Consider the following 118,167-nt stretch of genomic DNA (forward strand, 5'->3'; position numbering starts at 1 on the left):
TCTAAAATACTAAAATATAAAAGCCTCCTAACAGATGTAGAAGAATTAAAAATAATCAGTGTTCTTTTTTCAAAGATCTTAATTTGCTCTTTAGCCTTTTATTGATCTATTTCATACTTATGGAGCTAAAATAAAAGAGATTATTATCTAGTAAAAAGGGCATTTAAAGATGCAGGATTCTATAGTTTTCTCTTTTTTACTTCTACTAATTCTATTTGTTCTTCCTATTAGTTCTCCCCTCCATCCATAGAAGGACTGAACTTACTGATTTTTTTTTTTTAACTTTCTTTATTGAAAGGACTGGATGGTGCAGGCAGATTTTTAGATAAATACTCCAAATTTTGCTGTGCAATTGGGGAAAAGTTACTTGAGGCTAAAACACCAAAGTAACCAGCAGTGCAATGACCTGCTGGACCGTGATATCCTGAACTTTCACACATCTCCCCTTCTACCAGCAGATGTGGAATTGCCAAAGATTGAAAAGGGAAGAGGCCTTGGGCTGTATTTTCACAGAGTGCTGACAGTGCAGATGAGCTGAGGAAACGCTGCCACTGCTGGCAAACACACATTTGGGTAAAATGGCAGCAACTTGCCAAGGGCTGCAAACTTCAGGTTTAGGGGCTTTTGAGGGTTTGGGGATTTTTGGGGTTTTTTTAGTTATTTGGTGGGAAGAAGTTGGGGTTTTTTATTTTTCTTTTTTTTTGTTTTTTTGTGGTTTTGTTTGGTTGGTTGTTTTTAACAGGACAGTACAGCAAAAACCAAGCAAGTTGGACAACACAGAAAAAAACAAGTACTGCAATGTTGGTTCTACCTCTGAAACTGGACCTGGATCTCCCACTGACAGCCTATTTGAAAAATCAAAACCAGGTGTTTTCAGAGAAGACATCCCAACTCCTTGGCATTAATCTACACAATCCTCTTTCCACAGGCTTTCCATTTCAAAGAGGTAGGCTAACATTACTTTGGGAAAGACATCAGTTTAGAGCACGTAACTGCACATATGGAAGAGCTAGATGGCAGCACTCCATTTTGTTCTTAGAACTTTCTTCAAAACTTTGTTAATTATTAGTCAAATCGTGGGACAAGATTCAGTGACTCCTTACACAGAAGGACGAATGATAAGAGCACAATCTTTAAAGAGATATTCCATTCCTACAGACCAATTTACAAGTTCAGCATCCTTTAAAACAGAGGTTTGCTATTTACTTTAGCACACTGACAGTGCATAACCGTACTTCCATTAATCCAGTGCATACATTAGTGTGACAAGCATTGTACTGACTGAAAACTTGACACAATGCAGCACTTGTGACTCTCATTAATGTGCCTCTGAGCAAGTTTGACAAGCAACAGCCCAACAAATTTACCTGTACCTCCAAATCCAGCATCAGCTGCAGTCTGAGACATCAGTTTTTCTCCTTTACACTAATAACAAGTTAAACCTGTGCTGTATTAAATCAGCATTTATGTAAGGCCAGGATTCCCTTCATGAAACTCAAATACTGAATATTCCTCTTTAAGAAGTCTCACATAAAGAGATTAAATGTTGTAGCATCCACAAATTACAAAAGCTCCTGGAAATTTAATTATTAACTAGAGATTATTACTCCATTAAAGATGTTTTATGCACACATGCTACACTGGATGTTTGCACAGTTTAAAAGGTTGACAGGAGGATCTAACAAAGTATTTCTTAAAAAAACAACTCCTGATTCTTATCTGGCAGGCACGTATTTGTGGTTGCTACCTCTTTATTCTAATAGAACAGTGTATTTCAAATAAAGTCATTCGGTTCTGTAGCTTTTTACCTTGTTATGCACAAATGGCAGCAAAAAATAACCTGTAAGAACATCATGTTTTAGAGAGTCAAAAGAACTTTCCAAAGTAACATCTCTGAAAGCTTCTTGTCCCTGAATTCTGGATTCCTTATAACCCAGAGGAAGAATCCTCCAAGTCTGAGAAGTTTTGTGTGGTGTGTCCCCAGAGTGGGGGGAGAGGGGAAATTACAGCAGACCAGTCAGTCACACACAGTTTTGCTTCAGTGCTTGGATCCCTTGTACTGGAAGCTTGGCTCTGCTCTGGCTCTTCAACTCAAGGACCTCTTGGCTGATCTCCTGGATCTCTGGACACCTCTGGGCAACTGGAGATCACCAGGCAGCTGTGCTCCTTCAAGCAGCTACAGATCTTGACATCATTTCTCGCTTCTTCTGCTTCTTTTCTCATACCTAGATGCTTACAAAAGTCGCCCTCAAATAAAACCCAACTAAATACCAAACCTTTTAATGCACAGCACAGCTGATAAGCATGAGTAAAACATCTCTTTTCAGAATGACACATGGTCATTAACTTCATACTGCCTTTCCTATTAAAGCCCCCACTATTTTAGATAGTTTTCTTCCTCTTGTAGAGGGGTAGCTCTACAAAACCCCGTGCTAACATGAAGTAACATTAACAGCAAGGGACTCTCAGGTTCCTGTCTCAGTACTTAATTTTATGATAATAGAGCTCAAAGGTCTAAGATGAGGGGCTTTCAGGTCCAACATATTTCAAACCCACAGGGCAAGAGCTTCTGTGCCAAAGAACCCTCTGACCTTTACAAGATAAACAACTTGAACCCATTAAGTTATATAATGCAAAACAAGTTAGAAATATACTTAAAAACTGCTTTAAGTTTTTCAATGAGAGGATTTCTGTGCTTAATTCAAGGAGGAAATTTTAAGAAAAAACAAAAACAAACCACAACAAAGCCAGAATCAGCATTTCCACAGCATACTTGAAAGATGAAAATAAAACCACTGATATTATTTAGAGAAATTACTGTTCTGAAACTTTTTTTTAAAGCATTAATATACTATACAAATAGAAACACTAGTAACATATCCTGATTGTAAAAGCTGCCACTTATCTCTGAGAAAGCAGAGAGGAACCTAAGTTACATACTTGGAACATGAAAAGGGAGATGAGATCATTCAACTTCATCAAATCTTCAGCAGCCTCCCGGACAATGGGTTTCAAAAATTATCCCAAACCTTCATGGACACAAACCCAAAAACTATCCTCAGTACTGCATTTTTCCACAAGAGGACACTAAAATAATAAGAAAAAGAGTTGTGCAGAAATGTACAACTACCATATAGCATTGTTCATTAGCCAAGCAGAATGCTTTTCACTTACAAACTATTTTGCAGTGAAGTAGTCATCAACTACCTTCCTTCTAAGCGTGTGTTTTAGTCATTCTAGTGGTTTGGCTTTTAGTGTGTTTCAGGTGGCACAAAAAGCAGATATAGTTCAGCTTGTTGTGGACAAAAACCAACAGTAAAGCAACGCCACAGAAACAGCCTTGCACTGCGTTTGAAAACGAGCTATTAACCCTGGATTTACAGCGAGCGCACGCTGAACTGCATCGCATGACTTCAAGGAACAACTTCTGGGCACCAGTAAGGGCCCACATGCCAGAGGGACCAGGCTGTGCTTACGCGTCCACTCCAGCCTGGCACCAGCACTGTGAAGGAGCGAGGGAATCTCGCTGAAATAGCGTCCCGTGTCCCCGCAGCGCGGGGATCGGAAGGGCCGCGGGGGGAGCGCTGCGAGGGGACGGAGCTCGTGTGGCGGGGCCTGGCGCTCCGAGCGCACCCATGGCCGGCTGCTGACGAGCTCCGAGACCGGCTCTGAGTGCACCCACAGCCGGCCCGGCTCCGAGCCCCGCTCCCTGAACGCCCCGGCCGGCCCGGCTCCGAGCCCCGCTCCCTGAACGCCCCGGCCGGCCCGGCTCCGAGCCCCGCTCCCTGAACGCCCCGGCCGGCCCGGCTCCGAGCGCGCCCTCGGCCGTGTGCCAACGAGCCCCGAGCCGCACCCGGGGCAGTGGCCCCGGCGCGCTGCGTCCCCGCTCTCCTCCTACAGCTCCATTTGCGCGGACTCGACTAGCTTAGAAAACAGCTCTGTGTCACGCAGCCCGCCCCATGAGCGAACACCACCGCGGCACGTGCTGTCTCTCCGCAGACGGCGCCCATTCCATTTATTGACTCCCTGCTCCCCCGCAGGCCCGGGCGCCCCATGCCGCTCGCCAGGGCAGGATAACGCAACGGGGCAGCCGCGGCGGCCCAGCGCCATTGATAACCCGTCGCGGGGCAGCTCTGGCCCGGCCGCCCACGGAGGTTCCGCGCTGCGGCTCCGACACCGCCCCTCGCGCTCAGTGAGCACCACAGGGCTCGGCCGGGCCAGCGCGAGCCGCGGCCGCGCCGAGGGCGATGAGCGCGGCGGAACGCAGCGAGCCCGGGGTGGGGTGGCTCTCGCGAGAACCGCGCCGGCGGCCATTTTGCCATGGATTGGCGGCGGGGCGGGGCCGCGGCGCTGCCCGCGGGAGCGGAGGAGCTGGAAGCGGAGGAAGAGGAGGAGGAGGTGGAGGAAGAAGAAGAAGAAGAAGAGGAGGAGGAGGAGGGGGAAGAAGAGGAGGAAGAAGAAGAGGAGCAGGAGGAGGAGAAGAAGAAGGGGGAGGATGAGCCGCGGGCGTCCCCCCGCCTCCCGCTGCTGCTGACGACGGCGCTCGGTTCAGCCTGCTGCGGGCTCCGCGCCGCGCCACCGGCCATGGTGCCCAGCGAGGAGAACCAGCTCGTCCCCAAAGAGGTGAGGCGGGACATGGAGGCGGCGGGCAGTCGGCCCGGGGCACCGGCGCCGCCCGAGGAGGGAGTAGAGGAGGCCCGGCCCGACCCGGCCCGGCCTGGCTCCGCTCCCTCCCTGCACGGCCCGGCGGGCGCGGGCCTGTCTTTGTGCGGGGCCGGAGGGTGATGATGGTGCGCGGGTAAAGGGGCTGGCCGGGGGACGGGGAGGAGGCTGCGGCTGAGCCCGGGCTGCGCAGGGTCCCGGGCGGCCCGGGGGCTGCACCTGTCCGTCCGTGCCGCGGCGTGCAGGAGCCCGGCCTGCGCGGCGGGGCCGGGCCGCTCCGGTGTCACGGGGCTGCGGCTGAGGGCCCCGCGCCGAGGGGCAGAGCACGGAGCCGGCCCCGGCAACCAGGCGGGTCTCGGCCGAGGGGCGGCTCCGCGCTCCTGGAGCGGGGCAGAGCGGGCGGCGGTGGCCGCGGTGTCTGCCGGAGGGAACGGGTTGAGCAGCGGCTTGTTTCCTCTGTTCTGGGCCCCTCATCTCTCCTCTGCGCTAGGGAGAAGGGGAAAGGCTTGCTTTTGGCCATAGGCTAGAGATAAGAGCCCGAGTGAAAGAGGAAGGCGAAGCCTCTGTCCTGCAGCGATAGGCGAATGACACGTGTCAAGTTGGAGCGATACTGTGCAGAGGAAGGAGTTCGAGTGACGGCGTGAAATGTTTGGAAACAGCTACTGGTAGAGTAGTATCAGCAAAAACTTTGTTTCGTGAGCAGGTATATATTTTGCCAACTTTTCTGACAGTTTTGCAGTTCTGATAAATTACTCAAACCCTTCCCTAAGTTTTCGTCCGACGTCAGTGTTGGTTACGTTTACCTGTTCTGTCGTGTGTTCTTACGGGAAGCTTTGTCGGGCAAGGGCTTCGTTTTTGTGGAGCTTTGCAAAATGAGGTGCTGATCCTTACATGGTATTCTTGAGTAGATCTGGGAAGCAAATAACAGCACTGAATATTAGAAACAATTTTTTGTGCAAGCAGCTGTGCATGTAAACACAGGATATATGTAGGAAAAGGGTAACTTTACCTTGTTTACTTTCATAAAATACTAAGGTTTAAAGGACTACATTTTGTCTTTTTGCAGGAAAGTGAAATCTCCAAAAACTTTAAAAAAGAGATGGAGTGTAGTAGCTAATATACTTAAATATTAGCTTTTAACAAAAATCTTCAAAAATATAAAACCAGCATCAGAAGACAGAGTAGCTGATATACTTAAAAGTTTCGTTTTAGATCCAAAGAAACAGATAATGAATAGTGGCAAGAGAAACATTGTGGCAGTAGCTGTAGTTAAGTGGAATAGACAAGGTATTAATAAAAGCAGCTAGCCAAGGCTGTGTCTTTAGTTATATGTATTAATAGTATCCCCCTTGGCTTTAGAGTTGTATTCAGAATATACTTATGATTCAGATGTGTATTTTTAACTGACTCATTGGAGGAGGCTTTTGAATGCACTTTTATCTGTAGGGGGGGAAGTATGGGGAAAGAAAGATGAATATATGTGATTATGGATCTGGGTATCTTAAACAAACAGTGTGAAATCTATAAACTTTGTACACTGATAGTGCTAGCAGGAGGAGTTGTTTTTTCTCAGCAAGTATTGTCAAGTTCTTTGTTGTGTCTCTTTGTATTTTTAAGGTAAATGAAACTGAACAGAATATTAATGAAATCAAATTGAGAAAGAAAACAGATGAACTATTTGTGTTAACTCCATCTGGTTATATCTATATATATATGTTGTAACAAAGGTTTGTCTTCAACTTTTCCAGTGTTTTTCAGTATATCCTCATTTTTTTTAGTGACAGGGAGTTTTAACAAATGTTACACTGCAGCATTCCCATTGAGTCCTTCTGAGATTCATTAATAGTCCCATTGCAGAGAACTCTGAGTTATGGGTAAACAGAATTCTCCAGGTCTCCGAGTTCTCAACAGCCTGCTCCTGAATATTCATATTATGCCCCTAGGAGCAGTTGGAGGCAAAGCAGATCATTTGGAGTTTCAGCTGTGCCCTCCAGGGATGGATAAAGGATCACAGTTCGTGGTTTTGTCCCTTCCTGGTGGGCTGGGTGGTATCACTTGTGCAGCTCACTGTCTGTGCTGCTTCAGAGATTTCAGCTGAGCTCTGAACCAGCATCTGCTAAAGATGAGCATGCAACCAGATTTGTCTTGGCATTCCAGTGTGAAAGAACGAGAAGAAATGTAATGATGTTTGCTTTAGGCTGGTTTAGGGAATGACTAATCATCCAAAGCAGTGGATGGGAAAAGGATTTTGGTTCTTGCCTACAAGTTAGTGATGCCTTGGTAGATAAGTGGTAGGAGGTGTCTCTGACACTACCAGTCTGTGTGGTGAAGTGGAAGGATGGGTATTAAGTTGATTATGAGTCTTCAATTTGTGTTTTTATCCATATTTTGTGTACTAACAGGAGTTCACATTACTCTTTGCAGAGAAGAATTGCTAGGATTTTTTCATTAGGTTTTGTAAGTACTACTATGTTTTCATGGATACAAAGTGGATACAAAGGTTCATCTTTATTAGTCTCTTATGGAAGGTTTTATTTTGGGCATTGCATAGCTTCAGCTGCATCTCTGAAGTCCAAGTAATCAGGGCCTTGTTATTTTCTCTTGCTCATAACTTTGGGACAAAGTTCGTTTTCCTTTGGAAGAAATGTGTGAAAGCAGTTTCTAATAAACCAGTGTGGCATTTCTTTTTGCATAGAGATTTTGCCTGGGCTAGGCAGGTACTTGTAAGTTCATTCTTGCATCTCTACTGCTGCCTAATGCTTTCCCAGCTGTTCCTGTAGTAGTGTGACCAGTAATTCCTAATGGTGGGGGCAGTGAGAATCCCTGTTCTGCATCTGGGGTTCAGTGTAAACTGGTTCCTGTTCCTTTTCCTTCCTTCCTTTTGGTAATCCTCACTTACTTTGTTTTCTTCATTTAAAAGATGAAAAGATTCAATTCAGTGTTCTGTTGGATCCAATAAACAGAAGGCACTGAGTAAAACACTTCATTGCTGTACCCTGGTAGCAAAATTTGAGCATATTCTGTAAAAAATTGCTGTATTAATAGGTGTGTATTTTTACCCAGTAACCCTGGGAAGGGAGGGTGAATAGTATGAGTAAGATAAATATGGAAATAAGAAAATTATGCTATCAGAAGGGAAAACATTTCTGTGGCTCTCAGTGTTTCTTACAGGAAAAATTGACTTGAAACTTATTCTATGAAAATCTACCTCGAATAGAAAATAACAAACTATTCTTATCAACACAGTTGGTGAGAAAGATGCCTATGTGTGTTTGCTGGTGATACTTTACAAAGTAAAGTGCTAGTGAACTTTACAAAGATTTATCTTGAAAATCAAGATGTATGAGAACTTAGTGAGTATTGGTCAAAATATGAGAAGTGTGTTCTGCTGTGAGGTTTTTGAAGTGTTTGTGCTACTGATTAAATAAATGCTGTGCAGATGCTTTTTCAACATGTTCCAGCATGAACTACCTAAAGTACACCTGTCAGAATAAATAAATAAATAAATATATGTATATACTTGCTGCCATTAAATTGAGCAAGGTGGTGTGAGTTCTCTCTCAGCTCACTAATGTGAGTCTTTTCATCCCTACACTAATGAATCCTTTTTAATCTTCTGCACTGAACAAATCAAATGTGTCTCTTGATGGATATCATTCTGGCTTCCTCATTAGAAGAGTGGGAATCTGATTAAGATATTTTGCAATTCTCTTTAGTAAAGGGATGCTGTGCTTTTCAATGCTGATGACATCCTTGTTTTTTTCATTCCCATGTATCAAAAGAGTCTACAAGTGGTTACAGCTTGCATAATTTATCAGTTTTTCCTGCTTTCCTTCTCGTGTGCTCCATTAGAAAACATAAAGGAATGACTGTGACAACTAGAGAAACTGACTAATTCATTGACTGAGAAGGTATTTTGGAAATCAGATTTAGGAAACGAACAGAAAATCCACATGGAAGTCCACCAAATAATTTGTTCCTTGTGAACAGACACTTTCTGAATGATGTTCATGTAGTTATTGAGTTTGGTGAATAAAGCTTGGAGTAGAATTCAAGAGCTTTCCCTGCTTTTTACCAGCTATTGGGCTTCCCAGTTAGTGTTTAGTTTCCCTTGCTATCATCTGGGTATTTAATCTGCAGCATAGAAAGATGATCAGGATAATGAAGTATCAGCACCTCTAGATCATCTGATGAAATGTTTTTGCCTGAGAGGTACCAGCTGCCTGATGGGCACCACTTGGTGCTGGAGCCTCAGACTGTGAATGCTGCTGGTGGAAGTTACTACGCAGGAGAATAATCTGACAACTAAATAACTAAATGCTTCTTTGTTTTTCTTGCACTGATACATTTGGAACATCACCACAAACAATAAATGCCATTTTATGTCATTACTGTTTTGTGTGTCACTGGTGATTAAAATTTCAGAATCCAAAGCATCAGTAGTGAAAGTATAAACCATAATATTTTTTGGTGCCATTTTCTCTTCTTTTTAAAACCTGTGGATATAATCAAGGCAGCCTTGCATTATAGTTTTAAAATGTTGGTTGTCCAAACACACACATACTGATTAAAATTATTATTGTGCTGCCTCTTTTTCTGATAGAATGTAGTAATATCAATATAAGATTAAAACTTGTGGTGATTTACTGAAATAAACCATTACCTTGAATTTGTGCTACCTTTGCATTACATGTTTCAGTCTTGTCAGAGTTAAATGGGAGTGGGGGAAGGGTTTTGTTCTAAACCTTCCTCCCCCGGTACATTACAACTGGTACTGTAATGCACTATATTATGTGTAAATGTTCATATATATTCATAAATGTTCATCTGTTCATAAATGTTCACAGCTTCACTCTTTTTGTTGTGTTTGAAAATATGTTGGGTTTTATCTAAGAGAATAAAGGTGAAAGTTACGTCTGTAAAAAATGGAGTGATTGAGTTACATGTACATATTCGCCTTTTTATCAAGTTTGATAAAGTTTTTAATTTCTTTGTGAACATTTAAAGCTTCTATTTTATACTTTGCCCTTTAAGATTTAATGTGGTGTACCTTTGGGTGGGCTGCCATTTAGCATCTTGTTATTTTTCTTGTCTTGACTTAAATATTCGCAAAACAATGCCACAAGTTACTGAAGAACTGATAATTGTGAATTCTAGTAAGTCACAGAATTTTTTTGTCTGATAGAATAATGATGAACTTGACCACAGTTTTAGGCACTGTGAAATGCTGGGATTTTTATTTTCTTTGGTTTTTGCAATGCGTGGCATGTAGTCAGCTTGCACTGAGGAAATGCTCTTGCACAGCATTGGCAGATTAAATAATTTCTAAAAAGAATGTTGTGCATGTTCTAAAAATACTAAGGGGTGAAATTGGCACAGATCATTTGATTCAATATAATTGTTGAGATTGTGATCACAAGGATGCTTTAGGTGCTTCTAAAAAATGGCAACAGATTATTTTTAGATTGGCATTTCTGTGAATAGCTTAGAGCTGGGTATCGTGCTGCAGTTCAGGTGTAGCTTCTCAATAAGCACATGTGATGAAAGCTGCCTCAGTAACATGAGCAAGCGTGCCTGAATTCCTGAGGATTGGTGAATGCTCTGGTTTTGGAGCTTCAGGAGAAATATGTTTGGTATAGTGTGAAAGTTTTCACAATAAATAATGTCTGAACACGTAAATAGCATTTTCTGAAGTTTGGCAGCATACTACAGGAGCTAAAGGAATGGAAAGCAGCCATGCTCACTGATTTGTGTGGGTATTGGGTTGAGATCAGCAACAGTGAAGGAAAAGAAGAAATAGCAGATAAAGAAACTCATACGTAGTACCTTTTTTTTTTTTTTTGCTCATCAGTTTATGTATGGAAAAAATTGTCTAGGTTCTTTCTCACATACACGTTGTCATCCCTGTTCCTTCCGTGGGGACATTGCTCTGTAGTCCTGTGTTCTCCCTGGAGCCCTTGGTGGCTGTGGCAGCAGGCAGAGTTTATGTCCAAGTGCTTCCATTCCGAGCTGGACTCTTCATTCTGTGCCGAATTCCCAGAGAGCTGCACAAAGAATGCCTGCTAACGCACCTTGTTGTTCAGTGTCTACCTTTCCTTCCCCAACAGCATCTGGACAGCTTAAAATTAGAGAGCTCTTAAAGAATTAAAAACTATGCCTATAGTCCTGTTTTAATGTCTGAACTGTACAGGATTTAAATTTTTTAGCATACATGTCTGTTGGTGATTTTGTAGGGAAGTAAATCTTCATTTCAGAATTCTCCATGAAGAGAAAATTCTTCTGAGTACTGGTTTTGCTCAGACTCTTAATTTGTTTTTAAGCTAATGTTGCATTTGTAATTCAATCCAGCAGAAAGTTCTTCAGAATAGGAGCAGCAAAGGAAAATGTTTCCATAAAATTCATACTTGAAGAAATGAAGGGTGAATTCAGCCACTACTTCTGTGACTCTCAGTAGGAGACAAATGTTGCAAATACCGAATAATATATAAAAGTGTAGTAAGTGTCTTGTGGTGTTCTCATATCCCTGTTTTTAGCTTTTATGGGTTTTGTTTTTTAAGGAAGGCCAAGGAGCATGCTGATTAGGAGGGTGGAGGGAAGTTACAAGCAAAGGAAGCTGTATAAAAATGAGGCTGTTTCAGATCTGAGTGTAAAGGTTATACTGTAATAAATGTAGAGAGTCTGGCAGATAAATTGTGAATGTAGAGAACTTCATTGACATTTAATTCTCACAGTTGTTTTAGTGTGGTTACAAAACCCTTTGCAAGTTCAACAGTTTGGGCCAGAGGAAAGAAAATAGGATCAGCTGAAATTAAAACTCGTAAGAGTAAGAGAGTGAAATACAATGTCTAGTGAGATAGCTACGTATATTTAAACTGTTCTTTGTTACCCCTGAAGAAAACTTTATTTGTTCCTGTGTGATGTGCAGGTATGACCAGGAAATACTTGCACACTTTTGTTATTGACGGCTGCTTTGTTTGACTTTTTTAAGGGAAGTAATTAATCTTGAATCACCTTAATTTACCATATTTGAAAGACCATAAGGTGATAAGTGTAAGAAGACTGGTTCTTCAGGATGTCCTTAGTAAGACATATTAAAGTCTTGCTTTAAATATGAAAAATACCTTCTGTAAAACTGAAAAGTGGATCTTTTGGTCTCTAGTTCAGCTCTCCCCAGATGAGTGTCCCCTTACACTATATCTTTTTATATAGTCTTTGGAACAACCTCTAGGCTTGTATTTATTTCTGGCCCCATCCCAACGTTTTTTGTCATTCTATTCTTTTGTTAGTGTTTTTTACAAATGACCCGGTAATACACAGCAGTACAAACAAACTCTCTAAGGGAAACACTAGCCTCATAACACACTCTTTATTTCTGAAGCAGAGGGTTATTTTTGGACATGTTTGGAAAGTTGGAAATAGTAGACTTTGAAGTGTATATGTATTATAAAAATAATTTGTCCCTGTGCATTTTCCAGGAGTGACGGTTGACAGCTGGCATGCAGCTGATTCAGTGAGGTAGCACTTCAATTCTTTTTAACTAAAATTTTGTTACTAAGGAAGCATTTCTGAGAAGGTGCCTTTGAAAACAATGGTAATCTACACAAGACAGAGAAGAGAGTAAAACATGCACCCTGTTTCCCAAAGGGAACAAGATCACAGAGGCTCTGTTACAGAACTGATTTTGTACCTCCTCCCTGCGTCGGATCATCCCCCATAGGGAGAGCATTTGTAGGGTTCACTTAGCATGGGTGTCAGTGTGGCCCACCTGGGATCTGGCCAGGGCTGTGGGTGTCAGTGTGGCCCACCTGGGATCTGGCCAGGGCCATGGGTGTCAGTGTGGCCCACCTGGCATCTGGGATCTGCAGCAGTTACCACAGCTGTGCCCACAGCAGCTGGCAGACACAGCGAGCTGGCCATGCAGGCAGGAGCAATGGCATTGCCACAGCAGTGACACTTTTTGCTCTTCTAGGCCTTTCCAGAGAGAAGGGGGAGTTACTCCTCTTGTCCTGTGAGCAGCACTGCCATTTATAGACTCAGACCCTACCTAAGGATGGAGGCTCTCATTGCAGTCTCTTAGGATACCACAGAAAGTTGCAGTTATGTCCAGGTGGTGTTGGTATTTAGTGATGTAAGCACTACTGCATATAATATATGCATTTACTGCTACTACTCCTCTGCTGGTACTGTTAACTCCCCTGAAAACCCCCCATCAAACCAGGAAGGGGGTAAAGGTCCAATTATTAGGAAAATGGTCAGAGTCAGGATATATGTTCTTAAATTTTGATGTATTTTAGGCTGGTTGTGAAGCAATTTTTTTCCTTACTTGTAAAGAGACAGAAGATGACTGTTTAGTTTCACTAGCTTCAAAACATTGTTGTTGGGTTTTGCCTGAAATCCCCCCAGGTATAATGAAGAATTCAAAGGTGAGGATAAAGTATGTTGTTTAGGTACTCACAAACCTGATACTTTAAAATCAGTCAGATTCAAGATTAAATGATTGTGTCTAAAGTTTGTTCAGAAGTTTTTTTGCTTCAGGAAATGTTCCAACAAACAATATATCAAGCTAACAGCTCAAAATTACTCTGTTTAAGGCCTTCTGGGATCTGTGTTTTAAAAAGTGTATTCAGTTTGCCACAAGTGTGTTATAAAATACGTCTTTTTAATTGTTTTGGTTCAGGCATTTGTAACAGGATTCTAAGTGCACTGTTCTCTCATTAACTCAGACTGGGCTACAGCAAAGCACCTGTGTTGAGTAGCAAACACCTCAGTGCTCTGACAGGATTAGTTTAGTAACGTGTATTTCAAAAAGAAGGTGCTTATTTCCTCTCAAATAAAGCCTGATGTGAATCTAAGACCACCTGCTCAATGCTTCCTTCATTATGAGGACCTTTATCACCCTGTGTTCACCTGCCAGGGGAGAGACCCTTCTTACCTGGCTGTACCAGGGAAGTTGGCCTCTAAAAAGAGCTTCCTTGGGCTTGGAAAAAACCATGGAGCATGAGTAGCTCTGCTGGGGGTAAAAGGGGGTGGTGGGTTGTAAGGACTCTCTGGAGTCCGTGGTTCAAAAGCACAGGGTGCAAATACGAGAAATGGTGGGAATGGGTGGAAATGATACCCAGTGCTCACTGAGTGTTTCCCCCTTATTTGCTGTCTATTGGAAAGATCTTTGATCTTGCATTTTCAGCAGGAAGCAGTGCTGTCAACATGTATCCAGTGCAGCATTTAATGGACTGGACCTCTTGAAATAGGTTAGAAGAATGCCTAGATTATGGTTGTGGGTTCTCAAGGAGCTGATTTGATAGTCTTTGGTCATTGCTGAGAGAGAAAGAAACATTCAAACACTAACAGTGGTTCAGCTGAACAGAAGCTTCTTTCAACTATGTAATTATACTTCAGAAGTAAAAGGTACAGATGCAGACTGCTTGTGTGTCATTGAAGGTCCCAGATTTCACTTATCCTTGTAATTGCTAGAAGTGTGCATCCAGTCATTTACACAGACCAGGAATGTGCACCCCAGAGTTTGCCCAGCAGTGATGTGACTGGCAGTAGTCACTTAACGTGCACTTAATAGGGGAGTCTGAAGTTGCTGAAGCTACATTAGGTTTGAGAATTGCTGTCTTAGGCTTAATCAGCCAAATAATTCTGTGAACGTGAGCTTGATGTCTGCTGCTTGCTACTGATCTCTTTGTCTTTCCTTTGTACTGCAGTGATTTGTGAGAATTATTTACGGGGTGTGGACATGTAGAGTCTTCTCTAGTGGTGATCCTTTTAAGTCTCAATAGGCCATTAAATTTACTTGGCAGTAAAACTTCACACATCTATTGTGTGAACTCTTGACCTTGAATTTGGAAATTTTGGGTAGAATCTGTATGAAGTTTGACCTTATCTTTAGATTTCGCTTTCAATCTCTGGAAGTAATTTTATAAAAATGAAGCCGGAATAAAATAGTGAAATGCTGCTATAGAAGTTCAATTAGCTCAGTGATTCAAGGCTGAAAAATAGCAAGCCACATCTAAATGCAGTGTTAAAACCACTGCGGTTGTACATTTGAATATTGTTGTGACAGATCCAGTAACACTCTATTTTTATTGTTCCTTTATTTTCAACAAATACAGAACCTATATGGTCAAAGCAAATGTTTGTCTTGCAGATGGCACTAATAACAATGCTGCCTTTGTATATAGAGAAATACAGCTTGAATTGCTTCAGTGCAACAACAAACTTTATGCTCTGCATCTTACAGGTGCAGATCTTTCATGGAAGAAAGATGAAACATGTTTTAGAAAGGTACATGGGGCGTGAATTCTTGTGTAACACGGCCTCTAGAAAGTCCACCCAGGTCAGACCTGTGTGTTGATTGCATGCTCCTATTGTAAAGAGTCCTTTTTAAGTCTGGTCTAATAGTCAGAAATCTTCTACATGCAGGTTTATCATCATCACCTTTCTAGAAATGGAGCAGTGTAAAGGGCCATAGAATGGTGTGGGTTGGGAGGGACCTTTACTATCATCTAGTTCCACGCTCCTGCCATGAACAAGGACACCTTCCACTAGAGCTGGTCACTCAGGGCCCCATCCAGCCTGGCTGTGAACACTTCCAGGGATGGGGCATTCCACAGCTTCCCTGGGTGAACTATGCCAGTGCCTTGCCACCCTCATGTAAACAATTTCTTCCATATATCTAGTCTAAATGTGCCCTTTCAATGTGAGCCTATTACTCCTTGTCTTGCCACTACAGTTCCTGATGAACAGTTGCTCTCTGGCTTCCTTGTATGCCCTTCAGATACTGCTGCTATGAGGTCTTCGTGCAACTTGCTCTTCTCCAGGCTGAGCAACCCCAGCTCTGTCAGCCTGTCTTTGTAGAGGAGGTGCCCAGACTCCTTATCAACTTCATGTCCCTGCTCTGGACTTGCTCCAGCGGTTCCATGTCCTCCTTATGCTGTGGGCACCAGAAATGTCCCCAGCACTTAGGGTGGGGGCTCATGAGGGCAGAGTGGAGGAGGAGGAGGAGGATCCCCTTCCCTGACCTGCTGGTTACTCTCCATTTGATGCAGCCCAGGATACATTTGGCTTTTTGGGCTGCTAGCTCACACTGCTGCCTCATAGTAAGTTTTTCATCAGCCATCACCCCCAAGTCCTTCTCCTCAGGGCTGCTCTCAGTCACCTCTCTGCACAGCCTCTGGGTGTGTTTGGCATTGTCTCAGGTGTAGGACCTTGCACTTTGCTTTGTTGAACTTCATGAGGTCACACAGCCACACCTCTCCAGCTGTCAGTGTCCCTCAGGATGGCATCGTTTCCATCCAACATGTTGACAGCACCAACAGCTTATTGTCATCAGCAGACTTGCTGAGGATGCTCTCCATCCCACAGGATTCCCACCCTCAGCAAGGTGGAGTGACTTGGGATGAAACTGTCAGTGTTTCAATATTTTTTAAAAATTACAGTTAACAGTTGAAATGACAATTTCAAATATTTGTTGACCAAAATATTAGCCTGAAAAGACTTCTGTGCTAAAATTATTGTACGATGATTTTGTGAATTATAGCCTGAATTAACAGTCTGCATTTGCCTTTTAGGTACTTATGCAGTTGAGGGTCTGCAACTTGTTTTCTTAAGCCACTGGTGCACTGTGTCACACTTCGGCAAAGTAGCAGCATGGAACTTTGAGGACTTTGAGTAGTTGCTCTTACTTCTTACTAGGAAAAGGCAGTGAGGTGTTTCTGCATTTGCCTGTGAATAGTGTGTATGTTAATCTGAAAGCCTTGAACTGTGTAGTTAATTACCTATTGATTTTGTGAGGTGTAATAAGTAATTGGCTTGATGCATTCCAGAGTAACTTTTATCAGGGTAAAATTAAGCAACTCTATAGAAGACCTTTGGTCTCTTAATTGTACCTGAAATACGTTTCCATGCTGAGAGGAGCTTTTTTGTAAAATGTAAAATTGCCCTAGTGGTTATAATAAAGTTTATTCAGAGTGTTTGAGTGAACACTTTAATTGAAAAGTACAGAATGCTGCATTTGAGAGATGCACATCCGTGTGATTTGAACAAGGCAGGTGCTGTGTCCTGCACTTGGGTCTCAGCCCCATGCTTTGCTACTGGCTCTGGGGAGACTGGCTGGAATGGGGCCCAGGGGAAAAGGACCTGGGGGTGCTGACTGACAGCAGCTGAAAGTGGCCAAGGAGGCCCATGACACCCTGGCCTGTATCAGCAATAGCGTGGCCAGCAGGAGCAGGGCAGTGGCTGTCCCCTGCACTGGGCACTGGTGAGGCCACACCTCCAGTGCTGTGTCCAGTTCTGGGGTCCCTCAGTTCCAGAAGGACATTGAGGGGCTGGAGCGGATCCAGAGAAGGGCAGTGGAGCTGGGAGGGTCTGGAGGGTAAAAGCCCTGTGAGAAGCAGTTGAGGGAGCTGGGGGTGTTCAGCCTGGAGAAGAGGAGGCTCAGGGGAGACCTTACCACTCTAGAACTGCCTGACAGGGGGCTGGAGCCAGCTGGGGATCGGCCTCTCCTCCTGGGGAACCAGTGACAGGATGGGAGGACACGGCCTCAAGCTGCACCAGGGGAGGTTCAGGTTGGACATCAGCAGGAATTTCTTCACAGAAAGGGTTGTTAAGCATTGGAAAGGGCTGCCCAGGGCGGCGGTGGAGTCCCCATCTCTGGAGATGTTCATGAAGCAATTGGATGTGGTGCTTTGTGCCCTGGTCTAGTTGACATGGTCAGTTAAAGGCTAAACTCAGTGATCTTCGAAATCTTTTCCAACCTAAATGGTTTTGTGATTCTGTGACTTGTGATTTGTCTTTTCAGAGAAGCTCTCAGTTATTTCTAATATTTCTGAACGTCATATAAACAGTATAATTTGTTAATCTGATTTGTTTGATCTGTTACACAGAATTTGTTTAGTGAAGTAGCTCTTGAACATCTTACAGCAGACCTTAACTGAAAAAAAACAAGAGCTGAGAACCCAGCACAAGAATATTTTTATAAAATAAGCAACCTGTTGATAGTTTTGTGCAGGTGATACCTGGAGCCTGTGCTTCCCTTCCACCCTCCACTGTGTGCACCAAGTCAAATAGCACGCTACAAAATTACATGTGCCCCTGTGTGTACCAGACTTAGCTTGCCTGTCTCTGGAGAGAAGGAATTCAGGCTGAAGTCAGGGTTTTTTGGAGTCCCTGATTAGGAGGAAAATTGGAAGTCTTAATTAAGTCCTTGACACAGAGTAATGTATTTGATAACAGTGATAATATTACAAATCAGCAGTTTCAGATTTGTGGTTCTGGGACTCCATTAACCTTTGGGTCATTTTAACAAAATGTATATGTCTTTTGATTAAGAGCAGGTAAAACCAGAAGGCAGCAAAACATTTAAATTGTGTGATTTAAATCTGAAATCTCTCAAATCTGAAATTACAGACTGGTGTGTAAAGGAAACTGCTAGGCACAGTCTTGTCATATAAAAACTTCCAAACTGGATCTTCAGTTCAGTACACGAAGAAAAAAATCTTGCCTTATGTGTCATCCTGCTGGGAAATTAAATGCAGTAGTCTAATTTGGGCTCTTTTTGTAGGTCATTTGGTGGGGCAAATAGGGCACGTCAGCAAAGATCGTGTCAGTGCTTTTTGTTTTGATGATCTTTACTGAGGGCACAGTTGAAGGAATTTGGAGAAGATCAGTGATGTTATGAGCATCTTCATTCTCACTTCCTGTTTTTCCTTTCTGGAGAAATACAAAGCGCACCACTTGAGATTCAGAAACTGGTTAATTTGATGTTTAGTCAGAAGACAACTTTGTGCAGGTAATGTTTGTTGTTGAATTTTTGACAATACATCAGAGATACCAGGGCAGGCTTTCTTTAAGAGTGGTAGGAATAAAGTCAGTAACTTCATCTCTTTACTACCCTTCAGCTGCATACTTAAAAATGGGCTCATAATAATAAAACTTCCCTACAGGAAATAATTCAGGTAGGAAAAAACATTTTCATATGAAACTGGGCAGCTTTATAATGTATAAATACATTAATAAACTGAATTACAGTGTTACATGCTAATCCTACCCTTGAACCATCTGAGGTAAAATATTTTCCTATGCCTGTGGCATGTTTTAAAGATAATCAAGGAACATATTAATATGATTTTATATCTTGAATTGTTATTTACATTTTCATCTTTACATTCACTTCTTTCTTTATGGGATGTAGTCTGTGTATTACAACTTAACTGACATTGTCTGTAACACTGCTCCTGTGATAATTTAAATATTAAAATAGGCTATTCCTTCTTGAGTTATTCTGTGAATGGTGTTTCCAAACTCAGTAATGATATTTTTTATAGTATAAAATAAAAGTCAGTTTACAACTTTCAGTTATTATGACTTGTTAATTTTGTTTTTATATACTGTAGGATATGTTTTGGAGTTGCAGACAGAGTATCTTTGCTGAAATGAAGAAGAAGTTTTCACAGGTAGACAGATGAAATCAGCTTTATAAAATAATCACCAAGAAACATAGTAACAGCATGATGCTGTAGCTTCTGTTTATTTTAACATAAGCATGAGCTGTTGACACTGGACTCTGTGCATGTTCTTGAATACAAAAATGATGTACATATTAAATTCAGTCTTAATGGTAGCTTCAAGCTGAGTATGTGTTAATATGCTTTTACCCTGATGTGTGAGACTTTGGCTCTCTCTGTCTCTGCATTAAAAAAAGGATTTTTTTTTGCTCTCATATCAGATTGTATAATGGTTTAAATTAATTTCTGTGTTTCTGTTGTGGATTTGGTCTGATAACAGCCTGTCAGAATAGCTGAGGGATCTATCACTGGCCAGTCTTGCTTTTCACACTATTTCTGTAATAAAGTAGCCCCAGACAAGGTGTTGGATTGTTGTCTCCTAGTTCAGCTGGTGTGTGTGAATGCTCTTCGTGAGTAGAGTTGGGCTGAGGTTATTTTTGCTTTATCTATTTACTACTAACAACTTGAAGTGGTGACAGTGTGAATGAATGACAGCTTAATACCCTTTGCTATACTGACCCTGAGTTAAACCAGTTCAGTCTGTCGGAATTACATCTGTGAACAAGGAGAGGATTTGTGTGACGTGCAACATGCAGCAACCCAACCAGCAAATCTTCTGTAATCGTCTATAATTTCTTCCCTTAATGTTATTTCCATCCCTCAGATACTGTGTGCCTAATTATTTCCAGTAGCAACTTTAATGCAAGTCACAACTGATTCACCATCCAGGGTACCAGGGAAAGTGGGAGTGGGAGGAGTTCACTTCCCAGGGAACTCCTGCAGAAAGGAGGGGAGTCAATGTTGGTTATGTAAAGGCAGTAGCGCAAGGAATTGAGTCTCCAGTGGAGAACTGCTCGTGACATGATTATACACAGTAGCCATCAAGTTACAGCATCAGTATGAATAGTATATTTACTATGAATAGTAGTAAATGCCTCTTAACGCCCCTGCTGCAGTGTTCTGCAGAGGAGGATGGGCTCCCACCCAGAGCAAGCCTTACCATTGCTGAGGCGCCTGCATGTAGCTATGGGTTGATCTTACAAGTTTGTTGGGTCTTAGCTGCTGCTCACCTTCTCAAAAAAAAAATCAAAAAAGAAGACCACTGAACAAGCTTTACCTTCTCTTTCCTAACCACACAGTGAAAATGAGAACTTGCTTCTTCAGCAAAAAAGGAAAAAAAATCCAAACAACCCAACAAAAACAAAAGAAAGATGCCGTGCTGGAAATTTCAAGGGAAGAGCCCAAGAGAAGAAATCACTGGTGAAATTTAATTTTAGTCTACTTAAGTACAGCCCTGTATGTCTCTGTGGGTGCTGTAGATGAAAGTGAGGATATAATATGTCAAAATTACTTTCACTTCCAATCTCTATTTTCTTCTTAATGTGTGGTTAATGTTTCAGAAATAGTTTTGTGTGTCTTCTTGGAAAGTAATTCATGTAAAATCCTCCCATAAAGATGAAATTTATGAATTGTTACAGATTTGCTTCAATTAACACTTTGAATCTTTTTGAGCATGCAGTTAATGAAGGCTTCCACGCAGGATATTTCATTTGATAAGCCTAAAGAAATTGGACTCCAAAGTCTTTAAAAAATCCCAGTCAAAAGCAAACTAACATCATACAGATTGGGTCGAGGGTGGTTTTATTCGCCTTCCTCTAACAACTTTTTTGTGATGCTGATAGGAATAGATGCTGCAGTGAGCTCACATTTTATTCTATCCCTGTGTGAGTACTGCCAGCAGATCTTGCAATCCCCTGTAATGAAGGCATGCAGCATCAGCTGGAATGTCTGTGTTCCTTTTCCAAGGGTTTGGTGATGTAAGAGCTCTCAAAAGGGGCTGTACCACTTTGCTGGTGCTCATCTGTGTTGTGAGGCTGGTTGTGTAGAAATACAGGGGATTCTACACAGTCTGAACACGTTCAGATCTTATTTGTAGTTCTCTATTCTCTAGAAGCTGCTTGTGATGTGGCTGAGAGTTTGAGCATGAACGTAATTATTGCCATTTGTTGTTCTTATCCACTGAGAATTATGATAGCACCGCATGTGGTTTTCTGCCTTTTTGGATGCTGTGGCCTTTAGCCATAGACTGAGATTTGGGCACTCTGGCAATGCATTACTAATGCTTCCGTGTGTTACAGCTTGAAAAGGCTGAGTCCCTGAAGGACTAATTCCTTTTACTTACCTGATCCTTTCCTATGAGATGTGTATTTAAATATCAGTTATTCTTTTTCTGCAGTTTTGGATAATTAAGATAATTAATTGATTATGCTTAGATTTTTGACTTCCTCAGTTTTCAGTGTTGGAAAATGCTGGTTTTTTTGACTTACCTGGGTCCCGAAACTTTTACTATTACTCCATTATCACTTTCGTTCAAGATCATTATTGTTCTGATTTCAGATACATTGAAGTTTCCATATAAACTCTCTTTACTTTTTCTGGTAGCCATTTGTCAGTGCTACTTTTCTTACTTGAATCAGGTGGCTTGATTATGAAACTTTTTGTTTAGTGGTCAGCTTCCAAGGTTACTTGGAAGCTTGCGCATTTTCTGGGTTGCGTTCCTGAAAGTCACAAAAGGTATATTCTGCCTCAGCAAGACTTATGATTGTGTCAAAGCTGAAGTGATGATTTGGAAGTCTGTTCCTGATTTTGAAGGAGTCTCCTATGCGCTTGCTAGCTGAAATTCTGTGTGGAACCTGAGTGGTTTCTCTGTCCCCACACCAGAACAAATTCCTTCTTTTTCTATAGAAATTAAGCTTGTTTTTATAGATTTTTTCAAAACTGGAAAGTTCTTCATTTTCTCATGTTCACGTCAGAAAATAAAGCCCAACTTTAGGAACCTTAGTTTTTAAAAGTATACTACATTTTATTGGTGAAGTCTTGTTTTGATTTTTCAGTTAAACTCCTAAATGTTCTTACTTTTGCTCCTGAATTGTTGTGTGCTGTCATTGCAGGCAGAATGTGCTGCTGAGGAGCCCAGGGTGCTGTGCATAATACAGGACACCACGAATGCCAAGACGGTGAACGAGCGTGTTACCCTGAACCTGCCAGCCTCCACCCCGCTCAAGCGGCTCTTTGAAGACGTGGCTGCCAAAGTGGGCTACGTGAACGGCTCCTTTGATTTGATGTGGGGCAATGGAGACAGTGTCACTGACACGGTGGGGCAGCTGAGCTTTCTGCTTCCTCTGCCTAGCCAGCACTTCACAGTACAGAAATCCTCCTTCTGTCTTGCATGGTGCTATTTAATTCCTGTTACATTTTGTACTGGGTGCGCCGCAGCAGGCTGATGCCGCTCTGTTGATTTGGCTGGATTTTAGTCTCAAAGTGTGCTCTTTAATGATACATCTGTTTAATCATTAAACAAAAACTAATGTGGTCGTTCAGATGCAATATTAGTTTTTGTTATCACTATGTATTTTTAATAATAATACCCATGATAAATAGTCTCAATTTCCTGTAGTCTTGTTTGAGAAATGTTTTCTTCTCAGCAGCAGCATGTTGTTTAGTGAGTCCTGATGTTTCTTAGACCTATTTGAATATATTATATTTTAAAAAATTATTTATATCACTCCTATCCTTTATTGTAAATCAATGTTGATTTTAGTTAATATTATTTCTATAGATGCACCTAGAAAACTTTCTAAGATTTGTTAAGAAGTAGTCGTTAGTTTATTTCAGGTCATGTTTATGCCTGCTGAAAGTAATTTTTTTTCTTCTTTTAAAGAAGAAAAGTGTCTGCATGCTATAGATTGATTACACTGGATAATGTGATGTTCACAAGAAACTTATGGTCTTTGGCTCCTGACTAGATTAACCAAGTGTTAAGATTAACTAACTGCATTAGACTGTAGTGTTTCTTAAACTGTTTCCAAGTTATTTCAGTACTGATGATGTATGTTTTGTTTACTGGATAATTTTTTATTTTCATGTGGTCTTACTGTGTCAGAAACCACATCAAGCAATGTACTTGGATGGAATCTGTTAATTGCATATAGATCTGTTTCTAAAAAGTGTTGTTTCTGTTGTTTTACTCTTTTTTAGCAGACTCCAATAGATCAGAACAGTGACAAAACCATTGTGGATGCTGGTTTTGAGCCAGGGAAGAAGAACTTTCTGCATTTGACAGACAAGGATGGTGAGCAGCCTCACATAATGCAGGTAAAGTCTTCACTCAGCTACATAAGCCATTGTTGTGGGAGAGGTGTGTATTCTTTGTAGTGCTTGTGTAAGATCAGAACATGAAGTAAAACTGGGCTGAGTATTTCGTCCTAAGCTTCTTTGGGAATCTTCTCAACAGACTTTAACTGTATTTACATCTATGTTCACATTTCTCCTGAGTGGGACCAATTCCCTTAGTAATGATTTGCTGTCACTCTGTTCATGCTCATCGATATTTATGTGATGCTTGCTGCAAGCAATTTTCTAAGGTTATATAATTAATTAATCTTTGACACATTCAGAGATAAGTCTTAACGATACATATTTAATCATATATCCAATCCCTTTTCTCTGGGTGTTTGAAAGCAATGTTAGGCCTTTCTGGCAGAATTCTCAGAAATGGCAGCCTTGCACTGACAGCAGTGAGCTGCTTCTGCATTTATTTTTATGGAAAAATGAATAAATAAATAAATATAAAAGAAGAGTTGGCATTGTTGGTAGAAGCCACTGTTTGCCATAACAAATATTTGAAATTTTCTGTTTCTCAAATACATGATGCACACAGCTGCAATATACTCAAATCAAAGACTGGATAGACTAGTGATATATTAATATTTATTGCTTAGCTCTTGTATCAGCTTAATGCTGGCTTACTTAGCCTTTGTTGTGGAGTTTAATTACGTGAAAAAGGGAAAAAAAACCCCATGTATAAATAATTGCGCTCAAGATCAGAATTTAAGAATGGTTCTGATAGAGTAATGGAGTGAAATTTGTATGTCTGGAAAAAATCTTACTCTGTATTGCAGTGCAGAAAACTTGAGGCAAATGAGATGCTGAATTGCCAACTTGCTTGTTGTGTCCATTGTAATAGTATTTGGTTGTGCAGTGTTCCAAAGGACCTGTCTTTCTGCCAGTGCTAAAGAACAATGTGTCAAGGCTTGAGAACTTAGAAGCAGAACTAAAGTTGCACTGTGTATCTGCAATGTTGAAAATACTGTGTGATGTGTCTAGCAAAATCAGTTTCTTAGCCGTGAGAGAAAAGTAGATCTCATAGGTACTCAGTAAAAATGTGTTGTCTAACTTGTGCTTATGATGGGTGTGTTTGTGTTTCCAGGAGGAGTCAGGTACAGCAGAGGACGGTGCACAGGAGAGATTTATAGGCCCCCTTCCAAGAGAGGGCTCCATTGGATGTACCCATGACTATGTCAGTCAAAGCTATTCTTACTCTTCAGTCCTGAGCAAATCAGAGACAGGTATTTTGTTCTCTCTTGTAAAGGTAATGCTAGTTTGTAATGATTTTAGCACATTTTCAAATAGTAGCACCTCCGGATTTTTTTTTTAATAAATTGCAATTTATTTTACAAATACCCACATCACTGTTACATTTTTTTATTCATGTTTTTTATGATATTCTCTCATCACTTTAGAAATGTGTCCCATCCTTGCCTTACTTGGGACAGAGTAATTCAGACTCTGTCAGGGTCCTCCTTTGCAGTGTTGGTGTGCTGCGGGTCCCTAGTTCATCGTGGGGCTGGATCGGCAGCGTGCCCAGCTCCAGCTGTGTTCACTCCCAGCTGAACTGGATACTCTGTTACTGGAGGGGTTCCTGCCACATCTCTCTCTGCTTGGCCTGGGAATTCCTGCCGGGGGCTGCGGGTTTCTCTGCCTCCAGGAGGATTCCCCAAGAGGCTCCTCCTGCATCCCCCAGCCAGCAGACATCCTGGGAAGGGGAATGCCTGGGGTTCTGGGAGGCTGCCCAGCAGGGCAGGAGGAGACAGCAAATTACAGCGGTGAGAAGGGTACTGAGCAGCCACAAAGCTGACACTCATGTTGCACTGCTTCTCACCTGGTTAAGGCTTTTTGGCAAATAAGAAAGTTTATCTGCCTTTTTGTCATTAATAAAACTGAAAAGATGATTTATCTAGTGTAGAGTAATAAATAAAAGTACAAATGTTCTGATTCAGTCTCTTCACAGAAAATGCCTGTGTGTGAAGTAGCTACCTTTTCATTACTAGTGTGGTACTGGGATTATTTTTTTTTCAAGAATTTTCAGAGTATAAACAGGCATTTTTAATTCCTTTAATATACGATGCTTCAGTATATGCTCCTTGCTTATCAGTTGTTGCTAATATTGGATATTTTTGAGAAAATATTAAAATTACTGCTTAGATTAATATAAGTAAATAATTTCATTTTCAGCTGGTAAAAATGGCAGTGTTTTAGTAGTTCAATTAGTTTTTTTAATTAGTTCTTTAAGGAGGAAGGGTTTAGAATAGTAGTGTTGTGTGGGCACCTGGGATTTTTTTTTTATTTCTGATTGGAAAACAATAATAAAACCAGTGCAGATACAAATTATAATAACATTATTTATAGAATACTTTTAGCAGACATAAAGCAATCAGCAAGCTTCAAGATACACAGTTGTTTCTTAGAAAATTCTAGTTTATTCCGTAAAATATTTAAATCTGCTATTATTTATAGTTACCGACATCCCCATTAGTGTAGTATTCAGCCTTAAATATTGCTTTTTATTGTGATCAAAAAACTAGCTTCATGTCATTCAGGAGAATTATTTTTGTTATATAAACTATTATTCCCTGTTGTTCTCAGAAATTATAACATTCCCTTCATTTATAGCGTAAATAACAATAAATAACAACAGACAAATGCAGTTCTTAAACACTATCACAGAATTGTTTTCTTGTCAAGTGTTTTAACTCTTGAATTGATGTGCCATCTTTTTGCATTATTTCCATCTCATTATTCTCATATTTTTAGGTTATGTGGGGCTGGTAAATCAAGCAATGACTTGCTACTTGAACAGCCTTCTTCAAACACTTTTCATGACTCCTGAATTTAGAAATGCATTGTATAAGTGAGTATATAGAATCAAAAAACTTCTTAAATTTGTGCTGGTTCGTATTGGTAGGAGACCCTTTGGAATTTCACCTGTCAAAATTTCCTTGTTTGGATACTGGAAATCATGATGAAAGTCAAGCTGGATAGACTTAGAAATTATATCTGCTTAAAAGCTTCAGCTTTTCACTAAAATACAAGTTACTGGTTGTGGCATGGACACTTTTTAAAGAATCTTGAAAACATCAAACTGAAAGTTAAATTTGATGCTAAGTGCAGTTCATGTCTGTACGGTGAATGTCTTCAAAATTTTTGGTTTTATGTTTGTACATTTGAAGAGTATCATTGCAGAAGTGAAAAGCAACTGCATTTGACTTCTCCCAAGAAACAGAGCTGCAGTTAACCTGTGACATGGCAGACCTGAAATGTAGTAAATGTTGATTTAATGCCTTGTTGATTAATGTTTTCAAAGCAGTCTTATTTTTCAAATATCTTGTGTTCCAAATAGGTGGGAATTTGAGGAATCTGAAGAGGATCCTGAGAGGAGTATCCCCTACCAGCTTCAAAGACTGTTTGTTTTACTGCAGACCAGCAAAAAAAGGGCAATTGAAACAACTGACGTTACACGGAGTTTTGGATGGGACAGTAGTGAAGGTAATGTGCAGCTGTTAAACTGCTGTGATTTGCTTCAGCTGCCTGCTAGGGGCTAAACTGCTGTTCATGGGGGAAAATACCAGAATAATTAAGAGTAATTAATAGAATCCATTTTTTCGGTGGAAACAAAATAGCCTACATGGATACTTTGTTGTGCATTGTGTTTGATTGTTAAAGAAATGGCATTTGTGAGTTTTAGGCTGTTAAAGTAAAAAGCATAAATTTTTGTAATTAAACTGTCATTACACATGTTGCTTGTTTCTAAAAAGTAGTTCTTTATAGGAAACTTGCTTCTCTTTTGAATCACAAATGTCAAATGCCCATGTTGCATTTATGGAATTACCCATAATATTGTCTACTTCAAAGCACTATGTATGTCTTTTTTACACTTGTGTGGTATAATTTTGCCCCCAAAACTTGTTGATTTTTCCATTAGCACATGATGATGAGAAGTTAGAAGTTGGGTTTTGGAGAATCAGCACAAAGTAGGACAGAAATCAGAAGCAGTTTGTTTTATGTTTATAGAGTACATTAGCACTTCTGTATTTTCACATATTCTTGCTTGTGTACACAGTTCTTTTTTATGTATAAACAAAGTGAGCAAGCTGACTGCTTATTTTTCTTGCTTACATTGAGAGACAGCTGCTTGTGGAATTGAACAGTGGCCCAGCAGTGAACAGGTAGTAGTGTAGGTATGCACTTGAACCAATGAGTAGTTCTTTAGGAAGCATTCTCAGGCTACAGTCATTATTGGGGCTAACAACATCTCCTGTTTTAACTAATAGTAACTTCAATTTTTAACAGCATGGCAGCAGCATGATGTGCAGGAGCTTTGTAGAGTCATGTTTGATGCTTTGGAGCAGAAATGGAAGCAAACAGAGCAGGTAAGCTTGGAAAAACTCTCTTCATTCAGTGATGTAGTATTGTGGGTGTTTGGATTTTCTAATGATTGTAAAAATAATTTACTAAATTTTAAATACCAGCTTATTGAAAATCTGTGGTAGTTTCCAGTTTTCTGCTTTGATGCGATAGTTAAGCTACTGTGATGTATGACTTTCAAGAGTGTGTTGTATCTGCTGTTTCCCCCCCCCCCCCCCCCCAATTAAAAGTGGAATATTCTGCACTCTGGAATATTATACTCAGTCTTTATTTGAAGCTTTATTTGGAAAGTGGTTGTGTAACTCCCACAATAACTTCCTTGATGTCAGTATTTATTAGGCTGTGTTGTGGCCACTTGAAGCTCAAGCTCTCCCTTCTTAATGCAGGAGAAAGTTAGGAATATATTTCTGGCACAGGATACATTCTGATAAATGGCCACCTTCTTGCAGGCCAGTTTTGGCAAATAGCAGTAATTGGTAAATTGTCTCTGGAAACACAGGAAAGGACTGCAGGGTCAGTCTGTTAAAAATGTGTGTAAGATCAGGCTCGTTTTAAAATTTAGTTTGGTGCTTTTGTAATCACTTAAGACGTGACTGTAAAGGAGACTGAAACTTACGTAGCATGATTTGAGAAGCTTGATATGTGTTTTGGGCAGAGGAAAGTAAGAAATCAGGAGATGGATGTCCTACTGGGAAACGGTATTTTAAATGTGTAGCCATGCAGTTAAGACTTAATTGACAAAAAGGTATTTTCTTATAAAACCAAAGAAATACAATATTGGTCATCTTTAAAAAATCCCTGTTGCTGCATCTGTTTGTTTCAGGCTGATCTTATAAATCAACTGTACCAAGGCAAACTGAAGGACTATGTGAGGTGCCTAGAGTGTGGCTATGAAGGCTGGAGAATCGACACGTACCTGGATATCCCTCTGGTCATCCGGCCCTATGGCTCCAGCCAGGCGTTTGCTAGCGTGGTGTGTACTATTATGGTCCTAATAGTGCATCCATACACACATAGAATACATAATGCCCCAGTGGTAGAATTGGTTCCCTGGTAAGTATCATCCTAGATACTCCATCTTGGGGTGTTCGTCTTTGTGCAGTGAACCAGCTAGCAAGTTCTAGAAGATTTTTCTTTTTTTTGGCTTTTTGGTTTATTTTTTGTTTTGGTTTTTTTTTCTTTTGCCCTTCAATGAGTCCTACTGGTGCATGTACACGGGGAGGGGAAATGCAACTTTATTGCCTTAGGGCTTCAGTAATCAGTTATTTTCTTCCTGATAAAATCTTCAGCATTTACTTGAGAGATTTTTATGAGATTACAAAGTTTTTTTTGGGTTGGTTTTTTTACTGGCACATCTGCTAAATTTTCATAGCTTTATTGGAAGTGTTAGTGAAAGAACAGAACATTGACATAAAATTTTTACTTTAATTGCCATGTTGTTGCTGTGCTTTTTGAAGGTCACTTAGATACCATATCCTTTTAATTAATTTGATGATGATTCAAAAATCTTTTTCTACATTAATGTTTATAGTCTCTTTTGCTCCAGCTTTACTGATGCTGGCAAGCATAACTGTTGCTTAGTAAATCTGTGGAAGTTCTTTTGTTTGAGTTTTTCCACTGTGAAAAAAAAAATACTACAGACTGTGAAATTCCACAGTGTACTATGGATGGAGCTGTGAGAAAGAATAAGAATAAATCAAACAAGTCTTTGAGTAAAGGTTGTTTTAAACAAGCACTTGTGTAATTGGCTTGTTTGTTAAACATAAAGTATTTTTTCTTCTGTATTTAGTGTGCTGGCAATTTTTAAAGCTCTAATAGTGCATACTTCTTAACAGTAATTCTGTTAAGAATTGTTAGAATTAATTTAAACTGCAGTATAGCTTCAAAGTACTCCATACTTTGAAACTTTAAATACCAATCTTGAGAAGTAGTAAAGGTGAGGGACATTGATCTTGGAAAAAGAATTCAAGTTAGTAACATCCTTTGAATTCTTTTTAAGATTGCATTTAAATTTTCTGGAACTGTCCAGCTAATTGAAGCTGTCTTAATACAGATTGATATTTTATACAGATGGCTTCCCTTTTCACCTTTTACCCCTGATTTCTAGCATTATTCCCTGAACTAAATTTTATTTGTTGTAATTTTTATTCAATAATTAGATTTTTATGATGTGTTAAAAATAATGAAAACTATTCAGTTCATGTAGTTTAATTCTGCATTTAACAATGCATTGTTCGTCCGTCTCAAATGGAAAGGTTTTTTCTGTAGTGGACAAGTCTGTAGTGTAATGCTAAAAACAGACTGTCTACTTGTAAAAACAAAACTTGAATGAATAAGGACTGAAAGCTCAGATTACTTCTAATAATATATGATATTTTTCCTTTCAGTCAGCATTTACTGGGTTTACTACACTGAGGAAAGTAGTTTTAAGATTTTTGTTACACAAACGTACATGGTTGCAACTTGTATTGATGCTTCAATTTTTGAGCTTTTTCAATTCCTATTCTGATTACATTCAGTTGATTCTCCTCCCTGCATATGTATGATCAATAGCAGATGTAATTTTTAGTTCTGTAGTCTTCAGCAGTGGGGAGATATGGAGGATACTTGCTTTTGGAGAAGGGAAAAATCGCCTGTTTCTAAATGGAATTCTCTGAAGGTAGTATCCTCCATTGATCCATAGATGATGTGATTTAGTAGGTGTAGGTAAAAGGGTCTGAGAGATCAAAAACTTCACACATGCGCTAATAGGGCTTATGGAAGGGAATGTAAAACTTTTTAGACCTTGCTAGTCAGCTCCTGAGGGAACTTGCAGCAGGCGACACAACCCAAGATAGGGGATCTAAGGAGGATACTACCTTCAAAGAACTCTAGTTAGAGGTAAGTGATTTTCCATTACTTTCAAACAAGAGAGAATGGATGGATGAGCCTTGAATATGGTTAGTCTGTAGAATGCCATTTAACGAGCATTATCCCACTGTTTGACATTGTGTATTACCAAAGAAATGCAGATACTAGAAATGTTGCATTAATTTATATGTGTATTACTTCTCAGTGTATGGGGACATTGAAGAACTGGGAAGGATAATGTCATGCTTTCTTTATTTCCTACTATGAACTAATTCTGAAATTCTTCAGTGTGGTCTTAAGTTTGCATTTGGAATTTTTCTGATTCCCCACTCTATCCCCCAACTCCATGTGGCATAGCTGCAAACTCACTAGGGCAGCTCTGGGGCATTGAGATGTTGTCAGTGTGTGGCTCAAGATGGTTTCTGGAAAAGCACTTATGTAATCTGCATTGTTCAAGGGTATGGTGTCAAAAAAACCCTGAATCAGTCTTTTCTTGAGGTCAGTAGAAATCCATAAAAATATTTGGCTTATTTCAGGGAGGTAAACAGGAGCAACAATTCACATTCTGATTTTTGTAGGTACTAGTGTCTTTTTTAATTTAACAGCACTAGACATAAGCTGAAATGTTCTGCAGTTAAAAAAAAATATTTTGCAAGATGAACAGTGGAGAGAAAGACGCAACTGTGAGAGTTGATTTGTAGTACCAGGAAACTAGTAATGATCCAGGTATTCTGGAGGTGTAGCAAATGCAGTTGTGTTTTGTTAAGTATTGTTAGTTTTTTAAATCTTTTGTACCATAGCTTTTCTTTTGAGAGTGTAAGTATGTGTACAAGTAGTCCTTCTTAGGGCAGAAGTTACTTTGAACTTTGTGTGAACTTTGTGGTGTCCTTGCCAAACTGGTGAAGGCAGAATATGGATGATGTGATAATTCCTTTTTGTTTTTAAGGCTAGATCAGTAACAACAAGGTCTTGTATTTTTCATTGAATGTACTCTTTGAGCACAGGAAAACTGATGAGCTCTGAAAACTCAGATTCTCAGATGACACTTAGTTTCTAGCATTTTCCAACAGCATTTTTGCCTAAATACCATTTGTTGTGTAAGGCTTCATAAAGGTCCTATTACTCCTATTCACAGGTTTTACAAATTTACACATTTAGGAATGCTTGCAGTATGGCACTTGTCAAACCACTGACTCGATCATAATGCGTTTTTATGGAGGGGAAAGTTCTCTGCAGTGCCTCTGTTGAGCCAGACAATAATTAGGTTGAATTGTTACAGCATTTTAGTGTGCTAAGTGATAGAAATGGCAGAATATTAAAAACTGGATACACTCAGAACTTGGCTGGACAAGGCTCTGAGCAATGTGCTTAAAGTTTGACTTGATTCAAGCAAGAGATTAGGATCAGATGATCTCCAGAAATTTCTTTCAGCCTGTATTGTTCTTTTGATTCTTTGAACTAGAAAGAAGTTTAAATAGCTTTTGTCATCCTAATCTGTAGCTTGATCACTTAGGCTTTATTTTGAAGTGTGTGTGTAGGGGGTTTTGGAAATGCTCAGTAACTCCAGGGGTAGAGAACAGCTGCCACTTTGAAGGTAACTCCTAAGGTAACACTGGCTTCTGGTGGTGCTGCAGGGCAGGGGATGTGTGCTGTCTTAGACTTGGCAGCTTGGCAGTTCTGTCCCAGTTTTCCTGAGTAAACTGTCAGAGCAGAGAGCAGTGAACTACACTAGAGTAGGAATTCTATTAAGAAACCTCCTAATCAGCAGAACTACCTTGGTGTAAAGATTATGTAAGAGGCAAGAGAGTCAGCCCGGGGAGCAGCAATGATCATTATCCAAGGAGTGAAAAATACATGGCTATATATATATGTATAGCTCAAAAGTAATGGAGGTCCCAGGAGCTTCAATCAGGCTTTTCAAAGCACAGCTCACTATGAGTGCTAAGCAGTGAAACCTCAAGAGTGATGTAATAATAATTCATTGCCTTCTCAGGGGTCTAAAGCATCATCACTTCTTACCTAATGTACAAATTTGTAGGGTGTTTCCTTGTTAAATTGCACATCACATGAGTCTACATAAGCATTACACAATAATTTATGTCCCAACCTCCATATATTCCCATTTATTTTCATGTTGATGCACGAGCTGCAACTTTTTTTCTTACACTTGAAATACATTTTTCTTGCCTTAACTGGCATTTGGCTCACAGGAGAGTTCTGTCACTGATTATGATGTCATTATGTCATGTTTTCTGATTCATGTTTTCTGTATTGGCCATTAACTTTTTTGCTTTCACTGAAATAGTTGTGAATAATAGTCAAAATACAGCAATGCATTTCTTCTGCTTTCTTTTTAAGCAGGTTCTAATTTGTTTAGTCTCTTTTCTTACATTTCAGAATGAGATTCCTCACATTTCAGGACATAATCTTACTAAACACTAGCTGTCTGTGGCCCTGGAGTAAAAAGCAACTCAGCCTCTGCAGCATTTAGGAAATAAAGACATAGACAGCAGTTCAGTTCAGACTCTAAAAGGTTTTCACATGTCTGGAGAGTCTCTGCCCAAGAGCTGTGATTTCAGGGCTGTTCAAAGGCCCTTCTGGCTGGCTCAAAAAATGTGAAATTGAGATGACTGCCTTCTCTCTAGAGTTGTTTTGTGGAGTTTGGCAGGTCTTTCATTTGTTAATAGTTGTCACCTCAAATAGGACTTTTAAAAAATGGACTCTTTCTCCTAGAATAACAACAGAGCTTTTGGAAAATACTTGCTTTGTTGTTCTTGCTGATTACCTCCATTCTTGGAAAGAAAGAAGGGAGGAGGGAAGAACTGGGGTCTTTTGTGAAGAACTTGGCATATCCTTGATTTGTTCCCAAAGTGGGATTTGCCGAACAACACGATCTAGATACCAGTCCTAGGTTCTTTGCCAGCCATGTTATGACTGCTGAGTTTACTCTGCCCAGTTTAGCCCCTTCTTATTTATTCAGACTTCAGGGGAACAGCCACAGACCTTCATTAACAGATGATGATTTTTAAAATGTTTTGCAAGTTGTATTTGTTTTCACCTTCATGGGTGAGCAGAGAACTTCTGGCTTCTGCTTGGAGTTCAGAAACCCGGAGCCTGTTGGCTTGCAAGCTGAGTGGGTTATGGGTTTTAACATTGAAAATCTCTGAGTAAAATTCTTCAGTGAACCCATCTCAATACTCACAGTGAATTCTGTTTGAACAAGTTTATTCTCAAGTATGTACACCTTAATGTGCAGTGTCATTGCTGCAAATTGTGTTAGGGAGAGGAATAATGATCAATTTGGTTGTATTTTGAATATTAATTGCTGTAGTGAGGAGCAAAATAGAAATCATTGAAGTCCTGGGTGTAAGCATTACTTACAGAACTTTGGGGTTTTTTGAGCTACCCCAAACTAGGTAGCTGTCAGAAGACAAAATTCCAGTTACTGCTTAGTTGCCTCATAAGGTTTAGCTAGGCAACTACTTCAATTCTTTGTAGGAGATGGCTATATCTGATTCTCCCCTTAGGGAGCAAAACTCAAATACTCTTCCCTCTGTCCTTTCCCCAGCTTTCACTTAAAAATAGGGTCTTCAAATGTAGTTTCCTAAGACCCTTGGTAGAACAGGACTAAGGCAAGGCACTGACAAACTGAGTAACTTTTTTTTTCTGCTGCTTCTTCTTTCCCCCTCTAAATATCAGATTGGATCTTTTGAGAAAAACTCCTTTAGAAATGCAGAGAACCATCTCAAAATTCTGGGAGAGCAAGGACAAGGCAGGGTTTAAAAAGCTGATATTCACAGCAGATGACTTTACAGACATGACTAAATGTGGTGTGCAAGGTAACAGGGGTAAATGTAACTATTGAACCAAAGACAGTTGGGATTCATCAAATACTGAACAAGATACAAGTTAACGATAATTGTGGTTTTGCTGGGTAGAAAGGTTGATTTCTGGTCATGTTCACATGAATATTATGTCTATACCAAAGTCTGTCAATCAAATTTTGGTGGTAGATTTAAATTAATTATTTGTATGTGTTTGCAATCTCATAGTAAATTTATACCTGGATGGTAAACACTCTTTAAAAATGGGGTAACATGTTTTTGTTCTTAGGAAGAAGCACTGCATGCTTTCATTCAGCCTGAGATCCTTGATGGCCCAAATCAGTACTTCTGTGAGCGATGTAAGAAGAAGTGTGATGCAAGAAAGGTAAAGACTGGTCAAATGATTTGCAAAAATTACTTTTAATAAATACCAATGCTGACAACAGGGGCATAATCTTGTCCTTGTTTCATTTAGGGTCTGCGGTTCTTGCACTTTCCGTACCTGCTGACATTACAGCTGAAGAGATTTGACTTTGATTATACCACGATGCACAGAATTAAACTCAACGATCGCATGACTTTTCCAGAGGAGCTGGACATGAGTGTCTTTATTGATGTTGAAGATGAGGTAAAGTATTTGGTTTCAGAGAAAAGCATTTAACTTCCTTCAAATTTCTCATTCTGAAAATCAAAATTCCAGTCTGATAAGCCTATTTTAATAGCATTATTCATCTACATAAAATGTTCTTTAGCCATGCTAGTGCTGTAATTAGAAGGTTTTAAATCTTTTAAATTTTAGTATTGCAAACAAACATGTTCTCTGTAGTTGGTGTTCCAGCTTCCATAAAGAAGCTGTTTCAGATTTCTTACATCTTCAGTCGACGGATTTAAAGACATGAGTCTCAGGGCTTCTACATATGTACTGCAATTCCAGAAGGGAAGATTTATCTGAAACTTGTGTCTGAATCGTGTTGGTCATAAGAAATGATGTAAATTTTCAAAACTCTGAATACTTTAGTTAGTCCAGAAATAATTTGTAATGAATTTCTTCCCTCTGAATCACCATGTAGTGTATACTGTTGAAATAAGATTTTTAATTTTTTTTTTCCATCAGTCTTCTGGCTTTTTGCTTTTTGGGTTTTAACCAAAATTCATGTTGTGCAGTTACATTCACCAAGAAGTATTTACTGTGCATTTTGCATTGAAGACCAAAGTAGTTCCTCTAATTTCATTCCTGAAAACCTTGTTTGGCTTGCACTGGTATAAGATAAATACTGCCTAGATGTGCATATGGGGAGGCTTTTCTGGCTTTCTGCAAACCCTTATCTTAGGAAGGATGCCATGTATAGAATTTGATACCTCTCAGAGTGGGATAAATAACAATGAAGATTGATCTGGGACAATAGAACTCAGATAAAATTAAGGACTGTCAGAAAATAAAAACAATTATCCAGAGGCAAGGTGATCAGGTAAGAGATGAGTATCCTGAGTGAGCTGCATTCACAGTGTTGGTGACACCATGCTGTTAAGCTAGCAGAACACTAGTCTGTCTTACTGTAATACCTTGGCTTGGTCCAGTGAGTTGAAATGGAAAAAAAAAAGTCTTTGATTGTGATTGAAAATATTTTCAGTCAGTTCTGATTAACAGGGCCACATTACAACAGGTTTGTTGTTTGGTATCAGACTTCCAGGTTCTGAATTGGGATAGCTAGTGCATGGAATAGGCTAGTAACCAATATAACCTTGCCAAGTCTGAAAGCTCCTAATTACTGTTCAGTTGCACACAAAGCCCAGGAATACTGAAGAGGTGGACTGAAGAGACCAACAGAAACAAGTCTGTTCTCGGTGTTCAATTGCAGACGTCTCTAGTTTTTTGAGGAATTTAATTGCTTCACAGAGTGGATTTTTTCATTTCACAAACACTCTTATTTCCTGTTCCATGTAGCTTTTAATGTTGTGTAATGTTAGTGTGTATGTCTTATTTTTAAGAAGTCTCCTCAGACTGAGAGTTGCACTGATAGTGGAGCTGAAAATGAAGGCAGCTGTCACAGTGATCAGATGAGCAATGATTTTTCTAACGATGATGGAGTTGATGAAGGAATCTGCCTTGAAAGCAATAGTGCAGCAGAGAGGATCTCTAAAGCTGGCAGTGAAAAGGTATGATAATACTGGGGTGTTAGAGGGGTGGGCAGGAGGCTGGAAGGGGGCACACAGCTGGAAGTGCTGACCTGGATTCACCACCAGGATATTCCATGCCAGATTCCCTGCTGTGCACCATCATGCTCAGCAGGAAAAAACTGGGGGCTTTCCAAGGTTGCTGTTGTTCAGAGACTGGCTGGGCATTGCTTTGCTGGGGGAAAGGGGGGATGTGCTGAGTAATGCCTTTGCATCACTGCATTATTAATTTTTTTTTGTTTCCTTTATCTATTAACCTATTATTGTCTCCAACCACAAGTTCCCACTTTTGATTTTCTGATTTTCTCCATCATCCCACTTGAGGGGAGTAGTGACTGACTGGCTGGAGGGATACTTTGTTCTTGGCTAGGGTCTACCCACCACAGATGTAAATGATAAAAATATAATTAATTATGACATTGAAGGTGAGGTGAGAGGTTGGGAGTGTGTGAGTTTATTTGAATTTTCAAAAATTGACATTACAACAAAGGAAAGAATTCCGCTGATTTGGAGGTCACCTGAGATACGTAAAGGTCTTCCCAGCTTGTCAGACTGAGAATTTCTTCTGAGAGTAACTTGTTTTGGCAGCAGACCCTTAAACTGGAGACCTGTTTTGCCTTGTGAGCAGTGGTTTTACTTGTGGCCAGCTGTCTAAGGTCTACTAGATTTAGCTGCACAAGAGCATCTTGCAGAGTAGTAGGAGAAGACTGGCAAGTTTTGATCAGAGTTACAGATGAAGCCGAGGGTCTAAATGTTAAATATTCCCTCAGTCATGTTAATATAAAGGAATTAAATAGCAAGTCAGTCCAGCATAGCAGCCATCCTACTGTGGGACATCAAGGGTGGTAGAGTTCACTGGTAAACTTGGTTTTCATTGAAAATTTTGAACTTTATGGTGATGTCTACAATATGTGCTTCATGTATTGTTGTTCAGTGAACTCATCTGAAACCAGGCCAGTAGCTTTCATTCAGCCTTGGTAGAAAGCTGTTTGGCTTCAGCTGGTACTTTTATAAATTAACAGTTTTAAAGGGTGACTTGCATGTTAATCTGCACATCTGGCCCCGTTTGTATTTACCTTGAACCATTCGAGAGGGTTTTTTTGGTTTATGTTCTGAATACTGTCAGTCTTAGTTGGAAATTATGAAAAAATTAATTCTAGTCCCTTGACTGGAACAAGACCAGAATATTTGAATGTGTCTGTAATGCAAGTGGGACGTCCAAGTATTGACAGTAGCTTTGGCCACTTATTTCATACTACTTGTTCTCAAGGCAGACAAGCTGTCAAGCCAGGCTTTTTGGTTTGGCTGTCTTAATAATGGATGTGGGATATGCTGAGAACATACAGTGTTTCTTCTGCATAGTCTAAAAATATCCTTGTAACACTTGTGAATCAGTATGGTTCAGTTTTATTTTTTAATTTATGTACAGCACTGAAGGCATGTGCTTAGTGCCCTGTGTTTCCATCCATTTATCTATGAAAAAAAAAGTGTATAGCATCATGTGTGGAGAGGGGTGATAAGCAAATAGACCTAAGCTTTGTAGCTACAAACTGCTGAGTAAAGTTTAGCATAGTAGAGTTCTGGTTTTGTTCAGTGCCTTTGCATTAATTAATTGCTACTACACAAATCCACTCTTTGCCTCCTACTATTTACATACCTGGGTTTGTGTCCTTATTTTAAAGCTTTTTAAAATTACCATTTGCCTAGGTTTTCTTCACTGGATACATTTCACACCTTTTTCTTCTCTCCACAGAGTTCCTTGTTGTATGAGCTCTTTTCTGTCATGGTTCATTCTGGAAGTGCTGCTGGTGGCCATTATTATGCCTGTATAAAATCTTTTAGTGATGATCAGTGGTACAGCTTTAATGACCAGCATGTTAGCAAGGTAAAAATAGTATTTTTAGTTATGTTATCCACTCATAAGTGGACCAATAAGTTTCTCGTTTGTGATTTTCCACTTAGCTGCCCATAAAACCAGTTTCATTATATGTATTTCAAGTGTTTCCTCGATTTCATCATCTCATCCGAATGTCCTGCCATATACATATGTTTCACTCATTAGCTTAACTCATTTCTAGGGGTTTGGAGAGTTTTTCTTTATGGATCTATGTATTTTTGTGTGGTGGGGAAAGGAGTGTTTCTCCTTGGCAGTGATGGTGGGAGGGTTCCTAAAGAAGCCTTCATTCATGTACAGACCAGGCTGTATTTCAAATTCTGTATGTGTGAAGAGCATTTCTTGCTTAGAGAAGTGTTTGTAGATCTGTTACAGTCCAGATTGTGCTGTTAAACCTGTCCAGCTGATGGAGATGTTCCAGCTATCATCCATAGGTACTATTGCAATCAGGAACCTATCTTTTTCTCTAAGAAGTTCCTACTTGAAAAACTAAAAAAGCATGTTAGCATCCATTGTGAAATGGAGAAGCAAATCACTATGAAATTGTTTTTGGAAGTTAGCAAGTAAGCAGAAATATTTTTATAATTGGAATTATTAATATAGTGCGTTGTGTAATGCCATGTTTTCTAGTGAGAGTAAATGCATCTCGATTAGTGCAAGTTTCTCAAGTAATCATTACATTGATTTTCTGTTAGATAACTCAGGAAGATATTAAGAAAACATATGGAGGATCTTCTGGAAGCAGAGGATATTATTCCAGTGCTTTTGCTAGGTTAGTATTACTGTAATGTTACTTTTCTTTCTGGTAGTGTTTTAATCTAATGAAATGAATGGCCAAGGTGCATATGCCTAACATGTTACCTTAAAATTATTAGCAGATACTTCAGATAGTTGTAAGAACTACCCTGACTGCTGTTTCAGATCATTAAAATAATGTGATATTTATTTTTGAAAATCCTTCTTGGTTGGTGTATTACTTAGATATGATACAGCTCCCTACTGAAATATAAAGAAACCAGAGCAGCTTCTGAAGCCAGTATTGTCTCCTGAGTGATAAATTCAGCTGTCTCTTCTCTTCCCCCAGCTCCACAAATGCTTACATGCTGATATACAGACTGAAAGATCCAACAAGAAATGCGAGTAAGTTCGACAGCTGTTATTTGCAAAGTTGGGGTTTTTTTAAACTGAAGTGTTGCATGTTGTGGTTTTGTTTGTTGTTATGAAACAATGTCATAAAGTACACTAATCTGCAGAAGTGCAATATTTCTTTTATCACAATGTAGATGATATCTTGAGACTTTTATTATCAAGTAATTCACTTTCTGAAAGAATACTTGCATTTATTGTAAAAACAGGATTAAGTGCAGTCATCAGCTTTAGTGTATTTCTCTACTACAGAAAAGCTTTGCATACTGAATGGAATCAGTATGGAATCAACTGGAATCTTGCTGCTATCACTTTCTTGTGTTGCTGATAACATAAGCAAGGGAAATAAGAGGCTGACTTCAGTTTAATTAAAATAATGTAAAAGGGCGTGGTGTAGTGGGAAATTTGTGTGGGAAAAGAACGGGGTGAAAGGGCAAGAAAGATACCTCAAATATACCTGTAATGCCTAAAGGTGGAAAGGTAATGCCTGCTGTGGAAAAACTCTATTTTTTTAAAAACTAATGCTTTGTTTTTACTGGCAGAGTTTCTTGAGGCACATGAATATCCAGATCACATTAAACAATTGGTACAGAAAGAGAGAGAATTAGAAGAACAAGAAAAGAGGCAACGTGAAATTGAACGCAACACATGCAAGGTTAGAATTTCTGCTGGACTGAGTAACAATACATTGCTAGTGGGAAATGTTTCTATAGTAAACAGTGGTTTTCACTACAGTACAAGGACTCCTTTGGGATAAATGTTTGCACTAACAATTCTTTTAAATGAATCGCACACCTGTTGGAGAGCTGTACCTAGTCCAGGCATCTGTTAGAGGTATTCACCAGACATTTTTGTTGAATTCATGTATTGCATGTGGATTTGAATTGGTATTAAACCCAAAACAACTTATCACTTATTTTAAGCAAAATTGCTTCCAAAGAATGTGTAATGCTGCACATTGTGTTTTATACTCTTAAATCTTCTCATATTATGACCCTTGACTTTGTGCAGTGGTATTTCTTAAACTAATACTAAATAGTTACTTGGTAGAAGGAACAGAATTTTTCCAACCCTAGATTTAATAGTAACAAACAAAATAGGACCTCAGTGCCTTACAAGCATGGCAGTCAGCTGCTCTATCTATGAATCAAGTGATTGTTTTATGAGGAAGTTCTCTCATTGCAAAATGTGTAACTCTCTATGTGAAAAAGGAATTTCACATTCATTGTTCATATGTTCATTTGGCTTTGGAGTGTTTGCTCACTTGTAGCCTGTGGCTACAAGATGTTCTGGTTATAGAAGCTGTACCTGTACCCTAGCTGGGAGAAAGGTTCAGATGCACACATGTACCTCGTGTGCCTTTGACATATTCTGTCTGCAGTTCTGTAACCAGCTGAAAGGAAACCATGCCACAGCTGAAGCAGAGCTAAAGGTTTATTTCATATTAGATTGCTTGAATATGGTATTTTCAACTTAAATGGAAAGATATTTGAAAATGCCTTCATGAAATTTTTTCTTTCTTTTGTATTTCAAAGATTAAATTATTCTGCATGCATCCTACAAAGCAAATAATGATGGAGAACAAATTGGAAGTTCATAAGGACAGAACACTGAAGGAAGCTGTGGAAATAGCTTACAAGGTATGCCATGTGTAACAGAATAGTTAAATTGTTTGATGGAGTGTTTTCTGCTTTGTGTCTTCAGATTTTAAATTTTTAATACTGTGGGAGTGTTTGAGAGGGCTTGGCTGTGGGGTTGTTTTGGGGGGTGGTTCTTGAGAAGTTCTGTATGATGGGTATTTTGTTCTGTTTTTTTTTTTTAAAGGTGTTCTAGTTTGCCATTTTTGACTAAATTTTCTGCCAGTAGCCATCAGCTGATTGCTGATTGGAGTGATGCAGCCTGCCCTTGTAAAAGGCAGTATGATCTGGCATACCCTTATTTTAAAATCAGACGGTGAGAGCTGCTGTTAGGCTCACCATGGCCTCAGCAAGTTGAAAGAATTCTGAACACTTTTATTGGCATTGCAGTAAAAACCTTGTATTAGATACATAATAACAGAGCTCTTGAGAATCTTCCTGGGTAGCTAATTCAGTAACAGGAGTGAACACCAAGGCATCTGTTGATCTCTGCCTTCCTCAAACAGGTGGGAGCTGAAGGCATCAATTTTTGCTCACTTACTTGTACTCTTTGGTTCTTGCTGTGTATGTTTTTGGCTAGGAGAGCACTAGCAAGGCACTTACACATTTGGGATGTGCTAACATCTCTCTGAGATGCACAGAGAGTAATTAGTAGATGTGACTCCCTCAGGCCTCTAAGATGCCATCTGGTGTAAGTGATAGGCAATGTATTCCGCTGAAAATACTTGTGGGGCCTGTCTTCATGTGCCTCTGTACATACTTTTCAAAATTCCCTCTTTTCTGCATTTACATGCAGGCTTCTGTTTGAATTTGGAAACACATATATATATATTGCATGTATATATGCATATATAATGTGTATCTATAACATGTATCTATATTGCAAAATAGCTATGATGTGTTTTCTAAAACCAGATTGACTGTTGTGAATTCAGGGGATTCCTGGATGTACGCCCAGTGAGGTATTTCTAGCTTGCAAGTTAAGAACTAAGCTCCCAAGTAAGCTGTTACTGATGTTTGGGGGGTTCTGTGTGTGCACCTTGTAGTTAATGGATTTAGAAGAGGCTGTTCCCTTGAACTGCTGTCGCCTTGTCAAATACGATGAGTTCCATGACTACTTGGAGCGCTCCTACGAAGGAGAAGAGGATACCCCAATGGGTTTGTTACTTGGAGGGGTCAAGTCAACCTACATGTTTGACTTACTGTTGGAAACAAGAAGGCCTGACCAAGTTTTCCAGTGCTATAAACCTGGTGGTAAGATATGTAATGACGTATATGCTTTTAGTCTCTCCTTGTCTATACTGTGTGGTGGCACAAGCACAGAGCTGTAAAACAGCTTCAGTATGAGGTGTTGCAAGAAGAAAACCTAAATTTTACAGTCAATATTCAGAACTACATAATGTGCTGTGCTGCTGACTTGCTTCTAGTTGAAGCAGGTCTAAGGTACACTAAAATTTGTCAAACTGGAAGGTGTTTTCTTTTTTAGCATTAAATTTGATCAGAATATGTAATTCTGAAATTGGACTGCATTCCAAGTTCTTACTGTTTATATTTAATGCAGCCCCTTAATTATTACATCAGACAAGCATACGTGTGTTTTCTTTGTCTGTTGAATTTTCTCTGTGTATATATGTGACTTTGTTTTCTTTTCTCTCCTCCCTGCAGAGGTGATGGTAAAGGTTCATGTAGTGGACCTGAAGACTGAATCTGTTGCTCCTCCAATAAGTGTGCGAGCTTATTTAAATCAAACAGTTTCAGAGTTTAAACAACTAATTTCAAAGGTAATTTACAGTCCTTATGGACTTGTATTAAAGAGTTTTTGTTCATTGTGACTGTGAAATGTGTCATAATTTCCATACCTAAAATGAGAGCCTGCACCTTTTGCAGATCATGCTGTGAATTGTGTCCAGCAGGGTTCAGTTAGATGCTACGCTGAGTTTGTCCACCTGCTCACTCCTGCTGAAAGCAGCAGGCTGCTTCTTGCTTCCATGCAGAGTTAGTACCTCTAACAACCTCACTGAGAGTCCAGCTGGTGACACAACTAATGAACCCTTACCACACAGGTGAACTGAAGTGTAACTTCCCATCCAGCTTTAATATTTGACACCTAACATCCAAAGCTCTCCACGTTCTTCGTGCAATCTCTCCTTTTCATCTCAATAGCCACTTGTTACCAAGATGCAAATTGATTTTTACCTGGTTTGAAACCAAGGGACATTACTGTTTCTGCTGCATTGGAAGATGGAGATTGCATTTGCTCATTTCTGTGTAAAATTATTCAGTAATTGGTGTAACTTCACAATATGTGTCATAAAATATCATTCCAGAAATTTGAGTTCAGTCTAAGAATTAAGTGGACACTGTGCAAAACCTGTTTTCAAGAGTATTTTTAATTTTCACTTGGTTCATATGTTAAAGATAAGGCCATTGTCATGAATGATTTTCCAGTTCTCTGCAAAGCCAGGCCATTTTATGCTTCTGACCTTATGGAAAAACTGACACTTGCTACATATTAAAGGGTGGAGGAAAGGCACTGGGACTGAACAGGTTTGGGAGGTTTCCCTCCATGTTCTCTTTTGCAATTTCAAAGTTGAAAACAAGCCTGCTCCTTTCCCAGTGAATAATCCCAGAAATGAAGCACTTTTCAGTTTTGAAGGTATGTGTGACGCACATGTTATCTCCCTGTCTTAGGCCACGCACCTGCCTGCCGAAACCATGCGGGTGGTGCTGGAGCGGTGCTACAATGACCTGCGTCTGCTGAACGTGTCCAGCAAAACACTGAAAGCTGAAGGCTTTTTTAGAAGCAACAAGGTACACGCTCTGGTTTTTAAATTGTTCATTCCTTGTGTTTGTGTTTACCTGTTGTGTTGTAAAAGGCATGGAAGTATGTATGGAATTGATAATGGGCAGCTGTCCTGTATTTTGCTCTGTATTGTGTGGGGTTTCTGTGCCTGGTACAGTGGTGCTGGTGAATATTCTAGGCTATGTATGAAACCAAGTGTACATAGGAGAGAGTGGACTGAGAATCAGACATCTGGCTGTTACTCTGGTTCAGATGATGCTGAGCTTAACAGCCCTACAAAGAAGACTGTTAAAAGTCAAGCATTCTTAGGGAGCAAAGACTGATATATTGCTATGAAGCCTGCTGGATGTGTTTGGTAAAAACACCTGAACAACTGTACCTGCTCTTAGTATTATTAAACTTCTTAAAAAACAAATATCAAAACTAAAAGCAAGTTTTTGGTGGGTTTCTATCTTAAATTCAGTAGTTTTCACTATGAAGATTCTCCCTGGACAATTTGTATTATTTTTTCAAAAAAGGCTTCTAATAAATATTTCCAATAATAATTGTGTAATGCATTCAGAAGAAGAGTAACTTAGCACTCAAATAACTTAAACATTTTAAATGCATACATTGCCCTTTTTTACTACAGTAGAAACAGCCCATCTTTTAGCACATTTTGCACATCCTCTGATGTTGAAGCTCAATGTTAAATCTTCTTGATGAAGAAAGATTGAGGAAGGCTTTGATGGCTCACAGCTGGGCAGTACAGTGGCGCTGAGTTGTTACTCAGTTACTTAGAGGCCTTTCACAATCAGTGTCACTACAACATGGAGCCCTTTGACAAAGGGAAGAGACACATTTAATTTGCACTATTGCTTGAACATGTATACATTTAAAACTTCCTTATGACACTGTACTGGAATGTAAAGGCACAGTCTGCTGCGGTGGTGGTTCTCATTGCTGCCAAAACGGTGCTGTGCGCAGGTGAAGGGTGCACATGGAGTGATTTATGAATCCACTTCTGAATGTGTTTCCTGGTCAGTCTGCTTACAGTTCACTCCAGTCTTTACATGGTTATGAAAACAAGGAAAAGTGAAATCATTATTATACTACAGACTCCTTGGTCTGTCATTTTCTAAGCATGTATTTTAACATTTTGATAAAAGGTGATGTTTCTTGATGGAATTATTTCTAATACACATTAGAAATAATGGCATCAAGAAACATCACCTTTTATCAAAATGCTCAACCCTGTGTTTGCTGTTGTTGCATTTATTTAAAATACCACTACATGGTACAACACTTCTTTCCTGTTCAGGTGTTCATTGAAAGCTCAGAGTCTTTGGACCGTCATGTGACATACACAGACTCTCAGCTGTGGAAACTTCTGGATCGCCATGCAAACACCATCAGACTGTACGTTTCATTGCCAGAGCAAGCTCCTGGATCTCAGCTCAGACGGGCACTTTATCAGAAGTCTGGTGGGGGTGCAGGCAACTTAGATGAATCTTGTGAAAGAGCAAAAGGACCTGTAGGTAACATGAAATCCGTAGAGGCAATTTTGGAAGAAAGCACTGAAAAACTTAAAAGCTTGTCCCTGCAGCAACAGCAGCAGCAGGAGGGAGACAATGGAGACAGCAGTAAAAGCACAGAAGCCAGTGATTTTGAAAACATTGAGTCACCTTTAAATGAAATAGACTCTTCAGCATCAGCAGAAAACAGAGAACTTGACAACCAAATTCAGATTTCTGATGCAGAGAATCTGCAGTCTGAGGAGCGGTCGGACTCGGATGTCAATAACGACAGGAGTACGAGTTCAGTGGACAGTGACATCCTCAGCTCCAGCCACAGCAGTGACACTTTGTGCAACGTGGACAATGCCCCCCTCCCCCTGGCTAATGGACTGGATTCTCACAGCATCACGAGTAGCAGGCGATCAAAAGCCAATCAGGGCAAGAAGGAGACCTGGGACACAGCAGAAGAGGATTCTGGAACAGACAGTGAATACGATGAAAGTGGCAAGAGCAGAGGAGAAGCACAATATATGTACTTTAAATCAGAACCCTACATTGCAGAGGAGGGTTCAGGAGAAGGACAAAAATGTATGTATTATTTTTTAAGTGCCTTAAAACAATTCTGTGGGTTTTACTACTTAATTCATATGCTGTGTTAAAAAAGTCTAATGGCAGTATTGAAAAACTTAATTATAATGTCAAATTAAAGCTAATGGAAGTGCAGACAGGATGTGATGTTCAGCAAAATCTATTTTGATCTTGTAATAAGTGATTACATATTTGAAAAGTCTTGCTCTTTTGTTTCTAAGAAAATGAACCTCTACTTAAGTGTATTGATAATGTTCCCTGAAGAGCAAGCTGAGTTGTCTTCTAGTGAAAGGATCATAGTTGCATCTGCTGCTGATGATTCACCTGTTTCAGAATGCACTTATTTAATGTGGTTAAACCAGCATATTTCTGTTACCATTTAGACTAACAAACTTGAAAAGTCTTAGTCATTTGACTGTAAAGAAAATTCAAATATACTTGATATTGACAATTTAATTCACTAATTGAAATACAGTGGGTACAGTGAGGCATATGGCTGACATGAAAGTGTCCAAACAAGTTCAGTATAAGAGCCTAAGTGGTATATAATTGTCAAAAAAATACATAATTTCAACAGTGCTCTATACCTGCATGTGCTTTATAACTAACAGAATAATAATAAAAGAATAGCAGGATGAAAGATAAATATTTTGAAAGACAAAGGCCTTCTTGTCAATCCAGAAATCTGATTTTAATAGTAATAGATAAAGAAGAGTTTCTCACAGAGAAATTGATTTGCATCTAGTAAAGCTTTGATAAAATTACTCCTTTAGCTTGCAATGGTCTTTCTTTGGGGCTAATTGTAAACTGCTTTCATTTATCCCTGTTTTGTTTTGGTTGGTCTAGTTGGATTCAGGAACTACTTGTTTGCAGTAATTTTGATGTTATCATAATACACTGCATAAATGATTATCCTGAGGGGAAAGCTTTTATTTATTTTTAGTATCATTCAAATAATTTATTTGTTCACTTCAATATTCTGAATTGTTTATTCTAGAGTGTTGTGACGTTACACAATCATGATGTAGTTTGTAGTGTAGTACAAATTGCATGTATTGAGAAACACAATTTCTAAAGGTAAACTATTCCCTTTGTATTCCAGAATTTTGTGTTACTACAATTTTTCCGTAATTAAGGCATTAGTCCATGAAAAAGTCCCTTAATCTGGCTTTGAGCTTGTCTTGTGATACCCTGTGGCCTTCCAGAACACGGAATTTACCTTTTTAATGCTGAAAGCCAGGAAGGAAGCTAGAAGGGGTTGGGTGGCCTTTGCCCAGCCAGTCCCAGCACCAAAGCAGTTCCCTGTCCTTTGAGGAAAGCTGTAGGAGGATTTAGCAGTTGCTCCCTGGAATTCTGTTTGTTCTCTTTCTGAACAGACAAGATACTGCTTTGCTGAATGCATACCAGGGCAGTTTGGAACTGCTGTGTCCCCCAGAAATATCTGCCCATAAGCACTTAAAATACAGCAAAGCTTTTAAAGGTTATGATAACATCATTAGATAAAATGTAAATGTAGCCATAAACCATAATTCAGGCTTTTTCAGTACTGTTTTGCTGCAAGTGCTAGCTCTGAATACATGGAAATTGTACGTGAGAGTGCTTTTTTTTTTTTGGTAGCAAGATGTTTCATACCATTTTTGTCTTTATTTTTGCTCAGGGCTGATGGTGCATGTTGATAAAAGAATTACACTGTCTGCCTTCAAGCAACACTTGGAGCCTTTTGTTGGAGTTCCATCTTCTCACTTCAAAGTCTTTAGAGTCTATGCCAGCAATCAAGAGTTTGAGAGTGTTCGGCTGAATGAGACCCTTTTGTCATTTTCTGATGATAATAAGGTTATTTAGAAGTTATTTTGAATCATTGAAAGTATATTGGTACAATATAAATTAAGTTAATTTACAACAAGTGAAAAAATTATTTTGGTCTTGGTAGCATGTTACAGAATACAATTCTGATTTTGATACCAGTTGTAACAGATATTCCTTTTGCTTTCTAGATAACTATTAGACTTGGAAGAGCCCTTAAGAAGGGTGAATACAGAGTTAAAGTCTATCAACTCTTAGTAAATGAGCCTGAGGTAAGGCATTGAATGTTTCAAGGCTGATTCATGAAAATATTAATATGTGCCTTGGCCAAGGTTTTGCTTTGAAATCTTGGAAAAAAATGAAACTCCTTTTCTTCATATTTCTCTGCAAGGGATTTAGAAAGGAAGTTTGAGATTATTGCTGTTCCAAGGAAGCAGTTGGAATGTGATTTACACTATCTCTCAAGTGTCTTTATTTCTGTAGTATTAATGGAGTATAAGGGAATTGTTTCTTTGTTTCCCTTAAATGTGTGACAGTCATGCAGCATTCTCTCTGAAGAACAAACTCCAAAGAAGAAACTCCACAGCTTGTGGCTGAACTGACCTAATTCATCCTGTTCATGTGCTGCAGATAGTGCTTGTCAGGAGGGCTCTCTGGGTAATGGTCCCCTCTGCACAAGGCAAGCTTGAAACAAAAGTGCCTCTTGCAGTAAAGCAGCTCATAAGCTTCTTACATCTTCTGGGACATGAAAAATGCAGATGTGGTTATACAGACTGTAGACTGGATAGAAGTAGACTGTAGATTGCAGTCTTTAAAAGTTGACTTTTTATGCACTTTAATTTTATTTTTTGGACAAAACTGCAGAATATCTATTAATAATGGATAAGAGACTAAGCTGAACTGCTAAAGCAGGGAAGAAGATAAATTTAAAAGCAGCTTCCATGGATGGAGCTATGTGTGATCATGAAAGCCAAGAAAGTTGGCATTTTTATGATGATGTGGTTTATTTAATTTGAAAGTTCCTTTGCCATTGTGTGGAATGTGAATGTAGTGGTAGCAGTTAGCAGCACAGCACAGGCAGCGTTTTTGCACAGGCAGTCAGAGTGCCCTGCCAAAGGGCTGTGGCTACACTAATTAGTTACGCCCCATTTTAATTAATTCATTGCCTACCTTGTTAACGAGAAGCCTACTGATCTTTTTGTCAGGTGGATGGGACTGGTCACAAAGCATAAACAGAGGTACGGTTTTCTGTTCAGTAGAATTCTGTGTTTTATCTTTTTTTATTTATATTTACAGCCGTGCAAGTTTCTTCTGGATGCAGTTTTTGCTAAAGGAATGACTGTCCGACAGTCCAAAGAGGAACTGCTTCCTCAGCTTCGAGAACAATGTGGCCTAGACTTGACAATTGACAGGTAAACCTGATGAAATACCATTTTCAAATGTGTTTGGGGATTTCTTTTCTCTTGTGGAGAAAGAAAGTAATGAAAGAAGCAGAAATAAATTGCCATGGTCTTTGAAGCAGTTTGTGAATACAAACACTAATTCAGCAATTCTTGGCTTTCATCTCACACAGAATGAATTCTATAGGGGATAATATTTACACAGAATTGCTGTGTGTAACATGTCTGCAGCTTTAGATCTCTTTAATAATTATTTCCTTCAGGAAGGGGAACATGAAATAAATCAGTTCTTAAAAGAGCCACCTGCTCTCTACATGCAAGCCCAGCACAGATCACTGCAGCAAACTGCGTGTGCAGCATCGTGTGTGTGTGTACAGCACTGATCTGGGCTGTCTGCCCTTTACTGTAATTGGGTAATCCCTAATTAGGAAACAGCTTTCTTCCTTTAAATCCCTATATATTTCCTGCATTGAGCAAGTGGAATACAGACTTGTTTCCCTTGTGTTTATGAATGATTCTGCACTAAGGTAGCAGTGATGCTCTGCTGTCAGGACTGTTTCTGAACATTAAACTTGTTCCTGTTAAACTTCACCAAGAATCAATGAGTTGCAGTATTTCAGTTTTGTCAGAAAATACTCAGTCTTGATCTCTGGCAGTGTTAAGCATTCATGAGCAAATAGAAACTCACTGGGGTTTTTTGTGATATATTTTAGGTTTCGCCTACGAAAGAAAACCTGGAAGAATCCAGGCACTGTGTTTCTGGATTATCATATCTATGAAGAAGATATCAATATTTCCAGCAACTGGGAGGTCTTCTTAGAAATACTTGATGGTAATGATTTATTTTTAAGTATTGGTGATGACTAGGTAGCTGAAATACGTGCATGCAGATACATAATGCTTGCGTATAATTTAAGTTGGCACAACAGTTCAGTCTTTCAGTAGTTTTCAGACAGGATTGAAAAATAATTCTGTCATGGAGGAATTTGGAACCAAAACTTCTGTTCATCAAAACAATTTTGGAATCAAATATTAGAGAGCAGAATGTTTCTGAAATTCTGCTTAACTGTCATTTAAATTATGCCATTTCTTAAGCATTCCTTTGCATATACACTTAAAATTTTGATTCTGAATTCAGAAATGTAATTTAAGGGTAAGAAAAGTAAGCCATGCTCTTTGGCCTCTAGATTAACAGATAATGCAGCTAATGTATAGATGAGGAATGTGAATTCCATTCACTCAGGAATTTTCTTCCCAAGCATACCTTGTTTAAGAAGTGTCACTTAGCTGTTAGTCAAGCATTTTGGGAGCTATGTTCAATTCTGGTATTTTCAGTTTTAACAAAATTATGCCAATGAAAGTATCAAAATTTGAGAAGAACCTGGGAGATTGAGGAAGTCTGCAGATTCCGATGGACATAGGTATCAGCTCCTGCTGCAGTTCAAACTTTACAGTTTAAAATTTTTATTATATTTAGATAAATGCTGTACAGTTTCTGTAGTGAGTAGGTCTTGGAGATAAAGCTTTAGCCACTGCAGCCCACCTAACTCACAGGCAGATTGTAGATTACAGGGCTTCCAAGTGTTCTGCAACAGTTTCACGCAAAACAAGCTTGTAATGTGAGACATAAATGTCTAAGCCTCATGTTCTGCGTGCTGGATGATAAAATTATAGACTAATAAAAAATAAATCAGCCCTTGGATATCACTTCTGCTTATCTAATTGTAATATAAACAGTACTGTTCCATCAGCCAGAGACAGCTCTGAAACCTGGAACAAGGTATAAAAAGGCTGGAGGCAGCACATACTAAAACTCTTGAAGGTGGTGGGTGGAAACAAGATTTCAATAACGAGTGTGGAGTTGGTGAGGGAAATCTAGAAGTTAAAAGGGAAAAGCTAATTTTGGTACAGGAGGTGAAGCACATGAATAAATACCAGATGGCTGAGGAAGGTCTCGTGCAGATGCCGGATCTGGGGTCAGCCTTTGCTTAGGTGGATAGATCTGCCATGGATAACTGAGCTGGATGTTATGGAAAACTGTGCCTTATAGCTTCAAGGAGATTCTGCCCATGAAAAATTCATTTCTAGAAGCTGATAGCAGAAAACTTCAACTAAATCATAGTCCTTTCCTCTTGCCCTTTTTTACAAGTGAACTGCTTGCAGAACACTGGGTTACTTAATTTGTGCATGTATCTCTAGGGCAGTCTTCCATATTAGAGTATCTTTAAGTTATGGACAAACCCTAAATTAAAATAGGACATTTTGCAATGTTAATAAAAAAACATTTCTCTTTCTTTGCTAGGAGTAGAAAAGATGAAATCCATGTCACAACTTGCTGTTTTATCAAGACGATGGAGGCCATCAGAGATGAAATTAGATTCTTTCCAGGAAGTAGTACTAGAAAGCAGCAGTGTTGAAGAATTAAAAGAGAAGGTAAAATGTGTAGTATGATGCAAGTTTCTTGTGATGACCAAGAGCCTTATTGATGTTCTCTGGTGGGAAGCAGAGGGACGTCATAGCTCCAAAAATCTTGTTGCATGATGGTTATTTTTCTCCAGGAACTGATATTCTATCCCATCCCATTACCAAACCACATGAACTACCAATTTACTTCTTAGTTTCACATAATGGTCTGGTCTGAAAGTATTCAAGTGAATACATGCAAAAAAAGAAGTCACATCTTGAAGTTTAAGCAGCTTAATAGTAGCTTTATCCCTTTTCGTCAAAAAACACACATGAAAGAAAAGCTGAGCTATTGCCTCTTGGTGTTTTTTCAAGCTAATGTTTTGTTATTCCAAAATACCAAACCTTTCAGCCTCCTCATATTTGAATTTGACAGCTGTTGCTGAGTGGTGTTGCTGTATCAAGTAGGCTGAACTATGTTTTGGTTGGAAAGAAGTATGGCTGTGGTGTGGTTTGGTTTTGGTATGGCTGTGGTATGGCCAGGATGCTCTGACAGGTAAGCAGACCTGTCACAGCAGACCTGTGTCATCCCAGCAGAAATCTGGAGCAGGAGAGTCTCCTGTTGAGACTGTTTCCAGTGTATCACAGAGTACCATGCTTGGAGAAATGTTTATTTATACGTGGCAATACCCAGTTGTTAGGAGGCCACCTTGGATGCTGAGGCCAGTACAAATGCTGGTGTCAGTGACCCTGAGAATTCATAAATGAGGGGTGTTAGTTCACAGGCTGGGTTTGTGTTGTACACAGGTTAAGCTGTGGGCCGCTTTCTTGCGTGGAAATGAAATGAAGTCATGACTACAGGTTCTTGCATGCAGTCCAGAATTCCTCCTCGCTTGTGCCTGAAGAAAGAGTCGGCTGCTTTTGTTTTCTTGCCTTAAGAATTGATTTGCAGGGAGCAATTTTATTTCTTAAAGTTCTGGTAGGAAGTGCAGGTGTGTGGAGGTGGGTCCTAGTCATGCCTATTTTCCAGCTGTGCCTGCTTCCAGATTGACTGGATAACATCTTCCATGTCACACAAGGTTTAACGTGAGGCACTTGGTCTCTTTGTATCTCGGAACTTGAATGTTATTAATTAATTATTTCTATGAACTTTTTTTGTCTCCCCTTCAGTATTAAGAGAAGTGTGATGAAATGCTGTCACAGCAAGCGTCACTTGTGACACACACTGGTAACTTCAGAAATGTTAAGAATTCCTACTTGTCACTCCAATTTTGTACATCGGAGGACTTGCAGATAATTCAACTTCTAGATTTGGCAACTATTCACTTCATGTAGACACTGTGTAATGTTGCTTTGGAATAGTATTAAATCCACCATTTCTCTTCACAGCTAAGTGAAATAAGTGGAATACCCTTAGAAAACATTGAATTTGCAAAGGTAAGTAAGATTTTACCTTTTAAGTAAGATTTTTTACCTTTTAATGGCACAGATGTGTGATTATGAGTTTTATTGTATTCACTAAGTAATTGCTTTTTTCAGGGTAGAGGAACCTTTCCCTGCGACATTTCCATACTAGAGATTCATCAAGACCTGGACTGGAATCCGAAAGTATCTACATTGAATGTCTGGCCCCTGTACATTTGTGATGATGGTGCAGTAATATTTTATAGGTATGTATTTCATTACAGTGTAATAAACAACACAAAAAAACCTGTGGTTAACATTTGTGAGGTGACGTAATGGACAGGAACATAAAATACTTTTTGTTACCTTAAAGAAAAGGTTTGAAACATTCAGCTGAAATATCTGTGCTCCTCAGCTTCCTAAAAGCCTGAATATTAATTAAGGTTAAGAAAACAAACACTGCATCTTTTTACTCAATCCTCCCTCCTGAACCACTGAAATTAAAGCTAGTTGCTATGCTTGAGTGTGTTTCTGGATTTAATTTCTTAAAATAGAACCATATCCCATTTGGAGTTAGTGAGAGTCTTGCTGCAGGTTTTGGAGAGCAAGGATTTTATTGTCTGAGTTTACTCCTTTGAGAAATTAGTATGGATTCTTCTTAAAAAGCCTGTTTATGCTAAAAATTCTGTTAAATGTGGGAAATGTTGATCAGCTGGTGGCAGTAGCTTGGGGCAGGAGTTGAGGACTGAGAACTTGAATTTTGTCATTTCTCCCAAACTTGGTGGGGCAACCTCATGGACACATTGCTGTGGCAATTTGCATAATTGCATGTGAGCTGGGGAAAAACAGCCGCTTAATAATGTGCTGGTCCTGATGAAAATGATTTGGGAGAACATCTGGTAAGGACTGGCTGGCACACTGCTTCCAGCTGTTGGCACTGAGACCAAAAGCAGAGCAGAGCTGTCGTTGCCTATAAAGAATAGGAGTAAGAGAGGTGGAGGAGTATGGACTTGTTTCTTGCCCTCGTTTGTAGTCAGGCAGAACACTGAATGTTTCTGCTGGAAAAGCAGGTTTAGACACATTGCCTGTTCCTGCAAAAGAAACCAGTCCCTGAGAAGTATTATGCTTAGTTGTGGTTTTTACTAAGTTGCTCCAAGCTGAAAAAAAAGCAGGAGTCTCCTTGTGGTTACCGTATTGATCTGAATTTGAACATATGTTTACGTTTTAGGGATAAAACTGAAGAATTAATGGAATTAACAGATGAGCAAAGAAATGAACTGATGAAAAAAGAAAGCAGCAGACTCCAGAAAACTGGACACCGGGTAACCTACTCTCCCCGTAAAGAAAAAGCACTAAAAATTTATCTGGATGGAGCACCAAATAAAGATTTGACTCAAGACTGATACTTGCTATAGCATTTTCCCTGGGGAATTTTTTTTGTTTCCAATCAAAAGGTTCACTACTACTGTGTAGTGCCATTACGGCAGGACATTCATTAGGTGTAAAGCGCTGACACCAGCACAGCCGGGCGGTGCCGGCCGCAGGCAGGGCCCCGCTGGGCACTGTGGGATTGGAATCATGTTGTGCACTATAGTCAAATGTACTGTAAAGCTAAAAGGGATGTGCAAATAAAAGATTAGAACTCAAAAGTGGGCGGGGAGGGAAACGAGTGGAAATTGTTGAGGACAGTGTGCACATAGTAGCTAGTGAAACTAGCCTCCAACAGGATACTCATAGCTTAATAATAAAAGCTGTGCAAAGGCCATGAAAGAATCCTTTTCTCTGTTTGTTTCACTGATACACGCATTACCTCATCAGAGAGTGTGGAATAAATGATAACACATTGGTTCTAGGAAAGCAGCGGGGAAGGGCCGGGCGTGGGAGTGCTGCAAGTGTCAGGTTTTAGAATATTCTTCCATAAAACAGGGGGTCTGAGAGGTGTCTGCAGGGAGCTGCTGGCAGGCCGTGTTTGTTTGCAGAAGTGCTGTTGTAAGGTAAAGTGGTTTTTAATAGGTTACCGATGAGCAGCTCTAGTGTATTGCGTTCGATGTGTAAATAAAATCTGCCCTATCCATTTACCACAACTGCAGTTCAGCTATTTACCATGCTATTCTTTACACATATCAACATTCGTTGTGTACATTTGGAAGTATAGTTGCCTATTTAAATTTGTATTCATTTTATGTTTGACGATGCTGGGTACTTTAGGGTTGTACTTCCCCTTGTTAATGAAGTTTTTGTTCTGTTCTGCTACTTTTTGTACATTTTGTTTTTAAGACTATTACAAGTTTGCATCTTCTCCACCTGCTGTCAGTTTATTTTCTCCCAGAGTTGATTCCATAGCTATATGTAGTCAAATATTGGGGCAACCTCTTAACACCTCAACGTACGAACTCAGTAGTTCAGGCTGTGGTGCAGAGACTGATGCAGTCAACATGATTTCATTGCAAAGCCTAGGAACAGCAATTTTTTGCTTTGGTCCATAAAGATCAATAGAGAACAATTCTCCATAGTTTTTGGAAAAACCACCTAATTTATAACAATCAAAAGATTTTGGTAAACTTTTTCATGCCAGATGCTGTTTACAACAATGAACATGCCAATAAAACATTTGTTCATTCTGTTGTGTTCTTTTAATCATTAAATGCTGTGTTTTTTATTTAAAAATTATGGAATTGTTTCATGGAAATACAGACTTCCCCAAGGCAGTGCTGGAATTGCAAGGCTGTGTGTTTGTGTGTATGTGCACACCCCCCTCCATGTACAGCATGTTGCAGGAACTGGTTTATAGCCTGGCTGCTGCTCCTCTTTACATTCACACCAAGTTTTTCTTCAACTGTGAGTTTCCTTTTCCAGAACTGAATTTCTCACCAGTGAAACCTCCAAGTTCCAAGTATGACTGACAGCTAAATTCTGCTTCAGAGGGAAAGGGGAGTTCAGTAACAGAACCTTCAGTTCTTCCTTGCATGCTGGCCCACAGCAACCTAAAAATGCTGAGGAATCTGGCAGCTTGAGAAGCAGGCACTGCACAGAGGCATTCCCTCATTATTCCTCTTCAGACTCTCCTATGCTGCCTCTTGGCCAACATATGTGAGGTTGGCAGTGGGGGCAAAGGGAGCAGAGAGGGAAATACCATCCCCTAGGCAGGGTGCTTCATTGGACTGCCAGTTACCACAGACAGGGACTGCTACAGCATCCTTAGAGCTTTTGGAAGAGACAAATTAATCATGAATTTTCCTCACACTCGGGTATTTGGAAAGGCAGAAATGTAGAGATTAAATCCGGGGATGGCAGCACCAAGAACCTGAAAGGAGAGTACTGTCCTTAAGAGGGCAGTATTTACAGAGAGTTACTGCTCTCGTGGATAGGTTTTTAAACAGGAAAGTAAGAGTGGCATTTAATTCCTTCTCTTTGTATAGACGGGGCTGTCAAAAGCACAGTAATTTTATTTGGGATAGAGAGAGGGAGGGTAAACTCAGAGAACTCTCAGAGACGATGTCTGTGTGTCTGTGTTGGTGTGAGAATGGGTTGTAGAATCCTTAAACCAAAACTAAGATAGTTTTGAAGAATGAAATATCCTCCCTGTTTATAATGATAATGGCTATTAGTTATTAATTCTGGTACCCAGGAATTTATTGAAAAGCCTTCTTACACCAGAAGTGGGGAAAGGTGTGCAGATTGGCAGCACACTCTTACACCTGCTCTTGTTATTGGTGCTCTGCTGTTCCTAACTAGACACAAGCAATTGGGATTATTTGGGAAGAAGCACTGAGAAGTTACTTGGCTGGAACCTCATGTCCTGTTTTACCATGTGCAACAACAGATGGTGAAATCTATCAGAAAACCATTAATAGTGGAGGAGCCATGGTAGCAAACTGGTGAGACAGCTGGTAGCTGGGGAGTTTGGGGGGTCAGATTTTACTCTTAGCTTGCTATTGATTTTTTAAATCAATGACCTTTTAAGATGGTAAAAATAATCACTTCTATAGTTACTAGCAACCTAAAATGATTTATGCTTGTGCGTATTTTTTAATGAGTACAAGTACAAAGAAGTTTATTTCTGACATACAAGAGGAAAGTACAAATCCAGAAGAGCACTCCTATGGTTCCCATTTGGCAGAAGGTTGAAGGCAGGGGCTGAATGAATTCCACAGTAGCATGAATTCCACAGGGACATGCAGGTTTGGTGCACAGAGAAGAACGCGCTCCTTGAAGACCTTATTTATTGCACTTCTATCCAGTAGTGTGTGTTCAGGATTCATACAAGCAAGATACTAAACAAAAAAATCTAGAAATAACTAACTAAACTGGTGCTTTGGGCGTTAGATTTCATCTCCCAAAACCAGCTCTTGAGCTGACTCAGGCTCAAGTTTCAAACCTGCTTGGTCCTCCAGGCTTTCTAATTCCCTGCGTACTTCCTGGATGACACTGCTTTCCTCATAATCAGAGAGGAGATCTTGAGGGATCAAGCTGAGAAAGGGCATCTCATCCATGACCAAGGGATCTTCTTTTTCAGTGTGCTGCGTTTCATTGGCAGACAGCTGGCACACAGATGTAGTGCTGTGGCTGTTGGGAAAAGGCACATCTGGTCACATAGTACATCAATTTGTGCTCTTCTGCTACTCTGTGAAATTCTCCATTCCCTCCCCGTATGAAAACATGCTAAATGCACAATGGATCTACCCTAGCTGACTTCACAAGCACCTGATTCTTACATGCTTGACAGCTGGTGAGTTATAAATGTGATTTCCACATACAGAGATCCTAACAGCACAAAATGTTAGATCCTGGTAAACAAGAGCAGTGGCCCTCAAAATAAACAGGTAACAAAAAAGATACTTGAATCTTCAAGTTCAGATAGAAACTTCTGGACAGTTCAGCTATGTTCACACCCCAATTAATTTCTGTGTTTATCCTCATCTGAAACATTGTTCTTACTAGACCTGATATTTGCTGACAGACCTTCCCTGAGGTTAATGGCGCATTAACAAAGTTTTGGTGCTGACAGGATGGGATCAGCTCTACTTGCTTCCTTAGATGACATTTATGAAACAAAATGTTACCCAATTCCTTTTCACGCATGAAAAAACATAGAAAGAGTTGGACACAGAAGAGAGAAATATTAATCTGCATCTCTATCCCAGCTATGATGTCTTGTTGGAAGTTAATATGATGCTGGAAGTGTAGGAGAAAACTTGGAGAGTTTATTTTTTAGAAAACACTGGTTTTCTAAAAATGCTTTTAGCAAAGCTGAGATGATCTCACTTTCTGCCAATGAAGTTGCCGATGATACAAATAGCTCATTTTAAAGAAATATTAAAAGCATGACCTATGCAAAGTTTGTATTAAAATTCCTTTAACATATCTTACATTCTAAAACAAGCAAAAATCTGACAGAAGCCCAGTCTCACATAGAGAGTTGGTGGACAGGGACTGTATGCAGAGAATGAAATTGGAATTATGCATTTCAACAGCTGGCAGCACTGACTGATTAAACAGCAGTACCAGCCTTATTAATTCACACTGGATTAATGTGTTGCCAAACTCAATTAGGCACATCTGTGTGGGACAAAGCAAAAGGTTTCAATGCTACTGATGAGAAAAACTGTCAAAACCTTTTCTAGTGAGGCAGAATCTGCGAGTTCTGTAGCTATTTACCACAGAAACAGACCCCTCAAAAGTTCCAAGCCAGTCGTTTGCCCAGCTTTGGTCCTCACCTCTGGGGCTGGCAGCTCAAGCCACTGGCACAGGGGCACTGCTCCAGCACTCCATCGGGCTCCAGGTCCCAGGTGATGAGGTTGAGAAGTCTGTTTGAAGGATCATGGCAGGGCTCACCTTCCTCAGGTAAGGGTGTGCACACAGGAAACAGAAGCTCTGCAGGCCAAGGGAAAGGCATTTTGGGAGAAGTCCTTAGCTGTCTGCTAAACTGGGGTGACCCCGTGTTTAATTCTGCATGCAAGATATAAAAAGGCAGGCTCGACCTCTTTTCAAGTTCCCTTACATGATAGGGAGCCATAACCATGTTTTTTCCACTAGGTGGGAGTGAGACATTTGAAGTTCATCCTTAATGAGCAAGATCAGCTTGACTCAGAAACTGCTGTCAAGGCAGTACAGCACAGCTTCATCCCTTGGAGATTCCAAACTCTTCCAATCCCAAGAAAACTAACATTACAGGGAATCCTTTGCAATGAGTAGCACTAATGGTCTGAAATCTGAATAGAGACATACCTCTCTATCTTAAACTCTGTTATTTTTTTTCTATTTCTTTGCAGAGGCTGCAAATACAGGGCAACTGTTCAGAAACTAATGAGATCACAAGAACCACAACCCAGATATTTAATTTATTTTATCAGTTCTGTTGTGGGCAAAGCTGTCTGATGGCATCTGGGGCTCGGCACTTTCTACACAGGGCTGAATTTCAGCTTGTGTAAGAAATTATTTAAGAAGGCTGTGTCCTTTGGGTTTCCTCATGTCAGTAGCTCCCAGTCTCAGTCTGGAATTCAGCTCTTCCAGATGTTCCTAGAAAATCTCCCTTCTTCCTCTTGTCTTCAGTCACTTCATATGGCAGGACAAAATGTGAGAAGAATTCAAACTCTAGGTTTTTTAATCAGATTTGGTCAAAACCCACATCTATGTGTATGCATGCACAGACACATGTGCTTTAACATACATGACCCATCAGTTCCCAGTTTCAAAATGTTATATACTGAGCAGCAAATACCCCACACTTTGCTACAGTTTTATATAAAAATACACATCTTTATCAGAACAATCATTTGCAACTCTCTAGCGATGGAGAAAGGCCTTGAGGTTAGGCCTAACCTGAAAAACCCTGAAGCCCTGCTAAAGCAGACAGCCACAGAGAATAAAAATTCATTGCTATTAATCAACAGCACTATTTTATGTTCTAACAAGTGTATTCTATCAATATTCATCAATATTCTTACCTACTGAGATATATATATAAATTTTTTCTCAATAACTATATATCTTGTTCCTTCCCAACCAAACTTACTTAGCATTGAATGTCCACTATGTAACGCTCAACATCAACATGGGGAAGCTGAGCAGATCCTCTTCACTTTTAAATGGTGCTGGAGCTTTCTCCTTTGTTTTCCTGGAATGCCCTGCAGCCTGATCCACCAGCAGGCTGAGAGTGGGACAGGCCCAGCCATCAGTACAAGGTCTGCTCTGGCTCACAGCAAGGAAAAAAGCTAGGGAAGTATGTACCTGTTGTAGGGAGCTGGCTGGAATTAGGTCCTGTCACTACTAAAAGAGCTGTGATAAATTAATTAAATAATAAATTAAAAATAAATAAATAAATAAATAAATAAGAAAATGAATAAATAAATACAATTTAAAAGTGAATAAAATAATAAAATAAAGAAATAAAATTTAAAAATAAACAAATAAATAAATGATTAATAAAGTAAGTAAACTTAAAGTGATAAATGCAGTGAGGAGCTGGTGAGTATAAAACCCAATCAAACAGGACTGGGGACTGATTTCAGGCCCGAGACCTTGTCCTCTGTGCTCCCTCCTGTAAATCAAGTTTCCCATTCCCATGTGGACTGACAGCGTGATCTGGGACATCATTCCTCAGTGTCTCTTGGCTGCCTGGACACCACTGCATGGTGTGATGCCCTGGAAGGCTCACATGAAACTCAGAGTGTGAAAGGTATCTGCAGCCTGATTCTGATGGGCTGCTTGCTGAGAGGAAGGAGAAGCCACTTTCAGCCAGCTCATTAATTTCTTCTGCACATTTGTAATTCTATCACTTTTGCTCAATTGTGTGTAAATTTGACACAGAACTCCCCTTTAGAAATGTACATTTTTGTGCTTCTGTTGCTGGCCTCATCTCTAGCGTGCAAGAGGCTTTGCTTTCACCAGCATGCCCCCCATCAGGCTGTTTCTCACTCCTAATTCTATCCAAGTTTTCTAATGGAGTTAACCCGTGCATTCCACAGGCCAAGGGATAACGACGTGCTGATTCTGTAGAGATTTAACCACTTCCCTGGGCTAAGAAGAGCCAAACACGGCCGCTCCTGCATGCTGGGATGGACAGGACACAGCCCAGCGTACCTTTGTGAAAAGCACAGCACGTCCCAGGGTTGCAGTCGTGCTGGGTCTCGCAGATGGTGCCGTTCTCCCCTCTGGAAGAGGATCTCCTGCACTGGCCCCACACGCAGAGCTGCTCCCCACAGCACTCCACATCCCGTGAGCAGGGCTGCCAAGGGCAAAGGCACGGGATAAAACTGGCACTTCAGCACTCAGCACATGGCATCACACACAGCTGCGCTCAGAACTGGGCCCCGGGCCTGAGGACCACAGTCAGTATTTTAAATAGATGTCATATTGCCACTGTTTAAGTAAAACTGCTTAATTTGTCAACTGAAGCACACCTGAACTATTGCCAGACAGGAACCTCCACAGCAGAGTAGCAGCACTCCATCCAGCCTGGCCTTGGGCACTGCCAGGGATCCAGGGGCCTGCCCACCCTGCCAGGGAACAATTCCTGCCCAATACCCCATCCATCCCTGCTCTCTTTCCATTTACAGCCATTCCCCCTCATTTGTCACTACATGCACCTGCAAAATGTCCCTCTCCAGCTCTCTTGTAGCCCCTTCAGGTACTGAAATGCTGCTCTAAGCTCTCCCTGGGCTCCACTCTTCTGCAGACAAGGGAAACAAAAAATTAATAAATGAAACTTCATCAATGGAGAACATTACTGATTTTTTTTCCATTGTCAAATGCAGTCAGAAATTTACAATTTTTTTCAGAAGAATTGTTTTCAAAGACCAAAAAAAGTCTTACTAAAATGTTTTTCAGTTGTAATAAGAACCAGACCTCATTGGTAACCAAGAATCTTTGAAAAAAAATCTCTGAAAAAAATCTCTTTGTGAATTTCTAGCTAAAGGTTGCTTTGTATGACAATTGCCCAGTGTTTCAACTACACACGCCTAAGAAATCAACCTAATAAAAGCCGTGTGTGTCACTTTGTTTCCTTGTTTAGGTAGTTTGATTAATAATCTTAAATAGTCCTAGCAGGTCAGCATTTCTGCAGCTTTTTCCTGTCTGTGTAAAGCCCCATCTGGGCAGCCATACAAAACCTGTATTTCTTTTCAAGTGGATCCCACAGGAAGTGCTTAACACAGGGCAAGGAGCAGGAGTACACTGGCACTACTAAGACCTGCTAATTAAAGAGAAAAATGCTCTGTAGCTGTCGAGGTTCTAGGTCGGGGAATTATCCCACCTCCTTCAGCCTCAGCTCACTTTCCAACACAAGAGTAGCTAGGATCCAGTTTTTACTTTCTTTATCCTACAAGTGTTCTGAGAACTGAAAAGAAAAGGTGGGGAGGGGGATAGGTGTTGGGCCATCACAATCTTGATTTTTAATTACTTGCTATTAACAGGAAAATTTTTTTACCCTCATGCAGAAAGCCTTGCAACTTCTTTTCTGCCAATTTTGACTTGCTGACACTATCAACAATAACTTCCTGAGTTTCTAAAGATCACATGAAATCCCATCTCAATCAGGACTTACTGTGTGCTGGGGCTTGCAGAGCTGACATTTGTATTCCAAGGTGGAGAACTGGCAATACTTCCCTGGTTCACAGTCTTCATCAATGATACACTCCTGGAGGAAAGGATAAACAGTGATTTACCAAAAAAGCTCTTCATTGATTATATTTCTTATTTGGGAACCAAGACAAAAAGCTTGCTGGGGTTCTTTGTTCAGTCACAGCTCTGTAACAGACCAGTGCCCTCTCCCTGGCTCATCTAAACCCTCTGGCCTCAAATTGCTGGGTGCCTTCACTTCCTGAGCCCCTGGCAGTGAGGAGAACACAGAGAGTGAGAGTGATATATTTTTGCATCCTCATGTCTGGTTCACAGGGAGGGGGTGTTTTCCCATCTAATGGTTACCTCTCAAAAACTGTGTGATTAACCCTCTTCTTTAATTTTTTTTTTCCTCTAGGCTGGAAACAATTTAGTCAACAAAATAATAACTCACAGCACTGTTCTGAGTCACCTGTTTGTGACCTGTCCAGCACTGGTTTGTACCACTCTTAGTGAAAAGGAAAAAGGAAAAAAAGGAAAAGGGATTACATAGAAATCCCTGAATTCTCTGAAGTAAGCACTTGACTGCTCTTTGGCAGACACTAATCTCACTTGCTGGAGCAAATCATCTGTGCAAGCTCTACTGAAAGCTCTCACTAAGCTTCTCCTTTTCTTCAGGTCTCTTCCAGATCCAGCCTTTTGGGGGGTTCTTGCCCAGCGTGAGGCAAGGCTGCTCTGCAGGAATCAGCCTTGTCTAAGTTACCCATTCTGGCCACCTCAGATGTTTTCCAACAGTTTACTATGTTCACTTATGTGCAAATTCACAGAATCACTGGGTTGGAAGAGACCTTCAAGATCATCGAGTCCAACCCAGCCCCGACACCTCAACTGAACCCTGGCACCCAGTGCCACATCCAACCTCTTTTTAATGGTGACTCAACCACCTCCCTGGGCAGCCATTCCAGAACTCTATCACCCTTTCTGTAAAAAACTTTCTCCTAATATCCAACCTGTATTTCCCTTGACACAACTTGAGACTGTTTGATTACTCAGAACGCAGAACAGAAGCTAAACACACTCTGAGGCCTGACTCTTTTCCAGTCCACAACTCGACATTCAGGTTATGTGTTTATAATCCAGAAGGAGTCATTTTAGCTCTTTGAAGGAATTAGTATAACCATGCCGAGGCTGTTATAAATTATTGCAATGTTTTTCTACTTCATTATCCCAGTACTGTGTGTGGGTTTGTTTTTTTTATTTTTTACTTTTCTGTTGCTACATAATCAGGTGGAGCAAAATGCAAATATCCAAATGTTATGCAGTATGTTGGAGGTTTTGTGGCTCCAAGTGAGTGGCCAGCCTCCTCTCTTCAGCAGCCATGCTCTTCTAGGCCAACTTTGTGTTGTTGCTTTGTCAGCTGCTTTTATGAATGCCCTGTATAAACCATACCCAGAACAGACTGTTCCACTCCTGTTCCATCCCCTTTCAGGCAAACAACCAGGTCTCACTGTAGTCAGGTTTTCCAACTGTCCTTCTCCACAAAGGAGAAACCTTGCCATGATTGCTCCAAGCTCACGGAATAATTCTAGCTTTAAAACCACCTAACACCAAAGCTGCAATTCTCCAGTTGCTGCTTTCTCCTGAATTAATGAGTCCCACACCAAAAAACTTTTTCCTCTTACTGAATTGTGTCCCATCAGCTCAGGCATTCAGTTTTATGAGAGTTTCCAGTCAGGGAAAAAAATCCCTTTGTGGTTTTCTTTCCTGGCATGGCAAAGGCACTTCATATGTGCTCTGTGAAATTGTGTGCCACACTCCACACCAATTTACCCGACCCAGACACCCACAGTTAATGCAGAGCTCAGTTGTGCTTACATGCAGATGTGTGACCATATACTCTTTTAATTATTTATTTTTCCTTATTTAATCAGGCAACAGACCTTTTCTGATTCAGCTGCCTTTAGCTAAAATAGCTGCTGGACAAGGAGCAAATCTGAGCACCTTCATCAGCTGCAGCAGATTCTGAACAATCCATTTTTTCCTGGAATTGCAAAACTAAATTATCTCTCAGAATATTTTGTCATTGCAGGAGCAACTGGGTAAACTGAGGAGAGGAAGTGCTGGCTTCTGATGTGCAGCAGAACCTACAAGTTGGGCAGATAACTTACAGACAGTATTAGGGCACACTGATAATGATGTACATCTCTCTGAAATCCAGTTTGGTGTACTAACAGTTAATGCTGTGGCAAAGGAATAGGCTGTTTGGGAGTAATACAGAGTGAAAGCAGCACTGCCTGTTTATTAATGGGTGTACTGGGACCCATCAACAACAGAGACCAGCATGGAGAATCCCATGCCATGTACCTGTAAGGACACACTCAGCATCCTGTGGACTCTTATTACAATATTGTTCTCTGCAGTGAATATCCTGCAGCACCTGGAAGCTATTTGGGTATTAGGATCTGTTCCAAAATCAACAGGGAAAAAAAAAAAAAACCAAAAACCCCCAAAACAACAAAACAAAAAAAATCCAGCAAAAAAATGAAAATCATGGAAAAGGTTCCTAAGTCTTCTGAAACAATTGCTGCTGAAAGAAACTTCTGGTTTCTTGTCTTTGGTAGATCATGTCAAAGATTATTTATTTCCTAAAGAAAGGTCAGTGTCCATTTTATTTGAAAATAAAGCAGTGAGTGATGTTGGTGATAGCTGAATGTGGCAGCTCGCAGACACTGAAACTGGGGCAGGTCTGACTGTGCAGGTCAGAGCTGCTGGGACAAGCTTTGACAGGAGCACTTTCCCCCAGGCCTTTGCACACACGTGGAAAGGCACAAAAGAAGATAATTTTCTCTGTGTGATGTGCCAGCCTGCAGCACTGGGCTGGAAGGTGCTGCAGGCAGTTCTGCAGACTGGGCTGGCTGCTGGACTGCATCCACCCAACCCGGGGGGATCACATCACCCTCTGCCCACACCAAGGAGGATCAACAGGGACAAGCCAAGAATTTCTCATTTCAAGGCATGAAAGCAGAACACCAAGGCCAGCGTTAACCAGCTTTCATACAGAAACCCACTGTCTTTGGCAGTGTTCATCTGGTTTCTGTGCCTCACTGTGGCAGTACTTTTAATGCTGTTTTGCTGGTGATACGATATGTACTGAAATAACACTCATTTTGCTTTGATCTTTTTCCCCTTAATCCTTAATTAAAACCCTAACGGCAGACTAAAAAATATTCTGATGATGTCCAATCTTCAAAATAGACTCATTGATTTTATATTCACAACTGGCATTCGATTTGTCCATTCCCTCTCCTCACTCACACTCGCCCTGCCTCCACATGCTCAGAAAGTTCTTCTTCAAAGATAACTTTAAACAAAATTCTTCACTACTCATTTCTTCAGCTAATATTTGTCAGGGACTGTCTTGAGTGAGACTTTCTCTCCTGGGATCTTGACTCTTCAGTTTAGACCCCAAGAAAGCAGAGGAAGGCATGACCATGACTTAATATACAACGTTTCTGTGGTTCTCTGGCATGGGAACAGTGAGAATCAAGCAAGAGAACCCCTTTTCCCCTCCCTGTGCAATCTACATGGCTCAGTTTTCTGGCTTATTGTGATCCAGGTAAAGTTTGTGCCTGTAAACTTCTGCAGGAGCTGAGGGGAGAGGCAAGATTGTTTTCTGCACAGCTGGTAAGCCAAAACAGCCCTTCCAAAGCATTCATTCCCAACCCTCCATGCATTTCAGGTTCCCGAGCCATGAAGTGTAGAGGCAACCATCAATGATTTTGGAGAGCTGAAGAAGTTCTGCCAGCAGAAACACAGCACAGGAAGCAATGCCACTAGAGCAATTGTGGCAATTAGAAAATGAGTTTTAGTAACAACCTTGGAAACGCATGGGAGCACCTCTCACTGTATTTCAGGACAACTGTCCTCCAAAAGCTTCTCTGAACAAAAGCCCCTTTACATGTTTGTTAAACATATAAATACGAAGCAACTCCCTTTTCAAAAACCTGTAACTCAGGTAAAACTGAATGTTCGCCTCCATAAACCACAGCTACAGATCCTTCCCAAACATACCAGAGCTCACCCAGCTGCACCCGTGAGCCAGCAACAATTCCAGCTGTGGCTGCAGTGCCATGTTCACAGTGGAACTGACATCTCTCAGCAGCGAGTCCTTCTAAGAGTTAACATTTCTGCGTTTACAAATCCCCTTCCAGGTTTTGTTTCAATTTCTGCAAGTTGTTTCACGCAGGGCTGCTCTCCATTACTGCAGCAGATGGCAAAAAACTGCTGAGTAGTAAGGAAAAAAAAGAAGCATAAAACCTGTTTTATATCCTACATGTATTTAAAAAGAAGGCAGAATTACATAGAATAGAATATTGTTTTATGGAAATTACTACCTTAATTTGAAATGCAGTAGCATTCCAGTTCCTAATCTCTCAGTTGTCTAGACAGGGCACGTAATACATTTGTCTTTCATGAGATATGGATTCATTTGCCTTGAAATACCTCAAAACCTCTGTAATACTTTCCAGCAGTGCAAGTCTCTCACTGCTGTCCTGCCAAGCACACAACACTCATAAAATTAGGAACTTCTGTTAAAAAACAGACGTCCTAAAAAGAGCAGACATGAGCTGCGAGCTGTGTTGGGGGTCAGTGCTATGGGGAAAGCCAGCTCTTTGGGTGGCTGCTCAACAGCAATGTGACTGCTGAGCTCAAAACCAATGAACAACAGAAAACGAGGCTTTGTCTTGGACTTCCCCATAGAGCTAATCTCATCCGATTCCTTCTCTCCCATTTCCCAGAAACATCTTATTTGGAAAAACTTCAATGCTGGTTCTCCACATGACACAATATAAATGGAGGCAAAATATGTCTACATGACATAACTGAAAGTGGCCTGAAGGCACTTGAGCTTGGCTTTAGGTGCCCAAAGCAACAGAGCCACGTTAGCCTTAACATGCTGTCAAAAAAAGAATTATTGAGGCAGGCTGTGATCCCCAATAAACTGCTCACCACCAGTGTAAGAACTGCATCCCTTTCTACACCACCGGCTTATTCCCACCACACAAACAGTGATCTTATCACTGATCAGACCCCTATGCAGTTAATGCTCAATGTCAAAAGAGGAAAAAAAAAATATAATCTTATCCACAGCTTCAAGAATTTGACTCCAGTGAAAGAAGAAACTACAACCCAAAGAAACAAAACCAAAAAATTCCTGGCAAATGCCTCAGAATAGTGAGAAAAAAATGGTGCCTAGGTGCTCTCAGATCATGCTCTGTTCACTCTTGGCCAAAATCTCTATGAATGCCTTGTAATAATTTAATAGCAGGTCATTCTGCAGAAACAGCCACTTCATTTTCTTCCCTCACCCTTTTTTTCCCTCTGTAATAACAAACTGATCTTGGCAGGACTACAGCTTCTGCAAATGCTCTCGTGTAGGAAACACAGAGCCAAGTACTCATTTCAATCTATTTTGCAATGGTATCAAAGAGGGCACATGAGAACTATCCTAATTTAGTAGAAAACCCTCATAAATTATGTATTTGTCAGGTAATTAACTTAGTCTGGAAACTAAAAGCTATCTAACTAGGAAAGGAGAAAAGGACTGTGTCTATGTGTGTGTGTGTATATATATATATTATAGATATATATATACACATATATGTGTATGTGAGGTAAAAATACACGTTTATAAATAAAGTTTTCCTAATGAGTTTGCAATTAATGGTCCCAACTGAGAAATGCATCTAACTGTGGATCTGCTGATGGGAGAACAACAACTCTTTGATCTTGATAACCAGGAGATGTGTCTAAACACTCGTGGTCTGAGAGACCCTGGGTTTTATTCCAAATGTCCTGAGCTCCAGCAGCAGTTGTGAAGCCACTGTGGGGCTGTGCCACAAACCTCTGAAGTGCCATTATCTGTGAGCAGCAGTGATCACACAGAACACAGCTTTGAGGCAGTGAGGTTCCCCGGGAGCTGAGTTTGAATGCAGACTGCTCTTGTCTCTGCAATTGGCAGCTAAAAAGTCTCTGTGATTCACTACTGAACTATGGCAGTTTTGCAGATCTGTAAAAGCAAAACAATGCAGACTAGCTGTACACAGCGAGGATGTGAAACAGCTGGATGAAAAGAAAAGCCTTTGAAAACAAGATTTCTGTACTTAATAGCTGCTGGCTAATCTTCACCACCAAATTAAGAGTAGCACACTGAGAGTAAGATGTTGACCTGTGCCCCATCCCTCACCAAACTGATTTCAAATGCTGAATCTTATGGGCTTTGTTCCTTTATAACATACTTTTTTTTTGTAGCCTACAGTTTCAACAGACTTACTAATTCTGTTTAAGGTGCCAGCCAAAGATAATAATACTGAAACAGAAGTACATTGGTAAGGATCCACATTCAATGGATTTTTCCCATGGCAGAGCTGACAGCATAGGAGACTGCTTTTACTACAGAAGAAATGGAACAGTTTATTTTATGAGCTGTAGATGGAAGAAGAAGGGGTTTGAATTATAGCAACAGCATTGAAATAAATCATCTCCAGCACACAAGGATTTTGGGAACAAGAGATCCATGTCTGCCTAAGGATGGAATAGGCATTTGGGTCATAGGTGTTGACTCTTTGAAGCTTTGTCAAGACCTCCTCTTTGGGGCAATTGTTGGGATTACAAAAGAGCCTCTTTTATTTTATTATTCCCTTAATTTAATTTTCCATCTGAAATCATGTACTTAGAGGATATCGATAACATGAGATGATGACTGTTCATGAATATTTATCCCATTTCCTAAACAAACACAAATGAGAAAGAAACGAAAAGCATTTCTTGTGCACAAGAGTCTTCAGCACACTCTTTTTGTCCTTCCAAAAGGAACGTAAGAATATGAATGTATTGCAGATTTCCACCATGAATGAAGTCCAAGACAAACACCTACCAGGGGACCAAAACCTTCCCTTGCTGACAGATTTCCTGGACCCAGGAAAATCACTAAGGCTCCCCTTTGCCTAACACCATGATGCCAAACTCTCTACATGTCCTAAGATACTGCTTCTCCCCCTGGACTTTCTAAGGGAAGAAGTTTGAGGGATTCCTCATATGATATAAATTCAGAAGCAGGCTCTGAGTCATTTCCACACAGAATAACAAGTAAACATGTCCAGAATTCACACCCCACCCTGTGTACCTTTAGTACAATCATGCTGCATTTTAATATATATGACTGGAAGGGAGAAGGGGACTTGCTATGAAGGTGAGGATCAGCAGAGGTAGAATAGGGGAGGGGTCTCTCTGTGTAAGCTGCAGAGGTGAAGAACCACGAGATGTAATCCCCAGAGTGGTGTCCCTCAGTGCTATCAGTGACTCAGCCTCTCACAGGCCGGGCAGACACTCACTCCACAGAAGAAGCCAAAATGCTCTTTGTGAATCACATGGGAGGACAAAGCTGAGACTCACTCAGCTGACACGGAAATTCATTCCTTGAGGCACTGCATTTCAAACCACCATTCTACAGAGCTTCCTTCCTTCCTTCCTTCCTTCCCTTCCTTCCTTCCATGAAACAGAACTAAACAGAAACAACTTCAATTCAGCACTTTCCCTCAATTTCCATGGTTTAGCTTAATAAATCATAGTGCAAAACACCATCAAGCTGGACTGGTAGCATCTCACACCTCTTCCTGACTGTATACAAATGCACAGAAGGCTGAGCAATCACCCATCACATTCATTCTCTCTCCTCCTTCTCACTGGTATAAAACCAGTATCATGCTACAGATTTTGTAGAACCTAACCCTCCTCAAGTCCAGGCAAAGATTACACAAGAGTTAGGCCCATCATATATGGAACAATGCTATTGGGTCACAGCAAATTCCGCCACCTAACCTATGACAACACAGATGTAAGCAGCTTTAACCCATCTATCTGCATGCTCTGTCTCCATCTCAACTATTCCAAGATTATAACAGATGCAAATGAAAGGTTTTTTAAAAAATACCTCTGCAATACATCCAGTGCTGTAGCCTGTACTTCCTAAAGCCTTAGCTACTGTTACTCTCACAACTCAGCTGTTGTTACCCTTCCAGCTAAGGCTTGCTGCTTAATTAGACAACATGGTTTCAGTTAAAATCTCAAATAAGCAGCTGCTGGAGACAATGGATTAAGTCATGTAATCAAAACCAGTGGAAAAAAATTTCTCAATTGCCTTAAAGCTTTTCCTCTCATGATTAATTTGTTACATGTGTATGGCAAGGGGAAAGAAACACTGCTGAGGAAACTTTAATAAAGAAAATAATGGTTTCTGTTTTCTGTGAGTCAAGGAAACAAAACTATGCAGTACTAATAGATATTCCAAGTCTTCACTAGCAATTCCAGTCTATGCCTGTATTTAGAATTGTTAAGAAATTTGCCAGATCCTCATGTGCTGTAATGTGGTATTTCTATTCCAGCTAAACCCTAAAGAAAAAGAATGTTTTTATCAAGTTGCCTGAGGAGTCACCTCACCGTTTTTCTCTCCCTGGACTGTTACCCTTTGAGTAGCTAAATACTGAAGAGAGAAAGCTCTTCTTGTGATAAATTTCTCCTCACCAAAAATGACCTGTCACTGTAATACAGTGACAATGCCTAGAGATGATTCAAATCAAAATCAAATTCAAAATCAAATCAAAATTAAAATCAAAAGTAAACCTTTTGCTGTTCCATCAGATTGCTTGCCTGGAAATCTAAGCCACCATTTAAGAGGAAAAAAAAAAAAAGGGGGAAAAAAAAGTGATACCGATTACTGATGTGTGTTCTCTGACCACAGCTGGTTGTGTTTTCAGCCAGAACACCTGCCTGGCTTAACAGGTATCACTAGATCACAAAATTGCCACCAGCCCACATAAACGATTCACTTTTCTGAATGTTACCATAAAGAGAAGAAAACCCCAAACATTTTCTCCTGGAATAAATAGATTGATCTAGGAGCGGCAGAAAATAAAATCATTCATGGTGATTTGTTTTTATATGTCCCTTGGACATGATCTATAAAATGCAACTGCACAGCCTTGGATCCCCAAACCCAGCGTGTTGAGAGTGGGAAAACTGAGCCAAACCCAGGGAAAAGGCAAACACCTTCCCTCTGACTCGCACTGCTCCCTCACCACAGCTTGCTGGCAGAGGAGTTGTGGCAAGCAGCATGCAAACAAGGAAGAAGCAGGAACCTTCACTCCTCCTGTACATGGAAAGCTTCAGACAAGGCAGGATTGATTCCCACAACCAACAAGAATGCTGAGAGCTTTAGAAGGGGTGCATGGACACTGGTGAAGCACTGGCTGGAAGAGGGAGTTTTGTACCCTTCAGGAGAACTCACTGATTTACCAATCTTCTCTCACTAACCATGCCCAGAACATTGAATCAGCTCTAGGCACTGCCACTGTATTACAGTGACAGGTCATTTTTGGTGAGGAGAAATTTATCACAAGAAGAGCTTTCTCTCTTCAGTATTTAGCTACTCAAAGGGTAACAGTCCAGGGAGAGAAAAACGGTGAGGTGACTCCTCAGGCAACTTGATAAAAACATTCTTTTTCTTTAGGGTTTAGCTGGAATAGAAATACCACATTACAGCACATGAGGATCTGGCAAATTTCTTAACAATTCTAAATACAGGCATAGACTGGAATTGCTAAAGAAGACTTTTGGAATATCTGTTAGTACTTCATAGTTTTGTTTCCCTGACTCGACAGAAAACATACCAACTTAAACTAAACTAGACTAACAGGAAATATGAGAGAAATCCTAGTCACTCTTTCAGCATTTTTTTTTCACTACTAACCAAGTAAATATACTAAAGTTATCTACACTGCTCCAGACTCCCACTGATACAAAGGAGAGCAGGATTTGATACCTTTAATTAGGAGTAGCCCCTTGTTTCTCCTGCCCCTGCTAAGATCTGGCAGCTGCTCCCACTGCTTTTTTGCTCAGGATCAGTGAGCCCCAGAGTTGAGTGAGTGGGAACTGAGCCTCACTGCCCACACGGTGGCCACTGCACCCTGCAGGGTTACACAAGCCCCTGAAGTCTGTGCTCACTGTCCACTCCTGCCGCTCTGTGTGCACCCACAGCTTCCCACACAGCCTTCTCGGAGAGAAAACCAGCTCAGGGTGAACCAAGATGTGGACACTGAGGAGTGTGTCAGGCAGCTGGTAATTACAGGGATTTCCCACCTTCCTCCTCAGAGAAGTTTCTTTGTACAGGGTCAGACTTGACACTTCTATTTCAAACTCCTCCTGGCACGTCTTTCCATTCACTGAGGCTAACATTCAGATTGGTTTTTGGCCATAGCCCAGTGAACATCAGATGACTGTCTAAACCACTGGGTTTAGATATTCTGTGACTGGCAATAAGGCCATCCTCTCATCCATGACCTAAATTAAATCTCTTAATAGTTTTTGCATCACTAAGGAGCATTTGCTGCTTATGGAGTTATCTGTGAAGTCTCAGAGATACACACACAGTCCATCACTCCTTTCATACAAAAATAAGTCCTTCTCTACAACAAGATTCACAGCCTGAAAACAGTCCAGATTAATAAGAGCAACTCAGAATGTTAATTTAACAATTCTTCTCATCTTTAGCTAAATCCTCTTTTCCTTTTGCATCCTTCTCCACATCATTTTGAACTCTAACAAACACAGGCTACTTGTCCCCACGAACACTTGGCCCAAAGCTTCATATTCTACATTGCCAAGTTTTCAAAACTGAAAAGGGAACCAAAAAGTCGTTCAGTAAAACATTAAGAATTGGCTAAAGATGTCTAACCATGCTTATCTGAGGAGCCATGGCTCTCCAAAACAAGTACAATTTGCCTTATCTGCTCCTCCACCACAGATTACCTAAAGGGTGGGCGCTGTGCAGAGCAGAACTGCACTGGCCCAATGATTAATGGAGCAGAGCAGGCTGGACAGCTAACAGAAAAGCAGACTTAGAGTACCAAGGAATTAAATTATTAAGTATACAAAACCTACCAGATTTAGATATTACGTGATTTTTGGCTAGACAGAGACCTGGATTTCAACCCAGGAATGCACTTAGTGTGTCTATTGATAGTTTAAGGTTGTTGAGTGCAAGTCACCAGGGACTAAAAGTTCTGTGAAAAAAGCAACAAAAAAAATGGACCCAAATGTAAGACTGCCCAAAACAAGTGTCCTCCCTGAGGTATTAGGGAGCAGAAGTCAACACCCAGATGCTGCATTTTCAAACTTCTGCCTTTGACTCCTCTCCTGCAGTGCTGCTGATGGAAGAATTGCAATTTTCATTCCACTGATTCTTCCTTCTCAATGTCAAAGCTTCCTTTCTACAGAGCACTGGTAGGAACTCCTCTCCCTGGAGCAGTATGAGCCTCAAGGAGAGCAGCTCCACTACCTGTGGCTGAGAACATGGCTGGTGAAATCACACACAAGGTGCCCAAAGAGAAACCAAGTGGTTACTTTGGCAGCTCTGGATATCAGTGGGGAACTGGAAGCTTGAAGAACTGCAGCTCAACCATTTAAACCACTGTTTTTCTCTAGAAAAGGGGGAAATAGAACTGTTTTCCTTCTTTTTAGTACTTTCCGGCTAGAGTAGATAAAGGCTGACAAAAGGTTTAAATGAGGCTGTTATAGAAGGGATGCCATCTGTCCTGTCTGTACAGATAAACCAGAACCTGCCAGGTCAGCCTGTAAAAGCTGTTTCACAGTGACACCTCCCTGCCCCGAGCTCCAGGGGTGCAAAAGCAGCCTTCATCATGGAAATGGAGGCCTGGGCATCCCAGGGTCTCCTTCCAACAACGTGCTGGTGTTTGAAATCCCCAAGAGAGCAGCTGCTGTGTCTGCAGAAGGTGTGGCCCCAGGGCAGCTCTAAACACCCTCCCACAAAGAAACTTTGACCTGTGCTGTGTAACCGAAGAGGAGGCACAGCCCTGCCCTCAACAGCCTCTGCCACCAGGGGCAAGCAAAAGAATCTGTTCCACTGTGCCAAAGTGAAATGAGAAATGCATTATATTCTTCCAGTTCCCTGGTTCACTCTCCCTAGATACCAGCATCATTTAATCTCCTTCAAAAAAGAGAACTGAAAGCTAACAGATATACTTCTATTAATATTTGAAAAAAAAAAAAAACCTGCAAACAAACCCACAAAAAAAGGTATTGCTTTTTTAATTATTTATCATATTCCTAGAGAGAAGAAAAAAGCTCAGGTACACTAGCTTTGAATTAGAAGAGAGAGCTTATAACAGAATAGAGAGTAAATTACTGCTCTGAATGGAAGTGAGAAGAAATGTAACTAATCTTTCTGTAGCAAACCTTACCAGTACTAATTTCTGGTTCCTTTAATTTTTCATCCTTGCTTTCCCTTTGTTAGGCTAATATATCATACCTGAAATAGGCCTAGCCAACAGGCTAGAAAATGTTTTGATTTTCATAGGATAATGAGGAATGCTGTTATTTTTTGCTGTGCTCTTGAACTTTTGACTGGAAATACTTTATTAAATTTCAAGCTACCCAATGCTCCCTGAAGAAGCAAATTACAGAGTATTTGAGCCTTAAATCCAGGAACAAATGGATGTCAAGCTCTCCACAGACTTTGTGCCCATCCAGCTACCTCTTGCCTGTCTTTGGCCTCTATAAAGACACAAGCCTGCTGGATTGAAGCCTGACATCCACAGGGGTGACTGCCAACCCTCAGTGACATCTGAGAAAGTGAATGTGAGTCTGGGAATGTACATGGGGCCTCCCAGTAATGCAGTGCCTCTGAGGAACTGGACTGCATTGCCAGAAATGGCAACGAGCCCAACTACACTCCTGGAGACTCCAAACACCCCTAGCCACAAAAGCACTGTCAAAGGAGCAACCACTAACTAAGAGCAGTCTGAGGAGAATGCTGCTGTGACGCAAAGCCAGGAGGAAACAGTCTGAAAGGAAAAGTCTGTGTGTGGAGGATTCTCCCTCGTGTCTCTCTAATATCTGCACTTTATGTACATGTACCTGCTTATGTACATTTATATGCTCTTTTTGTGTGTGTATTGGTATCTGCTTCAGGAGAACAAGCACTGTGATTTAAAATGCAGGCACAACCTGTTTTCTACAAAGCTGCTTCTCCCGTGCTGGATTTCTCATTCCAGCCAATAAGTGCATTTATTACTGCAATGCAGACACTTCTTTGCCTTCTTGTGAGGCTCTTGTGTCATCTCTCAAAGCCCAAAAACACCACATGAAAAGCTTTCAGTGATTTCAGAGGCTTATAACTCAGCACAGAAAATAAATGTAAACTGAGGGTTCCAGTTATCACAAATTACTGCAGTAATGAATTACACAAGAGTTTAAATTTCAGAGCACGTGGTTTGTGACAGTGCTTGGAAAATTATTCTTTCTACCAACCAGATTTGTAAAGAGCAGGAGCTGTGGGAATCCTTAACTTGTATAAGTTAAGGCTATAAACTGAGCCCATGGAACCAGTGGAATCACTCTTCCACCACCTGTGGTCTGTGAAGCCTGTGGCCTGGAGAGTGACCAGGACATGTCACAATGTCACACAAAACTTCAGATACGAAAATTCGTGTACATAAAAGTGACCTAAGGGCCCAGTGCAAAGTTTTCTGCAACTCATTTCCCAATACTTTTACCTTAAGTTTACAGACCTAAGCAACAGTGCCTTTTAATTTGGACAAAATTTTTCTTCTTCTTCACAGATCTCTCCACAGCACCACTTCTTTCCTTGCTGTAACCCAAATCTTCCAATTATTAATTGCATTACTCCTACAATATTTCTTTGCCCTTGTAACAGCAAAAGTGATTCATATTCCTCCTTCATGTCTAAAGTTTGAAAGCATTTTCAGATTTACTCCTTTTAGGCATCTCTTAGTCACATTAATTTCAGGCTCTCCTTAAACAAGAGCCAAGTACATCTGGAGGCTGCTTTTCCTCTAAGTCGGCAACCTCTGAATAAGGTGTTTGTACCTTGGGCATGCTGAAAGTTCAGAATGAGTGTGAGGGGGCAAATAAGCATTAACAGCTGCAGCTCTGCTCCTGCAGCCTGCAGGGGGGTGCTGGTGAACAAGGGGTGCAGGACCAGCTCTGGCTGTTCTTGCTTCAGAGCTACACCAAGGCTGCCACCACAAAATCTGACCAAAAACTGTATTCAGCCCTCACATCCTTCAGCTGGAGCTCTGAGAGCACTGTCAGAGTTCTGGATGCAGCACTGGCTTGCTCAGTGAGGCAAACTTCCCAGATGGAAAATGCAGCTGTACCTTGATATATGAAGCTTATAAGGAACTTTGTATGAAACCTGGAGAAAGTTAATTTAGAAATAATTTTTACAGCTGTGAGAATGATTAGACAACACAGGCAAGCCAAATACATTATGAAACATCACTAGTGTTGTTATATTCTTGCAGTTCCCTGGTTCACTCTCCCTAGATACCAGCATCATTAAAAATCTCTTTCAAAAAAGAGAACTGAAAGCTAACAGATATACTTCTATTAACATTTGAAAAAAAACCCAGCAAACAAACCCACAAAAAGAGGTATTGCTTTTTTAATTATTTATCATACTACTAGAAAGAAGAAAAAAGTGTTGTGTTACAGTGCTAAGAAGGTTAAAAAGTTTGTCTTTGTACACTGGGTTTGAAGATGATGATCACATTTGCTTGGGAAAAAAAAAAACATTTAGATTGTCTTAGTTATGCATAATCTCATTTTTAAATGCACTGTGTAGGATGTTAACACTTTGTATAGAATCAGATGTGGTTTAGAATGGTTACAATTTATTTTATACCTTGAGTTTTCACTTAAGCTACAAGCTTTGAAAAATAGTAAAAAGAAAAAAAGTGAAGTTGCTTGTGTGTGCTATATTTCGCTACTTGCCATTTTCAAGCTTAAATAGCAGTATAAAAACATGAGCTTGCAAGAGGGAAAACTTTAGAAAAGGGGCACTAATTGCAGGTTCTGTATCCATTAAAATCGGAACTACTGACATAATTTTTCCATAATTACATCTATAAAATAATTTCCATAATTCCATTTACGAAATAGTTACAGAGCTGCTTCTGTGAAAGAACTGGAGGTAAGTTCTTCTAAAAAAAGCCAGGATATGTTGAAGTAAATCAAACCACAAACTATTAGTCAGATGAAGCCAGCTATCAGAGGAAACCTGGCAAGCCCAGTCTTAGTAAGAGCACAGAAAAGAATCCATTTTGGTAAGACTATAACCAAAGAAAACCCAATTTTTTAAGCAGTGGTATGTGCTGAATTTCTCATGTGACTGCTGATGTTTAACAAATGTACCTGTGCTTGCAAGACTCATGTAAAGAATATTCTTGATCTTTTAAACTCCCCTGAGAGTCTTTAAACAACCATATTTAGAGGGGAAGGGGATTTATTGTCCCATCTCTCTCCCTTTACCCCATAGTGGCATTTCATAACCAGCTGTCCATCACTGTGTTACGCTTGAAAAGCAAATAGAGCCATATGTTGTCCCAAAGATTCCTCATAAATGAATGATTTGGGGTTATTTTCAACTGTTAAAATTGATGAAGCAACATTTTAATGGAAGGCAAGATCACTGTTATGCTAAGGATTTATCCACACTCACTGGAAAGGGCTGTGTAACTATCTTTGCTGTTCAACATTTACATCTGACAGACAAATTGGATAGTCAAACATGTCTATTAACCACAACACTGGAACTCCATTTCCAAGTCACAATATTCCTAAGTTAAGCTAATTAAAATCACAAACATTTTTGACTGCTTACCCCAATAGTTTTGTGTGTTTCAAATCATTCCAAAATTTTGTTAGGTGAGCTCTGTTACAGTCTTCTGAACAAGGAGCCCAAAGTTTCGGTTTGATTTTCAAAAGGAAAGAAACGTGCTCACTTACATGATTCCTTTTGTTTTCCCCATCTCTTATGGATGTAATAACTGTCTCAGAAAAAACTGTTGATCCAGTTTTGTTGTCTGTAACCTGATACCAGAAAAAGAACAAAATATCAAGCTCCAGTTTTTATTAGTCCTTTGTTACTCTCAATCCTACATCCTGCAATAATTAACCCACTCCCACCCCCTCTTTTTTCCCCATTTTCCTGTCACTCTTAATAAATCATAATCTGAGGGGGAAAGTAGATGACAGAGCTACCTCCTTGTCTATTTAAAATGACACTGTAAAGGAGCCAGCTGAGCAGGAGATGGTTGGGTTTTCATTCCCCATGTAATAGCTGTAGCTGTGTCCTATTTTTAGCAGGCCCTTTTTCAAAATAAATTGTTATTTCACACTAACTTTTCATGACAGGTGTCCTTAACACCGTGACTAGTCAAGCACAGAAGACCCATTCAAACCCCAAAGTAATTATCATCAGGAAAATTTTAACTCCAAATTATTTTGTGAATAAACACGTAAAACTGGGCTGGGGCTGGGGGGGGAGGTTTGAAGAAAATGTGTCTAAGAATGGAGAGCTCACCATCTACAAGTTTTCTCATACCTTATCAATTTCTTGATGGGTCTGAACAGTCCTGTTGCCCACTCTGGTTTCCATGTTGGACTCGTTATGGTAGTTGGGAGGTAAGTCCTCAAACCTGACTTCTGACAGCTTTTTTGCCCCTTCCTCTTCAGCTTCCATCTGCCCAGTAAAAAAAAAAACATACTAAAACCACTGAAAATTAGCAAAAATGTCACAAAAAGGACAAAGCCACACTTCCTGTGCAGTGACAGACACTACCTGCTCCGGACACTGCCTGCAGCTGCTCTTTTCATGGGCCAGAAAAACAGGGCTGAGCTAAACCCTTGAGCTCTGGGCTGCTGAAGCCCAAGTCAGTCCCTGTGGGGGAAAAAAGTGTGCAGGCCACTGCCAATCTGGTATCTGCACAGGCTGGTGTCAGTCGAGAGCCCAGCATTCTGCTCTTCACAGAAAACCACTGAAAACCTGAGGCAGACTTTCCATTCTGACAAAGAGAAAATATCCTGGCAAGAGGGAGAAACAAAAGCCCCTCGAAGTCACCAGAGGCAGCCCTGTGGCTGAGGGTGCACACATCCAGAATTTTATTCTCTGTTTCAGTTCCTACTGTCTTTGTGGGATGAAGAAGGGTGTGAATCTTGTAAACACGCAAGAATAAATTGCGTCCTTTTATTTGCAACCACCGTAACAGAGCTGGGAGGCAAAAGTTCAACCAGGATGAACAACAGGATTTTTCCCAAGACAAAATCTCTCCTTCTGGTGTGTCTGTTTATTTTAAATAACAGCTGCAAATCTTTCTAAGTGCAAACCATTTATCTCCTAAGACTCTGCTCAAACAATTCACATTTTGCACTGCATGCAGGCAGCAATCCAGAACCGACTACAGAAAAACAGGCAGAAATTCTGATTACACCCTTAAGCATCTTCGTAGCATTGGAAAGAATGGTTTGTCTCAATGTACTTGCAGTCTAAATCAAGCAGATAACAGTGGCAGATTTCAGAAACCATCCAGAGGACAGCAAAAGGTCCGAAATCATTTAATTACAGTAAACCAAGTTCTGTTTTTGCGGCAAGTTGTCAGTTACAGGTTTTTGTAGACTAAATATTTTTGAATGAGAGGAAAAGAGAACTTGAAAGGAAGATGCTTAACAGGCAGGGGAATGAAAAGCACACAAGAAAGGCGAGTGCAGGGACAAGGTGTTTTGACAACCATATGAGACAATGGCTCGGGGTCTGGTCTCAGTTTCTGGCTTTGAAACGGATCCTGGGCAATTCTGGTCCAGCAACTTGAGATCGAGACATGCAATTACACCACAAGCACGCTGCTCCTCCACACATTTTCAGGACACTTACAGCCCTGAATCCCGGCTCGGGATACCCCGGTGGGATACCCTTAGCTCCTGCGGCACAAAGACGGTCCCGTAACTCTTCCCTCCGCGCCTCCCCTCGCCACGCACCGTCCCTTTCTCGCTCTGGGCTGCAGCCGCACGATGGCCCGGCCCATCCCGGGATGCGCACCGGGCGAGCCCCGAGGGCCGGCGGGCACCGGGGCTCCGGCTCCTTCGGGCTCCGGGATGCTGCCGGCGCCGCCCGGCCGGGGAGGTACGGGAACAGAGAGTCCCCCCGCGCCGCCTCACCTCCTGCACGGCGTTGCGCAGCTTGTGCTGCGTGTCCTCCATCAGCGCCTCCACCTCCCGCAGCATCTCGCCCAGGCTGGCCGCCCGCCGCCGCCCGCCGCCCGCCGCGGGCCCGCACAGCGCGGCCACCAGCGCGGCCACCAGCGCCCAGCGCCGCATCCCGCTGTCCCTCGGCTCCCCGCTGGCCTCGGCTCCCCGCTGGCCTCGCTGTCCCTCGGCTCCCCGCTGGCCTCGGCTCCCCGCCGGTGCCGCTGTCCCCGCGCTGCCGCTGTCCCTCAGCGCCGGCGGGCGGGGCCCGGCCCGGGCGGGCGGAGCCGCAGGCCCCGCCGGAGCCCCCGCCCTGCGAGCGGGGAGGCTGCGGAGAGACGGGCGAGATGCTGAGGGGAAGGAGGAGTGCGAGTTTCCCCTTCAGATTTTCTTCCTGCCATTGGTAGGAAGGGGACGGTGGGAGCTGCCTCCATCGTGTGCTTTGCTTTCCAGCGAAGGCTCGACAGAGATGCTCTCGCCTCACGACCTGCATCGGGCTGGCCAGCACCCCACTCTGTCTGACTGCTTGCCTTCAAATTTTTTCTAAAAAATATTCAGGCAATATCATAATTTTGTATCTCTGTGTGTCTTTGCCAGTTTCCACGTCGTTTTTCCTCCTTGTGCTGTGCCCCAAGAATTTCACGGACACTTTTTGCTGCAGTCAGCTCACAGCTCCAGGACGACACTGTTGTGCCAGGATTGAACTGGCCTGTAAATCTCATTTTATTGTGGAGCCTGGGTGAGAGGTAATGGTGAGTAAACTATGAAAGTCCTGAAAATTTCCTGCAAGTGCATTATTACAATAATCACCAGTATAAACCCAGTGCTCCTGGCAGGCTAGGGCAGCTTCAGGCAGCTCTGAGTGCCAGCAGAAATGCATCAGAGCTGCATTCCCCACAGGGAAACCCTTCCCTCCCATCTCCCAGCCACCATACATCATGTGCCACAGAAAGTCTCGTTCTGAACACACCATGAATCTTAGCTTACTGGTACAACAGTTGGATTTTTTTTTTTTTTTTTTTTTTTTGATGCAAACCTCTTGGACTGCACAACGTAAAGAATAAAGAATGTTAGCAGTTATCAGGAGTCAGTTAAGAGTTCAACTGTGTTCCATCACATCGCAGGAAGCATGGCACATGAAGCTGTGTTGGCAGAGAACTATTTAGACAAGGTATTCCTCTTTTCCACCTCTGCCTTTGTAGTAAGGTTTCCAGTTCATCCACTGCCTCAAATCAGCTTAATAATATTGACAAAGTACAGGTGACACCTAGGTAACATCTAGAATTTTAACTCAACTTTGAGCAGCAACTGAATGTTAGATTAGGTACAATGAAGACATTAAAAAAAAATGCCTGAGGCCCGAATTCCCAAAGGTCATCAGTCTCCAAGGAAATAGACCTGAAGCTAGATATTTCTTTGTAATATCTTTGTGAATTTGGGCCTCAAACCAAACTCCCATAAATTCCAGAGGGACTTACACTCTAAACAGAATAACTGAGGATCAGAAGGAGTTTGTAGTATTGATCACCTCTTCTGGTCATTTGTTCTACTCTTTTTATCTTGTATGATTAAAGCAACAGAGACAACCTCTCCAATAAATAAAATTAAAAAAAAAAAAAAAGCAACAAACCAAACTCATCTGTATCTAGATGAATGTATTTAGATAAATGAACCCTTGTAACCAGGCTCTCTCTACTGATTTTTTACAGTGCGAAAAAAATCATGTTTATTGAAAATACTGCTTCTGTAGAAAAGCAGACAATGAATAGTAGGTTCTTTTATTGGACTGGAACAAAGTCTTGTCCAAAATGATGTTAGGTAATGGATGCCAGAGAATATTTTTTGGACTATAACAAATTTTTATAAGTGAGGTGCAGCCCAGAGAGCTAAACTTTTTCTGAGGCGAACTAACACAGCTAAAAAGCATCTCATATATAGCACAAAAACACATATGATCTTTTTGCCAAAGTATAATTTATTCTTAAGCCTTAATTTATTAATTTAGAAAGAACATAATGAGCCAGAATAATCTTAGAATATACACACACATAGTTAGAAAAAGCACATTTCAGAGCTGTTACATGAAAGGAACTTGTAAGACTTAGATCAGTGTCTATGCAAGCCCCTTGAGATGGATTTGAGGCAAAACCAGCCCCCTGTCACGGGGAATGCACTCTTGTCAAAGGCATCATCTGAATCAGTGACTCTGGAGAATAGAAATCACCTTCTGCTTGGATGAGCTTGCAGACAAAAGACCACGTTCCTGAAAGCAGCAGGGCAGGGAATACATCTTTGATTTATTTTTTTCCCACACATTGTTTATTCATTTAGACACAGTATATTATGTTTTCCATGTTTCAAACATCTGGGTTTTTGCATGTCCATTCACTAATTTACTTAATAACTGTCTTCCCTCTCCAACAATTGTACTGTGGACAATCTATCAATTGGTCAGCTGCAGAAAAAAGGAATAGCAAGATGTTGTAAGAATGCTTTTCCACTCATACGAGGTTTTGCAGTATGGAAACTTGTAAACGTCGGGACAAGAACTTTAAGTTACTGGATTATTGTAAAATTTTCTAGTAGTTGGATTATTATATGTCAGGGTTTCATTAAACACTGACCTGCCAACACACAGTATGCTCTTGACAATTTCCTCAAGCACAGCCCTCATGTGGCAGCTGTACTTTACTCAGGAAAAACAGAATTACACAAATACAAATATTGTTCAATTTTACAGCTCGTTGTTTAGCAAGGCAGCAGCTATACATCTGAAACAGGAACATACTTTGACCTCATTTGTATTGCTTTGTGGACTGTATTTTCTTTTTAATGTGCTCCAGGCTTTAACTGGTGAAGACCTAACTTATGCCCGGTGCTTTTTCCTTAGTGTGCCTTGCATTGTGTGGGTTCCTCATGACCAGAGCAGATGGAGCAGTGAGTCACCTCCCTGACCTTATCAGAGCTGTGGCAACAGGAGACCGGATGAAACCTCTAACCTGGATCTGCTTTCCAGCCCACAGAAATACAGCATGCTGAATTTGCTCTGGCTTACACAGACTGCACAGCCTGGTAAGGGCTCTCTTCTGCTATCACAAGAGCAAGTCATATATGCAAGCAAGCAGCTGCACTCTAGTACCTGGCCTAGACACTTGAAATGCCTCTCCAAGACTTTGCCTCCATTTTAAAATAATGTTGTGTGGCACAAAGGCTCTGAAAGTTTTCAGAAAGTATTTATTTATTTTTACTTGTAATGCATAAGTCCATGGCGATGGATAGGAATCCTTTTGCTTCTCAAATGTATTGTCCATGTGCACTCAGATATGCAGATGTGGCACTCAGGGATGTGATTTAGTGGTGGGTTTGGCAGTGGCATGTTAACAGTTGTTAAGGTCTCTAAGGAACTGTAAGGATCTTTTCCCTTACCAATGGTTCTCTGATTCTATGCAATCAGTTTATGCTGTAAAACTCCTGCATGCCATTTTTTTTCCAGCTTCCCAGGAAATACAGTATTGTCTGATGAAGGAAAAAGTTAATTCTCTTTACACAAGTGTGCACATGTTTTTCCTGGGGAGGAGGGAGAGCATCAACTGACAATCCACAGCCACAAACACCCTCGTGAGGACTGTGGTAGTATTTCATGCTTTTAAGACTTTGTGGTTAAGAAAACTGGGAGTGGAATACAGAAGCTGTACCTCCTGATGTTTAGCAATATCATAAACATTTATGAAGTTAGGAGGACTACAAAATTATATATTAAATCATCAAAACCATAAGTTTTAATTCATTAAGACATAAAAAATAGGTCTTTCTAATTAATACACTGTGTTATTATTCCAATTTTCTTGTTTATTACATAGTCAAAACTTAGTTTAATATCATTGTCATTTCAAAATAAAGAAAAATGCAAACAAAGTGATAAAACCTTGTAAAAAAATCACTCATATACTCCGATTTCCCGTTTGCTATTTTAAATGTTTTGAACATATTTCACCTGTGTGTATCTAACATCACATTCTTAATTTCACAGAAGCCAGAACAGAATCCAAGCCAATATCAGGCATTGTACTTTCACAGATTTTATTTATTTTTATAAATGATTTGCCATTATTTATTCCCATGTACGAGGAACAGCTTCAACATTTCCATCTTAAAATTGCCTGCCATTATGAATTACAATATTTTGTACATCTTTCCATTATGGAATTGAAGCTGGCTTGAATCAATATTCCTTCAAGGATGGGTATTGCTGCCTTTTTTTATTTTTAGTGTTTCATGCCACACAGTTTTTAGTGGTTGTTATGGTGAATAAGTTTGTGTCTTACATGAAGAAGAAGAGAAATCCCACAATAAAGGTTAGCCATTCACAGCTGGCTGCTTCCCCGAGGCTACAGAAACACACGAATCCTTCATTTGGAAAGATCTGACTCCTAAAATCCATAAATCAAAGATGGTCTAATCCCTTTGCTCAAGGCAGGGCCAGCCAGTGCTCTCAGCTGACTGTGAATCTTCAGAGCTGCAAGAGCCAGTGCAAAGTCACTGCCACTCTGATATTTAACTTGCACAAGGTCTTTGTCAAAGCACACAAGAAAAAGCCACGCAGTGGTTCAGAACAAAGAAATGCATTTCATTAAGGAAATCTAGGTGCCCCCTCCATCTCGACTTGCCTGACTTTGTGAATCATTATATAATCCATTTTTCATGCATTAGTAGGTTTTTTTACTTTAGCTCTTCTCTGTGAATTTGGCTTCCTTTTTCCAGCTTTTTTTTTTCCCACTATTTTCCTGGCAAGATGCTTAAAGAAGTTCCTATTGAAGTATGGAGGGCAAAGTTCATAATCTATATGGAATATCATCTGCAAAAAAAAAAAAAATCAAACCCTGAAGCACATCCCTCTCTAAGTTCAAATTATCTGCATCCTATTGGAACTGTTATACTTCTTTAACACAAGTTCATTGTGCACAAAAAACATTTTAAAGCAATTTTCTTTTAAATTCAGGATTTTTAAAAATTGAAAGTAATGAACTGTAGTAGCCTTTGTAGTTTTTGACATTAAATTTTTATTGTTTATGTAAAAAAGCCCATAAATCTACTGATATAACAGAATTGAGACTGAGTCATCTGCAGGGAAAGGTTTTCATAAGCATCCTAATTTTTTAAAAAATCAAACACTTTTGCATAGTTCAATGCAAGGGAGGATTCCACTTTTAATGGAGGCCTGAGTTTAAGAATCAGGAAGGATCAGGGGCAGAGGCAAGGACGAAACTATGAAAATTAAAACAAGTTATTTTGAAATGCTTGGATACAAGCGGGCCAAAGTGCTACTGTGGAGTGAATTTTTGTGGTCACAGTAAAGGAACAAGGCCTGCCAACCCTTGCAAAAAAACCCCTAGGTGACACTGACTTCACAAGTGGCACAAAGGAGAGATAAAATGTGCTGGATAAAATGTGCTAGAGGAGCGGCATGTGGGTAGCAACAAGAATTGCTGCAAGAACTGTGAAAATAAACAAGAGATACCATGAAAGCCATCTGGCCAACGCTCCTGGAACCGGGAGGCTGTCATCGACCCTAAAACACTGCTAGAAATGATCACCAGAAACTGCAATAAGCACTAGCAGGAGAGGGTTTAGCAGCAGCAGATGGTGCAGCTCTGCAGCTGCAGGGACACGGAGGCAGCTGGGGCAGGGCAGGAGGGATTGGCCATAAATGTTATCAGAACTCGTGTGGCTGCAGCTGAGGAGGATCAGCTGCTGCTGCACAGCCTTGCTGACAAGCATTCAGCCCGAAGACAGGGCTGGCCAGCGAGCTGCAAGCCCGGGAGGTGAGCTCCTGGTGCAAGCATGGGAAGAGGAAGGATGGTTGGAAAGAGTTTGCTTCATTTGTCATTAGAAACAGGCTGTCAGAAAGAGTAAAAGAAAGGCTGATGATGGGACTAGGCTTTAAACAAAGAAAAGGCAATAGAATCACGATGCCTGCTGAAAAGCAGAATGCTCCTTAGCTCTAGGGAATAACTGGGAGGAAAAGTACAAGTTGTGGAGAGAAGGCAATTAATCAGAGAAGAAAATTCATCAAGAATAGCTCAAAAGCCTTAACAATGGCCACTTTATTATGGGCTTATTCAAGAGAGGAAGAAACACCCAGGATTTGCCCAAAATTAATATAGGGTAAAAGAAATCACCGTTTTCTCAAAAGAGAGAGAATCTGGGGAAACTGAGGGAACATGATGTGTCTGACACAGCCTGGCAATCAGTGACTGATTCAAACACAGTCACACTTCAAAATAAACCAATGAATCAGCACAGTTGTCAGCCTGCAGCAAAACCAATCATGGCAACTTTCTGGAGATGAGATCAGGGGTGCAGAGCAGGTGTGAGACAACTTCTCAGGGGCAGTGCAGGAAAGGACTCATGGCACTGAGGTGACTGAGTCATTTTCTGGGCACATTTCATAGGTGAGCACATTCTTTTCACCTATGAAACCTTTCTGGTTTTGAGTAGTGTGACTTGCCTGGCCTTTGGAGGTGTGTTAGTCTTCCAAGAGCCTGCTTTTTATTTCAGCATCTTTGAGCACCTTTCTGGGCTTCTGAACATCAACAGATTACAGGTTGTGCCCTTGCCCCTTGTGGAGTGTGTCAGCTTCATGTGCTGATGGAAGAGTTTCCTGCACTTGTCTGAAACCTTTGCATTCACCACGAGGTTTGGTGCTTGCTGCAGTGAGTGCTTCTGGTTTTAGTTGCCTCTCCAGATGCAGCGTGGAATATTGACTGTGCAGAGCCTGTCCCAACCCAACAAGGAGTTTGGCACCAGCAAAGGGGACAGCACCACAGACCCCTAAGAGCTGTCTGACCTGTAAGGTGGTGGTGGCAGGAAACAATTCCTGCAGTGCAGTAAGAAACAAGGACAAAACACTGTAGAAATGTAATTCAATTTTATGTAAAGACCCTTTATAAAAAATTTTGTGTAAAAGACCTCTCGCCCTCCTTTTTTTTTTTTTTTTTTTTTTTTTTTTTTTTTTTTTTTCCTATCATCTGTACTCAAAATCTGGGAAGGAAATAAAAAGAGGTTTCATTTATTTGGGCTTTGGTAATCCTTAAACTGGGCTATATCACCTGACAATTCTGTTGTATCTGTGCCATGAAAACACATCTTGCTGCAGAAATAAATGACTAATAAAGTAAATGCTTCAGCCAGAAGTTTCTGTTTTCTCCTTATCAGAGCAAACAGTGCTCTGGGCATGCAAGGAATCTTTGATTTTTATGCCCTTCCGTATTTCAACGTTCGTGATTTGCGAGCTGAGTCCTCACTTTTTTCCTAGGCTGACACAGCCTCAGGCAGGCAGCCCTGTGGCCAGGAGCTGACTGGGGACATGTCACTGTCACTGAGCTGGAATAAAACATTCAATACTTCAGCTTCTCCATTTCACAAGGCAGCAGCCTTGCTTACATCTCTGACTGCCTGCTCCCAAGCCTCCAGTGAGACAAGCACTTTCACCATCACTGACCTGTCAAGTCCTGCAAAAGCAAAGCCCAATTTCTGATCCTGCTATATCCTTCATCTTTCTGGTGTGCATATGTGGTACCAAAATAGCAAGGGGCAGACACACTTGTGTCTCATTTCCCAGAAGTCTACAATATTGGGGCAATTTGGGGCAATAAAGATGGCTTAATAAGCTAAAAGATAGCTTAATAAACCATCTATCTCAATGTTTATTAGCAAAATAATATGCTATTCAAATTACATTCCTATGTAATTTTGAGATACACATGTTTCTTTCCAGCATAATTCACAGAAGTGGGTGGATTTGTGTGTATTTGCTGCATGGACTGGGTGAGTCATGGAAGAAAAAGGGTTTCACCCTAAGTTATCTACTTTTGCAGCACTGTAATATTGAGTCCATTCTGGGGGTTTTTTTGGTTTGGTTTTTTTTTTTTTTTTTTTTTTCCCCATTTCAGTCACAGCCTCTCTCTGGTTTCTTCTGGGATAATTGAAATGAGGGTGGGAGGGTTGGGCTGAAGGCTGATCCATGCCACACACCCAACTCACTGCTGGGCCTGAGCCTGGTCAGGACTGGGTCTGGTCTGAGATCATTGGTATCTCTACAGCTGTGCAGCTGGTGAGAATGGCTTTTCAGTGACATTCAAAACAGTTGTAGGCCCTGAGGAATTTGATTAAAACTGTTCTACTCTCTCCCATGGCGGGAATGATGTGGAAGGATAAAGATGTGCTTGTGTGATAAGGAGCTGTGAGAATGAGGCTTGCTGTTGAACAGCACAAACCATGATACTGGTAGCATTTTCATAAAAAGATAAGAGAAGGTCATACTTGCAGTCTGGTACACAACAAAGCTGGAACAAAAGCATTTTCTAGTGAGCAATGTTTTTTTTGTGAATGCCAGTGTTAAAAATGACTCATTATAAGTTATTGTCTTTACTCTTGTCTATAATTCATGAGCTGCTTTGGGCTAGTTCTCAGCTGCTGTGCACCGTTCTCTTTCCAGCTCTGCAGGGCTGGAAAACAAAAGTGGTTTTTAATCTGGGGGGTTCTGCAACCTCTGCTGAACTGCAGATCTGAGCTCCCTGATGTCTGAGTGTGTCCCAGAGGGCATCTGCAGCACCACAGACTCATCCCTGCCTTAATGCAAAGGCTGCTGAACTGTGTCCCTGGTGCTGCCATCCTGCCTCTCCCCTGTGCTGACCTTTTTCCCTTTGGTCACAGCTGCTGGACTGTGATTATGGTGTTCCCTTCTGTAGTTTGTATCTCATACCCTCTGCCTACTTCACTGCAGGCTTTCACCCATGGTACTTTGGTCTCAGAGAAGGGAGCTCAGCATTGCACATGCATGAAGTAAATTTAGGTTTGTTTTTTTTTAAGAACATGTAATTATCAAGAAAATTAATTATATTAATTATAATTATCAAGAGAAGCCTTTAAAACAGAGCTTCTGATTATTTTGTTCCAATGATGTATAGTCAAACTGAGACATAAGATGCTCCCCACAGCACTTGCTATTTTAAGTTAATTATTTTAAGTTAATGGGATGTTACAGTTTGAAGAAGTAGCAGTTTGCTGATAAAAACAAAAAGAGACTGGGCAAACACTTCACTGAAAATGTGATGTTACAGAGAGCACCCTGCCTTAAAATAAAAATTTTATTTAGGTTGTCTTGGACAATGGTTCCTGGTAGTTCCACTGGGTTATATCACTGATAGTGGAAAGTTGTCCAGAATTAAACTTGCATGGATTACTGAGTGAAGGTTTATTTCAGAAAAACTGCAGGCTGTGGATACATTGTCAGTTTTCTTATTTGTGCTGTGCACAAGCAAGGAGATGGGGTTGTAAGTTGCGGGATTTTATACATACTGCAGCTTAAAGCATGCCTCCAATTTACCATTTGAGATACTTCTGAATAAACACATTAAGAGAGGGAGGAAAGAAAGCACTTCAGAGAATCTGAATCGCACCTGATACTAAGGAAAAGCTAGTTGTGTCACAGAAATACAGCAGAGACCACGGAGTTAATTTGTTCTGATGGATCATCCCTACATACTTTTCCCAGTCACCAGCTGAGTTATTTCTCAAATGGCAGCCAAGAACTGCTTGCAGCTGGCAGAAATCCACAGTTATCAGTGTGATGGAAAAGAGGTGAGACCAAAAAAAAGAGAGAGCAGTGTGTCCCTGTTGATAGTGAGGTGTGGGTTCCTGTGCTCTTATCCAGTTTGTAGGTGTGAGGGAATAACAAATAGTTAACAAAGATAACATTTAGGGAATAAATAGTTAACAAAGACAACATTTCTGCAGTGATTCAGCTCAGTGGTATTTGTGATGACTTCCTAGGTCTCTGGAATCTGTGTTGTGCTGTGGAGTGTATGAAGTTCATGCAAGACCTGTGGATCTCATGTACGACCTGGTTTCCCTGAGGCTCACAGAAAGATTTCAAGAAATACCAAACCATTCCTTCTTCAGTTATTTTGGATATGACACATCAGGAACACAGGGTGGCAGAGAGAGCACAGATAAAATACTGGTAAGAGAAGACAGAAATCTTTTAAAGTCATGACTGTGTGTGCTCAGTCTGGAGGAAAAGGGGCTGAGGGGAGACATTCTCACTCTCTAGGACTGACAGGAGGCTGTGGCCAGGTGGGGATCAGCCTCTCCTCCCAGGCAGTGAGTGATGGGAGCTCAAGCTGCCTCAGAGGAAGTTTAGGTGGGATATTAGCAAACAATTCTTCACTGAAATGGTGGTCAGACTGCCCAGGGAAGTGGTGGAATCGTCATCCCTGAAGGGATTTAGAGGATGTGCAGATGTGGCACTTAAAGACAAGATTTAGTGGGATTTGCCAGTGCTGGGTTAACAGATGGACCATCTTGGAGGTATTTTCCAACCTAAATGGTTCTGTGAATCTTGCAAACTGAAAGTGGTCTCTAGCAGATCCCCAAATCTGTGCAACATAGGGTGAAAATAAGGTATACTTCCATGTTCTGATGCTAGCACCTGTGAAGAAAAAAGGACCTCATAAAACTCAACATTTCTGTCATTTCTTATTATCAGAATAAGTGACTATCTCAGGTAGGCCTTGTTCCCATTGCACAGAGACCAGGTTCTTACAGACTGGAAAATACTGGGCTGCAGAAAAGGATTTTATACATGCACAAAATGGAAGTTTCTGATTTTCAAGCAAATTTTTAGAAGTATTATTCAAATACTTCTGAAATGTATAACTGAGTTTAAATCTTGTTTTAATGAAAACCAGAAGACCATTGAAAAACTACTCTGTGCCCAAAGTCTCACATGTCTGAGTTGCCTAACTTTCAAAGGGTGTAGAACTTACTCCAGCTGAGGAGTAGTGGGATTTTCACTCCATTTAGGCTCTTGAATGCACCTACATGTGCAAGTATGTGTGTGCTCATGTGTGTGACCAGCTCATCTGGTCTCATGCAAAAAAAATTACTTGGATTGGCTGCTCTTTGAACAGAAAGCCTGCCCCAAAATGAATTAATTACTGCTCTGAATTAGTACTTATAACAAATTAACGCTGATCCTGTCCAAAAGTGGAGAATCTCAAAGGTGAGTGAGCTGGTGTTGGTGCAGGTGTGGCTCTCTGAGCCCTGCCGAGGAGCCAGGAATGTCCTATGGAAATGTCCCCATCTAGTGGGGGTTCCCGGGCTGGGGACGCACCGGGACACTGCTGCCCACTGTTTCTACAGCAGCTGCACATCTGTTATTTTCCTCAAGGGAAACGAAATTAGGAACCTCCTACTGTCTGTAAAACTATTTCCAATTTTACATGGGTATTCCAAAACCACGTACAATAGTTAGTATGGACTTTCCGTTCTAGACTGCTCTGCTTTATTCACTCCAGAGTCCATTATTCCTAAACCCCACAAAAATATCTCTGATGGTTTGTCCAGAAATTTTCTGAATCTGTTTTAAAAGAAATGAAAAACACTGAAAAGTTTTCAGGCTTAACATACTCTGCCCACAATTCATGTTTTTCTCAGAATATATTTTACATAAAAAGAAGGGTTTGAGAGCTGCTATGTTTTACTTACCTGCTGCTGTGTTCAAGACAAATTCATGTGAAAAGATGAAAATACAATATTATTCTTAATGTGAGACATAGCTACAAAATTCTGCATCCCTGTCTTTTGAGGGAGTTGTTCTTAGCTGATGGGGGAAAAAAAGGGGTTTTTCTAGACCCACTAAAATGAGTAGGAGTTTTGACATTAATAGAGTTAGGGCTTAGTGAGGAATATTTCAGGAAGGAAAAGAGCACGACAAACACAGCAGTACATTCAGTCCCAAAGAAAGTACAGTCAGCAGCAGTCACCCAATTAATGCTTCCTTGTCTTTCTCAGAAAGGATTAGTGGCTGCAGTGGTGTCATAGTTATTTAAGAATGGTTGAATAATGGCATCTAACTAATCAGATGCCTATTGCTGGTATTTGTGAGCAAGGCTTCAGGTCCTCCATCATCCCATCCAGGCTAGGTATTGCTGCCCTAAATCCAGCAGCACACCCCAGGTGGAAATTGAGAAGGTTTTCTGGAATTAACTGTGTATCACCTCAGGTGGCTGGAATTGTTAAAAGCCCTTATCTTTCTTGTCATATCTTTTAATGCTTGTCCTGTTATCAACACACAGAACATACCTAGTTTTATACACACACATATATTCCTAAGAACAGGTAAGGTCCTTCCCCTGCATTCATGAATACATATTGCTTTCTTACTCAGCTGGCTTGTCCCATGAATGTATGTTTTTCCTTTTCAGCAAAATCTCCCTCAAAACGGTTTCCAATGCTCAAGGTGCTGTTTTAAACTGCAGGTTTGAACTCTGTGGCTGTGAAAGCAGGGGATTAGTGTCCCCAGCTCAAGGCAGGCACCATGGGGACAGGTGCCAGGAATGTTTCTCTGGATAGCTCTGCCAGTGCACATTAATTTTGATCTGCAGCATTCCTGCTATTCCAGTCCTGGGCCCTTCTTGTGCCAAATGTTATAGTTTATTTGTTTACAGCTACAGCAGTGCTTACAGTGAGGCAGAAGTTATTGTGAATAGCTTTTGTGCATTTTCAGCTTTCACCTTTTCCTCTGCTGGCTGGATTGGTCTCCTCCTTGCTGCCTGCTATGAAGGGAAGGGCCCAGACACGAGGCTGGCTGACCCTGCACTAATCCCATGATTCTACATGATCTGAGTGCCAAAAGCAGAGAACCCCGAAGTTAATCATTGCTTATGATAACTGACTCAGCCTCTCTAATCCTTTTCCATCCCCAGTCCTTGTCACAGTGCCACTTGACCTGCTTCCTCAGGGCTGCCCTGTGTGGTGTGTGCCTGCCACGCACTCCTCAGCCCGAGGAGGGGAAATCATCCTCAAAACTTTAGGGTCACACCAAGAGTTGCTGCGAGGAGGGATGGTGATGTTGAGCTCCCTGGGCATACAACTTGGCATCTCATGCAGCTGCTCACCCCACTCTTGCTCTGCTTGCAGCAGAACCACTTCACCTTTCAAAGCAGAGAGGAGGACCCGGTTCCAGACAAAAGGACTTCTGTGTGCAGGAGTTTTGGCTCCAGCACTGGGAGGAGAGACGCCATCTCCTGCCACCACCACACCTGTTCTTAATCTGCAGGAAGTCACTTTAATTTCCTTTCATGGCATTTATCACCCCTGGCAGAGGGATAAGGGCAGCAGAACACTGCTGGGCAACTGATGAACACACGATGATGATGATGATGATGATGATGATGATGATGATGATGATGAACACGTGATGTACTGCTCTTCATTGAGAACTGAGGTTGTGCATCCCTCAGCTCACACACTTCTAGTACATCCTCTTACAGAAAGAAATGGAATGGTGTGTTGTGCTCCTATTTTGCTCACCTTATATATTACACCAAAGAAATGAAACATGCCAAGTACTTGTAACAGTAAAAATGTATAAATTTGGTGTTTGTAAAAAATCCTGTGAGCTGATATGCTGATTTCTAACAGCTTTCCTCTGTTCTTGCAGGGTATGAACAGAATCTTTTCCTGTGTTTCTTGCAGGGTCCCCTTCTTGTGCAGAAGGGACCAGGTATTTATACATTACCAGCAAGGCAAAATAAAGCACAAAACTATAAACCACAGGATCACGCTGCTGGTATTTCCAGTTTTAAGCAGTTAAAAAAAAAAATTTAAAAAAAATAAACAAAAAAAAAAACCCACCTCGATTTTAGTTCCTTAGAGCATCCAGGTGGTGGTGCCAAATAGTAACTGCAAAGGAGATTTTTTCTGCATTTTGAATGCTTGGAATACAAATTGTTTGGATAAAGTCTTAGACTCTTTTTAGCAACTGTCCTTCTCACTCACAGTGAACTTAGCAGGTCAGCTTCTAAAAGTCAACTGTTGTGTGTTTATGCCTCACACCAAGGGACATGACCCCTTCTATTCTGATTTATTTGAAAGCTCACTCTGTGCTGTAGATGTATATACATGTACAAGATCATCAGCAGTGGAAGATCAGGCCCAGGACATTTTGGCCTGGCATAATATGTTTGTTACTTCATAAATCACAGGAAACCTTAAGAACACACACACCTGTTTCCCTGGGTGGTGAGTATCCCTGTACCTGGCATTTATAACTTGCGTGCCCTGATGTCCTGTCCAGGCTCCTTAAGAGTCCAGCCTGCTGATGAGTCAGCTTGTGACCTTCTTTTTCTGTGAAGTTCAGTAGTTAAAAGTATTTAGCTTGGGAGAAGATACCTGTTTTCAGATCTAAAAAGAGGCGCAAGGGGGAAGTGGTGAAGGAACACCGTGTTATGTTTCATCGGCCAAACAGTGACCTATGAAATGTGCTGGTGAGAACAGAAAATGTAATGCGCCCCTGGCTGCAGCCACAGTTTGTTTTCATTCTTTTTGATATTTGGTTATAAGGGTTAGAGCAGGGGGAAGGGAGTGCTAGCCTGAAGTGCTCCCTTTCCTGTGGCTCCCTGCCACCTAAGTGGGGGCTGATTTGCAAGGGTTGTGTTCTTTGCTGCCAGGCACGAGGCAATGAGGAATAAACTCCAGGAGGGCTGGTTTTTACAGCAGATCATGCTCAGGGTTATTTCAGGGAGTGTTTTGCCCTGTTCTGCAGGGTGCCACTGCTCCCGTGGGCCTCCTGTTTCCCGCTGAGGTTGCACCAGCCTGCTGCTTGCACAAGAGCAGCGTTCTGCGGAGAGGCCAGGCAGGTGGCAGAGCGTGAGCGTGACCACTCAGGGCAGGGAAAGTGTCACAAGGGTGAGTCAGGCAGAGAGTGGTGTGGAGAGTGACACAACCCAGTCATGCTGCCTTCACCTGCACCCCAAAAGTGCTGGAATCGATGCACTTCATGCAGGCACAGTCATTTTCCAGAGAGTAGCTTCCTTATCTTTGGCCACTGAAACAGAGCAAGAAAATAGTATATGCTGAGTGAACGCCGAGAAGGACCTGGCTCCAAAGACAGAAGATTCTCACTTTTCCACTTTCCAAAGTACTTCTTTCCTTGATTCCAGGGATAAAGGTACTTCAGTATGGGTGTTTATGTTAAAATCGTGACGTGAAAAGGAATATCAATTATATTGTAAAGAAAAAATTTGTGTATAATTTCTGGTGCAGTAAAATCAATCAGTCTGATTGGTTTGCTCAGTATTTTAAAACACACTGTGCAGTAGAGATATCAGAAAAACAGCTCCCTCTGTTCTGAGATCACGTGTCCAGCTAGTGTGACCTAGTGCTGTTGTGCTGTGCTGAAGCATACCTCATAAAATCTCCCAAACTATTCCCAGTGCCACTCTGAAAGCTAATGATTTTACTCAGACTCATTAAGAAAATTAAATCCTCCTCAAAGAATTAGGCCCAAACATTCTGCAAGTGTTTCGAAACCCAGCGGCTGCACTCTTGTGAAATCCAGCTGTGTGAGAGGACGGGGCTGGAGCACAGCTGGATGAGCACTCACAGCTCACCTTCACGGCAGCTCCTCAGGCAGCTGGGGAGATCATTCAAATCCCCCCGGAATCACTTGTTCTTCCCTCCACAGAGCCTTGAATCTGCCTCACAGCAATGGCCTGGGATGCAGCAAGGAGGAAACACGGGACAAACACCACGGACTGCCAGATCCACATAAACAGGGAGGCAAAACAGGGAGGCAAAAGTGCTTCAGCTGCAGCTCTGCTTCAGCTGCTCAGCCCAGGCTGTGTCACTGCAGCAGGGGACACAGGGTGGCTGTCTGTCTGTCCCCTGCAGCAGGGGACACAGGGTGGCTGTCTGTCTGTCCCCTACAGCAGGGGACACAGGCTGGCTGTCTGTCTGTCCCCTGCAGCAGGGGACACAGGCTGGCTGGCTGGCTGTCCTCTGCAGCAGGGGACACAGGCTGGCTGTCTGTCTGTCCTCTGCAGCAGGGGACACAGGGTGGCTGGCTGGCTGTCCTCTGCAGCAGGGGACACAGGCTGGCTGGCTGTCTGTCTGTCCTCTGCAGCAGGGGACACAGGCTGGCTGTCTGTCTGTCCCCTGCAGCAGGGGACACAGGGTGGCTGTCTGTCTGTCCTCTGCAGCAGGGGACACAGGGTGGCTGTCTGTCTGTCCTCTGCAGCAGGGGACACAGGGTGGCTGGCTGTCCTCTGCAGCAGGGGACACAGGGTGGCTGTCTGTCTGTCCTCTGCAGCAGAGGACACAGGGTGGCTGGCTGTCTGTCTGTCCCCTGCAGCAGGGGACACAGGCTGGCTGTCTGTCTGTCCCCTGCAGCAGGGGACACAGGGTGGCTGTCTGTCCGTCCTCTGCAGCAGGGGACACAGGGTGGCTGTCTGTCTGTCCTCTGCAGCAGGGGACACAGGGTGGCTGGCTGTCCTCTGCAGCAGGGGACACAGGGTGGCTGTCTGTCTGTCCTCTGCAGCAGAGGACACAGGGTGGCTGGCTGTCTGTCTGTCCCCTGCAGCAGGGGACACAGGGTGGCTGGCTGTCTGTCCCCTGCAGCAGGGGACACAGGGTGGCTGTCTGTCTGTCTGTCCCCTGCACCAGGGGACACAGGGTGGCTGATTGTCTGTCTGTCCTCTGCAGCAGGGAACACAGGGTGGCTGGCTGTCCTCGTGTGTACGTCCAGCCAGACACCGTTTGATGAAGGCAAGAGGATAGATTGTACCACGGATGGAACTTCTCAAGCTCCCTACCTGCTCAGTTAAATGAGGTTTTCCTTTTCCTGCAGGCCAACAAATAGTTTCCTTTTATTCCTTTTGATGTCTCAGGACTCTGTTTTTTAGCCTGCCTGCCTTAGCCTTAATTCCTTTTGATAAAAGAGCCTTTTATCATGCCTGCTAAAATTGTTGGATAGGTCTGTTTGCCATGCCAGGAAGAAAATAAATAAGCAGCTTTTTTAAACCCCTTGCATCAGTTCATTTTTCCATATGTCTCCTCAATGGATTTTCACAATATCATGGGAGTGTCATGATTTTTGGTGGGTTTTTTTGGTTGAGCTCCAGCTTCTGGATTTTTTACCTAAAAATAAATATGGAAATACCTTACCTGTTAAGCTGTGGTTGCTGAAAAGCACTTCATAACCGGCTCGGTTTTATGTGAAAAGCAAATTACAGGTATGTTTATTGTCAGAAAGCTTCAGACTAGAGCCATGATTATAAAATGCTTGGGATCAATGATATTTAATACACAGTTTCTTGTTGTTTGTTAGCAGGCAAGCAACAAGATAGCATTGCTGAAACATTTTGGATTAGAAATTTAATTACTATTTAGACATACTGACTGTGCTGTCTTAGGCACATGGTAGTTTTCAACATATCTAAAAATGTGACTAATAATTTAGCCAATTACTATAAAAATTAAATTTATTTATGGGCTGGTCAGATGATCTCCTGCTTATGAGTTTTTCTAAACCAGGAATATCAGAGCTACTTAATGAGTGTGGCCTTTAGTTACTGGGAAACACCTACAATGAATACTGTATTTTAAAGAATGACTGGAAAAAACTAGGGTTTGTATAGCATTTTAAAAATAAATTTTTTATTAGCTATGGAATTGTAAAAAAACTCCTCAACAATTCAAGGTTTTGCTTGGATGAGTGTTTTAATTTTTTTCTTCCAAACTGTTGTGTGGCTTGAAAACATCTTTATTTTAAACAAATAACTTTGCACTCAAGTCGTCAGTTCTAACCTAATTAACACAGAATTCTGTGCAGTAAATAATAGTAACATCTCCTTCTCTTCAGGAAGAACGTATAGAAAGATACATCAATTAGTGCCTTGATTTTTCACTTGTCTAAATTAAACTTTAGAAACTTTTTTGACCGACTGGGAAAGTATTACAGACCTCAGTCTGCAAGGAATTAAGTACATGGGATTTTGATGGACTCTAAGATGTAATTTAGCAAGGTCAATTATTTTATTATATTCTGATTATGATATTATATTATGATATTATATTATGACATTTTTTATTTTAGCCCCTGCTCCTGTATTTCTGACTCGTGCAGCTTTTCAAGACCTTAGGATTGAAGCTTTTAATAAGCTACTTTCATGTGAGGTTTGTTCAAAACCTTGAATTTTGCACCAAAACTCCTGCAGTGAGAGAGGGGGAATTTTATTTGTTTATCAGGGCTGAAATCAAGACGCAAGCAGCACAGACGACACATTTAGCTGTGAGTCTGCTGTGGGAGCAGGGACATGCTGCTGTAAAACAGTGTGGATTTCATGAGCTTGGTTTTACAAACCCTGTGTCTGTAGAAGAAGAGTTGACTCATTACACAAGGACTGGAAATGAGCTAAGGACAACAGGAAGTGATGCCTTCTACAGAAACATCCGCCCCAAATGTTTCCCTCACCAGGGCAAGTGTGTTTGCCTTGTGATTTATAAAATAGATGGATTGATTTTATAAATAAAGGACAGAGTCTGAACAAACTCTTAATTAAGAGTCTGAACAGACGCTTAATTACATGCTAAAGCTTGTTCCTTGATACTGCACTGTTCAGAGCTTGAACAATTACACATCGTTTTCAGACAGCAGGAATTTATCAACTTACTGTTCATATTCTGGTCTTACCCAGGTTTTCTTCCTCTAGTATCTGAATCTTAATTACACACTGATCTATAAAACCTAAAACTAATTACTGTTGGGTTTTTTCTGGTCTCATTTTTATTGCAGTGAAAAACTAAAAAAAACATATTTGTAATTACTGGCATTCATCCTTCGTGCATAAATTGAATAAACCAGATTCCAGGTCCAAGCAGTTGTTTTCTTCCTCTTTTATTTCCAGAACACTTTTAATTTTTCTGTGGGTGTTTATTCTCCCTGTGAGAGAAGATGTGTAAGCAACAGGGCAGAGGCTTTCTAATGACAAACACATGCCTAAACACAGCAGGGCTGTAGCGGATCCCCGGGCAGAAATATCCATGGAAAATTAGATAAATATTTCAATTATCCAATATCAAACCTAGCAGTGACCAAAATATACTTCTCACCTGAGAAATCTACAATCTGCCCAATTTTTTAGAATATACTTTGTTTGGACACCTTTTTCTGCTCAGTCTCCTCCTCCCTCCCTCCCCTCCCTTCTCCATAACCACACAAAACTTGTTGAAGAAATGCAACTATTTTCCCTTAAGTTAAACTTCCAGTGCTTTACATGGAAGGCAAGAGGCCAAATCCACAGCCAGAATTTTTCAGGTGGCAAGGGCAGGGTAGCCAAGCTCAGCTGAGGGCTGCATTGCTCAGCTTTCAAATTAAAGAGCAGCTTCTCTCTTTCAGCTCTCCTGTTTCTAGAGTTATCTTGATGGTTGTTGCAGGTAAAAGCCTCACAGCATTTGCATGCTGAGGTGTCCAGTTTGGAGGATGAAGGTTGAAAAAAAGGAAGCTTAGCAACAAAAGTGGTAAAAACCCACTAAAATAGGCATTGGGTCAGGGCAGAGTGCAGAATATTTGTGTCAGCAGAAAGACTGCTATAGCCTAGTCCCTATCTCTTGCAGATTTACTAAGCTTTGCATGCTGATTAAACTACTTTGAGGCTGATAGGAGTGAATATTTGTGGGAGAATTTAAGCTGATCTCTAAGGCCTGAAATGCTGCATATTCCTAATAGTCAGGTTCTCTCGGCAGCCATCCTGACTTCTTCCTTGTTTCTGCTGTAACCTTGGTAGATATAACCATAGTTGGAATTTGTTGAATTTTCCAGTTCTGACCCAGGCCCTCCAACATCCCATTTAACCACTCACATGATAAAATTATTTGCAAATGTTAAATCTTTGCAGGATTATGATCTAAAGGAGTATTAGAGCCTGATCTAGCTACTCCAGAGGCCTGCCCTAGATTTTGGTGATCAGTCTATCAGAGCCATACTGAGGGGATTAAAATGCTGCCAGTGCTTACTGAAGGTATGGTTTGCCTAAAAGCACAGTCCAGTGTCTGACACATCCAGGGCACGTTATGTGGAGCAGCTCACCCTGCTTGGGCTGGCACCCCTCTGATGGGTTACAGTGGCTCCAGTAGCCTTCCCTTTGTTTATGCTTCCATCAGCCAAATGCTTAGCAGTGTAAATATTTCCTCTGTGTGGCTGCACACAGAGAGATGGATTTACTTGCACAGAACGTGAGGCCGCGCCTTGGAGAAGTGTCAGGGCTTTGCCAGTGCTTGTGTGACACAAGTGTGTCACCTGCTGCAGGGACAGGGAGGGCACCACCTCCATCCCCCTGTATCCTTTCACTTTACCTCACTTTACCTTTCACTTTACCCTGTGTCGGGAGAAACTCCCCTTTGCTTCACAGGTGTGGCAAGCAGAACTGGGGAAATTATACAGAGAGAGATTTGGCTCTTTTTTCTTTCACCTGACGGCAGGAGATACAGCCAACAGTGGGAGAGGGATGCCCTGAATGTCCAAGAACCAGGTGATTGAAGACTAGGCAAAAAAAACATCCCAAATCTCTTTTTCTTGTGGTGAGTCCCTTTTTCCTGTGTCGTAAATCTGCTATTGCACCAGAAAGGCTGGAGGCCCAGAAAAGGAAAGCAATGTGCTAGGCTGAAAGACTTTATGTGCAGGAAAAAAAGCTATTTTTTTCCCCGGTGTGATTTGCCACTCATTTCAGACCTACAGAAATGATGTTGTCTTGTCTGATATGATGATAGCCCTGTTATCATGTGTTATATGGTGTGCATGTGTATCCAAGCACTTTCACACCCATCACAAACACATATTAGTTCTGCTAAGAACACTGAGGGGAAAAAAACCCTTTTATCACTTCTCTTTTGTGGTCAGAGTCTCTGATGGAGCAGTAGAGCATATGGGCACGAAAACTTTGTGGCAGCCAGAATCCAAGTTCCCTTGCCAGACCTCTGTGTCCAGTTTAAGAATTCTTCCTTTCTCATTATGTTACATCATAAGGAACAAATGATATTAACTGGTGTAAAATAATCATTCTTGCATAATACCTTTACCTTTCATCTTGGATTTCAAAACACTTTACAATCATTAATCTTAACCTACTAATCACATGAGTAAAGTCTTCCTCACAGAGAAGAAACATTTCTAAATACTTTTACATCCTGTAGAAGATGAGAGGAGAAGCCAAGTTTACTCAGACAGGAACTGGGATTAGAACTCGGTGCATCTGCAGTCCTTGAGCATTTTTCTTCCTTTCAAATGTATCTACAGATCCAAAAGACCAAATAAATATTGACATGTAGGTGGTTTTGGTGCATATCTGAAACCTGATGCTGCTGGGTTTAAATTTAGGATCTCCAGCTGACACAGGTCTGTTGCTGTGCACAGACATCACTCTGTCGTGTCACGTGTGTCACCACAGCTGTCCTGTTTGCTTGTCCCACAAACAGCCTTCTGCACAAGCTGAGTTTGTTCAATGTGCATTACCAGTTCTGGCATATCAGACCAGCAGTGTTTGGAACAAGAATAAGTCTTAACTAGACGCAGAATCTTCTCCCTTGTGGATAACCAGTGACTCCTCATCCACTCAATCATTCTGTATAAATTACACAAACAAAATCTACCAATAGGACAAGAACTGAGCTTAACTTAGAAAAGGTTTCGGAATATTAACTGCAAGTTACAGGAAGATTTAAATTCTTCATAAAACATAAAATACCACTGTGACTTTTAAAAGCCAAACATTATTTGTCATGTTCTGTGTGCTGATTTTGCCCTGATTATTAGTGTTGTATTCATTTTTCTTCAAGGGTGAATGGGCTTAGGGCCAGTGCACAGTGTAAATGTGGACTTACTGTGTGAGAACCAAGAGTGTCAACCCTGTGAATGAAATTATTTCTTCTGATAGATGTAACTCTGACACAGAAATCCGCAATATCAGGTTTTGATCCCTGCATAGCTACCATGTGTGATGCAGTGCAGCCTTTCCCTATCTGCTTCTGCAAAGCCTTGATCACCCTTGTGTTTGCTTCTGGTGACCAAAAGCTGCCTCTTTGATATTAGATCTCTTCAGAAGGAATAGGGTTGGCAAAAATTCATTGCCAGAAACCCAACTGGCACTGCGGCCTTCTAAATATAGCCACTTACTGAGTTTACTGATTTTATTTTTTTTTCTTTATATGGAATGACTTTTCAGCTACTGTACCCTGTTGGACTCAAGCTGTTGTGCTATTTTTTAATCTTCCCACTGAGGAACAGTATTTCAAGCACTTGAACATTTTCTTTTAACTGTTTGTAAGAGAGTCCCAGGCTTTGACCCTGTCACCACCCGAGATGTTTTGAAACTTGCCCACACCTTTATTTACCTCAGGCTGGATTACTGTAGCCCTGCCAGACTTCCTGCTCAGACACTGCTGTTAGAAGGTTTTACTGCAGTCAACACAGCGAGAGCAGAAATCTATAGTATTTTTTAATTTTCAAGTCACTTTATTATTGATTCTTCGCACTGTGTGATGACATGTCCCTGTTGTAATTCATTTTATACACAAAAACATATTTTCAGCTTTGATTGTAGTCCAATATTTTAGGGGTATAGCTGGAATGATTAAAGAAGTTTTTGACCAAGTTGCATTTTTACCGAATTGTAGGATAAAATGGACTAAAACCACATGATATACCAGTACTTAAACTGGGAAAAGGAACTTCAGAATAGTTACTTTAAGACTGCCAGAGGCAAAATCAGACCAAATTTGAGACAGTTTGCAAAAGGAAAATAAACACTTGATGGTAACATAAACAGCATCAGTTGAAAAAGTTTTATGGGTGATAGAGCTTGACAATGGACATGTGTCATGTACTTGTAAGTGTGGCTTATAAATATATCTATGTTTATTGAATATATGATTAAATTGTCCTAAGAACATTCTGATTAAAAAAAAAAAAAAAAAAAAAAAAAAAAGAGAGAGAGAGAGAGAGAAATGCAATGTTAAATACCTGGTTAAGTGATATTAAAAGAAAGGTGACTGTCAGCTCCATAATCAAGCAGAAGAAACAGCCTAAATTTGGAAGCAGGAACTAGATATGTTAAAGCTACAAATAACCTGCAGCAGCCGGAGTTTTTTTTTATTCTGAGGCTAGCTAGCTCTTGGTGCAATTTTCTCTAGTATTCAGAAGCTTCTTTAATATTTCAGCCTTTTTAATGAAGGCTAAAATACTTCTAAAAAGGGTACTAGAACACTATATACAGAAAGTACATAGTTAAAAATTAACAACTGGCGTTAGATAGGAAATCAAATTAAATTAAGATAAAGTTTCTCAGGTACCCATTTATGCATGTATCTTCCTTTGAGTCCTATTTTCCTTCTGATTATCACTAATCTCTGCTATCAGGGGTATATTCAACCTGTATGGAACTGGTAGAAGACATGGCTCCACTCCTGTTATTTGCTATTTCACACACACATAAAACAATTCACACAGAACTTTATCAGGACTGGCAAAGTTGTGAATTGTTTTAAAATAATCCGCTACTTTGAGTGTTTTCATGTCCAGTTTCAGTAAAGAGCATGGCTTAAGATGCTCCATTTACTTTGCATGACAATTGCATTACTGTTGGATAAGGTGCTGCGCCTGGGGCAGCAGCAGCCCCAGCCAACAGGACATAACTGAGCTCAGAAATCATTAACCTGTCCTATCTGCAACAAAAACCTTTTTGTCATGTGTGACCAGCTCCCCAAAGGGCACTGAAGAATATGGTTACAATTTGGTGTAAGAAAATATGTCATTTTCCCATCACCCAGATGCAGAGCTGGTCCTGCAGCAGTGAAGTCTGTGGAAGTGGGATGAGGCTAAATGGGTGTTAATTAGTCTTAGTGAACTTTTCCTGTGTGCAAAAACGTGCTCAGGCTGCATCCCTGCAGGTTAGGGGACAATGAGGGTCCTTCAGGGCAAGTCAGGCACCAGGCTTTAATCTGACTTGTCGCTACCTCAGTAAAGGCCTCTTCTCCTGTGGTGTTTGTGCTTCTTTTGGAACTATTTCTGGCGTAATTTACAGATCCTTGCTTCTTAAGCATGTCTTAACCAAAGGCCAGCTGATATCTTGCTCCTTGGTGAGGGGTTTAATTGTTCTGTCTGACAGGAAACATTTATATCAGCAGCAGTTTGTTGTTTGCCTGGTCCCAATGAAGTTCCTTCTGTAATCTCCCAGGAAAGGTGCACAGAATTCCCTGTGCAGGGGATGTGACCGAGCTGAACTCAGGCAGGTTTGCTCTTTGCATCGACCCAAACTCATCATATCAGGGCACGGGGAAAGTGCAAAGGAGCAACCAGACAAGTTACCCTGCACAAAAGAGAGTGAAGGACTTTTTAAGAACACAAGAGAAACAGGGGCCTTGGAAAGTAACGCTGATGCCCAGTGTTACTTTTTGTTCTGCACACAACTTATTTTGCTCCATCTAATCTGAAAAATGCAGTTGTATAATGACTTTTTGTTAAATAAAAGGTACACTGTTGAACGGTTTAATAACACTTTGGCTGACTTTACTTGTATTTCCAAATCATTATTTCCTAAGAATTTTTAAGTAGATGGAGTTTTGCAAGGTCTCTCTTTAATTATTTCACCTATGTTTACTTGGGGAGTTTTCCTTTAATCCAGTTTCCTCCCTTTCCCTCTTTCCACCTTCTTTGCCTCTTTCCTCTCTGTTGCAGAATGAAGCACAGGCATTCAGACTCAGGCAGCTGTCCAAATCTATTTTAAAACAAAATTTTAAATAAAAACTTCTTGCAGCTATAGGGCGAGGGTCACATGTGCTTGCCCTGGGTCAGCAGCAAAACTTGTGATGATGTTGCAGACCCATCTCTCTGTCCACTCCCAGTAAATAAGTGCATAATGTCAAGCTATAAAAATGTTATTTTTCAGAAGAAGTCAAGGTGACCTTGTCCCACATAGGCTCAGTTGAAAGAACTTGGGCTCGGAAAAAAGAGGGATGGTGAGTATATATTACCTAAGAAATGTAATTTTTCCTGATAAAGAAAAAAGACTTAGCAAAGCACATCTAGAGTTAATGAGCAGTTTCATCACTACCACAAAAATATCACTGGGTATCTGAGGCAGAAAACTGGAAGTTGAAATTCCAAGAAGAGATGGGAGAAGCCACAGCATTCTGAAGATAGTGAGACACACACTTTCTCTGTTGTAAGAGAAGTTCAGTGCTCACACCTGTCAGTTTTGCACCCTGAAGCCCCAGTGAGCCTGCAGTGACATAGAAAGGTTGGTGCTCGGACAAAGCTTGGAGCAGAGAGAGGTGTAAACACATCAGAAACCGCACTTGTAGCTGAAAGCTCGGCGGTATTTTGCTTTCCCCCCGATGTTTCTGTGGTGGTTATCGCTGTGCTCTGGAGCCATGCTTGGTGCTGGCTGTGGCAGCGGGAGCAGCTCCTGCGGATGAAGGAGCAGCAGCGATAACGTGCCCTCGTTTATCACAGCGACATTGGCAGGCAGCGACACCCACACTGCATCCCGATTTTTCCGGCACGAAATCAGGGCAGTGCAGGATGGGGGCACCCATGGCCATGCCAGGCACATGCCCATAAATGGCCTGGCAAGACTCTAAATATGAATTTAGCTCAGTTAATGTGGAAAAGGTTTCATTTCAAAACCCCTCTCTCATCTGTAGCACTTTAGCACGTTCCTCTGCCGCTTCCAACCTGTTTTAAGGATCTGCTTGGAAAAAAAAAAAAAAAGACAGTGGCATTAGAGAAAGGCTGTTTAGTCTCTCTGGGGGAAAAGAAAACCAACAAAAACAAACCCTAAATAAATTGAAGTAGATATCAAATGAAGGTAATTTTATAGCTTTGGATCATGTGTGTTCTTCTGCTTAATAGACCATGGTCTCATAAACTCTAAGGCATTATTCAGGTTCCAAAGGGTCAGGAATATTCTGGGTTTTTTTAGTGCAAACAGATTAGGACAAGACTTGCAGGTGATGCTCTCTTTAAGCTAAATGGCTGAAATGCCAGAAATGTGGTGCTTTTACATCTGGACAAAAGGAAACACTTCTCTTTTTAAGCTGTGGAGTGTGGAAGAATTTCTGTGGTTGTAGCTGTAATGAATCGTGCAGATTGCAGTTATGCATCAGGTCTTGGTTTAGGGTGGAACTCCATCCTTAAGTATTTGATAATGCTTCTGCTCTTGAAAGGAGAACTGAGCATGCTTCTGCTCTGTATCCCAGTTCCATCTCCAATTTTTTTCCAGATTAATGTGCTGGAGGAGGTTTATGGATGATTATTTAAATAGAGTTCACTTTTGTGCATAGAAAATGTAGCAACAGTTCTCATATTCTAGAGCTGAAAATGTAGCAGTGAGTCAGTAAATAAGCTGAAAATTACAATTTTAACCAGTTGTCTGTAACTCTAATATAGTTTCTTATGCAAGCTAAGAGTATAAAGTCCTTCTTCATAATACTGCCCACCCCAGACCAAAGAAGAGCAGCTGGAGACTTGTCCATGTTACAGTTTTTGGCCATTGCTTTTGAAATATAATACAGTGGTAGAGTAATTACAGAGATAGAAAGCATTTCACAGTGAATGAATGAACAAAATATTATCATTCTTGGAGAACAAGAACCTAAGTGCTCCCAAATGACAAAGAGAACAATTTCTAACATGTACCTTTAGAATTAAAAAAAAAAAAAAAAAAAAAAAAAAAAAAAAAAAAAAAAATCAGTTTAAAGAGTCTTTTGACTCATCATTGAAGTTTTGAGCATGTTCATGATTTTCTCCCTAGTTTTGAATCCCATGTTTGGGAAGTGACTGGACTGATTGGCTGAGTCATTTTCTGGTGTCTGAACAGGAAACATACTGCAAAAGGCTTAGGGGGGTTATAAATAGAACATGTTCTGAGGGAAAATTATTACTCAGAGAGCGAAGTCTGTTGCTACATGACTGCACAGACATCGTCTGCTGTACACCACCAGCATTCTTAATGAAAATTTTTCCTTTTTTTTTTTGTTTTTAATTTAGATCCCTTTAATTACTTCCCACTATTTCTTTACATCTTTATTTTATTTAAATGAATGTGTAGGGAAAGCAATCACTTTATAGCTTCAAAATAAACTGCCTGGATAGGAGTCCTTTTGTTTTCAGGGCCTGTGCTTTTGATTCCAGAGAACATGTATTTCTTTAAACTTGTTAAACTGACAAAATCCTGATTCCTGTGCACTTCCTAAGGGCTTTCTTCTGTGACACAGTCTGGAAATGTCACATGAACAGAGAGAGCAGAAATGGGACATGAGCTACAGATTCCTATGTTGATATTCCTTCTGCCACTGGCCAGCTGGGGACTCACAAGAGACCAGTTTTCCTATCATTTCCTAGAGCTCCGATTTATCTTCCAGAAAGAAGATACCATTGTTCTTCTGGAAAGGCAGGACAACAATTCCCCAACTTCAAAATGCTGAATACAAAGAGTGACAGGATACTGGATGATTCCCCTGAAGCCAATGACTGCCCACAAACCCAGAAAGAGGCTTTTCACCTTTTTCCATCCAGCAGCAATCTTAGGATGCCTATCTGGTCATACTGCAGTGTAATTTACTGACAAATGGATCACTTGACTGGAAAGACCAATTCTGTCATTGTTTAAAAAGGAGCTATGTTGTTAACACAGGGAAAAAATATTGCGGACGAGTAATGGAAATAAAATCACATTCCCATAATTTACATCTGGATCTGAAGCTAACCCAAAGCCAGTAGGAGTCTTTCCACTGACTTCATTAAACTTTGCATATTTGTGCTCGGAAGTGCTGGTAACCGAGCCCAGCCAGGCCCTGGGGGATGCTCCAAGGCTGGTTCTCAGCTGACCCCCTTTGGCCAGAGCTGTGAGGGTGAAAGTGGAGCTGCATGCAGTATCAGGGGCAGGCAAAATCAAAATCTGGGAAAAAAAATACAGCAGAAATGCTAAACCAGAAAAGGTTACCTATAAATAACAGTCAATGGTAGCAGTATCATGGCTCTTCTGCCTCCAGGCAAGCAGCTACACATTTATAAGTAATGACATGCAGATATTAGTTTAGTTTGAGATGCTTATTGGTGCTTTGTAGACTAATGTTTTAAGCAAAACTGAAGGCAAAACCTGGCAAGTTTTCAAAGTCTGGATATGTTGTGAAATAAAAAATACAAAAAATATTAATCGTCTCCCCATGAGCACCCAGCAAAAATCCAAACACTGTCCACTAGGAAAAATGTCCTGCTCTGTCACTGCCTGGAGTAAATGACAAGAGAAGTGGCACGAAGGAAACCAGCCCTTTAACTCAATTCATTAAAATGGGAGCTGCTCGAAATGCAGAACTTTTTTTTTTTTTTTTAATAAGGAAGTTTCATCTGTGAAGTTTCACAATAAACCATTCTCTGAAGCAGCCTTGGATAGCATTCATTTTGTATTGAAGTTCAATATGAATTATCCATGTACAACTAAACTTTTGTTTACCATCTGATAACAAATACTTGTCTCTGTGAGTGAAAGTAAAAGGCCAGTGATCTCTTGATCACCATGAAGTAAATAAACCATTGGAATTCAGTGGAGATATTTCAAACTGATTTTTTTTTTTAATTCTGAAAATGCCTTTTAGTCTTTATCTTATACATTGCTAAGCAGTGTGTTGGTGAATGGGTGATGGCAGATGCATATCTTGAAAGAGCAGGATAATTGCTGCTCATTTAAGGAATTGCAAGGATGCAATATAGGGAGCTAAAAGAAGCACTCACACGCAGAAAGAAGCGCTTGTAAATCAGGAAGGCTGAACGGCAAAAGAAGGCTTTGGAGCTGTGCTGATTTTCACAGGTCTGTCCCCTGTGTGAATTGCAAATACTGCCAGAAAAAGGGCGCTTAAAGAAATGCCAGCTCTGTGAGCGAGGAGGAACTATCCTGCAGCAAGCTGATGGCCGGAGTTTCTGCTGAACAGGATTTGCCCTGGGAATGTGGCATTGTCAGTCTTCACTTCAGCTGCTGAGGAAGCGCGCTTGTGCCCAGGCTTTGTTCTCTCCCCAAGCGCTGCTGGTGCCATTCCAGGCACTTCTGAGTGGTTTTGCTCTCGGTGTGTTCAGGCTCTTCCTCCACTAGCTGGGAGCTGTTATTTCAAACTCTGGAGCAGGAAGGGATGCCATCTGCCCTGCTGACAAATTTGCAGATGCATGACACTTTCTTTTTTTTTTTTTTTTAAAATTAGAGAATACTCTTTTTTTTTTAATGCTGGCACTGACACAGGAAAGCTACTGTCAGATGGCGCAAGTCTGAAAAGGTCTCCCCATAAGCTCAGCTTGTTTGTTTGAAGCTGCCACCATGACATGTTTAAACACCAAACGGTGAGGTTCATACAAATATTTTGCAGGTTGTCAGGAGCAATATTGCTCGTGGCACGATCCGGCGCGAGCGCGTGCGCTGAGGATAGCCGGGGAAGGGAAAGGAGGCTGTTCAACAAGGCCTGCTGCCACCCTGCTCTTGTGTTCACAAGCGACCCCGTGGCTGGGAGCAATGGTGCATCTGACTCCATGTCCTCAGAAGGCTAATTTATTACTTTATGATACTATATTATATTAAAGAATATAATATAGTATATTCTATTATATAGAATATATTCTTTAGTATATAAAGAATGCAGGAAGGATACTTACTGATACTATACTAAAGAATGCAGGAAGGATACTTACTGAATGCTTGAAATACTGAATAATGAAAACTCGAGACTCTCTCCAGAGTCTGACACAGCTTGGCACTGACTGGCCAAAGAGTCAAAACAGCTCACAGCAGAATCCAATGGAACAATCACCTGTGGGTAAACAATCTCCAAACACATTCCACATGAGGACAACACAGGAGAAACAAATGAGATAACAAATGTTTTCCATTTCTCTGAGGCTTCTCAGCTTCCCAGGAGAAAAATCCTGAGCCAAGGGATTTTTCAGAGAACGTGAATGCCGCACCCTGGGAGCTGGTGACAGCTTGTGGGCTGGCACCACTTTGCCAAGCCCTGAGCTAATGGCCAAGTGGTGGCAGGAGATGTGGTCCTGCATCCCTGGGGGAGGCAGCAGCCGCAGCATCCTCGGCATCCCCAAAACCACAGCAGGGAGGAGAACGGCCACGGCCTTACTGCACACACAGTCCCAACGCGTGCTGGAGCCCTCGTTTGGCTGTGCCAGGGGTTGTGGCACTGGCTTTCCCTCTGGCTAGTGGTGCTGAAGGGCACTGTCCCCTCCTGAGCCCCTCTGAAGGTGGCAGAGGGGTTCTGGCAGCGCCGATGTCTGTGCACATCACCAGGGCAGCACCGAGCTTCCCTGGGAGCAGAGGTGTTGTGTGAACCTTCCCCACTGGCTTATGGAAAGCTTACAATGCTGGCAGGGGGCCAGTTTAACTGGGAAACTCAAGTTGACTAAGCTTGAACAACTTAATTACCCCACAAGGTTAAATAGGTAAATGGCTTTAGGCCTCATTTAAGAAACCAGGGATGAAAGGGTGGAAACAGGAATAAGCTGCTCTCTTTTCTTCTTTTTTTTTTTTTTTTCCCCTGTGATCAGATAAGAAAGAGAAATCTTCAGTGCTGCTGTAGCTGGATAGAAAATTAAAAAAGAAAAAAGCCTGGGGTTGCAGTGAGTAGTTAAAAAGCAATTAAACTTTGAGGAGCATATTCCTGAGTAGCAGGTAGAGAACATGGCTGTATTTTTACCCAGCAAGAAGTGCTAGGTAGAATTCTTCCTTTTGACTAGGAAGAATTATAGGAAAATTAATTAAACTTAGGAAAATTATCCTAAATTTAAGGTAGTGAGACCTATAGCTCTCATTTTTATAACAGCAGGTTTGGGGAAAAGTCTCTTCTGTGCCTGTACTGTGGGAGCCTGGCAGTGCCAGGAATACCTTCAGGTTTATCAGTTGTGTTGCTGTGCTGCCATTTGTTTTTCTTTTTTCTTTTTTTTTTTTGTTTTTTTTTTTTTCTTTCATTTTTTCTCTTTTTCATCAGTGAGCAATTCAGAAGAAAAGTTGACTACTGGTCTAAATGAGCATAGCATTCACTCCAGTGAAATGCAGGAGGCTGGATGAATTTTCTCTCTCAACAATAAGAACAGTAGTGAAAAATATGCACATTTCACTGAGCATACCCTCTTACCTCCTGGACCATGACAACTGATCGCTTTTGAACAAAGTTTACATACACAATTATTTGTAACATATTTAAATCATGCCGAAATGCAAACCCGTAGGTAAACCAAATTTTTATCATTATCAACTCTTCTTGCTGAAGTATGTTCAACTATAATGAGCAAAACCTATGTGGAACCTATAGGTCCTCAGTTATTCCCCTCCTATTGACAGGATCCTCTGACCATTAATGGCATTAAACGTGCATAGCTCTTGTATCTTAGCAACCTTATTTTTTAAACATAGGGGGTTTGAATACATGTAATTTATTAATTTTATGCTGTCAAGACAGACAATAATGTATAACAGACAAAACTCATGCCCAGCAGTTGCTGGTTGTTTTCTATTATCTCCATAGAGCAAGTCAGAAACATTTGTATTAGATGATTTTAAAAAAAGAACGTATCTTCTTCCTGGCCATTCCTTCCTGGCTGAGCATGAGAAGTGAGGTCACCTCTCCTCTAACACAGTGTCATGCAGCACAGACATCAGAATCTCCCAAAGTAAACCCTGGCATTGCCAAAGAAAGTACCTCCTTCCCCGAGATGCAGCAGTGACCTTGTAACGCAGCTTTGCTCACGTGTGTGGAGTCACAGAAATTAAAGAAACAACTTCAGCAGCACAGACCGACTACAAGTGTTTAACTTCAAAATGAAAAATCTGTGAGACTGGAAGGATGGCACTGAGAAGTGTTGTGGCTTCATCCTTGAGTTAGGCAAGTATGTTTGAGTGTTCAGCTGCCTGAGAAACGGTGATTTCCCTAAAATATCTCTGCATTCAGATTTATCGTGATGGCCCTCCCTGGTTCAAACCCTCTGTCATTCTTCCATTAATGACACTCAGGGAAGTCTTTGTTCAGTAACACCCACAAAACATAAATAACATTTAATTAAATAAAGTCTCTGCTAAGATTTAATATGCTAAGATCAAAGCATGTGGGAAATGATCTTTGTCTCTGACAGAAGGTTTCCCACAGACAAGAAATAATCTAGATTCTTGCTGACAACACATACAGAAAAGTTAATTTGTATTAAGAATATATTTACAGAATGTTCCCCTTACTCACTGACAGTCACATTCTAGGAACTGTTTCCATGCAGGTGAGTGAGTTGTTTCTGTTGGTTGGGTTTGGGTTTTTTTTTCCTTTTCTCACAAAATTTCCCCAACATGTCTCTCACAGAGCACTGTTTTTCTCCTGATACAATCTGAACCCTCTCTGCCTGTTTTGCAATGTGACAATCCCTCAAGCAGCTGGCAGTCACTGGCTCATGCAGGTGTTTTAGCACCCCAGCAAGGCAGAATCTATTTCCCAGCTGCACATAGCCTGGAATCACTTGGCTTGGAAGAGTGTACTTCAACTTAAATTCCTTTATCAGTTTATCACATCGAATTTTCATTTTTCTCTGCAAAGCCTTAATCTGAAGTCAAGTATGGCCAAAGTCAGAGCACATTTTCAGGGAAGGTGTTAGCACAGCAGAGCAGGAAGGAAATCTTATCAGCTTTGCTGAGCTGGTGGGTTAGTTTTACAGAGAGTCGTTTGTCAGCACAATCCAAAGCTGCAACGCTGCAAGCACTGGCTGGGGAAATGAGGCCTGATTCAAAGCCTATTGGAATCCATGCAAAACAACACTTAATTACCTGATCCTTTTCTCTCTGAAGTCTGTGAGATGTTGGCATTTATTTCAACAGAAGCAGCTCCATGGCTTTGATACCTCTCATGTATTTCTGAGTCCTGACTTCTGCAAACCAAAGCAGAATCAAAAGCTTCTTTTTATATTCTTTTAAGCACACAAACCCAAGCGTCAGAAATGAAAATATAAAATATCTGTGGAATAAACTCTGATGACTTCACATTGATAAAATGAAGGCTTTTAGTGGTATTCCTAAGGGTAATAATAAAAACATATCCTTATGAAAGACTAAATCTTTTAAGAGCTGACTAAAAGACTGGCTACCAGAAGGAAAAAAAAATATGCAACTCTTTTTACTAATGCTTTATTCCACCCCTCATAATGTCCACCTTATTTGATTATCTGTCAAATCTTCTCAAAATTCAAATACACCTTACAAGATTATATGTGCTCCATGAGAGGTTTAAAACTTCTTAGGGTTGTGACTGTTGCTTTTCAGAACTCAAAAAATGTTTCCAGGATTTCTAATTACAACATCACCAGAGCTGACATTATCCCTTAATGAAGTAAAATGACACTGAGACGTGACTCCATTATAGGAATAAATATGGGACCATAATTTCATGCCTTACTAAAATTAAAGCTATCCTAGAGATTCTAAGATTAATTTCTTCTGCCTTCAAAGAAGGGAATTTTTTTTGATTCATGAGCTGAAGATTTTGAAGAGGCTAGTGCTGGCTAGCTGGTCTGTCTGTCTATGAAATTGCATTTAGCAAAGTGTCTTAGGAAATTAATAGATTAATGTTGAATGATACCAGGAGCAAGAGATCATCCTGTGCCCACATTTGGTGTATTATTAAAAATTTTACATCAGCAAAACCCTTTTAGCCTCAGGGAGAGGCTAAAAAGAGAGAGAGCCCCAGCAAAGACACGTGATCCAAAGAGTGAAATTTCCTAGATTTGTGTCAGTAACAAGCATCAAACAAGCTCTAACTCCTGTTTGTTAAAAAGCAGAGAAAATTCACATGGAAAACTAAAACCACCCCCACAAAACCCAAACAAGAATACTTGCACGGAGGGAAGAAGGACTAATGCTACCAGCCTGGGGATGTGTTACTGGCCAGGTGTGCTGAGGGATGGTTTGTCAGAGCTCCCAAAGGACAGAGGCAGCACAGGGCAGATGCAAACCCTGGCAGCCCGGAGAGCCCTGCTCCTGTTTCTGCAGCAGCAGCACTGAGTGCATGAGAAACTGCTCACAGGAGGAAGGCACGATGATGAAGGACCCATCCCCAAACTTCCCTAACAAATGAACTTGGAGCCTCCTGGCTAGAAAAGGCTAGAAAATTAGCTGTGTATGCTTCACAGGTATTTCTGTCTGCTTTTTCTAATGAATCAAAGTGTTTTGAGCTCTGCCTCAACAGACCTGTATAAATCTGTTAATGTGCTTGGAAACTTGAACACAAATGTTGTTTAGAAGGTGTCTCACACTGGAATAGTTCCTTTATATGCCAAGGGTATTATCTGATACACCCAGGACTGGGTAGGAAGGGCTATTTCCTGCACATGTGGTAAGAAAATCCAGCTATTCCAGGCCCCAGGAAAATTACATGTTCCTACGTAAAGAATCCAGCTTCCTTTCCTTAGATCTGTTTTCTTTTCCTCACTCTATAAAGCAAAATTCATTTAAAAGAACCACCCTAATGGCTTTCTATGTTGATATAAACCAAAAAGCATTAATGAAGGAATAGAACATGAAAATTTGTATTTAACTACTGATTCTCAGCAGAGATGAGTACGATGAGCAGCTTCAAACCAAGAGCAGGAAAATACCCACAGTGGCCTTTCACACCATGCAGCAGCACGTCAAAGTTTCAGCCTCACACGAGGTTTTCATCCTCATAACCTCCGCAAGGGAAGGAAGTCCTATTGCCTGCACCCTACAGATCACAAACTGATACATGATGAATTCTCCGAGTCATAAAGAAAAGAAATGATTGAGGAGGGAGCTCAGCGTGGTCTCCTGAGAGCCAGGCCACAACCAGGCAATCCCTCTTGTATGAACAATTCAGTTAACTTTGAAGACACCCACAGTTCATCAGAAAAGATCAGACAAGTTGTTTGAATACCACAAGAAGGGCTTTTATTGTGCTGGATATGTAGATAAGAATCCATTTACAAGAATTTGAATAGACAGGCTTGCACACTTCAGGAAAGGGAGTGCTGCACATCACCAGTCACAGAGAGGGATCAATATTCTACAGCAGAATTAGCAGACAGAGCTTTATACCAGTTAATAAGGCTGGATTGTTTTTTGTAAGGACCATTCTTATTCCTTTTCCCTCTCCTTTCAATGGAGGATAACAGGCTGGGATTGAACAAAACAATTACAAAGCAGCCACACTGTTAGAAAAAGGTTAGGAACTTGGTCTCGGGAAGGTGAGGCTGTGCAGCACCCGGGGAAGTTGCTCTTTCCCTTTATGCTTGTGTGTCCCACACCTCAAAGAAGGGAGGGTGGGCTGGGATATCCCACAGAGTCCCACGTAATGCCAGACTGGTGGCTCCTGATTAATGTTTATTAATCTAATCTTTAACTGATGAGTTCATCTTAGCCCAGAGTGATTATCTCAGTTATGTTTGAGTGAGTATCTCAGTTATGTTTTCCTTTGGAGAGAGGTAGGTGTGACTGTGAATAAAGAATTTCTTAATTCTGCTTAAGTAACATCTAATGAAACATAATTTTTAAAGATGGTTGTGATAATAGTTTAGTGTGAAAGATACAGTCACCTTTCAGCCACTTTCAAAGATGAAACAGTTAAGGACAATGAGTAAATACACTAATTATAGTTAATAAACAGCAAGGATCCTGCTGGTCTTCATGCAGCCCCTGATGATGCAGAAAAGTTTTGGAAGAACTTGGCAGGAAAGGGTTATCTTTTTATGGACTTATTTATTTTTCTGAGAGGCATGGAGGGAAGAGGACAGTTGTGAAGGTGAACAGACATGTGGGAGACTGGTGCTGTAAGCATCTTTCCTAACCAAAAAGAAACATCCATCCTAAAGTAAGAAGTTTTGGAATATTTCCCAGTAGAAGCTAAAGTCTTTCAGACTTTATATTTTCTGGGTTCTCTGACTCTCAGTGGTGGACTGAAACTGGCAAGACTTTGTAAAAATCATACAAACATGATTTCTTTCACACACACATGCCCCTTTGCTAACTACAGGTCACTTTTTTTTTTTCTGGAAGTTTGCCAAGAGGATTTTCTCATTCCTTGTTCTTGCCTTCCCCAAGGCTGCTAAAGATGATAGTCTTTTAGATAACAGGGAAATGGTATGCACCATTATTTCTATATTCTTGCTTTTATCACTTGCGGGAAAAAGTACAGTTAATCTCTTGAAGTTAAATAAGCAGACAAACATATTGCAATTCAAAGTTAATCACTGAGTAAAACTTTCTGCATTGTGCCAAGCACAAGAAGACAAACTTCAACCCAAATGAGAGTTATTTTCTACGACAAAATTCCTGCCTTAAGATCAACAAATTATTTTAGAGAGTTGGCTAAACCACTTGGGTCACTGGAGATTTTGTTACATTCAGCTGTGCATGGATGAAAAGGGCTACATTCACACTTGCTTTCCTTCCACGTTGTCCAAAAGCCGCTTCAAATTTGGCTCAAGTGTGAAAAGGGTCAGAGCTCACGTCATGGCAGGCCAAGGGTCCCGCTCCCTTGCTCTGCCACAGCCTTCTGCAGCACCTCTTAGGTGCGGTCGTTGTGCGGCACATGTCAAAATATTTATGACTGGCTGCGGTTACCTATAAAGTGGGCCTGCTGGGGCTTTTGTCAAGCCTCTAGGTTAGCAGATACGGGCTTTAGCTCACTTGCCCTTTCTGTTGCAGCACTTCAAGTAATTCCTGATTGTTTTTCTTTGTTCCTTTTTCATGCAACTTCACATCTGCCGTCAGCAAGATGTTACTGTTGATGGGAGTCGGGGAGTTACAATGCCAGCGCTGCTAGCTGACCTTGAACTTTCTCCCCAGTGGTTTTCTGTTTGCCTGCTGACCGAAACCTTCTTGAACCTGCCGAATATGTGACGACCTTTACGCTTTCTCAAAATCAGAACCTCAGCAGCCGAGGGGAAGCGCCCCGGGGTGCCCATGCCGCGCTGACCCTCTCAGCGCTTCTCCCACGGCAGGTGGGGCCGCTTCGTCCCGCTCGGGGCCCGAACCCACCGGAACGGGAGCGGCCAACAGAGCCGCAGCAGCCCCGCTCGGGGCGGCGGGGGACGCGTACCTTGCGCCCGGCAGGGCACGCCCGGGGCCAGGGCACGCCCGGGGCCAGGGCCGGGCCAGGGCCGGGCCGGAGCNGGGCGGGCGGGCGGCAGGGAGGGAGCGCCCCGAGCCGGGATCTGCCCCGCGGGCGGCGGCGCTCGGGGCCAGCCGGGCTCTGCCGAGCCGTACCGGGCTGCGCCGAGCCGTATGCTGGGCTGAGCCGAGCCGTGCCGAGCCGTGTGCTGAGCCGAGCCGTGTGCTGGGCTGAGCCGGGCTGAGCCGAGCCGCGCTGTGCCGGGCTGAGCCGAGCCGCGCTGTGCCGGGCTGAGCCGAGCCGGGCTGTGCCGAGCCGTGCCGAGTCGGGCTGTGCCGAGCCGTGCCGTGCCCCACTGGCGGGTCC

At 41.1% G+C, this 118,167-nt stretch overlaps 2 protein-coding genes and 1 long non-coding RNA gene across 7 annotated transcripts; 1 reads left to right on the forward strand and 2 right to left on the reverse strand.

Moving 5' to 3' along the window:
- Positions 1 to 3,244: 3,244 nt before the first annotated feature.
- On the forward strand, positions 3,245 to 55,773 carry USP47 (ubiquitin specific peptidase 47). Of its 5 annotated transcripts, none has more exons than XM_041423260.1 (29): positions 3,245 to 4,623; positions 19,059 to 19,118; positions 22,121 to 22,324; positions 23,208 to 23,324; positions 24,439 to 24,577; positions 26,103 to 26,199; positions 26,689 to 26,834; positions 27,639 to 27,718; positions 28,537 to 28,686; positions 34,677 to 34,772; positions 34,863 to 35,015; positions 36,380 to 36,544; positions 38,316 to 38,447; positions 39,152 to 39,228; positions 39,541 to 39,596; positions 40,145 to 40,257; positions 41,138 to 41,242; positions 42,286 to 42,493; positions 42,905 to 43,020; positions 43,931 to 44,050; positions 45,343 to 46,126; positions 47,784 to 47,959; positions 48,121 to 48,201; positions 49,226 to 49,341; positions 50,043 to 50,161; positions 51,632 to 51,762; positions 53,122 to 53,169; positions 53,272 to 53,402; positions 54,365 to 55,773. In XM_041423260.1, exons 1-29 carry the CDS (start codon positions 4,321 to 4,323, stop codon positions 54,537 to 54,539), a joined length of 4,398 nt encoding a protein of 1,465 aa, XP_041279194.1. In that variant the 5' UTR covers positions 3,245 to 4,320; the 3' UTR covers positions 54,540 to 55,773. The 5 variants fall into 5 exon arrangements, with proteins under 5 accessions (XP_041279194.1, XP_041279195.1, XP_041279192.1 ...); XM_041423258.1 differs by having other exon boundaries at positions 3,391 to 4,623; positions 36,377 to 36,544; XM_041423259.1 differs by having other exon boundaries at positions 3,393 to 4,623; positions 23,211 to 23,324; positions 36,377 to 36,544.
- Positions 55,774 to 57,162: 1,389 nt separating this feature from the next.
- Positions 57,163 to 81,046, reverse strand: DKK3 (dickkopf WNT signaling pathway inhibitor 3). The gene is made up of 7 exons (XM_041423264.1): positions 80,788 to 81,046; positions 79,178 to 79,315; positions 78,580 to 78,663; positions 62,681 to 62,773; positions 61,219 to 61,363; positions 58,854 to 59,010; positions 57,163 to 57,702 (listed from the first exon to the last, which is right to left on the reverse strand). The coding sequence occupies exons 1-7, from the start codon at positions 80,944 to 80,946 to the stop codon at positions 57,459 to 57,461; spliced, it is 1,020 nt and encodes a 339-aa protein (XP_041279198.1). The 5' UTR covers positions 80,947 to 81,046; the 3' UTR covers positions 57,163 to 57,458.
- Positions 81,047 to 107,677: 26,631 nt separating this feature from the next.
- Positions 107,678 to 110,445, reverse strand: LOC121345943. Its single transcript, XR_005954036.1, has 2 exons — positions 110,387 to 110,445; positions 107,678 to 109,848 (listed from the first exon to the last, which is right to left on the reverse strand). It is a non-coding gene; the product is annotated as an uncharacterized LOC121345943 (long non-coding RNA).
- Positions 110,446 to 118,167: the final 7,722 nt, after the last annotated feature.

This window comes from Onychostruthus taczanowskii, unplaced genomic scaffold, assembly GCF_017590055.1.
Source record: "Onychostruthus taczanowskii isolate IOZ18803 unplaced genomic scaffold, ASM1759005v1 scaffold76, whole genome shotgun sequence".
Classification (NCBI taxonomy): domain Eukaryota; kingdom Metazoa; phylum Chordata; class Aves; order Passeriformes; family Passeridae; genus Onychostruthus; species Onychostruthus taczanowskii.

Bases quoted from the DNA above. Each gene is read 5' to 3' on its own strand.
- DKK3 (XM_041423264.1), bottom strand. From the start codon at position 80,946: ATGCGGCGCTGGGCGCTGGTGGCCGCGCTGGTGGCCGCGCTGTGCGGG. The intron at 61,364-62,680 runs GTAAGTCCTGAT...TGCCCTTGGCAG, and splicing joins TCTGCAAGCCCCAGCACACA to CCCTGCTCACGGGATGTGGA. The intron at 57,703-58,853 runs GTGAGGACCAAA...TTTTCCCAACAG, and splicing joins TTGAGCTGCCAGCCCCAGAG to CCACAGCACTACATCTGTGT.
- USP47 (XM_041423258.1), top strand. From the start codon at position 4,321: ATGGATTGGCGGCGGGGCGGGGCCGCGGCGCTGCCCGCGGGAGCGGAG. The intron at 23,325-24,438 runs GTAAAGTCTTCA...TTGTGTTTCCAG, and splicing joins AGCAGCCTCACATAATGCAG to GAGGAGTCAGGTACAGCAGA. The intron at 47,960-48,120 runs GTTATTTAGAAG...TTTGCTTTCTAG, and splicing joins CATTTTCTGATGATAATAAG to ATAACTATTAGACTTGGAAG.